This window comes from Ahaetulla prasina, chromosome 3 (assembly GCF_028640845.1).
Source record: "Ahaetulla prasina isolate Xishuangbanna chromosome 3, ASM2864084v1, whole genome shotgun sequence".
Lineage (NCBI taxonomy): Eukaryota > Metazoa > Chordata > Lepidosauria > Squamata > Colubridae > Ahaetulla > Ahaetulla prasina.
The window spans coordinates 181,808,228-181,930,123 of NC_080541.1; the positions used below are offsets into that span (position 1 = coordinate 181,808,228).

General features: G+C 38.0%; 2 protein-coding genes and 1 long non-coding RNA gene across 11 annotated transcripts; 1 reads left to right on the forward strand and 2 right to left on the reverse strand.

The window, feature by feature from the left end:
• Nucleotides 1-46,073: 46,073 nt before the first annotated feature.
• FGD2 (FYVE, RhoGEF and PH domain containing 2) lies at nt 46,074-74,888 on the reverse strand. 7 transcript variants are annotated; one of them, XM_058178468.1, is made up of 16 exons: nt 73,273-74,888; nt 70,038-70,356; nt 68,857-68,937; nt 67,811-67,959; nt 64,196-64,352; nt 62,652-62,790; nt 62,325-62,383; nt 61,324-61,470; nt 59,435-59,527; nt 57,827-57,906; nt 57,707-57,737; nt 56,185-56,277; nt 55,739-55,870; nt 54,330-54,476; nt 49,985-50,128; nt 46,074-48,548 (listed from the first exon to the last, which is right to left on the reverse strand). In XM_058178468.1, the coding sequence occupies exons 1-16, from the start codon at nt 73,341-73,343 to the stop codon at nt 48,336-48,338; spliced, it is 2,055 nt and encodes a 684-aa protein (XP_058034451.1). In that variant the 5' UTR covers nt 73,344-74,888; the 3' UTR covers nt 46,074-48,335. The 7 variants fall into 7 exon arrangements, 5 of the variants coding, with proteins under 5 accessions (XP_058034451.1, XP_058034449.1, XP_058034447.1 ...); XM_058178466.1 differs by having other exon boundaries at nt 55,739-55,873; XM_058178464.1 differs by having other exon boundaries at nt 62,106-62,383.
• Nucleotides 74,889-76,052: 1,164 nt separating this feature from the next.
• On the forward strand, nt 76,053-98,438 carry MTCH1 (mitochondrial carrier 1). 2 transcript variants are annotated; one of them, XM_058175327.1, is made up of 12 exons: nt 76,053-76,218; nt 77,481-77,565; nt 78,901-79,007; nt 80,659-80,736; nt 82,606-82,663; nt 84,057-84,108; nt 84,347-84,406; nt 85,682-85,775; nt 86,621-86,668; nt 88,670-88,737; nt 89,905-89,980; nt 98,235-98,438. In XM_058175327.1, the coding sequence occupies exons 1-12, from the start codon at nt 76,066-76,068 to the stop codon at nt 98,262-98,264; spliced, it is 909 nt and encodes a 302-aa protein (XP_058031310.1). In that variant the 5' UTR covers nt 76,053-76,065; the 3' UTR covers nt 98,265-98,438. The 2 variants fall into 2 exon arrangements, with proteins under 2 accessions (XP_058031310.1, XP_058031309.1); XM_058175326.1 differs by lacking the exon at nt 98,235-98,438 and having other exon boundaries at nt 89,905-92,366.
• LOC131194396 (uncharacterized) lies at nt 90,821-115,817 on the reverse strand. Of its 2 annotated transcripts, none has more exons than XR_009154159.1 (4): nt 106,459-115,817; nt 105,667-105,732; nt 99,255-99,353; nt 90,821-90,921 (listed from the first exon to the last, which is right to left on the reverse strand). It is a non-coding gene; the product is annotated as an uncharacterized LOC131194396 (long non-coding RNA). The 2 variants fall into 2 exon arrangements; XR_009154158.1 differs by lacking the exon at nt 90,821-90,921 and adding an exon at nt 91,875-92,008 and having other exon boundaries at nt 106,459-115,815.
• Nucleotides 115,818-121,896: the final 6,079 nt, after the last annotated feature.

The following is a 121,896-nucleotide window of genomic DNA, read 5'->3' on the forward strand; positions in this document are numbered from 1 at the left end:
CCCACTGTGTCCCCCCCCCCTCCCACTAGAGAATGAGGAGGCGGACTAGATTTCTCTTCAGTCTTGACAGCCGAATCGTGTGCCACCTGAAAAGCGGCAGGAATGAATCACAATTGAGCCTCCGTAGTGACTCACACATTTCAGTCTTTCAGAGTACAGGGAGAACCAAGGTTCCCAAATGAAAGCACAAATGAACACACTCCCATACTCTCACACACGTTCAATGCAATGCTTCTGGAAATCCTGAGGGCGTTCTCTTTGGGAAATTATAAGTCGTCTGGATCTTCTTCTTTTTTTCCTTCTCCACATGGCTTATTGCCTCTAACATGGAAACTAGGAGGTCAAATTCTCTGTGTACACTGAAGATCCTTTATCCTACTTCAGCAAAAATGTGTAAAGGCAGTTGGAGGCCTCTCTGGGAGTGGCAGCAGGCACAACAATGTTTCCAGTATCAGTTGCACTGCCAAGACTGTACTGGTACACAATCATGGACATAGTGCCTGACTAGGTGGCTCAGTGGCTAAGACACTGAGCTTGTCAATCAGAAAGGTCGCAGTTCGGCGGTTCAGATCCCTAGTATAGGATTCCTGCGTGAGCAGGGGGTTGGACAAGATAACCTCCAAGGTCCCTTCCAACTCTGTTACTGTTTACATATGTATACATACAACAAACTGGCACTCACTGGAATGAGAAGTGAAGAAGGGAAAAGGAAGAAAGGAGGGGAGGAAGAATTTCTGTGCATCATGGTTTGATATTGTTGGGAAACTACATGGAGTGACATGCAGGCTCAAAGAGTATCTCTCGGCCCAGGAGGTATTTAAAAGAAATAGAAATGGACAGAGTCTTCATCTTCTTTTGCCTGCAAGTATGTCTGGCTATCCAGAAAGAAAACGAAGGTAATCTGGAAAGATAGCATCAGGTAGAGGGATAATAACATTTATGTTTTCATCCATTACTTTTCTATCTTGCATTCTATCCTTGTGTTCAAAGTTGCTAAAAAAAATTAAAAGAGAACAAGAGAACATAGAACATTTTTTTAAAAGCATAAAATATTTTTTTTAAAAACAGATAAATAAAAGAAGCCCTAAAATCTGGAATGTCTCTTGTGAGAATCCTCACTGGTTTGCTTTCTAGTAAGTGGTTGATGATGCGACACATCAGTCATTTCGTGAGAATCCTTATAAGATGCTCATCATCTCGAAACATCTTTAGAAAGGTAGCTAGGCTAATTTCTGTGGCAGACAAAACACCAACAATTCCCATGGTACCTTAGAGACAGATTGGAAGGACAATTCTGATATTAGTGCCAGGAATTATGACCCTGGTTGTTGCTACCTGCAAACAATTTTGGTGATAAGCTTATCAGTGCATATGGAAGTAGAGTTAAAACTCTTTCCCTCTTTTTAAATTTAGTAGTGGGTACTATAGCTAAATAATGTTGCAAATGCTAATATCTGCTGGAGCAATGAATAAGAAATAGGGAAATCCCAGGAAACATAATGCAATTAATTTCTGTTTAAATGACCACAGGCTTGAATAGATAAATCTACCATCCCTCTCACCAATACTAAAATACCTGTTTGAGGTTCTTATGACTACAAAGAGCCTGACATATAAATCAGAAAATCTTTGGTTTGAATTTCATTTCTGCCATGAATTTATTACATGGCATTTATGCAATCAGAGCTTTGGACTAGGACTTGTATTTAAACTGAGTTCTAAAATGTTACTAATCCTGTTTGCCCAATATACTGTATTCCTATGTGAACAGTGAAGAGTCGAGCAGCCTTTCCAAGTCATTTTGCAATGCTAAGTTCTACATGGGAGCCTATTGCTTAAATAGGCTACTGCTTTTCTGAAAAGGGAAATGAACAACGCATCCTTAAGTTTAGCTGCTGTCTCACAGGAGTGGAATATGGGGCTCATAACCAGGATCAACCAACGAACCTGAATAGCAAGAGTTTTAAGATTCATAAAATAAAGTATTTATTCCTGGGGAATTTGCGACTACTCTACTGTATATAATTGGTTTCCAATTTCTATGGCTTTAAAAAGGAATTGGATGCATCAATGTGGAATGTATGTTACTATGTGTATGTAACATAACCGATATGTTACGATGGCTACATATTAATTCCAGTATCAGAGGCAGTAAGGCACTTCCACATTATCACTTGATGGCCCCCTTTCTTAGCTTCTTTTTTTCACTTACAGTGATAATACAGCAAGATTCCCGTGAAAATGGAATACAGCCATTATAGCACCTGTTTATTTTTTAAAAAGGCAAAAGGAGTATTCCTTCTAACTATTAGCCTATTAGGATTTCCTTCAGATCTGTCTAACTTTTGAGAGTTTGGACAATTTATTTCCAGCTCTGCTCTTTTTATTTGAAGATAAAGCGAAGCTGGTGTTTTTCTTTAAATCGCTGTGGGCCATTTTCCCCCCATTAATGGGGATTCTTGTCTCAACCCATCCCCCAGTTCCTGAGTTGTTTTACTCGATCCTAACCCTTCCAAGAAGTCTAATATCATATTTCTGGAGCCAACAGAATGCATTGTTTAGAATTTGTCTCCCCTTCTGCCCCATGCCGGTTGCCATAGTATCATAAAATCATATCTATATGCTTAGAGCCATTAGGAAAAGGTCTGTTTTGTTGGCATGCCATCATTTTCTCTTTAGAATTCAGAGTATTCTAAAGCATTTAGAATTCACTTACTAAAAACATAGTAAGGCACCTATGAAGACTTTAGAGGATTTCGGTGCTTTTAATTACATTTTTTTTTTACAGTTCATCTTCCCGGGCATAGTACCCTCCCCTTAAACACTATGCAGCATTTTTTTTTTATCAAAAAAAGACAATCAATACATTCTGGTGAGAGAGACGTCCCCTAATGATGGGATCCAACACGAATCTGAAAGCTCAGAAGACTAAATCTCTGCTACCAGGGACCAACCCAGATTGGATCCTGCAGCAATCATACCAATGGACACAACTCAGCACACAATGTACTGAAAAACACAAGGGGTGGCACTGGCTATTTATTTTTGTTCCTTTTTATATGAAATGGAAATGAAGGATTTTAGTTATTCTAGAATTGGTGGTAGCTTATTAGTAGCCCAGTGACTGGGTCTTTTTCCTACAGTCCTAGTGGTCATTTGGTGGTTGATCTAGTGGGAGATGCCAGATCAGGGGTGAAATGCTCCCAGTTCAGGCCGGATCGACTGATCTGGTAGTGATGGCAGCGGGTGGTTCGAAGAATCAGTAGCAAAAATCTCTCCCCCCTGCCCAGGCCCAGCTGAGCCACGCAATCGTCAGAGCCTTTTTTTTTACTTTTAAAAGCATTTTTTACAGCCTCTTCAGCCAAATAGGTTGTAAAAGAAATGCTTTTAAAAGTAAAAAAAAAAGATCGTGCGCCACAGCTGATCACCCCCCCCATGCGCACTGTTCTACTTACCGCATGCCTCCTTTTGCCATGCACTGTGCACGCGCACCTCGCATTTGGTGCGTGGTGTGCACTGCACATGTGCACACAGCGCATATGCGCAACCAGCGAACCAGTAGTAAACCGGTTCAGATTTCACCACTGTGCCAGGTGATGTTAGTTGTAAGTTTGAGGTTAGCAGAAGTGATGATCATAGATTAGTTTTAATGTGAAGCTGCTTTGTGAGAAAATGGAAAGGCACTAATGTTAATGATGCTTCTTGGTACTAGTTCCTGGGGAACTTGGGCTTAAGAATGCTAGTGTATTCAGGTTCTGCTTATGGGTTTTCTGCCAGCATGAAGTTGGCCACAATAGAAATATGCTGCTAGTCTAAATGAATCTTTGGTCTGATCCAGGGAGCTGTCTCTGTGTTTTTAACCTACTGTTTTCTAACCCCAGTGCTAGTATCTTCAATATGAAAGAAAACAGTAAAGGCTTACGTTTCAGATATACGGATTACAACAGGACAGGGGAACCTGTGGCCCTCTATACACTGTATTGTGGTCCGCCAGCAGCCTGCGGAGCTGGCAATGGAGTCAGACAGCGATGACACTGAGGTGGGGCCAGGGCCATTGGGGAGTGATGTGCAGACTCCAGAGCCTCCAGAGACTGATAGTAGTGAGGCAGAGGAACAGTAGGAGCCTGTTCCTAATGCACGCACGAGAAGAGCTGCCAGAAGGCAAGAGCAGCTCAAGCAAAGAGGACGACTCAGAACCTCTTTGATAATTGGCCCCACCCATAAGGCTTAAAACAGACCAGCAACGGCGTTTGGGCTTTGATGGAAAACAACATTGGTAGCTTCGTCTTCTTGCATTTATTTTTATATCAGTAACTTCTGAACGTTTGCCAAACCTTTGGCAGTTTGCCTAATTGGACCAAGGTTTGCTATAAGACTGAGGAATTTGTGTTGGGAGGAATTGGCTTTAATTTAGTTGAACTATGCTGGGAATGAAGTAATTCTCAGCTGTTCGAATAAAGTTTGTTTTTTGACTGAGGTTCCTACTACCTACTTGGACCTGGGTCACAACACACTGTTAGATTTCAGAGGCTCCCAAAAGATAGTCAACTCAGGGATGTTGAGGAGAGACAAGTATTTGTGGTCCTGAGCTACAAATATAATAAGTGCCATACAAACAGATGTTTTTGTTCTGTTATTTGCAACACTTACCACCTGCTTGGAGTACAACAAAGTTTCCCTTCCTTTCTTATTATTTTTTATATCTTTAAATTGCAGTTAGGAACATTGCTAGTTCTTGTGGAGCTGAACTATCAATTCTTCTTTGTTATAAAATTTCCATGGAACTACAGCATAACGTAGGAACCAAAAAAAACACACAGTTCTCTATGGTTACTGGCAGTGGTGGGATTCAAATTTTTTTACTACTGGTTCTGTGGGTGTGGCTTGGTGGGTGTGGCTTGGTGGGCGTAGCAGGGGAAGGATAATGTAAAATCTTCATTCCCTCCACACTCCAGAGGAAGGATACTGCAAAATCCCCATTTCCTCCCGATCAGCCGGGACTCGGGAGGCAGAGAATAGATGGGTGTGGGGCCAGTCAGAGGTGGTATTTACTGATTCTCCAAACTGCTCAAAATTTCCGCTACCAGTTTTCCAGAACTGGTCAGAACCTGCTGAATACCACCTCTGGTTACTGCAGCATTGGACATTTGCCTTCCATGCTTAGATGTAAAGGGTAAGAAACAGAGGAATGGCCGGTCAGAAGTTAAGGTGAGCACCAGCCTGGCTTCTTTCTAATCCATTACAGGTTGGCTTGAGAAGCAGACAGGAGCATCATGGGAGGCAAACAGCTTAGCCCGCAGTGAAGAACTGCCCTAAGTGGAAGTTCAATAATTAGAAGACACATTCTGAGAAGAAGACCATGAGCCAAGACTTCCCTAGGGCTGCAGAATAGACAGGGCTAACTCTAGGCATTTGGTATCCTAGGTAAAATCAAATTCTGGCACACACATAGTTTGGCTCAGCTTCCGATTTTGTTAGGAAGGCGCCCTCCTAACTCTTTTTTCCCCTTAGGGTTTTGAGTTTGCATTTACAATGTTCAGCCCCAGCATTGTGTAGTTTGAAAGTCATTTGTAGTTTAAAATTTGAATACAGAGTATAACTTACTACCTTGGCAGTTTAGGTTTACCATTATTTACATATTAACAGAATACTTCCGTTTGCACACATACTGTACACATGAATGCATAATGTCATTATGTCACAAGAAGAGGGGGACAACCAATTCTCCAAAGCACCTGAGGGCAAGACAAGACGTTGGAAGCTCATGAAAGAAGGATCCAACCCAGACCTAAGAAGAAATTTCCTGAGAGTCAGAACTATTAATCAATGGAATTAATAGAGCCTTCAGGCTTCAGAAGTTATGGGTGCATCATTACTGGAGGTTTTTAAGAAGAGATTTAACAGCAGTTGTCCAGAATGGTATAGACCAGGAGTGTCAAACTTGACTTCATTGAGGGCTGCATCAGGGTTGTGTTTGACCTTGGGGGCAGGGGGGCATGGCCAATTCAACATCACTCATGTTGGGGGCACCTGTGATGGCCCAGACAGGGCTGGGGGGATCCACTTTTGCTAGTAGCTTGTTTTGCTAGCACTCTGCCAGTACCAACTAAACTCAGGGGGACATGTGTGGCCCTCCAGGGCTCCATTTTCAGCTGTGACAGCCTCCTGCAGCCCTCTGCCAATGAAAATGGAGCTCGGGGGGGCACATGCAGCCCTTTTGAGCTCTGTTTTTGCTGGTAGAGGCACCACGGGCTGGTCCTTTGCTGTTTCCAGGGAGCCCTCTTCCCCATGGGCCAGATCTAAGCACCCCGCGGGCCTTGAGTTTGACACCCCTGGTATAGGGTCTCCAGGAGTTTGCACTAGAAGACCTGCAAGGTCCCTTCCAGCTGTGTTATTCTGTTAAGTCCTTCTCCTATCCCACAGGATTCTGTTAAGTCCTTCTCCTATCCCCAATTGATGGAGAAAAGAAATCAGTAGGAGCAATCTCTGGTGCAAGATTGTCAAGTAGCAGCACGGACAATCTGATATTGTGGATACCTGTAAGGTTCCTTTCCACTTTTTCCTACTAAAACATCTGCTGATAGAGATAAAAGCAATCCAGTCTCATCTCAAAGGTATCCTTGTAAGGCAAAAGACTAAGGAAAGTTGTGGGTGTTTTTTTGGGTTTTTTTTGCTTTTTAGATTTTTTTCTAAATCTACCTTCCCCTCTCAGAGAACCTGCCAGAATTAGAAAGCACGCCCAATAAAGATAATAGACATTACACATCCTCCATAGACAGACAGACAGACAGACAGACAGACAGACAGAAAGACTGTGTGTGTGAGAGAGATAGAGAGAGAGACAGAGAGAGACACACACACAGAGAGAGAGAGAGAGAGAGAGAGAGAAACCCTTAGACAGAGACATGTGCACACATACTGTAATCACATATAGTTCAAGAGTCCCCACTTCTGATATGCTAAATTCACATGTCTATATACAGTAGGTGCAGAATATAAATGGCATAAAATGATATAATTATATATTTCAAGACAGGCAACCTGTAGTTCCAAGGACACTTGGAGTTTCCAAGACCTCTTTTGCAGTCCCCAGAGTTCATTTTTCATTACTTTAACTGAAAACACGTGCTACAGGTTCTCACCATGTTGAGATCAGAAACCAATAAAAATGGTAGTGAAAGCCCTTTAAAAAAAATAACATGGTTTTAAAATGAAGAGGGTATTTAAGGTTTTATATAAAAGCCAAAGAGGAAAAAACAAATCCTGGTCCTGCTTATGTATATGATGTGGCTTGTTTTCTATAGATATAAGTCTTGGACTCTTGAGAAAATGTAATATCAGAGGGAGGGAGTAATCTTTTACATATGCATAATGTGCACATTCTAACCAAAAAGTAGTCAAGATTTGGTCTGAGAGTCAAAAAACAAAACAAAAAACAAATGCATTCTGAAGCGGTTCAATATTTGACTATTGTTTGCACTTTGGAAAGCATCAAAAAGTTGCTGCATTAACAATGGGTTGAAAGCAGATACTCATAAAGATGATAATACCCTTCAAAGTTTCAGGCAGGTCACTTTATGGGTTTCGCTGAATTAACTTTTTAAAATATTTCCTCTGCACTTGTTAAGGTCAAAGCAGCAAAAATGAGGAAACGATTACATAGTCTTTAAATTCTCCAGGAAGGTGCCTGTAGAGTTCTGCTAAATCAGTGTGGGAAATACCCTACATGACATGCTTGGTGTTACTCGTGGAATATTTTTAAAAACACACACTCAGTGAACACACTTTTTTTAATCATCTCCCCTCAAATAGAGATGTCTAAGCCAATTAAAGACCCAATTTGGTGTAGTAGTTAAGGCAGCAGGCTAGAAACAGGAAGACTCTTTGTTGTTACCCCACCTTAGGCACAAAGCCAGCTGGGTGATCTTGGGCCAGTCACTTTCTCTCAGTCCTAGGAAGGCAAACACTTCAGGAAGGAAGGAAGTTAGAAAAGAAAGGAAGGAAGGAAGAAAAGGAAGGAAGAAATAAGAAAGGAAGGAAGAAAAGGAAAGAAAGAAAGAAAGAAAGAAAGAAAGAAAGAAAGAAAGAAAGAAAGAAAGAAAGAAAGAAAGTAAGTAAGTAAGTAAGTAAGTAAGTAAGTAAGTAAGTACAGGCAATCTTTTTCCAGGCAATCTCTAAGAATTAGTCATGATTGAACAGAAGAAAAAAATATATAATAGTAAGAACCACTAATAGCAAAACAGCACTCCTCCAAGCATGATCTCAAACAAAGTTTGGGGAAGTGGTTAAATTCATTCATATCAATACCAGACAGCCGGTCACAATGCTCAAATTCTCCTCTTCTCCCACAGTCCTGTTTTGTCCATATATGTAAGAAAGGTGCAGAATGTCCACCCAGTTTTAAAATTGCCTTTGAATCTCTTTGTAACAATTTGAAGTGATCTTCAAACTCAAAGGTGGATGAATCAATCATATACTCGTATCTGAATCAAATCATTCGTTTGAAGTTTTAATCCTTCTAGAGCAGAGGTACAACTGGAATCTTTTTACTTGGAAGCCTAAATAGACTTGAGCTATAGAAATGTGCCCTGGAAGAAAAAAATGAAACTTGTTGAAGCATAAAATTAAAACATTTTTTCAACAGTAATTGGATTTTCCCCCTCCCTTTGTATTTTTTGTTGCAATCCCTTCTTGTTTGGGTTTCAATCTGCATGTACACACAGTTAATCTCCAAACATAAATTGTCAGCAGAAAACTGGAATCACATTTTCCACTGCAAACCAAGGTATGAAAAGTTGCAAAAACATTAAGCAGATCATCACATTTTTAATCATGGTAGCATAAAAATGGTGAATATGCATGGATTCATCATAATATATATTCATAGCATGATCATTTTTGGATTCTTGTTGCGCAAAATGTACTTCCAAAACTTTATTGTTGTCTTACTGCCTTTATTAGATCCAGGTGTGCACCTGATGTACATTAGGCCCAGACAGACTTCACTGTCCTAACTATTCCAGATCTGTCTTTATTGCAAACAATTAACAGTGGCCACATCAGAAGTCCAGCTCCTCTATAAATACCCACAGTACCTGTTTTCATAATTTGTATGTTTGTATTAAAATACTGTCAAATTTCTGCTTTGAAAAGTATACCACTACTTAGAATTGCTGAATTGTCTAATTCTCATAATCTGAATAACTGGCAAATAAAATGCTATTTGATTATAAAAGCAATAGGATATACTATATCAGGGGTCTTCAACCTTGGCAACTTTAAGCCTGGAGGACTTCAACTCCCAGAATATCCCAGCCAGCAAAGCTGGCTGGGGAATTCTGGGAGTTGAAGTCCACCAGGCTTAAAGTTGCCAAGGTTGGGGACCTCTGTACTATATGATGTCATAGGAAAACTATTTCCTGTTTGGCAAATGTGATTTTGAAGTTAATAATTCAGAGCTTTTTCATTGCGTGGCACACAGAGACGTACAGTTTTATAAAGTGGAAATAAAAGTTTTAATTTGCACATCTTTCTTGATTAATACCATGATATTCTTTCCCAAAGTGGTAGGATGTTTCAAGAACAATTTTTTCAAGGTCAACTTTATAGTATTAGAAATAAAGAGGATATGCTTTTGGCATATGTAATAAAATAATTAAAAATATATGTACAACATTTGCATCAAAATAGCAATAGCACTTAGACTTATATACTACTTCCCAGTACTTTCCAGTCCTCTCCAAGTGGTTTACAAAGTCAGCATATTGCCCCCAATAATCTAGGTCAGTGGTAGTCAACCTGGTCCCTACCGCCCACTATTGGGCATTCCAGTTTTCACGGTGGGCGGTATGGGTTTTGTCTGATACTGAAGCACTTTCCTTTTTTTTTAATTTAATTTAATTTTAATTTTTTAATTTAATTTAATTTCATAACATTATTTAAAAACATTTTCATTAGGTTTCATAAAATTCCCTGAAACAATTTAAATTTCTGAAAATATACTATTTGTATCGCCCGCGCATAAGTTTAGTTCACGTTACGTAAGTAAAACTAAATGGCGCTATAGTGCAACCACACAAAAAAAGAGCCTTGTTCCAGAATAGCTCGCGCATCTCCCCCCGCAGCACCCAGCTATAACAGACAAGCAGAGCTGGTAGCTGGCGCCCCCCCAATCCACGATGTGTGAGAGGCATGTGCAGACGACGATACACAACGCATTACTGTGGAACCGGTGGGCGGTTAGAAAATTTTACTATTAACAGAGATACAAAAGTGGGCAGTAGGTATAAAAAGGTTGACTACCCCTGATCTAGGTCCTCATTTACCCACCTCGGAAAGATGGAAGGCTGAGTCAACCTTGAGCTGCTCAGGATCGAACTCCTGGAGTGAGCAGTGAGTTTATTTATTTATTTATTATTTAAACTTTTATACCGCCCTTCTCCCGAAGGACTCAGGGCGGTGTACAGCCTACATTAAAACAGTTAAATATACAAACTTAAAATAACAATTAAAAAACTTATTCAATAAAGGCCGAAATTAAAACCGTCAAATTGACCATATTAAAATACCCAATAAAATTATTAAAATTGAAAAAAAAAATTAAAATTTTTTAAAAAATTTAAAAATTTAAAATTCAGGCCAGTCCCGCTTGGATAAATAGATAGGTTTTCAATTCCCGGCGAAAGGTCCGAAGGTCGGGTAATTGGCATAAACCAAGGGGAAGTTCGTTCCAGAGAGTAGGTGCTCCCACAGAGAAGGCCCTTCCCCTGGGGGCCGCCAGCCGACATTGCTTGGCGGACGGCACCCTGAGAAGACCCTCTCTGTGAGAGCGCACGGGTCGGTGGGAGGCATGAGGTAACAGCAGGCGGTCCCGTAAGTACCCGGGCTCTAAGCCATGGAGCACTTTAAAGGTGGTAACCAGCACCTTGAAGCGCACCCAAAAGACCACAGGCAGCCAGTGCAGACTGCGCAGGAGTGGTGTTACCTGGGAGCAATGTGATGCTCCCTCAATCACCCGTGCAGCTGCATTCTGGACTAACTGGAGTCTCCGAGTGCACTTCAGGGGTAGCCCCATGTAGAGAGCATTGCAATAATCCAGACGAGAAGTGACGAGAGCATGGGTGACCGTGCATAAGGCATCCCGGTCAAGAAAGGGGCGCAACTGGCGGACCAGGCGAACCTGGTAAAAAGCTCTCCTGGAGACGGCTGCCAAATGATCTTCAAACGACAGCTGTCCATCCAGGAGAATGCCCAAGTTGCGTACCCTTTCTGTTGGGGCCAATGACTCGCCCCCAACAGTCAGCCGCGGTTGCAGCTGACTGTACCGGGGTGCCGGCATCCACAGCCATTCCATCTTGGATGGATTGAGTCTGAGTCTGTTTCTCCCCATCCAGACCCGCCCTGCAGTACTGCATTCTAACCATTGCGCCACCCCAGCTCTTTAATAAATATTTATTTATTAAATACATACATATTGTTCAAAGGCCTTGAACATAAAAATTCTATATCAATCTGAAAACAATTCAGAACTTTCAACAAGGCTAACTCACATTAGAAAACTGAATCAGTTTTGTCACAGTTACATTATGTTGAGAAGTGCAATTGTCTTCCATCTTTGAAGCCCTCTGCTGTGAAAGTCCTGGGAGCATTTGTAGGAATTCTTGTTTCAGCCCACCTCCATGGGTCCTAGGAGGTCTTTCAAAGGGAAATATGATATTTCTAGCAATATTAATCCCTTGTTTATGTAACATAAGCCAAATATATTCCTCCTCTCCCTGGGCATCTGCAGAGGGATATGTCTGAAACATGCACTGTGACATGCCTATGCCAATCCCACTCTTTTTGTACTTGTACAAGACACCACATACAAGAACATAAAGAGATGGTGTTTCCCTAGTGATAGTACCATATGTTGCCATTTTGACAACCTCTAATTGTCCAGGCAGCCATGATATTCTTTTCTCAGATGCTAAGAAGCCCAAAGTGGAAAGGTTTTTTTTTGTTCATGCAACATCCTTCCTTCTATGTAGTCCTTGCATTTTAATGAAAGGAGATTTCCAACACCATTTTAAGATAACGCTGTTAGCCCAAAGGCAGTTTTGCACAACAGCTCTAAGTAACTTGTTTCTAGTGCTGACACTGGCTGAAAATGTAGCCAGTAAACTTAGGCATTCGGTCTGAATCCCCTGATTATGGATTGTCGTGTTTTTTTTACTCTGCCTACCTGTGCCAGGAAAACACGTGCCAATTTGTTTTCCTGTCTGTGGATGGATCTCTAAGGAGATATGGTTTCCATTTGACTGAGCACACAATATACAGCAGTCAAAGAGTCATGCAGTTGGAAGGCTGCCCAGTGTAGGAGTTGCTTGTTCACCATAAGCATTTCACCAGACCAGCCAGGGTGGGGCGAAAACCTGTGACACCATTGGTTGACCTTTCTTGCCTTCCTCTTGGTCCATTGTTTTACTGGTCCTCCGCTGAAACAATATTTCACCAATTCACTGGTGGAGGGGAAAGGCACTTTTATTGTAGGAAGGTATCTTCTGAAGGAGGGCAGGTAGGTAGGAATTCTAAGATGAAATAGCTGTGAAGAGCAGCTATCAGTAACTGAGGGAGGGAAGGTATTCTTGCCATAATGAATCAGCCCACAAGGTAATGAAGTAAAACAGGCAGAACATTCAGCAGCAGCATGGCTCGTAATGGCTGAAGTCAGAAAGCCTTTACACAGGACTAGGCACAAGTTGAGAATGACACTGCGTACTCTTGCCCTCAAAAAATGGTCAGTGGGCTGTTCTCACACTGGACAAGCAGACTGTGAAGATGAGCTTTTAGTGTCCGTGATCTCATAGCTATGGCAACCGTCACAACCAGGTGGAAAAATATTGGAACTGAACTCCACTTTGTTCCATTTTAACTAAAAATTACATGGGCATTACTAATGCTTGAACTAAGTGACCCTTCTAATAAAGATATTGCAAATCATAAAGTTATTTTTGTTGATGAATGGAATGAGGGAGTTTCATTCGTATAAACCTCAGGACAGAGTTCAGCGTATATCTAAATATACTGTCACTGCCAATTCAGAGGCTTAACAAATAATGTTTGCTTCTTCCTCCTCTTTGCTGAGAACACTGCTAGTATTTCTGCCTTCCTTTGGAACAGCAAGATCCTTGGCAGTGAGCTTATCTATTCCTGAGTACAGAACTACAGAATAGAATTGTCTTCTCCCTAGCAGTATGTCTAGGGAGATTCTCAGTCATCCAAGTCATGGTTGTCCCAAAAGTGCTTTTTCAAGAGGCAACTGGACTTTCTCATTTTTCATTGAAGACGTTTTGCTTCTCATCCAAAGCTTCTTGGATGAGAAGCAAAATGTGTTCAAAGAAAAAGCAGAAAGCCCAGTTGCCTCTTGGAAAAAGCACTTTTGGGACTCCCTAACTTGAACTTTACTCTCAAGTTAGGGAACCACTGATATGTCTAAGGCAGGCAAGAGTATGATAGAGATTCCACAAACGCACCAGCAATGATTATGATGATTTAACTCATATAGATTTCACAGAACATAACGTTGGAAAAGCTCTTCATAACTTAAAACCATCGCTATCTATTGGACCCAATGGACTGTGTGCATACTTCTTAAAAAAACTTTCCATTAATATAGCAGAACCCCTAAGTATTATCTTTGATAAAGCTTTCACTACCAGTTCTCTTCCCAAACTTTGGTCACTAGCCACAGTCATCCCTATCTTCAAAAAAGGAGACCCCAGCTTAGTCAAAAACTACAGACCGATCTCCCTTTTCTGCGTCACCTGCAAAGTCATGGAATCTATCATCAACCAATCCATTACCTCACACTTAGAAACAAACAACCTACTCTCCAACAAACAATTTGGTTTCAGGAAAAAATTATCATGTAACTTACAACTTCTCCACTGCAAAAACATATGGACTTCAAATCTTGATCAAGGCAAATCAATAGATGCAATCTACATAGACTTCTGCAAAGCTTTTGACTCAGTAGTACACGATAAACTTCTCCTAAAACTAATATCCTATGGCATCTCAGGACCCCTCCACAAATGGATATCTGCTTTTCTGTCTAACAGACAACAAGTGGTCAAAATTGGCAATGCTTTATCAAATCCTGTTCCTGTCAAGAGTGGCGTTCCTCAAGGCAGCGTTCTTGGACCAACACTCTTTATACTATACATTAATGATCTTTGTGACCATATCTCAAGTAATTGTGTTCTCTTTGCTGATGATGTCAAACTATTTAACATCACAGACAATACTTCTATCATTCAAAACGACCTTGATCATCTAACCGCTTGGTCTAAAAATTGGCAGCTCCAAATTTCAACCAGCAAATGCTCAGTCTTACATATAGGAAAAAAGAACCCAAAAACTAAGTACATACTAGATGGACATTACCTTACAGACGACCCCCATCCCGTTAAAGACCTTGGAGTTTTCATGTCAAATGATCTAAGTGCCAAAGCCCACTGCAACTACATAGCAAAAAAAGCTCTAAGAGTTGTAAACCTAATTTTGCGTAGCTTCTTTTCCAAAAACACCACACTACTAACCAGAGCATATAAAACATTTGCTAGACCAATTCTAGAATACAGCTCGCCTGTTTGGAACCCTCACCACATCTCTGACATCAATACAATTGAACGTGTCCAGAAATATTTTACAAGAAGAGTTCTCCACTCCTCTGAAAACAATAGAATACCCTATCCCACCAGACTCGAAATCCCAGGCTTAGAAAACTTGGAACTCCATCGCCTTCGACAAGACCTAAGCTTAACTCACAGAATCATCTATTGTAATGTCCTTCCTGTTAAAGACTACTTCAGCTTTAATTGCAATAATACTAGAGCAACTAATAGATTTAAACTTAATGTCAACCGCTTTAATCTAGATTGCAGAAAATATGACTTCTGTAACAGAATCATCAGTGCTTGGAATACTTTACCTGACTCTGTTGTCTCTTCCCATAATCCTAAAAGTTTTATCCAAAAACTTTCTACTATTGACCTCACCCCATTCCTAAGAGGACCATAAGGGGCGTGCATAAGCGCACAAATGTGCCTACCATTCCTGTTCTATTGTTTTTCTTTTCCTCTTTCTATATATATGCTTATACCTCCTTATATTTACTCATATATGTTTATATACTATATAATCTTTTTGTATGATACCTACATATATTGTGACAAAATAAATAAATAAAATAAATAAATAGAGATCCAAAGACTGCCTGGATATCTATGGGAAAACCATTTCCCAGTGACTTCTGTCCATCTAGGAAGATCTAGCAGGATGATGGGTTCTCCCTGCTATCCCTTTTCAGTAGTCATAGAATGTGCCTTCTCAAAAATAACTCCTGTCTTTGGAATAGCAAATCCCCTGAAATAAGATTACTTCCCACCCTGGTAAGTTTTCAAAATATCAAGTAGGCTGTGATTATGACGCGTGAACATATCCTGTTTAGGCTCCCCCCCCCCCCCACGATTTTGTTGGGAGTATTCCTCAAGCACTAGGACTATCATATTTGTAATTTAATTATAGTTTAAGTTTTCTTGGAGGGGGGTTGCAAGGCTTCTGAGATTAAAGCAGTATATAACCCCTGTTCAGTAAATAAATTGCAAATTGGTGAGTGGTCAATCCATCCATACTGTATATTGGGGTAGATAAATCTTTGGTCATCCAAGCTGGGACTCACATGCACACAGCTTATTAAGGTTGCATTTTTATTTTTTTTATTTTTTGCTCATGGATGTTATTACTTTTCACTTCCTTTCACTGGGTGGAGATGGCAATCCAACAGGTTTCTTTTATATTAGAGGTCAAATAACAACATAAACAACATTGACCCATTTCCCATAGCTATCGTATGCAGTCTATTCTCAGTTAGTCTAGGGTTTTTTTTGTCCTGTTTTTTTTTTTTCCCTGAACAAAAGGGAGCAAAGTTAGATTACAAATAGAAATAAAACTATAACTTTGCAATACGAATTCCACTGATCCATAAAACACCATCACATCAGCACATTACAAACCTGTTCTGCAATGCTTTATAAACTACCATTCTTGGGGAGCTTCCAAGTGCTTGAAGTAGGCATGCCTTACATTAAGGAAGTTCCACAAATCTCATCCTTTCACTGTGTACCTGTGACTTTGTTTCCTGTAAAATACACTTGTGTGTGGTATGCTGTTGGCTTTCTGTACTATCATTAACAAGCTGAGCAACTATTGACAACAAGTGGCTTATATGGATCAAGGGTTAAGAGAAGGCAATAAAAGAAGAACAAGCCTCTACAAAGCATTATGTCGTCAAATTAAAGATGAATGCACCAATTATTTCTGCAAACAGGAGGAAAAGCTGTTAAACTCAAACTCTATGTGAGCCTTTTACAACTTTGTTAACTTGAAACTTAAAAGACTCACAAGTGATTCCACCCTTAAAAGGGCAAAATGGGATTGATTTTAATGTCAATGTTGGTCAGGCCAATCTCTTCAATTCATTTTTTAGTTCAGTTTTTGTGGATAGCAATGGTTGCAGTCCCTCATTCGCAAGTCGAACCCCGAATAGTTGTAGCAAATTGCTGAACATTAAAATTTACAGTAGATAATGTTGAACTAGCAATATATAATCTAAAGCCATCGCTATCTACAGGAGCAGATGGTTTATGTGCTTTCTTCTTGAAAAAGCTTGCTACTGTTCTAGCTGAATCTTTGTGTACAATTTTCAAAGTATCGTTTTGAACTAGTTCTCTGCCTGATCTATGGTCATCAGCTATAGTTATACCAATTTTTAAAAAGGGTGACCCTAGTCCAGTTGAAAATTCTAGACCAATCTCTTTATGTTGTGTCACATGCAAAGTTATGGAATCAATTATAAACCAATCCATTGTTCACCACTTAGACAAACTACTTGCTATCCGACAAACAGTTTGGCTTTAGGAAAAACTCAGCCTATAATGTACAACGTTTGCATTGTAAAAACATCTGGACTACATGTCTTGATCAAGGCAAAGCTGTAGATGCAATTTATATAGATTTTTGTAAGGCTTTTGATACAGTAGTACATGATAAATTTCTGTTGAAATTAGACCCTTACGACATTTCTGGTCCTTTGCACAAGTGGATTGCTGCTTTCCTGTCTAATAGACTGCAGAAAATCAAAATAGGGATCTTGCTGTCTAATCCTGTATCAGTTAACATTGGTGTTCCACAAGGCAGTATTTTAGGTTTTCTTGCTCTATGATTTATGTGAGCAACTTAAAAGCAATTGTGTCCTTTTTGCCGATGATGTAAAATTATTCAATATAATTCTGTTGTTTTGCAAAGTGATCTCAACTATGTGTCTGAATGGTCATCTATTTGGCACCTTCAAATTTCAATCAAAAAATGCTCTGTCTTACATATTGGTAAACGTAATCAGAATGTCAAGTATAAACTAGGTGGCATTGAACTAGCTGATGACCCTCACTTTGTCAAGGTGTACTTAGGTGTACTTAGGTATACTTATGCTAGACCAATCTTAGAGTATTGTTCAACTGTTTGGAATCCCCACCATATATCTGACATCAGTACAATTGAGCAGGTTCAGAAGTATTTCAAGAGAAAAGTCTTGCACTCTTCTGTACACAATAGAATTTCTTATGCTACTAGGCTCAAAATTCTCAGTTTGAATAACTTGTGGTCAAACCTAGGTATTGCATACAAAATTATACATAGTAATGTTTTACCTGTAAATGACTTTTTTTGTTTTAATCACAAAAATATGCGTGCTAACAACTGCTTTAAACTCAATGTAAATCGTTCTAAACTTGACTGTAAAAAATATGATTTCTGTAATAGAGTTGTCAAAGTCTGGAATGCTCTACCTGATTCAGTTGTTTCAGCTACAAATTTTCACAGTTTCAGTCACAAATTGACTTCCGTGGACCTTACATCATACTTAAGTGGTCAGTAGAGGGGGGGTGCATAAGTGCACTAACTTGCCTATCATCCCTGTCATTGTATTTTTATTCTTTTATTCTTGTTCTCATTTTTGCTTGACAAATTCTAATAAAGAAATAAAGAGATGATAGATAGATAGATAGATAGATAGATAGATAGATAGATAGATAGATAGATAGATAGATAGATAGATAGATAGATAGATAGATAGCAATAAGGAAACTAAATGCAGGTCTAAAATGGTGGGTGATTTTCCCATGAAATGTTCCAGTGATGGTTATGCATGATATATATTATAATCTGTCATCTCCTGGTGGAAGGCTGAGGCTTACACCATTGTCAGATTATGAAGATCACACCCAGTTATGACTGTTTATGTCTTGGGTAAGACAGAAAGTGGAGGAAGTGAGAAGATCAGTTTCTGCCCTCTCTAGCATGCACTTACATCTCACAACTGGGGGAAGAAAGGATATCTTATGAATACGCTAAAAGTTATAGAATGAGATTAGCAAAATGGTGAGCCAAGGGACCCTCGCCTTGTACCTAAAGCTTAGTGAAATATTGCTGGGGCATCTGAATTGCTCCAAGGGCAGAAATGATGTGACATATAGACACCTACAGACACTGATGCGCATCTCCAGAAGTGGGGAGAAAGCAATCACAAAAAGCCTACTCACAAAGAAAGAGTAGCACTTCAGAATGTCCTGACATTGAAATGATTGCCAGAAAGAAGTCAGTTCTAGAAGAAAAAAATGGACTTTATCTAGTAAAAGAGAAAACAGCCCTAAGACACAAATATTTTGGAGTGATTACCCCACCCACCCACCCCGGTTACAGCACCATATGACTAACCAAAGTCAATGCCAATGTTGAGTAAAAAGCAATAATATGAAATGGGATTTTTAAAAACTGTACCAAGATACATTGGAAATCTTACTGAAGCTGTAATTCTGCCACCAGGTATTTGACAATTAAGTCCCACAGCAACCAGTAAACTAAGTGGACATGAATACGTGTCTTTGTCTCTCAAGTGGAGAGATAAAACAGACCTGTCTATATTGTTTTCTTGGTAAAAGCTGTTGCTTCCTTTGGGGATTATCCCCCCCCCCCAATTCCAATTTAGTCTGTAGTCTTGGGATTTCCTAGTGCTTCCAGGCAGAAACAGTCTTGCTCTATGTGCCCATTCCTAACTTCTGGGATGTCTTTGGATTCTGACCCTATATAAAAGCTGACCATAAGAATTTTGAGTCTGAATTGTTGCTGGCAGAAAGAGGTCCCAAGAATGCTGAATTCTGCATTCAGTGCTACTTTTTCTCTTCAGTGCAATGTTACTGTAATGGAATTGTCAGGAATACTACTGCGTAGCCTCAATCCCTGATGAGGCACACAAGAGCTTGAACTTCGCAGCATAAATCTAAAGCTGCCGCGTTCCTGGTGCCAGATCTGACCCATTTCCTTGCTACCCTCTTTAAATGCTTTGTACGTGGCTTGTTCTCTTGTCACTTTCATTTAAAAAAAAAGAAAGAAAGAAATCATCTTCGTAGCTTTTAATAGATCACCATACTCTCTCTCCTTCTTGTTTTATTTTAAAAAAAAAGAACCTGATCCAGTTTAGCATTTGATCTTCATTTTTCCTGCCTCCATTTAAAAAGCTGCCTTTCCTTTGGCTCTCATCACAGGTCCCTGCTCATGCAGCTGGCAGCCATATAAGAATGCTGGAGGGAGCTGTAGCCAGCCAGCCACGCCTGATAATGCAGCAACGAAGGGGAGTGGGTTATAGAGAGAGAAAGAGGAGGAGGAGGAGGAGGAGGAGGAGGAGGAGGAGGAGGAGGAGGAGGAGGAGGAGGCAGGGAATGTTCTCCTGTCCTTGGATGAACTCCTCACTGGCTCACTCATTAGAGATGCTGCCACGCGGCGGCTGCTTCTTGGGAAGCTTCTTCCACACAGGGATATTTTTAGTGCCTGCTTTATCCTCTGAGCAGCAGGAACTTCTGCATTACTCTTGCTGCGTAAAACAGGCTGTCAAAGGAGCTGCCAAGGCAACGAGCTGCAGTTCAGCCAGTTTTCTCCAGCTGGGACTCGAAAAGCTTGTTCTGCAGGCAGTGCGGGAAAAAAGTCGCCCATTTTGATTGCATTCCTTTGCCCTCCAAGAGGAATTTCAGTCTGGAGTCTTGAGTCTCATCCAACCATAACTAGGCTGGAGAAGCTGCCCTGGCCTTAAAGAGAGTCAGGAAAGGCTAGCAAGTGCAAATTCTCCATAGAGAGGACCAGGAGGCATCTCCTTGCCTGACAGGTCAGGAGGACACAGGTACATCGCACATGCCACAACGAAGCCACAAATTTTATTTATTTATCAAATTTATATGGCTGCCCAGCTCATGAAAAATTGACTCTGGGCAATGTACAAGTTTAAAAACAATAAACATATAAAAGCAATTATTACTAAACAATTTAAAAATTCCAAGAGAGCAACAATTTTAACAATAATATTGAAGCCACCTCAATATCTCACCAGTCCCCTGGGGTCCCCAGGCTTGCTGAAATAATCAGATCCTGGGGAACTTCCAGAAGTTCAACAGGGATGGAGCTAGCCTCATTTCAGAAGAAGGGAGGGAGGATATTCCAGGGGTGCTATTCAGCAGGTTCTGACAAGTTCTGGAGAACCAATAGTGGAAATTTTGAGTGGTTCGGAGAACTGGAAAATACCACCTCTGGAAGGCCCCACAGTGGGGTGAGATTTTGCAATATCCTTCCCCCAGGAGTGGGAAGGGAATGGAGATTTTTCAGCATCCTTCCCCTGCCATGCCCACCAAGTCCCAAACTACACCATGCCCACCAAGCCATGCCCAAAGAACTGGTGGTAAAAAAAATTGAATTCCACCACTGGGATATTCCATAAAGGGGATGCCATGGTCTGATAGTTGTGATGTGCTGCATACTGAGTAAATCAGAACACAGATAGTTCTCGACTTACAACAGTTTGTTTAGTGACTGTTCAAAGTTACAACAGCGCTGGAAAAAGTGACATATGACCATTTTTCACACTTATGACGGTTGCAGCATCCTTATGGTTTCTTAATCAAAATTCTGATGCTTGGCAACGGACTCATATTTATGACAGTCTCAGAGTCCCAGGTCATGTGATCATTGTTTGTGACCTTTTGACAAGCAAAGACAATAGGAAACTCAGATTCATTTAACAACCATGTTACTAACTTAACAGTGATCCACTTAACAACTATGGCAAGAAAGGTTGTAAAATGGGGCAAACTCACTTAACAACTGCAATTGTAAGTCAAGGACTATCAGTACAGGTAGTCCTTGAGGTAAGGCCCTAATGGAGCCAACCCATTAGGGTCATAAGTCAAAAAGATCATAAAATGAATGAGACTCAATTTTACAACATTTTAAATCAAATTCATTAATTGAATCAAACGGGTCGCTAAGTGAATGAAAATCGGGCTTTCTATTTCCTCCCATTTGTTAAATGATTGCTGCCATCATTAAGTGAACAGAAAGGCTTTGGGGTGGAACTTCTGACTGCTGCCCATCAGCTGTTTCTGGCAAGGTGATACAAGCCTTCCACCCAGGAATGAAAGCCCCTCCAGGCAGGCACCCAAAATGAGGTTGGACGCTTGCAGCCTGGAAAAAAATCATTGCTGTTGCTGATCAGTTCTTTAAGATTAAAATAGGATAGTGAATGAAAACAGAAGAGCTGAACTGGAAGAAAAAAAGCTTAGGAATATGTCTAGGATAGCACATTACTGGATGAAAGCAAAAATGATCTGAAGCATCTATTATTATGATCTCAAAATAGACCTGCACTTGTTGGAAGAAATGTCCTTCTGGGTTCAGTTCCAAGTGAGGAAAAAGATACTGGAAACACGGAGACTGCTCGGAAAGTTGGTTTAATGGTGGACAGGAATCACATGGCTTGAGTTCCTGAGTAGAAAAGGTGATTACATGCTTCAAAGTATTGGGTGAAGAACCAGAGAGGAAAGGAGAAGAGACCAAGATGCTGAGTGCCTGAGTTTATAACTTCTGTTGGGCCCCACCTTAGTGTTTCCTGTTCCTATATAAAAAATGTATTCTGATTGGTTGTCAAACTCCCAGGTGGTCTAGGGGTCTTAGCTAACTTTGTAGGTTGTCTCTCAGGCTTGCTTAAGTCTTGCCATGTGGTGAGTTTCTGTTGCTAGATGGGTCTCATTGTGTTGCAGATGATGGCCCATTGACAAAGGGGGCGGGATGAGTGAGCTTGGCTGAGGCCTTAATGGCCCATTGACAAAGGTGGATGAGTTTCTGCCTCTGCTGACAAAGGTGGGGAGGCAGGAAGTTGCTTTGTCTTCAAAACATGTTTCTCCATTTCTCATCCAGGGAAATATAATATTCTGCCTTTTTAATATTTCCTAAAATATTTCATTCTTCTAAGGGAGGGGTGAGTGCTAACTTCCTACACGCTATAATGTGAACAAGCCAAAGATTGATAACTTTACCTTGACAGTGAATAAATAGAAATAGTTAACAATTTCAGTTAGCTTGGATCTTTAATCAATAACAAAGCTACAAATAGCCAAAAATTGCTCTTGGAAAAAAGTCCATAAAGGCCATAGACAAGATTCTTCAATGCAGTGTTATTTCTTCTATAAAGATCCAACTTGTTCAGATGATGATGTTTTCAATAATAACCTGTGGATAAGAAAGATGTGACAAAAGCAGAAGAAAATAGATTCTTTTGAATTGCGGTCCTGGTAAAAGATACTATGAGCGCTAAGGACTGCACAAAGAACACATCCGTTAATACTGGAGGAAATCAAGCATAGGCAAGCCTATTCCTTTCACAGTGTGGACACCTGATGGGAAGAGAATGATCAGTATAGAAAGATATCCTATTTAGCAAGGTTGAAGGAAAACAAAACTAGGAAGACTGGTAATGCAATGGATTTAAACAATAACAAGAGTGGTGGATGTCACTGCAGCAACAATTAGCTTCTTGACTGAAGACTGAGGGCAATTATCTACTGGGCTGCCATGAGTCAACTTTGACCTGACAGCAACAACAATATGTCAGAACTCCTATGATCTTTTTGCTGTCTCTGCATTTCGGATCCAAGGCAACTAAATCCTCAATCGGAAGACAGATAATAATTAAAAAATGGAGCCTGATAAAAACAGATCTTGATGCAAGAGGACCACTGTGATTATAAGAAGATGGCATAGACATGAAGGAGGTGCTGGGACTCTTTGGGGCAAAACATTCTGGTAATTAGGTTTGGGTTTATTGCTATTGTATATGAAAGTCCTTACCTGATGTCTGGACTTACCAGGTTTTGATGTGATGTTGCCTAAATCTTCTTTAAAATTATTGAGTAATTCATCCTCTTCCCCAGGTAGTTTATTTCTTTGCAGGAATAGGGCTTACAACCACATGAAGAAACATTAGTTGCTCCTCTAGCTTACTTGTTAAGCTGTTTGATCAATACACTACTAGATAGTTTAGATTTCAATTCTCATTAGTTACAGCAAGAATGGGCAATAATTAGGAATTATAGGAATCAGGATTCCTGCCTGAACAGAGGGTTGGACTAGGAAAGGGGTCTCCAATCTTAGCAACTTTAAGGTTTGTGGACTTCAACTCCCAGAGTTCAGCTTTGCTGGCTGAGGAACTCTGGGAGTTGAAGTCCACAAACCTTAAAGTTGCTAAGGTTGGAGACCCCTGGACTAGGAGACCTCCAAGGTCCCTTCCAATTGTGTTATTTTGCTCTGTTCTGTTAACATATGAATTGAAGTTCAAAATATCTGGATACTAGATTACCTGTCCTCATCTAGTTCTAGTGCCTACCACAAGTAGTTTATGTTCATTGATAACTTTGAATGTTCCCATAATACACTTTGTATGCACTATAGATATATATTAATTGTACCATTATCTCATATTAAGACACCAGTTTAGCTTAATAATGGTAGGTCTTAATTGCATAACATAGCATAAATTGGTTTCCAGGTCTCATTGTTTGATGGGTGAGAAAGACTCTTGTTTCCTTGACCAAATAATTCAAATCTCCAGCGATGCCTTTGTGCACTAATATGTTTCTGCCTTAGAAAAGAATTAGAAACCAACTTCTGTATAATAAATGAGTTAATTTCTATCAAAAAGCCTCATACCCTATCCTGGTACATGGAAAATTAATGAAAGGTCAAGGGAACAAGCTGAGGAGTTCAAATATTTAAGTATACATTTTCACATTTTATCTGTTAGATTCACCAATTTACCAAACTCATGACATGAGTGCAGAAAAATCTTCCAGTATGGCAATTAGATTTGTAAACCATAAGCCAACAATTATGTGCCTGCTGCAGTCAAACTATTCAAAGTCAAACTATTCAAAGCTGTATGATGCCCAGATCTGGACACATAAAGCATATTTACCTTGGAAGCCATTTAGTTTAATTTTCTGAGAATCTCTCAGTCAAAAGAATGGACTTCTTCAGCAGCTGCTGAGTTGTGACTGTTTTTATTCTCACTTTTTATGAAGTCTGATTGGTTTTCATTAAAGTACATTTTTATTTTATTTTATCACAATCTTGTCCTCAAGTAACAGTTCTCACCAGATGTTGGATTCAACCTTTTTAAAGTTATGACTGTTATGTAAATTGTCATGCTATCTGGATGTTTTTCCAAACTGATAATTTAGCAATAAACAAACAACTACTGAAAGTTGACATCTTTATTACTTGCGGTTCTTCCTGAGCTTCAAACTCCTAATTTACTGTTGAGTAATTTTTCAGCAGAGATATGTTCTCCATACAATCTGCTTTATTCAACTTTAATCTGAATAAGAACTTCTGGACTTGCTTTGACTGCTTTATCCAGAGATTAAGATCAGGAGATGGAGTACAATTTCAAATCATGTATGTTATTTATGTGCAACTGCTATCCTTAAAATATGTTTTTAACACTGATGATCTGTGTATCCTATTCTTAGCGTGAAGTCTTTGTGCAGATTATAGTATAACTTTCTTCTGAGGTTTGTCAATAGTGTCAGCCCCTTGGAACATCTTCCAAGAAACTTCAATTTATGGAATACAGGCTGAGATCATGAGGGAATTCCACCCACCCACTTACATGCATTCTGCTCTTACTCTCTCTTTACTTTCCCATTTCTCCTCTGAAGTTGTTGAAGTTCTACTACTCCAATAAAATAAAAATTGTAGGTTCCTAGTTGTCTCTGCCAGCAAAGTCTTTTTGTTTTAGTATAGTAGAGATTATCTCCTTGTTCGATTTAAGCCAGATTTCTTAGGTAGGTCTAGAAAAAGAGACACTTGAAAGTATTGAATATTGAAACTTTTTTTGTGCCATAAATAAACAGCATGCTAATTTATGTAGTTGTTGGGTAAACATCTGCAGGAGCAAGATAGGAGTTCAAGAAAGCATTAAAAAACTTTCTTTCTCTGGTATATTTGTTCCACATTGCACAAAGATTAAAATCCTGCAAGTGTTCCCATTCTAGGCCATCTGGATAACTAGGAATAAAGTTAAGGAACTTGAATGCATCAATAGAATGATTCCAAATAGGAATAAAAAAACAATGAAATGATGCTCTTAATTATAATATAGTATACCCTAACATCCATCAACCCCTTTCAAAAAATCTATTTCCTTTGTTACATAAAGATAGTATGTGACTCAGCCAAGATTTTGAATTTGAGATTTGAGTTTCAAAGCCAATAAGATACAAATTGAAACAATTAAATTCACTGAAAGATTCAAACATAGGCAATAATTTTAGCAGAATGGGATCAAAATAGAATGATATATATTTAGAAGACATTAACTTCCAGAATTTCACTTAATGAGCCTTATGAGTTTCATTACAATAAAATCTTGAAATATTCCTTCTGCAGATATAGACAGCTTCTAAAGATACAGACAACTCCCTGTATCTTTTGCGCAGAAATTTATTTACTGTATTGATTTATATACTACCCACCTCACAATTATGACTCTGAGTGGCGAACATAGGTTTAAAAAAAACAATGGAATAAATTTAAAATCACTGCTGCATTCTGGACTAGTTGAAGTTTCCAAGTGTGAGGGCAACTCTGTATATAGAGTATATTGCAGTAATTCATTGAGGAGATGATCAAGGCGTGAGTGATTGTGAACAGTGCCTCGAAGTCCAGGGAAAAGTACAATTAATTCATAACACAAAGTTGCATAAAGGTTGCATCCTCAGCACTGCTGCCTTCTGTTCAGTCCAGGAAAGCTCCCAAATTACACATGGGTTCTTTCTGGGTTTATATAATCCTCTCAAGAACTAAAGGTAGAAAATTCCCAGATCCAGGATGTCTAAAGTCACTTAGTCTTGCTAGATTTGAGCTGAAACATGTCCTTCCTCATTCCTAACTGACCCCTAGAACCCAACTTTACAAATAGAGTCTCACATCTGCACGGCAGTGCCTCTAAAAGCCATTAGAGAATCACAGATGACCATAACTGTTCCACCGCCACTACCCTGGAGACTTAGCTAATGCCACACCAGAAATCCAGACATGCACATATCTGAATTCCCACTTGTGGCCATCCAAATTTCAGTAATACTATACAGGCCAGGTTAGCTCTCTCATTCATAATTAAGTCATGGATGAGGGAGGATTTATTACAAGCTGACCTGACATCAAAAAGCTCCATCCCCATCATCAACCTAAAATCACCATCAAAAAATAAATGATTTGATTCATTGGTCACTTCTGGACAGCATTTAATGGTTTCACGTTAACAACTCACACAAATTCAATTTCTCCCATCCACTTTCACTGAGCAACGAGGTGGGGGTACAACTTCCTCACTCTTCCTAGCTGGAAAACCTAAGGCTGGCCACTTCTCTACAAATCAATTCTCATCCAGGGAGGAGATTGTTAGAGCCAGTCACAGCCTCTTCCTCCAAACCAAACGCAACCTTATCATTCCAGTGATAAAAGTCTGTCCATTATTATGCTTCCAATAGAAGAGAATATCTGTAGCTCAGGGGTGCAGTGTGAAGTTCCTGATGCTCTCTGAGCTGTCAACATAGTTAACATCATCATTACTGATGACGTTACCCTGTTTTATTTATTTATTTATTTATTTATTTATTTATTTAATCATATTTATATACCGCCCTATCTCCCGAAGGACTCAGGGCGGTTTACAGGCACTTAAAAACACATAAATACAGTATAAAAACAATTAAAAAACTTATTCAAAAAGCCCGTTAATTAAAACATACAAATAAAACCCAATTAAAACCCATAAATTTAAAATCTAGCTCAGTCCTGCACAATTAAATAAGTATGTTTTAAGCCCGCGGCGGAAGGTCCGAAGGTCCGGAAGCTGACGGAGTCCGGGGGGTAGTTCGTTCCAAAGGGTGGGAGCCCCCACAGAGAAGGCCCTTCCCCTGGGCGTCGCCAGACGACATTGCCTCGCTGACGGCACCCTGAGGAGACCCTCTCTATGAGAGCGCACGGGTCGGTGAGAGGTATTCGGTAGCAGTAGGCGGTCCCGTAAATAACCCGGCCCAATGTTGGGTAATGAAACGTCTGCAAGTAAGCAAACAAGTTCAGAGAAGACCAAGCACTCCACATTACACTGTCCTTTAAGTTAAAGATAATACATTAGGCATTGATTTGAATGGTTGAATTGGATGCTTTTCTGGACGATGGGTTTATTGGCAGAACTCATTGGCAAATTTAGTCATCTGGAAATGATAAATTATGTGCTACTTGTGCAATAATTTGTGGGGAAATAGTTATTTATTTATTTTATTTATTTAGAAATTTTATTTGCCACTCATCTTGTATCCAACAACTCAAGGCTGCTTTTATTATTGGGAAGTATGTGTTATCTCTCCTGAGCATTTAATACACCATGATACCAAGAAATAATCCATATATACACACAGTTGTTTAATAGCAAACACTCTATTAGTTTTTCCTCACAACTGAAACAGATTAGATCAGGAGCCCCCAACCCCCAGGCTGAAGTGGCGGATGAGGGCAAGAAGCTTCATTTGTGCATGTGCAGGGTGTAGGTTGCACACATGAAACCATTCCCCTACTGAAACCGCCAAAGCTGCTGGTGTCGATCTGCAGAACCAAAAGGGCCGGGATAGCTCAGGCTGTTAAGAAGCCTGTTATTAGAACACAGTAGCCTGCAATTACTGCAGGTTCAAGCCCGGCCCAAGGTTGACTCAGCCTTCCATCCTTTATAAGGTAGGTAAAATGAGGACCCAGATTGTTGGGGGGGCAATAAGTTGACTTTGTAAAAAAAAAATATACAAATAGAATGAGACTATTGCCTTATACACTGTAAGCCGCCCTGAGTCTTCGGAGAAGGGCGGGATATAAATGTAAACAAAAAAAAAAAAAGGACTGGGGATTCCTGATTAATAAGGACTCTATTACAGCATAGGTAAATGGTTTGAGAAGTAAGGAAGAATAAAAATAAAATATTTGAATTTGAGGGAAGTTAGAAGAACAGAGAAGAAAGGAAAAAATAAAATTTAAAAGTGCAGCTGAATAAATCTGAAAATCTTTTTTTTACTTTCAAGCAAACCTACTTAAACATATTTTATCAGAGGAGTTAGACAGAACAGCAGAATAGGCCTCCCCAACCACTCTGATAGGCAGAGTTTGTGCTTTTATAAAATTCATTGGCTGGTTATGTTAATATCTGAGAGCCCATCGCACCACTCAATTTGCCCCTTTTAAGGTTTCATCATATATGGAAGAAGCATTGTTTCAGACCTTGTAAAGCCAGAAGCACCAAAAACAGCATTAAAAACCACTCCAGGCACATGATTCAATCCAACACTTCAGACTGCCCCATGAATTCACTTTGAGGCATCAAAGTGAATCACCCTTTCAAGGCTTCACATAGTCTTTGAAAGGACATCTGGAAGCTTTGTTGCTAATAAAATTTACTGATGAGCAATAAAGTTGGCTCAAAATATATGAAAATATGTATACTCAGCTAAGAAGAATCAGAAGCAAGGGATTAAGAGAACCTGCACACTCTGGAGTTCTCAATATTTATACTATTGTGCACAACTGGCCCAGAAGTTAATAAAGATGGGCCAGAAGTAAGTGGAATCACCGGTGTAGTGGAATTGTTAGCTATTGAAATTGTAAGCTTATCCAGGAAAGTAACCTTGTAGACAGAAAATAAATAGTTATAATAGAGAAAAGAGAATACATGTAGTTCAGGGCTGAACTGTGTAGTCCTTGGTGGTCTCTGAGCTTGGTTGCTGGCTTGCAGACATTTCATTAAAATAAATGTTTCTATCTCACCGTTTTCTCTATATCTACCTGTAGGAATCTATTGTACTATAGTATCTGTTTTCTTTTGATACATAATTTAGCTAAATATTTTCTACATGAGATATTCTGTCTTTTAAGATTCAGGGATATTTAATTACTCTTCAATATCCATTCTCCTTAATCTTGTTTTTTTTTTAACATTTTTCCTTGGACTCATTTTATATGAAAACATAATATTCTTCTGAAACGAGTTATTTACGGGGCACAAAAATGGCAGCCTCCCCCCATCACCAAAAGACCATCATATCCCCAACAAAAGAAGTGCTTCTACTTTGATCCCAGTGACAGTGGTGGAGGGGGGAAAAGTGAACACGGGCAGTTTTCCAACTAAATATTCTGAGCCAGAAAACATTTGGCTGGGTTTATTAAGTGTTAGACAGATGAAAGATAAATAACGTCTGATCTTACTGTGAAGAGAGAGGGGAGGTGTAATTACAAAGAAATGCAGACGGCTTAAAGTGGAAGTCAAACTGTTCTGAGGAAACCCTATTTTGACTGTTACAAAACAAACAGGATTGCACTCAGAAGCTGCTTTTAGCTCAGCGACTGTGGGATGATCCTAACACCCTCCTTAACCTATGGTTGGAGATTCCCAAAAAACCCTATGGAGAAGACATGTCCTTAGGATGAAGCTTTTCACCTCATCTCTAGCTCACAACTGAGGAGTTAGTATTCAGCTTTAGGTGCTCCGGTTTTAAAGTTCTTTTTTCCCCCTCATGTTTTCTCCAAACAAGCTTTAATGGCAACTGCCAGCACTTTGAATTGTACCCAGAAACACTGGCAACCAGTGCTGCTCACACAGTAGGGGTATTACATATATCGAATAGTCGCACTATTTACTATCCCTGAGACTGCATTGTGCACCAGTTGAAGCTTCTGAATTCTCTTCAAGGGCAGCCCTATGTAGACTGCATGGCGGTAATCCAAGTGAGAGGTCATAAGGTCACAATATATTTTGTGTTTCTGGGAAATATATCTGGGCATTGCAAGTCATGGTTCCTTATCGCTAGCATGGCCACTCTCTTGTAGCACTTATAAATTTGGGGTACTTGTGAGCCAGTGAGAAAATTGAGAAAAGTTCTAATAAATTTTCCCCTTCCAGCATGATTGATGAGAGATAGGTGCAGAGGATGAGCATTGTAATGGGCAGAAGAGAATGCTCCAATGCAGTGGTGAAATCCACCCCTTTGTGGTGTCTTTGACCTGAAATTTCAATTACTTCCAAGTTTTGGAAGATTAGTAAATCTGACTCTGAAAGTAGCCTGGCTAAGAAGGTTGCGGTGTCGATCTGAGAATGGCCTTGGGTAAAGCAGAAATGAGCTCTCTCAATATGCCATCTGACTTCGCTCCCATTTCTCCCTCACCCATTCTTTGCAGATGGGATTATTTTTTGGACATAGATTTACCTGTTTTCCAGAAGACTGGAGTTCTGTTTTCAGAAATATTCTGAGGCAGGGGTCTCCAACCTTGGTCCCTTTAAGACTTGTGGACTTCAACTCCCAGAGTTCCTCTGGCTGAGAGGACCCAAGATTGGAGACCCCTGTTCTGAGGGATAGTTTATTGATGCAGAACACTGACATGCCAGCAACATGGTCACTTGAGCAACTTGAAAAATGGCTAAAATATCTATCGCAGGTACCCAATCTATATTGCTTAAACCCACCCACACATTAAAAAGCATCACTAGTAGAAAAGGTGTTTTTCTCACCAAGTGGTGATGCTGGGTGGGAGGATGCACAAAGCCAGGGGACTCAACCGATCACTGTTCTTTGTTTGATCTGCAGTAAAACTGTTAAGAACAGTACCACTCACAAGACTTGGTAGTAAAGAAGATGATGCATATTATGCCAGCTTACTCTTCTGCCTGGTCAAGGACTGGAAAAATGCACATTATTGTTGTGGTCCGCCAGCAGCCTACAGAGCTGGCAACGGAGTCAGACAGCGATGAGGCTGAGGTGAGGCCAAGGCCATCGGGAAGTGAGGTGCGGACTCCAGAGTCTCCAAAGACTGAGAGTAATAAGGCAGAGGAACAGGAGGAGCCTGTTCCTAATGCACGCATGAGAAGAGCTGCCAGAAGGCAAGAGCAGCTCAAGTAGAGAGGACAACTCGGAAGTAGGGCCAAGAGATGATTGGCCCCTCCCATAAGGCTTAAAACAGACCAGCACCGGTGTTTCAGCTTTGCCAGAAACAACGTTGTAGATGTGTCTTCTGCTGCGTCTTCTGCTTCATGTACGTCTTTGTTTTTGTGGCTTCTGGATGTTTGCCAGGAAGAGCCTTCGGCAGTTTGCCTAATTGGACTAAGCTTTTTTAGATAACTGAGGAATTTGTGTTGAGAGGCATTTGTTTTACTTTGAGTTGAACGACACTGGGAATGAAGTAATTCCCAGCTGTTCGAATAAACTTTGTTTTTCCACAGACTAAGTATATTACTACCTACTTGGGTCTAGGTCACAACAATTATTATGGCTGTTAAGAAGAATTGTTCAGCCATCTAGCAGAATATCTCAACTTTGTTTTGTTTATGGAGTCCATAATGAGTTGCACCAGGAAAATATTGACCTAATGATCCCTAGAAGTCCTCAATTTTGTTTGTGTATATAAAGAGAAGGGGTTTCCTCCTGGAAGCTCACTTTTTCAACAAAGCTTTTAGAGGTAAAAATCTCAGTTGTTATTGAGGGTGAGGCCCAGTGTTTTGGTTGCTGCTGCAAAACGCCAGGTTGATCAATAAAGCTCCTCTTATTTGAGATCTTATTAGTGATGAATAGGCTGACTTGGCATATATTACCAATAGCTGGCTGGGCCCCAAAGCAGGAAGCAGTCTCTTTCCTGAAATGTGCCCATCTGGGTGTAGGGTATGTCACTAGCCAATAACCTAGGGTAAAGGAGACGGGATAGCAGTTGTTCTCCAGGAGTCTCTGTTGGCCTTCAAGGATGCTGTATTAGAACATTAGACCAGAAATATTTGATAAATTCAAAATTGGGAATACATTGCATCTGCTACAGAAAAGAAGAATGGACTAGTTGTTTATATAAAGAGTAATTTATCTGCAACATTAATTGAGGCGGATAATCAAGGAAGATATATTGCTATTGAACTTTTATTGGAGGGGAGAAAAATACTTTTAATAGGAGTTTATGCACCAAATCAACAACAAGAAAAATTTTATAAGTTTTTACATAAAAGAATAACATCTTGGGATTATAAAACTCATATATTAATGGGTGATTGGAATGGAGTGATGGATATCCAGAAAGATAAAAGAAGTCTTAGAAATATTTCCTTCCTTCTTTGATTTGATGGAAGATTTAGAATTGAGAGATGTATGGTGAGAACGCAATGAAAAAGAGAGAGATTTTACATTTTTTTCTGATAGACATCAATCTTTTTCTAGGATCGATTTTATTTTAATTACTAATGATTTGTTTTTCAGAGTGAAGAAGACAAAAATTTGTTCTAAAACTTTGTCTGATCATAGCCCGGTTTGGATTGAGCTAGATCGGGAAAAGGAGGCCAGGAGGTCATGGAGGATGAATGAGAACTTGTTTAGATACGAACAAAATGTAAATGAATGTAAAATTCTAATGAAGGAATTTTTTTCTTTGAATATGGATAAGGGGACACCTATAGGGATAGTTTGGGACACCAGCAAGGCATATATGAGGGGAATTTTATTAGATATGACTAATAAATATAGAAATAGATTGCAGAAAAGGCGAAAAGAATTAGAAGAGGAAATTAAAAGGAAGGAGCAGTTATTGGTATGTAATCCAGGAGATAGTAAAATAAAAGAGTCAATAAATATATTAAGAGGTCAATTTAATATGTTAATGGCAGATCAGGTGGTAACTAATTTACAATATGCAAAACATAATTTGTTTAATAATTCTAATAAACCTGGAAGGTGGTTAGCATATTTATTAAGAAAGAAACAGAAACAACGTATAATTGATAAAATAGAATATAGAGGTAAGGAAGTATATCAGCAAAATTTGATTAAAAAAGCTTTTTTAGAATATTATACTAAGTTATATTCTAGAGATGTGATTAATGATAAAGATATAGATAGATATTTATAGGACCACGGTATCTTAGAAATTACAGTAGATCAAAGGGAAGAGTTGAATCAATTAATTTCTTCAGAGGAAATAGTGTTTGCAATTAAGCAGCTTAAAGCGAATAAAGCACCAGGTACAGATGGTTTGACAACTACTTATTATAAAAATTTACAAAATGAGATGATTGTACCACTTAAGGAGTTATTTAAAAGAATACAAAGGGGAGGAGAAGCTCCTCCCTCATGGTGGACAGCTTTTATTTCATTAATACCTAAAGAAGATCGAGATGGTGTTAAACCAGAGAATTATAGGCCAATATCGCTTTTAAATACTGATTATAAGATATTTGCTAAGATATTAGCGAATAGATTGATGCCACTGATGAATCAATTAATTCATAATGATCAATCAGGATTTATTAAGGGGAGACAGATGAGATATAATATGAGACAAATTGTAAATTTACTTGAATATTTGGAAAGAAACAGCCAGGTCTCAGCAGCATTCTTCTTTTTGGTTGCAGAAAAGCTTTTGATAGATTGGATTGGCAGTTTTGTTTAAAGTAATAGAAAAATGCAATTTGGGGATTATTTTATTCAAGCAATTAAGGCTATATATCAAAAGCAAACAGCTCAAATAATAGTAAATGGTGGATTAACAGAATCTTTCAAGATTGAGAAAGGGACTAGACAAGGATGTCCCTTGTCACCATTATTATTCATTCTAACTTTGGAAATATTATTGAGTAAGATACGTGGTTTAGATCGAATAAAAGGAATTAGAATTAAAAATCAAGATTATAAATTAAGAGCGTTTGCAGATGATCTGGTTGTTTCTTTATCTCAACCAATACATTCAGCTGTATATTTGATGGAGACAATTGATCAGTATAGTAAGGTATCTGGGTTTAAAGTGAATCAACAGAAGACAAAAATGATAATTAAAAATATGAATACACATCAGAGGGAAGAATTAGAAAGAATAACTGGATATGAAGTAGTTAAAAAGGTTAAATACTTAGGAGTATACATTACAGCATCGAATGTAAAATTATATAAAAATAATTATGAGGTATTGGGGGGAAAAGTAATTAAAGAAATGGCAAAATGGAAGAAGTTACAATTATCATTGTTGGGAAGAGTGGCAGCTATAAAAATGAATGTTTTGCCTAGATTTTTATTTTTGTTTCAAATGATTCCAATATTGAAGAAAGATGCAAATTTACAAGAATGGCAGAAAGGGATTAATAATTTTGTATGGAAGGGTAAAAAACTGAGGATAAAGTTAAAAATAATGCAAGACGTTAGGAAAGAGGGGTTTAAAATGCCTAACTTGAAATTGTACTATGATGCAGTTGTTTTAACTTTAATTTCTGATTGGATTAATTTAACAGAGGAAAGGATTTTGAATATAGAAGGTTATGGTTTGTTATATGGATGGCACGCATATGTAATATATGACAAGAAAATTGATAAGACATTTAAGAATAATATGGTCAGAAGTGCGCTGTTGAGGATTTGGAAAAATATCAATATAAGTTAGATGGAAAGATACCAATATGGACCATCCCCAGACATATGATAGAGAATATAAATATATTACAAAAAATGGAAGTTATCACTTACAAAGAGCTTTTGACTATGGAAAAAGGGGAATTACAGTTAAAATCTAGGGAGAAATTGAGGGATGAAGGAAGAAATTATACATGGTTCCAGTATGGACAATTGCAATCTAGATGGAAAATAGATCAGAAAATTGGTATAAGGCAAAGTGATGATAATTTGGTAAAACAAATAAAAGATCAAGGTCAACAGCATATAAAGAGATTATATAATGTATTGGTTGAAATTGATTCAGAAATGGAGTTGGTTAAAGATTGTATGGTAAAATGGGCACAAAATTTTCAACAACCTATAATGTTAGAAACATGGGAAAAATTTGGGTGAGAAATGTTAAATTCATAAGCACAAAATTTAAGAGAAAATTTTTATAAAATGTTTTATAGATGGCATTTAGATCCTAAAAAACTGTCATGTATGTATCCAAATGTGAAAGCAAAATGTTGGAGATGTGATTGTGAGGATGCTACCTATTATCATATATGGTGGACTTGCAAAAAAGTTAAAGCCTTTTGGATTAAAATATGGTGGATTATGCAGAACATTTTGAAAAAGAAGATCAAGTTTGTTCCACAGTTCTTTTTATTAGGAATAATTCCAGATTGCACTGTTATAGAGACAAAACTGATTTTGAATTTAATAACTGCTGCAAGACTATTGATTGCACAATATTGGAAGAAAGAAGACTTACCTACAATTGGAGAATGGATTAGTAAAGTATCAAATTTAGCAGAAATGGCAAAAATTTCTGCCTACTTGAAGGACTATACACAAGAAAAATATATTTTGGAATGGAGAAAGTGGATCGATTATATTCAAAATAAGTATCAGATTAAAATATCAATTAGTTTTTGAGTGAAGTTAGGAATTGCTATGTATTAGAGTTTAAGAAAGAAGGGAATTGATAGTGTGATGATGTGAAATGGAATATGTTTTATGTTATATTTTAGATTATGTTTGTTAGTTACAATACCCTGTATTCTGTTCTGGGAAGTCTTGGGGGTGGGTAATGGGGGGGGGGGAAGATTATAAATTGATTGATTGCCATTGTACAGGAATAATGGTAGAATTAAACAAGTTGGAATGGTGTAAAGTCGGGACTGCTCGGTAACCACTCCCGAAGGGAAAGGGTAAGGAAAGAGGAGTAAAGAAGGAAGAAAGTAGGTAGGCAGGTAGGTAGGAAGGAAAGAAGAGAGGGAGAAGAAAGGATAGGAGGAGAAGAAGGAGGAGAAGATAGAGGGTTAGAAAGGATGGTAGTGAGAAGTGGGAAAGAGGAGGGGAAGTAGAAAAGCGAGGAAAAGGATGGTGGGGAAAGTAGAAGAAGGATGAGAAGGGTAGAAAGGATTAAGGGAGGGAGTGGCGGTCGAGCAGGCCTGATTGAGCATAATTTGAGTATAGGATTGATTGTTGGATAAGTGATTGTATTGTACACTGGTCAAATTGTGGGAATTATTATGGAAAATAAAAAATTTTGCCCGGAAAAAAAAAAAAGGATGCTGTTCCACAAGTTGCCAACTGTGAGACCCTGCCTTTGAAGATATTATTGGAAGTATTGCTACTGTACCAGCCTCTGCTGTATGCGTAGCAACCTCCTTGTCTGAGCTCTTGGGGGCTCTGTTTCAAGGTAGGCTGTGGAGTTCACCACGCTTATGGTCTTGGGGAACTTCAATTTGTCCCTGGGTCCAAACTGAGAACTTCAATTTGGAAGTTCAGTGGAAATAGTTGTGGAATTCATTGCCACCATCATTACCATGGGCCTATCTCAGATCATCCTTGATCCAAAGTGGCCACAGATCAAACATGGTTTTCTCGCCATTTCTCGCAAGAAGTGGGCAAGAAAGACACAGACTTCAGAGGATAATTAGAACTGCAGAAAAAATAATTGCTACCAACCTGCCTTCCATTGAGGACCTGTATACTGCATGAATCAAGAAGAGGGCCATGAAAATATTTACAGATCCCTTACATCCAGGACATAAACTGTTTCAACTCCTACCCTCAAAACGGCGCTATAGAGCACTGCATACCAGAACAACTAGACACAAGAACAGTTTTTTCCCGAAGGCCATCACTCTGCTAAACAAATAATTCCCTCGACACTGTCAAACTATTTACTAAATCTGCACTACTATTAATCTTCTCATCGTTCCCATCACCAATCTCTTTCCACTTATGACTGTATGACTGTAACTTTGTTGCTGGCAATCCTTATGATTTATATTGATATACTGACCATCAATTGTGTTGTAAATGTTGTATCTTGATGAACGTATCTTTTCTTTTATGTACACTGAGAGCATATGCACCAAGACAAATTCCTTGTGTGTCCAATCACACTTGGCCAATAAAAATTCTATTCTATTCTATTCTATTCTCTTCTCTTCTATTCTATTCTATTCTATTCTATTCTATTCTATTCTATTCTATTAGGAGACCCTTCTTTCAGTAGCTATGCAGTTGAGATGGTCTATTGCAATGTGCTGTACATAGGACTACCCCTGAAAAGTATCCAGAAGCTGCATCTGGAACAGAATATGGCAGTTTGGACCACTGGTGGGTTTCAAATTTTTTTACTACCGGTTCTGTGGGTGTGGCTTGTTGGGCATGGCATGGCTTGCTGGGAGTGGCTTGTTGGGCATGGCAGGGGAAGGATACTATAAAATCTCAATTCCCTCCCCAATCCAGGGGAAGGATACTGCAAAATCCCCATTTCCTCCCAATCAGCTGGGACTTGGGAGGCAGAAAATAGATGGGGCAGGGTCAGTCAGAATTTTTACTACCAGTTTTCCGAACTACCCAAAATTTCTGCTACCGGTTCTTCAGAACTGGTTAGAACCTGCTGAAACCCACCTCTGGTTTGAACAGTTGTAGGTGGCCCTGAGGTTGCCTATGTAACACCTCTGCTGTATGAGCTGCATTGGGTGCTGGTTTGTTTCTGGGTCCAATTCAAACTTTTAAAATCCTCCCTGGCATGAGCCCAAATTATCTGAGGAACTGTTTTGTCCTAATTACATTGGCCTGTCTCATCCTGTCAGGCTGGAGGTACATGTTGCAGACCCTGTCAATGAAAGAATTTGAACTGGCATGGTCTAGGACAGCAGTTCTCAACCTGTGGGTTGTGACCCCGTTGGGGGTCGAATGACAATTTGCCAGGGGTCGCCTAAGACCATCGGAAATATGGGAAGTATACTTGCAAGTATACGCGAATTCGAAGAATCGCAAATTCGGCTTCAGGCACGATGAATTAAAAAAGAGAGAAATCTTTGCTCTGATGTCTCCCTCTCAAGCCAGCTGCAATCACTCCCAATCGCTAGCCTAATCTGGCTTCAGGCGCAATAAACTTAATAGGGGAGGAGTCTCCGCTTTAATGCCTCCGTCCTCAAGGCAATCGCAAGCAGTTCAGATCGCTAGCCAATATGGCTTCAGGCACGATAAATTCAAAAAAACAGTTTGCCGCTTTTTTCCCCCTTCTGCGGCTGCTGAGGCGCGCTGAGATCGCTGCCTAAAAAAAAATAATTTTACGGTTGGGGTCGCCACATCGTGGGGAATTGTATTAAAGGGGTCGCAGCACTATTAAGGTTGAGAACCACTGGTCTAGGAAGAGAACCTTGTCTGTCATTGCTCTCGCCCTATAGAACTCTTGCCCCCTGGATTAAGGTTGTCCCTATTATTCTGACTTTCCGGAAGAGTATTAAGACCTGGCTCTGCCAACTAACATGAGGATCCAAGAATGGAATGCAACCTTGGTAGTAGCTGGTAGCTTGAGGGCATTTCAGTCTTTTTAACTTAAAATCCATTTTTGTATGGATTTTATAGGATTTTTACTCTGTATTTTTTTTATCCAGAGTCACTTAGAAAGTGAGATGGACAGTGTATAAATGAGATTAATAAATAAATAATGTTCTTTCCCCTTAAGTATGCCAAGAATGGAATAAACTTCAGTTTTTAACATATGGATTAAGGAATTGCAATAATCTTTCTTTCAATAATCCAAAGAAAGAAATAATCTTTCTTTGGTCTGCAACAGTGATTGTTTTCCAAATTGCTATGCTGAAAGGAAATGTTTTCACTAATCTGGAGCATTATCTAGCCCAAGTTTGCCCCATATACTGAATGTACTGAAAGAAGTAACACAGTGCCACCACTTGGTCTGAAGACAGAGATAGGAGAGAACAAGACAAATCAATAAATACACTCTAAGAACAGATCAAATTATATTCATATATAACGCATATATAGTACAGGTAGTCCTTAATTTATGACCACAATTGGGATTGAAGCATTTATCGCCTAAGTAATGCATTTGTTAAGTGAATCATGTCCAATTTTGCAACCATTTTTTGCCATGGTTTTTACGTAAATCACCTGAGATTGGACAACCATTTGTCTGAAATGGTGTAGTGTGTCCTACCTGAGTAGGGTGTTGGACTGGAAGACAACCAAGGTCCCTTCCAACCCTGTTATTCGGTTATTCTGTTTAAGCAACTTTGGTTTCTTCCATTGACTTTGCTTGTTAGGATACTGCAATGATCATAAATCATAAATCACTTTTTCAGTCTTTCATAATTTCAAATGGTTGTGGAATTATTGCTCATAATACAAGGAGTACCTGTAAAAAAAGGATACAAATAGGAAATCCAGATAAGACAGAGCTACATGATCCAAAAAAACACCAAAGATAATTTTAATATACCTATCACATTTTCAGATTTTGACTGATCTAAGTGGATGCATATTCTTTCAAATTGAACTTTGAATCAATGAATTAACCAACTGGGCTATTTAGGAGAATTCCCAGATATTAATAGAATTTCCAGAGTCTCACAATCATTTGAGGAGTTAATTCAACCCATGCAAGTTTTCTGCATTTGTGGACAGAACAGAAACAGAATCAAATGAAAAATTGATTCTTTGCTCTAATTCTGATGTATGTTTTACACTGGTTTACGTAGATATGATTATAGGTGGCTCTGTGGCTAAGATGCTGAGCTTGTCGATCAAAAGGTCAGCAGTTCAGTGGTTCGAATCCCTAGTGCCACATAATGGGGTGCGCTCCCGTTACTTGTCCCAGCTTCTGCCAACCTAGCAGTTCGAAAGCACGTAAAAAATGCAAGTAGAAAAATAGGGACCACCTTTGGTGGGAAGGTAACAGTGCTCCGTGCACCTTTGGCATTTAGTCATGCCAGCCACATGACCACGGAGACGTCTTTGGACAGTGTTGGCTTTTGAGCTTTGAAACAGAGATCAGCACCACCCCCTAGAGTCAGGAACAACTAGCACATATGTGTGAGGGGAACCTTTACCTTTACCTTTATGATACCTAGATATGATAAGTTTTTTGCTTTTTATATAGCAAGCTAAATTAGGCTTAGGTTGAGTAGTTTATGAACTAACTTGTTGAAGAAACCAGTTATTAATCTTGGATGTGAGGATGAAATCATTATATTAAGTCATAATAAGTTGCATTTCTTTAGTACAGAATGATCTGTCAATGCAGTAATTTTATTATGCAGATATTGTTCTTTCTGCCACTTTCTACTTCTGATCATGATAGATAAGTATGTGGATTAAATGATGAACACTCTCAAACTAGTGCAGGAGTCAGTTCCATGTGCTTTGGGACAGACTGACCAAGCATTGGCCTGAAATGGAAAAGAAAGATCAAGATCATATGCTTGTAGAAGCAACATAGCAGATATACTTACCCAGCCTGGATTTATGAATGGGTAGGCAGATGCCACTTCCCCGTTGTGACTCTTTCTCAGTGTATATTTGGATCAATTTACAAGAAAAGGGTGGTAAACATGAAGACAACAGGAAGGAGGGAAATTCCAATAAGTAGCCTCTGGCCCTTCTCCATTTTTAAGAATGGGAAGTCACTGAACTTCTCATTGGGGATTTCAGTTTCTGCCTCATGAGGAAAAAGATCCTTTTCTCTAACTTTTGCTTAATGTTAGATCTTCGCAGCAACTGACAAACACACCTTGTTCCTGTTCTGTACTACTCTTTCTATCAGAGACATGCATTTTTGTCAGCTTCCTGGCAAGAAGAAAGGAATTTGGAATAAGTCATTAAGAGACTACCATTGATCTGGACTTGGAGGATGAAAAGGCCTTGGCCACCAGTGCTGTTCCTCAGGAGGAACTCTTTCTTCAGCTCATACTATACTTTCATCAGTAGGATTTGTTGACATTCAAGAGTTCATATGAAATTAGCTAAGCCTTAGAATTATAGCTCAGCCTTCAGTTGCTTTTTGAAAAAGGCCTGAGGGGAGTTTACAACTCCCATCTTATTGTGGCCAGTTGCCAAGTCTACTGTTAGTCTCCATCTGTGATGGAGAAGATTTTTGGACTTCGGAGTTCAATCAGCGATCAGAATGACTCAAGCCTTGCATTGGATGCATCATACATTCCTGCCCTTTCACCTACTGTTCACATTTGCTCGGTTCTAACAATCACATGAATCATCATGCCTAAGAATTGTCTTCCCATAACTTCCAAGTATATTTTTAAATAATAAATATCATCTAACTGTGAATTCGTTCTGTACTCTGTACCTTCAAACGGAGGCTTTTTCCTGTGGAGTTGATAGGAATCTAAGTCTTTTCTGCTGTTTTCATTCTTTGCAGTCAAGCATTTCTTTTCTGCAGACCAGTGCAGATACCTTTTCTATGAAGCTAACAAATGAGGGATTATTTTGGCAATATCAGCTAAACACTAAATAGACAAATAAACAATTACTGTACAGCTTTAGGGGCACCTACTTGCTAAGGGCTCATATCATACTAAAAAAAGCAATATTCCCATGAAATATTAAATGAACATTTAAAGGCATGTTTTCCTTAAGCAAAGCAAGAGAAAAACAAGCCACCAGACTCAGCAAAGCTTTTAAAAGGGCAATATTTATTCAGCTTTCATCTGGATTCAGAGCCCATTTCTTTGAATCTCTTCCCTGTCCAGTGCTATAACTCAGGGCAATTTCAATAACAGCTCTCACAGTGCTCTAAATAATCATATAAAGTGGGCCTAAGCTTAGTTTTAAGCTTTATTTTGGTACAGTCTACTGCTAACCTTTTCCTAATCACTTTTCAGACAAGAAGACTTCTGTGTAAGTCAGCATGTGACAAGAATCAAACTCTCATGTAAAGACCCAGAATGGCAATAAAAATAGAGACATGGTGACCTTTGGCTAGGAAACAATTTCTCAAGTTTATTAGCCTGGTGAAAGCAGGAAGTCTATTACAAGGATGAGAAAACCTTTGGTAACTGGACTAATGACAGCATGGCCATGTGGCCTTGTTTTGCCCTGTTTTGTAACAAATTGCAGATTCATCAGAGAAAGGTTCTGTTCCAACATACCCAACCTGGTGCCCTCTACATGGACTTCCATATTTGCTAAAAAGCATAACCCGGACTGCTGCTCTGGGATTATAAAAGTTGCAGTCTAACTCATCTGGAAAACATCAAGTTGGAAAAATCTATTCTAAGCTTTTTTGATGTGGGAGGCATGTTTCCCTGAGACTTCTCTTGCTTTTAAAAATGTTAAGCTAACATATATTTGACTAATTTTGTAGGATAAGCCTGGATTCATTGGGAAAGAAAAGTCATATGGGTTTGAGGAAAGCAGACAATAATATAGATCAGAAAGAAAGAAGGTGGAGTTACCATATGGGTTTAGAGTTATTACTCCTCTTACTGGGCATTGGAGTGGGAAGGGTATTAATCAGTTCTTGTCTTTCTTATTTATTGCAACAGATGAAACCTATGGGCAAAGAAAATCTGTTTAATGGCCCTGTTGAACAAAGTGTATCCTTTGGTTTCCAGTTAATTTAAATGTCTTATTCTCATTGAGCTTCAGAATATCATCCTGAGGGATAATTGTGCCATGAGATGAAAGGTAAATATATAGTCAGTCAGTCAATAAAGACTAACAGTAGCTACATTGTCCCAAGGGGTACCTGAGAGGAGGCAAAAATTCCTAGAGGTGAATGAGATTCTAGCAAGTCAAATTGCCCCAGGTCTTCATATATCACCAGATCTCACAGCAATGAAAGGTAGGAGTAGAACTCTGGGCCAAAGTGAAGTCTATCCCAATTTCAGTTGGATTTCAAAATAATTTAATGAAACCCTCAAGAATCAGTATGCTTTTATATATAGGGTAGTACATACAAGTGAAGCCTTCACTAATCCTCCAGAAGTAGAATTGAAAAAAGCCAAAGGAAACTATCATTAATATATAATTTTTGGATGAATCACAAATGAGTTTCTGTATTGTAAAGTAAAAAGGTAAAGGAATTCCTGCAGATTTTATTCTGCTAGTCATTGCTGATTATAGGGGGTGGTGCTCATCTCTGTTTCAAGGCCATTGAGCCACCACTGTCCAAAGACATTTCCACAGTCATGTGGCCAGCATGACTTCACAGAGTTCTGTTATTTTCCCACCAAAGTGGTACCTATTTATCTACTTGGATTTGCATGCTTTCAAACTACTAATTTTGGCAGGAATTCACCCTGTTGTGTGGCTCTCAGGTCTTGAACCTGGGCTGCCAGATTTCCAACCAACAAGACCAGCATCTTAACTATTGAGCCACTGCGCTTCCCCTTCCGTATGGTATAAGTTGAATATTTATGTTAACAACCAAAGATCTAACATTCAGAAATCTAAGTGAGCAAGAAAATGATTGAAATGGCACAGACCTCTGTTTTCATTGTACCCCGAACCAATGACAGTGAAGAAAATGCTGGCCAATTCATTTAGTAGCTTTTCCTAAACTGGCATGCTCCATGTTAGGGTTCCCATCTTCCAGCCAAGGTGGTCAGACTGAAAGTGGTTGATTGTATGTATGTATGTATGTATGTATGTATGTATGTATGTATAGATAATAGATAGATAGATAATTATATATATATAATCTCAATCTCTCTCTCTGTGTATGTATGTGTGTGTATATGTGTGTGTGTGTGTGTGTGTGTGTGTGTGTATGAGAGAGAGAGATGATAGATAGATAGATAGATAGATAGATAGATAGATAGATAGATAGATAGATAGATAGATAGATAGATACAGACGGACAGACACATAGACAGATATAATAATTTTTAATCTCCTGAATTTCAGCCAGCTGTTTCTCTCACTAATCTTCATGAAATTTGGACAAACATTAAAAAAAAAAAACAGAAATTTGGTTGGACACACTCTGCCCCTTTCAATTAGCACTACTCAAAAAATTTTCATGTCCCTCTCCTCATCCCCCTGTAACATTACAATGTAAAACCACCTATCCACAAATATCCTACCACATATTTTTCTCTGGGACTTCAAATTTGTCTTCCCCAAATTGACAGTTGCTTCTTTTGACTGTTCTGTATTTTATAACTGAGAGTGCACCCTGGTGAACAAAAACTAGATTGCACAACACATTCCACAAATATACCGGTATTCATATTTCTGGTGCCGCTGAGGACCCCTTTTTTCATAATTGTACAAATATCCCTCTAAAACAGGGTCTCTGTTTCAAATAAGTGAACCCAACTTTTTTGCAAGGCATATAATAGATTCATTTTATTTTGTTTAAATTCTTCTTGGTTCTGAAAGCCATATTTTTGCTACTATAAATAATGAATCACAGATTAGGTTGCAAATGCTTTTTAGGGGGAAAAAAAGGATAAAATGACTTATATTTCCAAAGGGAGCATGAGAATCTCTTGCATTATTAAGGTCGGAAAGTCACAAAACAGAGTATATGCAAATGATAAAAGCATGCCCATTTAATGCATATTTACACCTAGGGCACACAATTAGCATGAGCATCAGTTTTCCTTCCCAGAAGCTTAAACATTTAGATGATTTGGCAATCATTTTAGCAAAGAAATGTGATTTGTAAAATGTGCAGTAATGGTCATTCATATTTTTTTTCTTTTATCTTGAGCCTGGCCTCGCTTGGATCAGACTATGGTGACACGACGACTGTTAAAAACACCAAAATCTTCCAAATAGACATCATCAGGTCCTGCCCTTCTTCTTTAAGCCACAAAGGCTGTTCAATTTAAGTAAATACAGAGTCTCCTTCAATTCAAAATTGATTCCAGCAATTTAACAGATGAGTCCAGACCATTTTCTTGATTGTAACAGCCTGCTGTTGCCTTCTTCCATTATGTTTTTTTTTTAATTAATTATTTCTTAGTCTACCCTGCAGTTCCGGAGTCCTCTATCCAAGCAGTAATGAAGTTCACTGCTGTTTAGCTTACAAACCCAGAGAAGGTCATCCAGATGCTACCCCGACATTTTTCATGTAGTGTAATTCTAATGGGGGGAGGGAGAACCTTCAAATAGAAAACCAATTAAAGTGGGGGAGAGACATAAAATGATGTTAATTTAAAAAGCAATAGTTGCAACAGTGGTGAAATCTAAATTTATTTCCTACAGGGTCTGTGGGCGTGGCTTGGTGGGATCATGTGACTGGGTGGGCGTGGCTATGTGACTGGGGGATCAAAAGACAGAAACTCACTAACAATGTCCTGCTGGAACAGGATTGGACTAGATGACCTCCAGGTCCCTTCCAGCTCTGGATTATCCTCTGAAGCTGCGTCTAATGCCAGGTCTGTAGTCCTTCCTTCCTCTCCTTTTTCCTCCCTCCCTCCCTCCCTCCCTCTCTCTCTCTCTCTCTCACGAACCCCCCTCCCATTTTTTGCCTAGCAGGCTTCAGCTTTTTTACCTTTTAAAAATGCTTTTAAAAGTAAAAAAAAAAGCCTCTGACAATCAGGCACCTCAGCTGGGATCATCAGAGCCTTGTTTTAACCCTTTAAAAGCATTTTTTTCAGCCTCTTCAGCAGAAGAGGTTATTAAAAAAATTCTTTTAAAAGTAAAAAAAAAAAAAGCCTCTGACAATCACCTGGCTCAGCTGGGCATGGGGAGAAGGCAGGGATTTTTGCTACCGGTTCTCCGAACCACCCACCACCATTGCTACCAAATTGGCCGATCCGGTCTGAACCGGGTGCATTTCACCCCCAGTTCTCCTGGAAAAAAGTAATGCTAAAAGACACCAGTGAAGTTTTGCAAGAGTTCCATTTGTTTCAAAAAGTCAGATTTCTTTATTTATTGATGGCATCAAGAAAGAGAGAAAAAAGCATTTATAGCAACATCCTTTTCTATTTACAGTACTTCTGGAACAAGGCAGGTAGCTGTACATGATACCTGACATAAATCCTGCATTATATGGAATGATGTGGACCATCATTCTAAAAGTTCACAAAGGAATTTCAGCATTTATTATTAAATTATTTGGACATGCACAGTATCCATCTTGCAAGCTTTACTCTTGGTTTATGCTGTAACATCCACTGAAAGTGTTGGAATATCCATCCCAGAATTCCCAATCACTATGTCTTACCTTGGAATTTCAAGAGTAGTGTTCCAATCTTTCTGATGGAGATGGTAGAAATTTTGGAATTCTGAAAACATGTCATGCATAGATAAGGGAAGGTAAAAAGATACAAACCCTGATAGAACTGAATGTTCCCTTCTATTTCCTTTAACTTCGTCCCTGCCAGTGCCAACTTGCTTATCTTTTTCTCTGGGTAATAAATAAAGCATAGAACAGCACCCATGCCATCATGTTATCTTCTGCAAAAGCTTATAGGTCACAAAATTATTCTTGTATTTTAAAAAAAATGTTGGAAGTTTGTGCTTTCAGTTGGAGTTTCCAGTATTTCTTTTAAAAAAAAACAAAAAGAATCAAGATTTTCTAAAAACACAACAGCTTCTTGTAAAAGGGCAAGGAAGACATCCTCAAGTAGCCATGGACCAGCGGTGAAATGCACTTACCTTCGCTACCGGTTCGGAAATGTGAGCGTGCACACACATGCGCTTGCTATGCCCGCACGCACCTCTTCTGTGCATGCGCAGAGGGTCAAAAAAGGGACGTAATGATGTCCTGGTGGGTGGGTGGAGCCGCATGCCTTACCGGTTCGCATGAGCCGGATAGATCCGGCCAGATTTCACCGCTGCCATGGACATCATGTTAGAATGTTAAAAGGAGAAGGGAATTGAAGGGACCAGGAAATAGAACTTGGGCAAAGAGAAATCTTGTCACTCTGATCCCTGGGGAAAGGTGGAGGGTAGATGGAATTAACAAAGGGAAACAGTTTCAATAATTGTTACTTTTAACTATATTTATCTCTAAAATTCAACTTGCGGTAATTTAATAGTTCATCGAATAATTGACAATAAAATACACAGTACAGATAAATGGTTTGAAGACCATTGTAGATGGGTACTTCCATCAACGTAATGATAAGTCCAGTAAGACTGAGACATGAAAAAATAAGCAGAGGTTTACTGTCCTAAAAGTAAAAGGGATTGCAACTAAGCAAATAATCAGCTAAAGAATAAAATAAGTATATACTTAGAAGTGTCAGAAAATGAACTACACAATCTGCAGCCATTACCACGTAGTTGTTGAAATAAATTCAGATACTCCAATCTTATTTCTGGTTTGAAACATTCAACATGTTCGGTTTCACCAACATAACCTTTTAAAATATCTTTGGGTCATTTCCTGGTGTACCTGGCCAATCTGATCCAGCATTCAATCTCCAGCTGTGATCATTCTAGTATCTTTAGAAATTCACTAAAAAACCTGACAGAAAAAAAGAATTATCTGCCATTTTCCCTACATTATTTTTCTAAATATGAAGATTTAATTTAGCTATTATAGCAAAAGTAATTTAACCAACCTCCATGAATATATCTAAATGTTTTAAAAGTAGTGCATGTTAGCATGCCATTTACACAATTCTCCTGGGCCCAAAAGAGAGGTTGAGCCTGCCATAGGTTATATTTGTAGTTGGGATTGGGATAAAGATCCCATTCACCTTTTATACATACATACATACATACATATATTATAGATGGGTAGAACTTTTGGGTTCTTCAGTGTCAGAATCTCTGATCAGAGAATAATTTCCCTGACATAGCTGTAGATCAAAAAAGGTCTATATACAAACAGGAAGTATTATTTTTACCAGCATGTAATATGTATACGAACAGGACAGTCTATCAATAAAAGTTTGCAAATTTAAATGATGAATCAATTATTTATTAGGACTTGAATAGTTCGCTAGATTTCACTAGCAGGCTCACAAGTAAGCCAAGGAATTGAAGGGACCAGGAAATAGGGACCAGGAATTGAAGGGACCAGGAAAATCTCAACTAGACAAAAATGCTATGATTTGAAACCAGTGAAAAGTTATAACTGAAAGATACAACTGAATTTAGAACACAGATTCGGTGCTTATTACAGTGGCAATTCAGAGTATGAAACAGCCTCAGAAGGAGCTTGAATTATTCCAGATCATCACACGAATCTTCTTCTTCTCCTCCCCTGGCTGACTGTTCAATGGCTTTCATCCAGCGCTGCTTCAGTTCTTCAGTTTCAGCAACCAAGGTATAGGTCTGTTTGGACTGTACCAACTGGAAGATGTGACGGGGATTATTCTGATATGGCTCCTTGATACGGTAACCCAACAGAGGGATCGAGGCATAGGCTTTGACATCCTGGGTCGGGTGAAGGAAAGGTTCAAAACACCATTATTTTCAAATGTCCCATAACTAATTTCATATCTCTGTTGAGATATGATCACTTTGTTATCATCACACTGATGATTCTATACTACTGAAAGCCCAAACTAGTTTTGTCCATAGTTGTCTGGAAGTTTTCCCCCCCCCTTTTCATTTTGGTTTATTTCGTTTTACCAAAAACAGCCTCAAGAGGCTGCTATTGCTTAATTATGGAAACGTTAACTAACATGGTTGCATACAGTCTAGATGCACAGCCATATAAATGTAATAATTAAAATAATTGCTTACTTCATTCCTTTCAATTCAATATTTTTATTCACAATCAGAAACTCTTATCTGCTATGGCCTAGAGGTGGAGCTCTTGCCTTACAATCAGAAGGCTGTGAGTTTGATCCTAGGTAGAGGCAGATGAAGGGTCTCCTACTTGGGCAGGGGGGTTGGACTAGATGACCTGCAAGGTCCTTTCCAACTCTGTTAATCTGTTAAACTCCCAAAGCTAGAACTTGACATTTTCAGATCACTCTGAAGTATATTTGACTAAGCAGAATTATATATTAAATGCCTTGGCAGAGTAGAATTATAGAAAGTCTTCTTGTTTGTGCTGGGAGTTGTGCATCCTTCCTCTCATATATTCTGATTTCTACCTTGGTCTCCCATCAGTTATTTCTGGTCTCATGTCAAACCGCACCACATGGCTCAGCTTGGACTCTCTACGTCTTACTGCTTTTCTCCTCAGTGGAATACATTCAACTTTCCTGGTGACTCCCAAACATGTAAAAGTATCAGACTGGGGTGGAATGATTTCCCTCCAGAAATGGAAAATCACTGAGAAGGATGAATTTGGAACAAAAATGCTTCTGTAATCAAATAATATTTAAGGTTGTGGAGACCCAAGCTCAAGTCTACGTTTAGCCATTGAAGCCCATAGAGCAGGGGTCTCCAACCTTGGCAACTTTAAGACTTGTGGACTTCAACTCCCAGAGTGAAGTGAATTCTGAGAGTTGAAGTCCACAGGTCTTAAAGTTGCCAAGATTGGAGACCCCTGCCATAGAGTACTTTTAAATTAATCACTATCTTTCAGGTCCAACCTACTCCATGGGATTCCTGTTATGAGGGGAACAGTGAAATAAATGATACATGCATCACCCTGAGCATATTAGTCCATCTAATATATTTTCTGAGATGATGCTGATGGGAAATAGTGGAAGAAGGGAAGAACCTGAAAAATATTCACAACTACATCCTACAACTAGTTTGGAATAGAGAACTTTTCCTGTCACTGATTTCTATGTTCTTATAAACCCAGGCTTGATGTTATGAAAGAATGAATCATCAAAGGGCAGGGTTCTAGAAGAAGATCATTTGTAAGCCTTATTAATTTCCATCATAATAAATTCTATGTAAAAACATACCTGAGGTGCAGCATAAATATACAACACCAGTGGATCATCTCGTGGGATCACAAACCAGCCACGCATGCTCCCCTTTCCATTCTTATCCATAAGCTGCAGAAAACTGCACATCAGGCTCTGCCCTGATATTTCTGCAGATTCTTTCTGCCAATTAAAAAATGGTTCACAGCATCATTAATAACTCTTACCCAAAAGAGAACATGGAGATTTCATTCAGCTGCCGTAGCTAAAATCCTCTGTAGAGGATGAATGTATCTGAAATACTTTATAAAGCATCAGCACTGATAACTAAGTATCTTTCCTTAGTCCAGTAAGTAGCTGGACCATATCCCGAAAACAGGCTTCTATAGACAAAATTGCTCCTCAAAATCTAATCACATGATGTAGGCAAAAGTTTGCTGTTAAACTTCTTCCACCTCCTATTACTTTGCCAGGATTCATAAAATTATGACATTAGAAGGACTCTCATGACCTTCTAGAATGATGTATATTTGGCAGATCTGACTAAGGAACATAACAAATTCAAAACAGGTAACGTCATTCATCCCAAATTTCTAGTTCATCCACTCTTTCCATGCATTGATAATGAAACTTTATAGTGGCCTTGCAATCCAGAATTCAGCTGAAGCTGAAGGAAGCAGAATTCCTTACATTTCTTAATCCTGATCTAACTAAAATTAAACAGATGTGTTTCTATAAGGATTTTTTTTTTTAGGTAAAAGCTTTTCCAGTTGCATTCCTAGTTCAGAGGCAAGTTAATCTAAGACTCAGTATTTGTCTAAAATCAATCAGCGAGTTTATTTTGAAAGAAAGGACCTAAACTAGGCTTCCCATGTCCAAATTAAGCACATTAACCAGAGGTTCTTAATATGTATGCTAATATATACTAATTAGTCCCTTATGTACTGCATTTAGAAGCAGTTGTTTAGTTCTTGAACCATACTGGATTTCAAATTAGTCTCTAGATTAGAGATTCTTGTCTATCTAGAATAGTGAGAGCATACTCAGAATAAAACTAGGTTTGGACTGCACTTGTAGAATATTTACCAAAATGTGCCAAAACTAATTTCTTCTTTAATTCAGCAAAAAAAACAAAAAACAGTTGCACATGGTTATAACTAAGTCTGGTAATTTAGCTGACATATTTTCTATATTGTACAAAATTTCAATCCATGATCAAAGTCATAATGGGCAACAGGTCACATTGTCACAATTTATAGTGATAATTATGCCATATAAAAGATTGAGACTTAGAATGTAAGTGAAATAAATGGTAAAGAGCATGAATTAATGAATGAAATCCAGGAAAAAATATAGATAGGTGGTCCGCATTTAATGAAGACTTCTTCGGTGACCATTCAAACTTTTAATGATGCTGAATGAGTGGTACTTGGAACTGGTCCTTCAAGTTCTGGCCATCATAGATTCCTCACGGACACATGATTATAATCTGGGCACTTAATACCTGGCTTGCAATTACATCATTGCAGTGTCCATTAGTCATGTGAACATCAATTGCAACCTTCATTGCTGGTTTTAGACAAGCAAAGTCAATGGAGAAGACAGCAAGTCTCACATGGCAACTTCATAGTCATAGGATGCTGCAACATTGTAATTTAAGCAGGTTTCGGGTGCCTGAATCACACTCACATGACTAGAGGGACACTCAAAGCAGCAAGAAAAGTGTGGAATTCACTTAATGACAACAACCAGGAGTGCTGGAACTAGTATGATCATATGACATCATGCTTTATGACTGTATCACTTCGCAACAGAAATTCTGGTCCCAATTTCCATTATTAACTGAGGACCACCTCTACGTGAAAGAGCTAAAACGTATATCAGATAGTATGAATTGATGTTTAGGTGGTTGTGGGTGCATAAGGAAGTTTGAATTTGTAGGGTGGTAATAGCTGCATATTATGCTCTAGTGATAATGGGTGAGATGAATCTGCTAAAAACATATTTGAGAATAGATTAATCTTCCAATAGAAACAATGGAAAGAGGATATTGAAGCTATTTGGTACAGAATGAAAAGAAATATGTTACTGGGTCCAGGGAAATCTCTAGAAGTTAGTAATGAAAATTATTAAAAAGGATGCTTGATGGTAGTGGAAAGTGAAAAAGGCCATGAATGAAGAAAAATGCATGTAATAGAATTAGCGCTGCAAGAAATGAACATAAAAGGGATATGAATAATGTGTATATAGAGAAACAATAGTTGCAAATAATATAATTATACAGTAGAGCACACAACAATAGTTGTAAAGAATATAGCTATAGAACATACAACTATTAAAAGAAAATGCAGAGCAATTTTTGATGGAAGTTAAAAAATGTTCTGAAAATGGTAAAAAGAGCTAAACAAGAAGTTGGTAGCAATTAACAACGATAAAGTGATTTTTGGATGAAAATGTAATAAGACAGTGCTGGAAAGAATATTTTAAACATGAATATGGGAAAGATGGAGGTATGTTGAAGAGTGAAATTGAAAAGGATCTTATAAATGTTATTGTCCAAGAAAAAAACTGGTGAAAAAGTTATAAATGCTGCAATCACATTGAAAAATTGTAAGGCTGTAGATAAAGATGGTGGAAATAGAAAATGTATTTATTTAAAAATATAAAAATACAGAGAGGGGTTTTTTTATGGCATGGCTTTTTGACTTCTTTAACATGTGAAAGGTTTGCATCTATTTTTGATCATGGACCATATAATGGAAGAATGCCATTATTGCTCCCATATGAAAAGGGAAAAGCAGCAAGTATAATGAACAATATTTGGGAACTGGATTGGGCTTTATAGTATAACCTGGCAAGAAATGTACTGAATGGAGTGTTGCTCTTCAGCAGGTTTTTGAGAAATGTATGAATGTGAGAAACAAAGTTTATTCTATATTTGTAAATGTAAAGATAGCATATGACAAAATGAATATGCTTCAATGATTTGTGAAAATATCAAATTGAAGTTTGGTTGACTGTAATTACAGTGACATATGATAGAAATAAAGAATGAGAATAAGTGGAATGCATAAAAATGTTCAACGTTGACCAGAGGGAAAGGGAAGAATATGTATTGCTCCTTTTTTTGCTTAATGTATTCATGGATCAATGCACAATGAATGTTTGTAGTGACATTAGAGGTATTTTGGTGAAGTCATGATGCATATGCCAACCTTCAGATTTTTGTAAGCACACAATACCATAACTGTTAGCTGAGGACTCAAATATTTGTAGCAAATATTAGAAAAATGGATGATACAACAAGGAATATGGATTTGAAAAACAATCTATTGAAGTCTAAAGTGATGCCAAGGAAAACGGAGTGAACAATTGCAATTGATCTATAACTTGTGAAAAATAGAGCAATATATTTTACTACCTTGGAAGGATGTTCACTGCAATGAAGAAATCTGAAGACATACAAATGTTGATAAAAAGGTGGTAGGAGTAGGAATAGGAGTAGAAATAATAAGCTGAATACAGCAATGAGTATGAAAAAAAAAGTATGAAAAGACACCATATGTACTTGTGGATAAGTCATGAATTTTAGGTTCCAAAATACATGCCAAAATTGAGTTTAGTTTATCTGCAGATAAGCTCATCTGCAAATATACATAGCAATTTTTTTTTAAATATACATACATACTCACAAGTAAGCCCAACCACCACAAATAAATCTGACTCTCTTTTTTCCCCCTACCAAACTGCATGAAAAATGTATCATCTAGAGATAAGCCAGTTGTGAAAATGTAAAATGGATCTTTTCTGGAAACAAAAACATTTATTGATACAAATATAAAAACAAAGAAGCCTTCCAGAATATATTGGGGAAAAACCCCACAAAAACCCCTGAAGGTTGGCTTATACACAGATAAGCTCATCTGCAAATATATACAGTATACTGAGGTGTTTTGGTCATAAAGAAAGAAAGAATAATGAAACAACCCTATGAAAGAAGAATGAAGGGCTCAAGAAGAGATGAGAGTCTGAGAAAGTCATAGTTGGCTCTGATAACAAAGAAGTGAGATGTTAGTAGCTTTAGCCATGTTTCGTTTCTTTTTCCCACTTGTATCTCAGGCTTTAAATTTCCTTGGCTCTTCTATGTTTTTCTCTTTCCTATGCTGCATAATGTTGCTTGCCTGAAAGTAAAGAACATGATGGCTATGTGTGCATGCTTCTGTATAGGTAATGTTGATAGGGAAGTGTTTGCTAGATAAGTACTTTCAAAATGACAAAAGTGAAATCGCTGCAATAACAACATTCCTACCCAGAATGGCAAGTTATCACAGACTAAGAAACAAGCCTGAGAAAAGAGAAGCAGATCTTCCAACTTTTCCCTCACCTCCAGAATGCCTTTGTGCTTCCCATGCTGCTCGATGGGCAGCAAATTCCCTGTTAGGAAGACATAGCATTCCGCACAGACACGTTTGAGTCCATTCTTGTCATATTGCAATTCAGCCTTGTATTCAGAACACCGGGCACACACCACCTGCCTCCAGGAGAAAAACCACAGGTTTGGAGAAGGTTAAATGTGGTGAATTATTTTTTTTTAAATGTTCATTGTATCAAGTTCTTGGAGACTGATTGGACAAGTCCAGGAGTGAAATTCAGCAGGTTCTGAACAGATTTTGGAGAACCGGTAGCGGAAATTTTGAGTAGTTCAGAGCAGTGGTGGGTTTCAAAAAATTTTACTACCGGTTTTGTGGGTGTGGCTTGGTGGGCGTGGCATGATTTGGTGGGCGTGGCTTGGAGGGCATGGCAGGGGAAAGATATTGTAAAATCTCCATTCCCACCCCTCTCCAGGGGAAGGATACTGCAAAGTCCCCATTTCCTCCCGATCAGCTGGGACTTGGGAGGCAGAGAATAGATGGGGGCAGAGCCAGTCAGAATTTTTACTACCGGTTCTCCGAACTACTCAAACTTTCCGCTACCGGTTCTGCAGAACTGGTCAGAACCTGCTCAAATCCATCTCTGGTTCAGAGAACTGGCAAATGCCATCTCTGGCTGGCCCCAGAGTTTTTTTTTTATTTATTTACATTTATATCCCGCCCTTCTCCGAAGACTCAGGGCGGCTTACAGTGTATAAGGCAATAGTCTCATTCTATTTGTATATTTACAAAGTCAACTTATTGCCCCCCCAACAATCTGGGTCCTCATTTTACCTACCTTATAAAGGATGGAAGGCTGAGTCAACCTCGGGCCGGGCTTGAACCTGCAGTAATTGCAGGCTGCTGTGTTCTAATAACAGGCTTCTAACAGCCTGAGCTATTACAGCCCTATAATAGTGGGGTGGGAATGGAGATTTTGCAGTATCCTTCCCCTGCCATGCCCACCGAGCCACGCCCACAAAACCGGTAGGGAAAATGTTGAATTTCACCCCTGGACAAGTCCCTGCAGTTTTCTTGGCAAGGTTTTTCAAGTCTGCCATTGCACTAGCCATAATCACTCTTGTTCTCAGTAGAATAGAATAGAATAGAATAGAATAGAATAGAATAGAATAGAATAGAATAGAATTTTTATTGGCCAAGTGTGATTGGACACACAAGGAATTTGTCTTGGTGCATATGCTCTCAGTGTACATAAAAGAAAAGATACCTTCATCAAGGTACAACACTTAAGGATGGTCATAGGGTACACATTTAACACTTAATGATACAACACTTAATGATAATCATTATAGTACTAGCATTACCTTGATTGTTCTATCCCAAAACAATGTGGGGTGGGTAGAGAACAAATAAGCTCACTCACATAGCCACAAGCTCGGCAGTGATGCCTTCTTCGTGTGATAGCATTGAATGGTTCTCTGCAGCGCATGCACATGGTGACCAGCTTGTCTCTTATCCACTGGGGAGCCCACTTGCCGAGCTCCTGTGACTGGCCCTGCTGCAAGAAAGGAGACTCTGAATCAAGCAACCCTTTCAGTCAACCTCTGGACACACAGGGGGTGTGGCAGTCTCAATTCAAAAATAGCATGGCTAGAGTAACTGGGTCATAATGACAAAACTTTGTTAGATGCGTTTTCTGTACATCTCCCCCCTCCCCTTTGTTTATCAGAGACTGTTAAGGTCTTTGTAAATGTACACAGTTACAATCTTTGGAAAATGAGCTCATGGTTTTAAAAGAGGAAATGAATATCAGTAGCTCTAAACTGCAAATGGGATAGAGTCACAATAGGTATGTAACTGGAGATTTACACTAGAGTCTTGCGTCTCTGCTTCTTGCCCTTGGCTTGCAGCCTTGAAGGTTTCACTCCTCTTTTCTTTCTTGTTGATGGCAGACTGGAAGGTCTGGGAGGGAGGAAGAAAACATTTTGAATAGAAGGATTTCTGAAAAGAAGTTTAATTTCAATATATTTTTCATGTAAAATAGCAGCTCCTATCTGTTTAATCTAAGACTGACCTAATCAAAGATGAAGCATGGGTGGATTTATATATGGGTGCATATGGGTAGGGGACAGAGGTGGGTTTCAGCAGGTTCTGACCAGTTCTGGAGAACCGGTAGTGGAAATTTTGAGTAGTTCGGAGAACCGGTAGTAAATATTCTGACTGGACCCACCCCCATCTATTCTCTGCTTCCCAGGTCCCAGCTGATTGGGAGGAAATGGAGATTTTGCAGTATCCTTCCCCTGCCACGCCCACCAAGCCACACCCACCAAGCCATGCCACACCCACCAAGTCACATCCACAGAACCGGTAATAAAAAAAATTGAAACCCACCACTGGTGGGAGATTTTAAGAATAAAAAGGGAAGTTCTAAAACATTCCCCAGCCTTGGCTTAAATTCTTTATAGGGCTTTCTGCTCTTACCTCTATTATCTATTGTATATGTAAATGAAATTAACTTCCTTTTAAATGCATGGGGCTGCCCTATCACATAATGTGATTGAGCCACTAAAGATTCCCATGTGGGTTCTCAAAGGTCTTAATCTAGCTGCCAAAATTAGAAATTACCAGCACCAGAACCTTCTATATTGAAGGATTCTGCATCAATTGTTGGTCAATTGTGGGTCATAAGGTATAGCTATGTGGTAGCATCAGAGGTGGTATTCAGCAGGTTCTGACCAGTTCTGGAGAACTGGTAGTGGAAATTTTGAGTAGTTCGGAGAACCGGTAAATACCACCTCTGACTGGCCCCGCCCCCATCTATTCTCAGCTGATTGGGAGGATATGCAGTATCCTTCCCCTGCCATGCCCACCAAACCACACCCACAGAACCGGTAGTAAAAAAATTTGAATCCCACCACTGGGTAGCATCCAACTGACCTTATCTGATCTTGAAAAGCTAAATAGGGAAGGACATGGTTAGGACTTGAGAGAACCCTTAAGGAAATACCAAAGTTGGGAAATTAAAAAAGGGAGGGAGGGCAATAATGTCACTTCTACATTGCTGCTAAGAAAACTACAATGTTATGTCTATGAAGTCTGACTTAAAGGAGATTTTATATCTCAAGAGAAATCTAACTTCCAAATCCTCCCCCGTTTCTGTCATTTCAAAGAACTAGGGAGGAAAAATTCTGAGAAACTTTCCTCATCCCATTCACGCTTTGGATTCAGATTTCTCTTATGAGACTATTGATTAGGCTGTAGCTCTTCTTCCTTCTCTCAAGGTTATTTTCATAACCCATTATACTTATTGAGAGTATTTTGGTTTCTTCATTGGCCTGGATGCTCCCTAAGCTTTAAAAAAACAAATTGAGGTAGCTTAAGCAGTGGCTACCTTAAGCCAGGCATCCATCTCTTCCTTGGACCTGCAGAGAAACAGATGTCATTTATCGGAGAGGTAGAGTTTACGTTCTTTTGCTAGAATAAAAAAAGGTTACGTTTGTTGCTTAATTACCTTGCTTGCAGTTCTAGAGTGCGCTGCTTCCCTGACACAAGGAAAGCATGAGGAAACTGTACATCATTTAGTTCTCGAACCTAAAAGAAAAAAAAAATAGAGCACTGAAATGAGAGTAAATACTAATTTACTTCATACGGCTCATTCAGTTGTATATGACTTCAACTATGAAAGTATGCTTATTTCAAACCGATATATAATCTCCCTTGGTGGGGGGGAGTTCAGTTTGGAAAATTATTATTTTCTGGTGTGAAGCTAAGTGGAATGGGCACAGAACTATCTCAACTTTCAGATAAAGAGAACATTTTTAATCTGTTTCCTTGACTTCTCCTTTGAAGCATGGTTGTGTTCAGGTTTTTGTAGTTTTCTATTACGGATATTATATGTTGTGGTTTTAACATTAATTGTAATGTATTTGAATTTCAGGAGGGAAATTTGGGCGGGAAATTGCACGTTGCTGATTGGCTGATGCCTCAACCAAAATACTATTTAAAGAGGGGTTTTGCCTGTTGGTTTTTGCTGGGATCACAATAAACCAAAGAGCTATTGTCACTTGTATCGTCTCCTGCCTCTTCATTGCCCGAATTTAACATTAATGTTTGGAACAAATGGAATAAGAAAAAAAAATATTTTTCTAACTTCACTTTCCTCCTTGCTAGAGCATGTAATTCAGCAAATTTAATGGCATTTGGGTATGATCTTAGAAGACAGAAAGAAGAGCCATAAAGTCAGATAAGAGGCAGCTGAATCTGCATAAGGAATGGGGAATGTCAAACGTCCCAGAAGGGATTGTCCCTGGTTTCTTAGACTGTAAAGGCAAGGGGGAACGGATGTAATTTGAGATTTGCAAGATTAGTATCAGCCTTACAAGGTAGTCCAGACAAGGACACCAGAAGTACTAGCTCTAGCTTTATTGTAAGGTTACAGTTGCAAGTCTGAAAGTACATCTCTGTTCCCTTCTTTACAGCCCAAGAAAGCAGGGATGGATGGTCCCTTCTGAGACATTTGCCATACCTTCTGCAGATTGAGCTGCCTCTTATCTGACTAGTCTATGACTCTTCCCCCGTCTCTCAAGATCATTCTCACATACCATTCCAGCAAGAGAGCATATGGCAAGACATGTATCGAATAGCTGAGTGATCCTAAGGAAAAGACTCCATTGCTCTAAGGAGTTGCAGAGAGGTGTTGACTAGCAATCCCTGCATTTTCTAAAGTAAGACTTTTCAAACGATGTTCTCCATGGCAACTTAATGAAGTTCCACGAGAAACTAAGTTCACTCAAACACCACAAATTTTCTGCCACTAGTTTTTGCCTCTTGATCAGGTACTCTGGGAAATACTTTTAAACTAACAAGATTCTGTAGTATAAAAACTTTGAAAACCCCTGTTCTAAAGCAGATTTATCTTCAAAAATCCACAAAGCCCTACTTAGCACTTTACTCTGTTTGGGGGTCTTTCCCTCTCTCTTCCTCCTTTTGAATTCTTCAGTTCTCTGCCCTAGTTGCAACTCTATCCAACCTTACTCAAAGGAACTTCCATAAAAGTAATCACAGCTGTTTTCCAAATTGACTTGAATAAATAAATGAACAGACAATAAAATATTCTGACCTTCATGCCATTGACATCAATCCGGTGGCGCACTTGAAATTCGGCACCCACTTGAATGACTTTTGGCACACAGTACAACAGCAGGTTATTAAACTGAAAGTTGCAAAAACAAAACAAATCCACAAATACACCGTGGTTGACAAAAGTTGGACAAAACTAAAAAGAACGGCTATTAATAAAAGATGGAATAAAAACATAATCCCTTTCTCTCTATAGACCTTGTGTCATCACTTCAATGTAAGAGGTCAGGAAACAGACGTCACAAGGTGTATAGAAACTCTATTGCTTGCAAGGTATAATAGCAGCAACTTGAAAGCCTGATAAGTTTCTCTCTGCACGCTCTTATAAGCAAGAACATCAAAGTGAGACAATCTTTAATTTCTTCCTTACCCTTTCCAGTAAATTAAGCTAAGCTGATATTTATATAACAATTGTAACAATAATCATAACAATATTTGCAATCGCTTTTCAGATTATGTCTGTAAACCTCAATAAAATATTTTATCACCAATGATCCTCGCCAGTGCATTCCTTTCCAGATAGTCCTTGACTTAATGACCACAATCAAGCCTGGAATTGTAAATCATTGCAATCATTAAGCAAGGCACCCTCTGACCACCTCACTCTGTATCTCCCCACTGTGGCTATTAAGCACCATGTGTGCTCTTAAGTCAAACCCAGAATGCCTAAGGAGGTCCAAAAGCTTTCCAGAGATCCAGTGCAGGCTTAAGCCTTGTACTGTATTTCAGGCCCAGGCACACCCTGCAGCAGCTCCCCAGCTTACATGTGGCCTGAGCCAGGCCTCCCAGGGTCTCCCTCAAAGCCCAAGTCACCCATGCACAGCTTCCTTCCTTGATGGGTTCCACAGCCTTGTGCCTCTTTTCTGACCCAACAAGTCCCACAGATTTGGCTCTCCTCCCTGCCACGTCATACTTTGCTCCACTTACTTTTATCAAAGAGCATCTTTCCAAAATCCCTCCCAATCGATTCTGGAAGCCATTCTGGAAGGAGGCGCCAATTTTGTGATCTCTCAGAAGGGCATGATTAGGAAAATTGCACCTTTTGGAGATATAATGAAAATGGCGTGGGGGAGCCTTCCTACAGAGGCCACACATCACATCATCTGAATGCTCTTCTGGAAAGGCAATCTTTGGAAGATATAAGTGGAGCAAGGCATGATGGGGCAGGGAGGAGGCCCAGAAGAAGGAAAGATAGTCAGGTTGTGGGCAGCCAGTTGTAAGGAAGGGCAAATTGTCAAGCATCCAAATTTTTATCAGGAGACTGAAGGAGACTATAATAACTTTGAATATAGGTCATATCAGAGGTGAAATCCAGTAGGTTCTGGAGAACTGGTAGCGGAAATTATGACCAGTTCGGAGAACCAGTAAATGTCTGGCCCTAGAGTGGGGAGGGAATGGAGATTTTTCAATATCCTTCTCCCAGGAGTGGGGAGGGAATAGGATTTTGCAGTATCCTTCCCCTGGAATGGGAAGGGAATGGAGATTTTGTAGTATCCTTCCCCTGCCACACCCATAAAGCCACACCATGCCCACCGAGCCATGCCCACAGAACTGGTAGTAAAAAAAATTGGATTTCACCACTGGGTCATATGTCCATTCATTCAGCACCATCATAATTTTGAAGTCACTGAATGAATGTTTATAAGTCTAGGGATACCTGTATACCTTCGCTTTTTCCATATTCTTTTTTTAATATTGCCCCCTTCCAAACAATTTGGGAGTCAGAGAGATGTCCCCATCAGAAACGTGATACAATCTTCCTGTTCCATCACTTTACAACTAATAAACTAGCCGCCTAGAGTAGCCCCATGGCGAGATAGGTGGACAAATAAATTTAAGAAATAAATAAATAAAATAAAAATATCTCACCAGGAACAGGTATCTCTCTGAGGTATTGCTGAATCGGAAAGAGATTTTCTGAATGGGTCCTTCTTTAATAAATTCATTAGAAGGATCAACAATATCATCATCAAGGCCTAGCCTGTGATATACATCCCATAGGTTTTGGAGTCGTTCCTGCAGAAACAATGGAATAAAGATTCACAAAATGGAAAACAGTAACTCAGTTATTGAGAGACCTGCCTATAGTGAAGGAGAATGAGATGACTAATCAACCGCACTGTGGGTGTCAAACTCACCGCATCACGTTGCCATCACATGACGATTTTCCCCTTCATGGAGCTGGGGCGGAGTGAAATGCTCCCGGTTTGGATTGAATCAGCCGATCTGGTAGCAATGGCGGCAGGTGGTTCGGAGAACCGGTAGCAAAAGTTCCTGGCCCCCTGCCCATGCCCACCCAATCGCCCTGTCACCCGTTTGCCCACTTGCCGCTTCTTTTAAAAAATGCTTTAAAAAGAAAGGCTCTGATGATTATAGCTGAGCTGCCTGATCGTCAGAGCCTTTTTTTTTTTACTTTTAAAAGCATTTTTTACAACCTATTTGGCTGAATAGGTTGTAAAAAAATGCTTTTAAAAGGTTAAAAAAAAAACTCTGACAATTCCAGCTGAGCCGCATGATCATCAGATCCTTTTTTTTTACTTTTAAAAGCATTTTTTATAAACTATTCGGCCAAATAGGTTGTAAAAAAGTGCTTTCAAAAGTAAAAAAAAAGATCGCACACCACAGCTGATCACCCACGCCGTTCTACTTACCCCATGCTTCCTTTTGGTGTGCACTGCGCGCGTCCATGCACACCTCGCATTTGGTGTGTGGTGTGCACTGTGGATGTGTGCGCGCAGCACGCATGCGCAGCCAGCGAACTGGAAGTAAACCGGTTCAGATTTCACCACTGAGCTGGGGTGAGCATGGCCGGCACATGACAAATCTGGCCCGCAGGCCGCCAGTTTGACACCCCTGAGCCGGACACTCACCATTTCAGCAATGGCAGCATTAGAATGTTTAGCTGCTGTGAAAATCATCTCCAAAGCTTCTGCAAGAAATAATAGTATTCTTACAACTCTTTTATACAGTTAGTTTTCATGCCCAATACTATACTAGCAATTGTGACCCTGAGCAACAAAGGAATAGTTTGGACAAAGTATGCCATGTTGGAAAGAGCACCAGTACCATGAACATCTAACATCATTCAGTAAGGAGACCAGAAGGCATCATTTCAAAGACAAGATTGGTTACTTTTCTCACTTTTGGTGTTGTTGTTGCTCCCATTCTAAAAGAAGGGACCAAAGCAAAACTCTTACTCTGTGCATCTTCCTTGTCTGGTGATTCCAAAGGTAGTTTTTGAATATAATCCTTCAGGAGGAGTTCATATCTGGGAATTCTCTGTATTGGTTCCAACATGTGATGCTGCAAGGTTAAATTAGCAGACACTTCCCGTTTCTGGGCAGAACAATAACAATTAGAGAAAAAGAAAGTAAAAGCAGGACAATGAAGGATTCATGAGTACGTATACACATATACAACCTTCCTATCTTGACTACAGATCCACCCTAAAGCCTTGCTCCCTTTGATGAATGGGAAAATAGCTCCTGAAATAAGCTTCATTTCATCCTCAAATTTCCCAATCAGAAAATCAACAGCCAAAGAGTACCTCAAGGTACTCTTCATGCCTATGAAGAGGCTTATTCTCAAAGCTGATCCTATATATAGTTCCTATAGTATAGCCCATCTATTTTCAAAGGCGATTGTAGTTAGGAAAGAAAAATTAACATCTCTTATTCTAGACCATCACCACTAAGGCATGTTTTCAGTCAGGAGACTGGGGTTGTTCTTTTTTAAGAACACAACCAAAAAGGGAAGACACACAATTGTGGAAGGAAAGCTTAGTCATTCCTCTCTGCAAACAATAATTCTTCCACACATGCAACAATTATGTTTTTTTTTTAAAAAGGCAATGAATTAGTGCCAACAAAAAAATATTTTGAATTATTGTAAACTGTTTTGAAATTGAATTGATAAAAAGGGACTTTCTGGGAGAATCCTATTGAGTAGAAAAGGATTAACACTTTCTTTATGCCCTGACCCTGTACATCATACATGCACACAGAGAATAAATGTAGAAAACTACTCTTAATGCCAACAGAAGTTTCTTTTCTAAGCCTAATTCCATGGAGAAAAAAATAGGAGAGAAATTTAATATTTCAGAAAGATAATAAATGGAGAGGAGACTCCTTTCCAATTATCTTACTAGATCTTGGACATGGAATTTTTTTTAAAAAAAAATTCTTCATTTTTGTACTTTTTTAATGTATTCCTATCCTATATTGGAAAGCATGGAAATGGACTATATGGGCTATGGGGCCTCTGTGGCTCAGACTGGTAAGACAGTCTGTTATTAACACAACTGCCTGCAATTACTGCAGGTTCAAGCCCCACCAGGCCCAAGGTTGACTCAGCCTTCCATCCTTTATAAGGTAGGTAAAATGAGGACCCAGATTGTTGGGGGCAATAAGTTGACTTTGTATATAAATATACAAATAGGATGAAGACTATTGCTAACATAGTGTAAGCTGCCCTGAGTCTTCGAGAAGGGCGGGATATAAATGCAAATAAAATAAAAAAACCTATATGGGAATCTAAGCCTACCTATTTAACCCTTCTACTATGAAATGGTTGAGAACAATCATAAATTCTTAATATTCAAAGCAGTAAATCCAGAAATTTCAGATAAGATTTATGCACACTAGATTATATATATAAACAAATATATAGCTAATCAAATTAAAACCAATCTGAATTTTTTTAAAAAAATGAATTGTATAATGAGCTCTTGGAGCCATTTCACCTGAATGTTTGAGATGAGTTCCTGGAATGGCAAGGCTTTGTCCAACCACACAGTGATCAGATGCATCGCCTTGTCAAAGTTCTTCACATATTCACTATACATCTTCAGGAAAGGAGCCACTTTCTGGATGATATCCCCAATTCTGGGTTTGGAATCCCTGTAGCAAGAATTGTAAGAGAACATTGTTGGTATCTCAACAAAAAAAGAGAGGCTAAAATAGACTAGGAATCCTGAAGAAACTTCCAGCTATATCTATCACTGGTCTTATGACTCATTGTTGTTAGTTGCAAAGTCGTGTCCGATCCATCACGACCCCATGGACAACGTTCCTCCAGGCCTTCCTATCCTCTACCATCCTCTGGAGTCCATTTAAGCTCACGCCTACTGCTTCAGTGACTCCATCCAGCCACCTCGTTCTCTGTCGTCCCCTTCTTCTTTTGCCCTTAATCTTTCCCAGCATTAGACTCTTCTCCAGTGAGTCCTTCCTTCTCATTAGGTGGCCAAAGTATTTCAGTTTCATCTTCAGGATCTGGCCTTCTACAGAGCAGTCAGGGTTGATCTCCTCTAGAACTGACTTGTTTGTTCGCCTTGCAGTCCAAGGGACTCGCAGGAGTCTTCTCCAGCACCAGAGTTCAAAGGCCTCAATTCGTTGGCTCTCAGCCTTTCTTATGGTCCAACTTTCACAGCCATACATTGCAACTGGGAAAACCATAGCCTTGACTATACACTTATGACTCATATCTAGACATTACTCATCTTTTAATAAGCAATTATTTGATTCTGAAAAATACACCCCAGCAAAGTAGTACTAATTTTCTTTTAACTTCTTTTCAAAAATGATTACAATAGGTTGCAGATGGTTGTATGTTTGAATATGTTTGAAATATATTCCAAATATGTAAACAGGCAGTAAACGATCTGTGCCAGCTTTTCTCTTTTGTTGAAACCTTTTATATTACTCACTATGGTATTTCACTTTTCAGAGTCTGTATCAAGTGTTGAAGCTAGCAGGTACTTCCGTAAAAACAGATATAAACTTGCTCAGTTAAGAACAGATGCTTACAAAGATCTATGCCTTACAGGCTATTAAGGGGAGAGCCATATCAAAATAAATAGGGACAGATAGGAATATAATGTAAATCAATTTAAATCTACAAAGTACTAAAAAATACTTGCCTATTACATTCTACCCTAGAGAAAAACTGAATGGTCACGATGGATTAATGCCAAGTTGATCGCTCATAATCAATCAATGAATTGTATTACATTATAGGAGTGTTCATAAGAAGTGAATTGTTGCTGTGGATGTTATTTTTATAGAACTTAAGAATGCAAACCGATGGAATAAATCATTAAATAAAGAAAAATAGTATCACTAATATAGCAACATTAGTATCAATGTTCTAAAAATGCTGTTTGTCAAAATATCCTTTTCTCTACCTTCTGGAAAAATATCACAAAGTCAGCTAGTCAGCCATTCAATGGTGTACTGAAGACTGTTCTATAAAAGTGAAGCTGATGATCACAGCAAAGATCAAAGAACCAGTGAGTAGACTGGTTCCTTGGAACCTCTCCAGATAAAAAGAGGACAAGAGATGGTCCACATGTGCTCCATATCAGGGGTCTCCAACTTCAAGCCTGGAAGACTTCAACTCCCAGAATTCTCCAGCCAGCTTTGGGAGTTGATTTGGGAGTTGAAGTCCGCCAGGCTTAAAGTTGCCAAGGTTGGAGACCTCTGTTCCTTGTGAAGAGAATTCAGAATAGTAGTTTTCTGTAGGTTTAAGCACCAAGAAACAATGGGATTAGCCATTTTGCTCACAATGGCAGCTGAGAATCATTTAAAGGACACTAAGTTCGCAAACCTTGTGCTCTAATTATTTTCAGAAATTCCTCATTAACTATTTCTAAGCTATTAGAGACTTTTGGAACAGCAAATATGAAAACAACAATGAATCATTGTTTTGAACCGCCTTTAATCCTGAATTAAAGAGAATATTAACCATAAACTTAAGAATTTGGTGAATCTGAAATAAATAGGAAAAAGCTAAATAAGAGTTTGATTTTACGAAGTTATAAGTAGACTAAACATCCAGGTAAAATTAGAATAGTGAAACCTTTATAATAAGATTTTGTTATTAATTATAAACAACAAATATTTTATAATGGGAAACAGATTATTTTGTTTTTAAAAGACATAACAAAAATAAGCAATTTCCTGATTTGAAAAACTGACTCTAGAGGGGATTAAGGTTTTAGACAAAGGAAACATTTATAAAGTTGTAAAGGGATTCAGAAATTTATAAGAATAAAAATACTAAGGAAGATTTTTGAAGAATAGAATTAGAAAATAAGCCACAATATCAACATTGTGTAATAATGGATGTACAATGTCCAAAAGATTTCAAAAGTTGATTTACAGTTGATCGGCCAAGAGAAGGACTTAGAAAAGAATGTTTCACTGAATCTACAAAAGAAACTTGCTGAGGTTTTAAAATTTAAAAGAGAAATATAAAGGACAAGCCAAGAAAATGACTTGGATTTTTTTTCCTATTAGATTTACAAAAGAGGCTTGTTAAAGACTTTAAAAATTCTGTGCAATGGGATAAAGAAAAATTAAGATAAAATCAAATGCTACAATAATATTTGAATGAAATGAAGATTAATACTGATAAAAGTAAAAGGAAGGAATATGAAGTTGGTTTATTTGACTAAGGTTAAAACAAGATATGTTGTTATTTCTGACATGCCTTTATGAACTTTCTACTGATACCAGCACTAAAAAGATTTAGGGATTTGTTTTACATAAAAAGTAGAATATGAAATGGAGACATAACTGAGGGGATAAAGAGTCACTAAATTTGTTTGTGCTTGTGATGAAAATTGAAAGTGTGAGTGGCATGATGGCCTAGTGGTGAAGATGCTCACCTCCCAGTTGGAAGGTTCAGAGTTAAATCCTGGGTAGCAACAGATGTTTCTTTCCTAGGGCGCAAAGAAAAAAATATCTGCTGCAAACTTTATGTGGCATCAGGAAATGTATCCAGCCAATAAATTCTCATCTCCATCCAATTGCCCCAACTCAACTTCAAATTAAGAGATTGCAGATTCATAAGGGAGAGTGATGATCAGAGAGTGATGATGGTTAGAAGCCACTTTTTAATATTTAATATTATTTTCTATTTCTACTCTTTCTTTTTTCTTGCACTTTTTACTCCTTCTTCCTTTTTTCTTTTAAGTTTAGTTTGTATTAGGTTTTACTATTATAACTGAAATTATTTATAAAATTATATATACATATAAAAATAAATTCAGTTAGAAGGTTGCATTATTTATTTATTTATTTATTTATTTATTTGATTTTTATACCGCCCTTCTCCCGAAGGACTCAGGGCGGTGTACAGGCAAAATAAAACAATACAATATACAGATTAAGTACCATAACACAACTTTCTCCATACATTACATTTTTTCAAGATTGGACAAAGTGTTCAGATAGGACTCTCAGTGACTCAAGGTTAAACTACTTGAATCTAGCTTTCAACAAGCTATTAAATTTGTTATATTCTTCCAGGAAAGTAGTGGGCAAAAAAAGACAAGCAGGCTGATTTCATAACTTACCAGTCCTCCATACGTTTTTTCAGCTCTGGCAAGAAAAACTGGGAATGGAACTGGTAAATGGAGGAGATATTAGAGAATATCATTTTTACTACATCTTCCGGAAATGCCTTTGTAGTTCTGGCTTCTTTCACTAGCTCTGAGAAAAACACCTGTAAAGAACATTCTAGTCAATGAAGAAACATGGTTTTAAGTACAATGCTTCACCCTACTTTTCAACCCAAAAGTCTCCAGCAGAAACTTCTGTAAGATCAATAACATCTCCCTGCAGACCTGGATGTTTAAAGCACAATATAAAAGTGGGGGGGAGATAACCTGGAGAAAAATCAGGAAATTTGGATTAGCATTTTCTAAACCAGGGTCTCCAATCTTGGTCCCATTAAGACTTGTGGACTTCAACTCCCAGAGTTCCTCAGCCAACTTTGCTGGCTGAGGGACTCTGGGAGTTGAAGTCCATAAGTCTTAAAGGGACCAAAGTTGGAGACCCCTGTTCTAAACTTATGGCAATTAAAGTACCAATTATATAATTATAATATAGAATTATAGTGGTTATAATTACTATAATAGTAATTAAAGGTCATCTGGAATAGAAACAAAATAAAAGATATCATATAAATAAAAATCCTTAGCAGAGCAGAAGAAATGATCCTGCTTCCATCACTCATTCATCTACAACCAGATAAGTATTATAAGATACGGGGACAGAACTGACTAATAGGATTTTTATTTTTCATATAATTTTCCAAATCAGTGTAGTTCCATTAGGAGAATATTTAGGAGTTACTTTGACAGTGGAATATCAGAAAGGGCTCTGTTTTTACTATGTGAAAATGTTGGGATTTTCAAAGTACAAAATTACTTGCTTGCTACAGAAATCTGAGATTTATTGAATTTAAAAAAATAAGTTGTACAGGATGAAAATAGCCAGAAGGCAATTTTTATTGTATCTTCGTGCATTGTTATTAAGTAAAATAATAATCATGGAAGTAGTTTATTTTCAGCTTTTTGACAGTGGACATCAGAAAACTGAAATGCAGCTGCCAACCAACCTGGTCTAGAAGATGAAGGCGAACCACATAGGCCTGTTCTGTTTCCAGCAGCTCCAAAGCTATTTTTTTCTGCTCTGGTTCCTGTGAATACAGAGTACGGAGAAATAGGTTTAGAAACCTATGGTTCATAATCATTTAAAATATTTTGATAAAGTGAGATCTCATTAGGGATGATATGCAGCTTTTGCAACTTTTGAGACTGCATCACCAACATAGTAATCGTAATTGTTTTCCTTTACAAAATATCTTGAAATTTCTCATGAATTTCAATGAGCCTTTTATAAATGGTTGTAAAATCAGGTTACCTACATAGTGGGATATCATTTTCTCTTAATTATTACCAATGCAAATATGAAACAGCTCAATGATTTGATTTTGGTCAAAACTATCAAATTGTCTAATGTCAAAATATTTTTGATTGTCCCGCAGCCTTTCTACATATCATCCAAAGAATATTTATGGAGTATCCCTGGTTTGCAAATCACAATAGGAGAATCTGTATACAATTTCAATAGCACCTTGGTATAACCTATTACCTGATTTTTTTTTGGAATATTTTTATTTTATTTTATACACAAACAAACATTTAATACATCAGTCATTTTTTCCATGTGACATCTCGGTGTTTTCTCCTTGATTTCATCTTTTTGTTGTTTCTTCTATCCTTATTTCCATTTAATCTGTTACAATTTTTTCCACAAGTACAATATTCTAATTACACCATTTTCTTAAATAACTATTAGATGCTTATCTATATCTTTTTTCTAACCAATGGTAAAATTGATCCCATATCTTAAAATATTCTGAATCCTCTCTTTCTTTAATCATCGAAGTTAATCTATTCATTTCTGTTCAGTCTAAAATTTCTAATAATTTCCCCTTTCAGAAGTATTTTCTCTGCTTTCCAATTTTGTGCAAAATCAATCCTTGCCACTGTTATTACATGTATAATCATGTAAGTATTTTCTTTACTAATTTTCTCTGGGTGGATACCCAATAGGAACAGCTCCGGTTTTAACTCAATATGTTGTTGGGTCATTTCTTCTAACCATGTCTTAATTTTGATCCAATAGTTTTTAGCTTCTGGGCATGTCTACCACATACGATAATAAGATCCTGGTAACTGGTGACATTTCCAACATTTAGCTGATTTATCTTTAAACATTTTTGACAGTTATTACCTGATTCTTGCTGCTTCCAGATTGCATGGTGAAGTATGGCTGAGAATCTGAGGCTTGTTTCGCCCTCCAGTTGCTGACAGTGATCTTGCCTCGGAAAGAGCTGAGACATTTGACAGGGAGCATTTTAGGAGCTTGCTGTTGCTGCTCTAGAGACTCTGCCCTGCACTGCACCTGGCCAGGCTTTATAACTGCAGCTTTCTTAATGTCTCCCATGGCTTTTTCATGTGTCTGCAGCATGGAAGATGCCACAGGACTTGGAGTCGTTAGTTGAAACCTCAACCGGGGAAGGACCTCTTCTTTCTCAGAACTGCAGCAGGGCCTGTCCACAGACAAACAAAGGTTTTAAAAAATTCTGCTCCATTTAGTTCTTCAAAATAAAAAGGGAAGCCCAAACCAAAACCAAAAACAAAACATGTATGCCTTTATATGAGTTAATATGCATATTCAATGTAATGGTACTCATTTAAAGGCATTTAAATTCAGTAGAATTTAAATTTCATCATTGAAAACAAATAAGAGGCCAACAGCATATATAGGGTTACTAATTTTGAATATGCAACTAGAGTTATGATTTGTCAACAGCATGATATGCAGGAATGAGATAGGAAAATTTCACCTGCTGGCTGTTGGATAGCAAAAGAGAACAAAGCAGAGAAAGCTATTGTTTCTTCTTTGTTGATAATCCTGGATAATGCAACTTTGCAAAGAGTTTCTAGTCCATTTGTGGATTAGATCTTTGGCTGCAGAAGTAATACAATCCTTTTCACAGTGATCCAAGGAGTTTTTCAATCCAGCTTGTTTTTGGTTCTAATATTCAGAAAAACATCTCCAATTGGCATAGAAAAGCCATAAATGCTTGTTGTTTCTTTGATCATACAAAATGAAGTTTGGAGAAACTGTAGAACAGGAGTGTCAAACTCAAGGCCCACGGGCCGGATCCAGCCCATGAGGTGCTTAGATCTGGCCTATTGGCCAAGCCTGGGAACAGTGAAGGATCAGCCTGCGGTGCCTCTGCCAGTGAAAATGGAGCTTTGGAACTCCATTTTCCGCTGCGACGGTCTCCTGAAACCCTGTGCCAATAAAAACAGAGCTCGGAAGGGCCACTCCTTTTCACTGGCAGAACGCTCGGGCCACCACAGGCGCCCCAACATGAGTGACATCAAGTTGGCCACGCCCACCCTGGCCCCCTGAAGTCAAACACAACCCTGATGCGGCCCTCAAAAATGAATTGAGTTTGATACTCCTGCTGTAGAACATTATAAGTAAAATGATCTTTCTCGATCTCTTCAATAATTTTGCCTAACATATTATAACATGGGAGCCATATCATGAAAGCCATAATGAGAAGGGAAATATGTAAACATGTTTTCAGTAAATCTAGTTATCTCTAGATTTTCGTTCAGGAATTCAAAATTTAATATATAGCACCACTTCCTTCCTTTCTCTGCCACAATTTTGTGAAGGATGGGCTGGGGGAGGGTAACTTACCCAAAGTCACCCAGCAAACCTCATTAATTAATTAGTTGCTTGTATTTTGCCCACCCCCCTCACATCATGCAGTAATACCGAACACCTGAAAAAATTGCTAAGCCCTGAGATAAACTACAGATGGATCTCTAAGGCAAAATATGCAGGGCATAATATGGAAATTTGTCATTATTACTGCTATATTCTGATAGGAGTCTATGCTGAAAAGTAAAATATAAACAGTTGTAATATCATCCACATGCATTGCAGCAGGTATCATTTAAATAATGATAACATGTAGAACAGCATTTGTAATTTCATAAATATCTGTATTTGAAATTATGTCATTTTTGCAGTTAATAATATTGATTTTTAATTCCAAAAATGTTTACCTTAGTATAAAGTACTATACTCGCTACACAAAACTAAGTCTCATCAAGTTTAGTGAGGCATTATCCAGTTCAGAACTAAGTTCTACTTGATGCCATGTATTTATTCTTATTTTATTTATTTTGTCACAACAATATATATAAGCATCACACAAAAAGAATAATTTTAATTTAATTTAATAAATTAATAATTTTATTAAAAAATTAATAATTTTAACTTCTGAATAAATGAAGGAATGTGGCTAAATATCATAAAAATGAATCTAACCAATTCCCAATGCTACCTTACAATATGAAAGAATAGATATGGGGTGGAGGATCCTCAGAAATGCACTCTGCTCTCTTTCTTCCTTTCTGTGTAGTCATCAGATTTTCTGCTTATGTCTCTTATAGATAAGATCAGCCTATGCAAAAATAAAGCTGCATTTCTTTCTCCAAACTGAGTGGTACTCCCAAGGACTACATCCTCTTTTCTCTTTCACAATCTTCATAATGTACTTAAGCTTCTTCAACTTTTCCCAAAGTTCCCAGTAATTATTTCCTTTTACCAAAGTTTCATTTTAAAGAGCAAACCACAGTTCACAATCAAAAAGAGAACTGTACGCAGAGGGTTCCAGATCAGACACTGTATGCAGAGGGTTCCAGATTCATAAAAATGGGGACTTCTAAGTCATATAATAAAATTTCAAAAATCTATTTGACCTGGATACCAGATCTAATCTACAAAACTCCAGGCAACCAGTAAATGGTAGCAAAGGAATTAAGTTTGCTATCCCATTCTTCATGCACAGCATTACAGTTGTTGTTCCTGAATCTCTTTTCTCTCTCTCTTTCTTCTGAATATTCAAAGAATCTGGGCAAAGTATCTGAATAAAAAGACTAAATCCAGCTAATTCCATGGCAAATTCTAGTTAGTTGAGAAATAAAAGTATCTCAGCATCAAGTATGAGAAGCAGAGTTTCCAAATATCATGTTCTATTATAAGGCAGCAGAAAATTTAGGACAGATTTGGAAACCACACCATAAAAGATAAAATACATTGAATATACCATTTCATAGCAGGGAAGCAAACGTTGACTCTAACCTAATTTAAACAACATTCACATCAAACCTTCATTATAATCAAATACTATATTATTAAATAACTTGTATGCAGGTCTATACTCCATGGTTTAATGCACCAAGGAAAAAAATAGTCCTTATCACTTTTCCAAAGAGGAAAGTTACCTTTTTGTAACCACAGTTCTCTGACTTCAAAGCATTTTCTCCTAAGCGGTAATATAATAAATCCTACATTTCAATCTTTCACTATTTGAGCTCTTTCTTATTCATCTGGCCTTCAACCATGACATTACAACAGGTCCCAAAATCCCTTGTACCTGAAATTCTCAAATATATGCCGCAAGTTGGTCACTGAGGTTTCTGGAAGGTTCTGTTTCTCCTCCATCATCCTTATTCTTCTTTATGGTCTCTTATTTGGAACTTTTCTGAGAAATAGCTGCATTAAAAAACCTGATAGGACTATATAACCAAGTGAACAATCTACAAATTGTTTCTTTCTTTGGGAGACAAGAAGCTTCTTGTAAATTACATCCTATAACAGGAAGCTTTTGAGGAAGTACTGAGGGCAAGATTGTAAGTGAAAGGATCAAAAATTCAGAGCTTCACAAAATATATTTTGTATTAATTATAATGTATTTAAGGAACTTTTCTGTTCATTTACCATTGGCTCTATCTTGATTTATGCATATGGTCCTGTTATATTTTTACGTTTTCATTTATTTGTCAAAATTATATAAAATCCAATGCCATCAGAAAGACAGGGAAAAAGAGGTAACCATGTTACAGAATTAATTATACATGCCTATATATTAAATACATTTTTACAGGGTTTTGCAGTTTATCTTTTAAATCCAGACATTGATTTGAAACACAGTAACAATGTATCCCTGTCCTACCAATATTTCAAACAAGAATCTTAAATCAGGAAGCAATGGGAATAGGTCAAAAAAGTCATGGTCTCTATATTGTTAAATATAATCACTTTTCACAGATGTCCTTTCAGAGATCAGTCTGAGGTGTCTAGATCAGGAGTCTCTAACCTTGGTCCCTTTCAGACTTGTGGACTTCAACTCCCAGAGTCCCTCAGCCAGCAAAGCTTAACATGTCGACATACTGTCTTAATATTTTAAAAAATTAATTCTTACAATTTTTTTTTGCTCTGCAGATCCCTTCCCATTTTTAAAAATTATGGAAGATCCTATAAGAGCTTTTGTCTGTATATTAAAAATTTATTAAAAAGTAAAACTGATGCATTCGTAGAATATTTATTGAATTATGTAAAAGTAACACTATTAAATCCAGTAGCTATTTATAGCTCAGGGTTGAAATGAGGGCTCCTTGGTAGGCTCTCTGAACTCGCTTGCTAGCACTAGTTAGGGTATCTAGTTAAGGTAATGAAGTAATGAACTTGGTATCTACTTAGGAGGTAATGAAACTTTTGCAAGAAAACAAGCAAACTCAGAGAACACCAAGGACCCCTCAGAAAAATGTAAAAGGAAGAGCGGGTTCAAATTTAGCTGAGTTATTCGAAAGACCACCAGGCGGCTAAAGTTTCAGAGATTTTTCAGGCGGCGCCAACAGGAGCTCTTCCGAGCGTCGCAGCGAAGAACTTCAGTTCAATTGTTCAGAGCCAACGAACACAACAAGGTAAAACGCATTCAAACGTCCGGCTGATCGCTTCGAACCATTTTCCAGGCAAGATGTAGTTCCACACACACATCCCCCGGCTTCTTCTTTATAATGGATGTGCGAGTTTTCTGTGTCCCCTCCAGTGGAAGAGGGCTCTAGCCAGTCCTTGACTGCGATCAGCTTCAGAGATCAGCCAGTACCCCCGGCTTGTGCGAAACAAGGGACCGAGGTCAAGTTGCGAGGCTGGATTTTGTCACAACCGAAGGGCAAAGTCTATGGAGATTCTTAGTCATCCAGATCAGGGGTCTCCAATCTTGGCAACTTTAAGCCTGGCGGACTTCAACTCCCAGAATTCCCCAGCCAGCTTTGCTGGCTGAGGAATTCTGGGAGTTGAAGTCCGCCAGGCTTAAAGTTGCCAAGGTTGGAGACCCCTGATCCAGATCATGGTTGTTCCAAAGGTGCTTTATGAGGATTGGACTGTTTCTTTCTTTGTTTGTTTTTTGAAGACCTTTCTCTTCCCATCCAAGAAGTAGCCTCAACGATCTTCTAAAAAGAACGCAAATGATCCGCTTGTCTGCAAGGAATATAAATCCTTCCATTCTCCACCATCCAATCAGAGCTGAGGAAGCTCCTTGGATGAGAAGCGAAACGACTTCAAAGAAAAACCAAGTAAAGTCGAGTTGCCTCCTGAATCGAAGGGGAATTTTAAGCACGGCGGTTTGGAGCGCCACGCCAATCCTTCGACGTTGCTATGTGGCTTCGGTCTGCATGGGGGTGGGGGAAATCGCTTTCATGCAAAAAATAAATAAATGCTTGCCGACGCACTAAGGCCAAACGCAAGTCAAATACATAAGAAGCTACGAATTCCTTTCTCTGATGCTGCCCCCTGAGGACAGAGGCGCGAAAATGCAGATACTGCAGGGATTTATTTATTTATTTTCCCCCTTTTTCTTTTTGCTATGGAACAGGGGTCTCCAACCTTGGTCCCTTTAAGACTTGTGGACTTCAACTCCCAGAGTCCCTCAGCCAGCAAAGCTGGCTGAGGAGCTCTGGGAGTTGAAGTCCACAAGTCTTAAAAGGGATCAAGGTTGGAGACCCCTGCTGTGGAGAGTTCGCCATCCGCCCAGGGGCGGGGGTCTGTGGGAAAGGATAAGAGGAGAAACGAGATTCCTTTTCCTTTTCAACCGAATAAATATAATAGAAAGGTCCCGGAGTCGGCCTCGCTCCTGCGAGACCAGAGACACAATCTTTCCCTTCTCTCTCGGCAATCGGAGGGAAATGCGACAGTCGTACCCTCGTTTCGTGTTCCGATTTGCCAGGCGCCTTTCTACAAGTGTTTTGTCTCTATGTGGCCAAAGCCAGCTGCGCCTTGCGATAGGGCGGTTTTGCTTCCAAAGGCTGCGGTGACGCCGAAGCGTCTGGTCATGTGACCGCGGAAGAGCCCTTCCTCGTTGGATGCAGGCGGGGTGGGAGGGGGGGGAATGGCTGACATCCCTGTGAGTCCTGGGATTACTCCCGCCGGACCCAGAATGGGACCCGGTCCGGCAGAAGGCGCCGACGCTCTGTTCGTGACCCTGAGCGCTGGTTTCACGGTCCTCAGCCACCCGCTGCTCTACGTGAAGCTTCTGGTGCAGGTACGGCTTTTGGGGGACCAAACCTCCAGTGCAGGTTTCGGAAGGGAAGGAGATGTCTTGCTAGGGGTGTGTGGACCAGCAGGTGAGGGGCGACCGTCGAGAGGCGAGACGCCCCACGAAGGCAGTTCTCGATGGGGGCTTCGCTTTTTCTTCTAGGGTCTGTGGGTGAGTCATGAATCAGGGGTCTCCAACCTTGGCAACTTTAAGCCTGGAGGACTTCAACTCCCAGAATTCCCCAGCCAGCTTTGCTGGCTGGGGAATTCTGGGAGTTGAAGTCCTCCAGGCTTAAAGTTATCAAGGTTGGAGACCCCTTGATTCATGATGAATGTGGCTGGCTTTGCCATTTCCGTACAGCTCCTCTTTGCTGCTTGTACAGATATCATAAATAATTATGCAATTAGACTAATTGCTTCTAAAAAGTCTTTTTTTTAAAAACTTGGCAGCTTTAAAATGGGTGGACTTCTTGGGGGGTGGGGGGGATTAATAGATCCTAACAGATCTGTTACTGTAATTTGGTAGTGGGTGGGCTAAGGGTGTGAAGTAGTTTGCCATGGCTTTTTTCTTCTGATGTTTTATTGCCACCTCTAAGAGCCCTAAGGTTTACTGGCTTTCCTTCCAAGCAGTGGTGTCGTCCTTTTGCTTTGGATTAAGTGCTTCAAATAATAGTGAGATAATAGCAATAGGCACCCCTGCCTATGGAACGGTAGAGAAAATTCTTTTCTACTGGTTGGTGAGTCTTCTCAAGCATATTTAATAATGTGTTTTGGTTCAGAAAAAGGTTAATTCAATGCAAAGGAGAGAACTTGAATGTGTCTGGTATTTTTTGCAAGTGTCTAGACTTCATTTAGCAAATAAAAAAAAAAAACTACTAAAGAAGTACCAGTGCTTTGTGCCTATAAATAAAGTGTGTGTGTGCGCGCGCGAGGGCGTGCATATATGCATACACACCAGGCTAGAAATTTGTAGAACATGAGTCCTATCCCTAGAATTGGATGACTTTGTGTCAGCCACTCTCTCAGCCCTGGGAAGATGGCCATGGTAAACCACTTCTGAAAATCTTGCAAGAAAACTACAGGGATTAGTCCACGCAGTCACTAGGAGTCAACAGTGATTGAAATAAAAAAGAAACAAGTGAACAGAGTAGGGGTTGAGAGCAACAAGGAGTGGCCCCTATCTGAGCTATAAAGCTATGGGTAAAGTTCACTGGGGTGGAGATATTTGTAAGAAACTGGTGTTACTTTTTCCATTATTATTTTTTTTAGGTTGGGCATGAGCCTCTACCTCCAACTGTTGGGAGAAATTTACTGGGGAGGAAAGTATTTTATCTTCCTGGATTTTTTACATATGGTGAGCATGTCCTGATTAAATTTGCCTATAGGTCTAATGAAAATAATGTAACCAACTCAAATAATGAATAAAAAAATATTAATACATTGCTAACTCAGATGTCTTCCTTTTAATATGATTGCTGAGTATACTATTCTGTAGTTCTACGTATTTACTGAATGAAATCGGACTTGCTTCTAAGTAAGAATCAGATTTTGTTATTATTGTATAACATATTTAGGGAAATGTTTTGTTTATAATGCTAAGACTTATTTGATATGCAAAAGCAATATAATATAAAACATTTGGTTCTTCTTGATTTAGAAGACTTTGTGCTTAAAGCAAAACTTACAATTTGATCCTTAATATGTAAAAAAAAATCTAGTGATGAATAAGCCATTAAAAACTTTGCATTTCTATTTATGGTAGCTTTTTTTCTTTTTGAGTAGGCAAACAAATTTAAATATATGGACATCTTTTAATCATAAAAGATAAAAAAATTCCCTTCATTGAAAGTCTTTTCTATAAAAAGATTTTGTTTCAATAATAATTACAGCAATTGAGGATTCGGCTAACTTCTTTTTATCATATTAACTTATCTAAGAGAAAAGTTCTTAGCATTTACCAATTGATATTGATTAGCAATCTATTTTGGAAGAGATGGGATCTCAGTTAAAAATGGAGGGGTACCTTTATGTCAAGTATAATAACAGAAAATACACAATTTTTTAGAAAAACCCCAATGATTTGCATTTATTAGTATTTGCTGTTGATATACAGTATAAAACTTTATTCAGTTATGTAGCTCATAATTAGGACTCTTAGATAATACAGGGGGTTTTTTTTGCTTGCTGACTACATGAGTGAACTCTTGATACTATTTTATAATCATTTTGTAAACTTGTTTTAATGAAACAGTTTCTCCTATAAACATAAAAGGTATATTTTAGGGAATAAAATTTACTTTCAAGTTAGCTAAATTTATAGTCAGTTTTGCAAGCATAGTAGCAAGCAGTTGCAGTATTATAACATATTAGGGCATTTTTCTTTTCTCTCTAGCTACCTGAAGTTTATAGTACCTTAAATTATAAAATTCCTTTCAAAAATTTTGCAGATAATAATCTAAAGCCTTATGGGTGGAAGGAGGCAACATAGCTAAGCACGAGTTAAAAGAACCTTCATACTCTGCCCTAACATTATAAAATCCAATGTAATTCTTAAGATCACAGTTTCTCACAATTTTTACCATCTTAGTGGATAGTTTTAATCTATTATTATATATAGATATCCAGTCATTTGAACGTTAGGGATTTTGCAGAATCATGATGAAGTAACTTCAATGTAATTTATTTCTAGCCAGGCACATTGTTGAAGTGGATGGGAAAATGGGTCTTTTCCGTGGTCTTTCTCCTCGTATCATCTCTAGCATTTTATCTACCATAAACCGAGAACAAGTGAAGAAGGTACAGTATGTCACATATTTGTTCTCTAATCTCTTTGTGCTGAAAAGGCTACTTGTGAGGCCAAATTGTGTAATAAATGTCTAGGCCAACACTTTCTCACAGCTGAAGTCTCAGCTTCTGCATTGGCCTAGTTGGATTTTGGAAGGGATTCAAATTGAAAAACAGCAGCAGCGGTGGCAACAATAGCAGCAATCCTTCTTGCTGTACAATAAAGCTGTTTCTTCCAACCAGTAATATGAAATATTTTTTAGAATCTGAGGTGTTGAACTTGAAAAGCAGTGGTAGTAACTGACTTCATAGAGGAATCCCTCAAAACATATTGGATTTTTTTTAAAAAAATAGTATGAACTATTTCTTGAGTTGTACAGAATTTTATGCCACAGTTGCATAGTGATGGCCTTCCTGGACCATATTTCTTATTAAGGCACCATCAAGTTGCTTTAGGACTAGCTGAAAGTCTTCAACCTTGCAAGAATAATAAAGTGCTCATCCTTTCTTAGTAACCTTTTATTTCCTGTGAAGGCCTGTTAGTTTGCATATCCTTGGCCTGTCTTTGACAGTAGGATTGCTAATTTCACTTTCCTAATCTTTAATGACACATCCTCATTAAGAATGGGAGATGGGTTGGTCTGTCTCTTGCCAAGACAAGTTGGCCACCATTCACGCCTGCTTGCAAAGCTCCAAAACCTCAGCACTGTCTCATTCAACTATGCAGATCATCATTTCCCTCCATTGTGTCCATTGCTTGGAAGAGAATTTCTTTCATTTTTCTTCAACCAAAGCGTAGGCTTGCCCATGCTGTGGTTCATGAACAAGAGGCACCAGCATGCTTTAGAGCCGAACCTTTTCAGAACAGGCAGAAATCTGTGTTTCCATTACTATGTTAATGCAGCTATGCTATGACTCCAAAGAAGAAAAGTTGAGGGTTATGTGTGGAAGGGAAAGCAAGCTTGAATGATTCTCTGGGTTAGTCTTCACTCCATACTCCAGGTAGTCTTTGACTTACAACTGGTCATTTAACAAAGATTTGAAATTACAGTGGTCTCAGAAAGAGTGCATGGAGGGGAGAAGAAATCCTATGTTGGGCTGAAGAAATGAACTTTAGACTTTTGGGATATAAGGTGTTTTTTTTTTCTGCAACCCACACTAGTTCCCTTCCTTACATGGAGGGGAGGGAAAATACTCCAATGGGCTGCAGAAACAAAGCTTGAATCCTGAAGATTCTCCTTTGGCAGTGAACTCTTTCAGTCTGTTTGCTTAACAACCAGTGTGATTGCTTAAGAAACGCATCAGGGAGAGCCAGGGTTGTGATCATTGAATAAAGTGGTCATGTAGCCACCTTGCTTAATAACTGCCTCACTCAATGTCTGAGATTCCAGTCCCAATTGAGGTCATAAGTCGAGGACTTTCTGTATATTGGATTATCACATTAGTTCAGGTACTGGTTACAACAAAATACAATGAAGATATAGTAAAATAATCACCCCATGCACACTCCAATACCCCAGAGAACAAGTAAAGTACAGATGTGATAACTTCTACTCTATCCAAATCTTGGGAGTATCACAGAAAAATCTCATATGTCAAATACTACTTGTTTATCATAATCAGGTCTCTTGAGTATTAATTTACTTTCTCTCTTACACCGCAGGCCTTCCCTCTAGAAGATATGGAGCATGTTTCCAATAAGGATGATATGAAGACATCTCTCAGGAAAGTGACGAAAGAGGTGGAGCTTTAAAGCAAATTTTCATTTCTTAAATATTTTGTATTTGGAAAGATTATATATTTCAAAGAATAATTAAGATCGATATGAATGTTGAATCCCCAAATCTTCTCTTTTCCAGTGTGATTAACCCCAATTTGAAAAAATGCCTCAGAGCCTTGTGAGGTGGGAAAGACTAGATAAATAGTGTAAACTTAAGGATGCTAAGATTTCCCCTACTAATCTAGTCTAATACTAAACACTAAAAATGTTAACATGTTTTCCTCTAATTATTTTTAATAGATAGAATCTTGAGACTACTAAAAATGAGGCCAATCCTTTAGCATTCAGGAAGTTTAAAAATGAACTAACACTTTAAAAAAATCCTGTAATACACAGAGTAAAAAGAAATAGCTTGATTTCTTTTTTCTCTTTCAACCTACCCCATCATGTGCTTGCTGCATGGGTACTTTGGGGTTCTCTTTGTCATCTTTTCAGCCTCTTTTTACAGGTAGTCCTGAAGTTATGATCATTCATTTAATGACGGTTCAAAATTACGGGGCTAATAAATAGTACTTATGCTCAATCCTCAAGGTTACCGCCATTGATTGCAGTGTTACTCCTAGTGTGTGATCAAAATGTAGGCACTTGGCAGCACATTCACACTTACCACTACAGGGATGCTACCATTCCCCGCACCCACTTGTTCCCCCCACCCCCACCCCAGTGTGCCCCTTTGGCCCCTATACTCAGCAGCCTCAACCATCCTGTGCTCCACTGCCCAGATGGCCTCTGTCCTGCTATTCCTGCTGCTAACCCAAGCACTCGCAGCCTGGCCGTTTGCGAGGCAGCTGCTGGCTGCATAAGGCAGAGGTCTCCAACCTTGGCAACTTTAAGACTTGTGGACTTCAATTCCCAGAATTCCTCAGCCAGCTTTGCTGGCTGAGGGATTCTGGGAGTTAAAGTCCACAAGTCTTAAAGTTGCCAAGGTTGGAGACCCCTGGCATAAGGCTTTCTTCCCAAGGTCATGTGCAGCCATTTCCTTGTATGAAACCTGGAAAAGAAGGGCTCACACGGCCATTAACTGCCTCACAAAGAGCTGAGCCAGGCATACTGCATTGGCAATGGCAGACACCTGGTGGGGGAGTGCAGAGCAGCAGAGACCTCAGTGCAAGGCCAGCTGGGATTGGGCTGGGATTTTTTGGGAGCCGCTGGGGCTTTGCATTGCACTGCTGAGCCAGGCTGGGGCAGCTGCAGCTTTGGACCGCATTGCAGTTCAGAGGCTTCTTGCAGCCCTAGAGCCATGGTGTGCTAAGAAGCTCCCAAGCTGTGCAGTTCTGGGACTATTTGCCATCCCAAGAGGCAGGGTGCAGGGTGGCCAAAGAGGCATAATGGACAGTTGAAGGGAGTTGAAAGGTATGCAGCCCCTTATCTTGGAAGGACAGAGGCTCGGGGCTGGCAGGGACCAAGCCAAGAATGGCTTGCATTGGGATGCGTCCTCCACTAACAATTGGTGGAATTTGGTTAATGACAGCAAAACGAAGTGCTGGGATTGCCGTTACAAAGCAACAGCACTAAGCATCACGTGATATTAAGCTTTATGACCACGTTGCTTTGCAATGAAAATTCTGGTCCTGGCATTGTAGCTCAAGGACTACCTGTATCCGAATAATATACAGTATATGACAGTCTTTTAGAGCAATAGTGTAAAACATAGAGATTGATTTAGAGTAGCATAGAAATTATATTACTATATTCCGTGTAATCCAGCAAATAAGTTTTTTCAAATAAGGAAACTAAGATACTTAAAACAACTCATTTCCCATTATGGTGTACTTTTTGTGAGATGATTTGCTTAACATAAAAAAGTGCTCTGTTTTGATATTTTATCAGACTTGCCATGAGATGACGATGCAATGTGTATCCCGAATTATTTCTCATCCACTTCATGGTGAGTTATGGAATCTGCTTTTGTCAAGTCCCATCTCCATTTTAGCATTCATTTTGTGGTATTTTTCCCTATAAAATTTATAATTCAATTTTATTTTATTGACAAAAGTATTTGCACATTATCTCACTTTACTATAACCAATTTTTAGTTGATTCTGAGCTAGAATCAGTGGTTATCTGTCATGGATAGTGTTGTGCAAAACGTTTCAACCTGCCAACCTGAAACATTGTATTCAACTTCAGCATACAGTAAATGATTTGGACATGACATGTATTTAGCCTACCTCCACTTTTCATTCAGAATGATCTATTTTGAGGTGGGGTCAGTTCTTATGAAGTCAAAACGAGATGTTTCAGCAACAAAATCTTTTGGTCTGAGAAGCTTTACACACCTTTGGTTATATTGTCCATATATATTACCATATTTACCTTATAAGACACCCACCCCACCACATTAATCGCATTAACTGAGTAGAACTGAGTTGAAAACAAATGAATTGGCAGGATGAAATAGCTAAATGTTTCTTTCGAAAAGTGTATATGCCTTGAAATTTAGTCAGAAGATTAGTCCGAGCTTGCAGAAAGGTCTTTTTTGCCTGATATATTTGTTTTTAAAACTTCTCTTCCTCCCTTCTCTGTCCACTTAACTTCCACCTTCCTGGTGCTATTCCCCTTCCCTTCTTCTTCATATCCCTCCTGTTTCCTATTTTTACTGGAAGTAAGGAGGTGTATGAGTTTGCAAGTGTGTGTTTGTGAATGGAGTTTGAGTATATAATAGTTTTATATGCAGGTGGGAAATTTACTGATTTTATAATTGGGTATCCTGCTTTACAGACAATACTATAATAAGTTATTAAAATTTGTTTCTTTGGGCCTTGGTCTATATTGGAGTGTGGTTCCTATCAGGCTTATATACAAGTATACAATATGTGCACAAAAGTATTTTATTGGCACACATTTACTGAAGAGGCATTTTCAGACTGGCTTTAGCTGGAATTGACAATTCTAGACTGGCAAGATGAAAAAGTTAGGCATTTCACAGGATTTTTTCTCTTGGTATATATTTTCTTCCTATTTACATTTCCTGTGGCAAAATGTCATCTTAAATTCAGAGTCATCTTCATATCTGTAAATATTATATTTTTAATATCAAAAGAAGTAAAGCTGGGAATACAAGCCATTGAACTTTTGCAGATAATTGTTTTAGACTTCCAATAGCCATCTGATTGATCACTGTGGGAAGAGAATTCTGAATTCCAGAGGCCTGTAGAATATTTCAGTTGAAACTCCTTTTGCTATTATGAAAATATCTAAATTTTGAGATTTTTTTCTCAGTATAAAAATATGTAAGTGAACTACTTCTATATTCATATCTCTTGTTTTTCCTTCCAAAGTAATATCTATGCGCTGTATGGTCCAGTTCGTAGGACGAGAAGTTAAGTACAGGTGAGATATTCTTAACATTCTATAGCTCAATCTGAGAATAATAACAAGGGGTTTTATAGTATTACACTGGCCAGTAGTAACAACAATATTTGATCAATATCAATAATTATTTCTAAGAAATATATATTTCTTTTCCTGTTGTTGGAGAATACTGGCAGCAATGCGGTAATTTACTTTAGGATGAAGAGGTATGAGAGAGCACTTCAACCCAGATCTAATGGTTTTCCTTTGTCAACAGCAATATATTTAGTTCAGTCAAGACAATTTGGAAAGAAGAAGGACTCTTGGGATTCTTTGTGTAAGTAAGTCTATTCCAATTGCCAGGATATTTAATTAAGCCTGAACTTGCTGTGTTGTTGTTGAGGATTAATTCTCATACCACTGAGAAGAATTCTCACACTAACTTCCAGAAGTTGGCAAACTGGCCATTTCCGGCCTCCGGGGGCAGCGGGGGAAGGCTGTTTTCACCCTCTCCAGACTCCTAGAAAGGCTCTGGATGCTGGGGAGAGAGAAAAACAGGCCTTCCCCACCATCACCACAAGGCCCTCCCGAGGCGGGAAACAGCCTGTTTCCCTACTTCTGGTGGGCCCAGAAGGCCTGAAAACGGAGCTGAGCTCAAATACCCACCAATATGGCTTGGCACATGTGCCATAGGTTCGCCATCATGGATCTAAAATATATGTACTAGTACTAGTATTAGCAGTTAGTTAGAAAATAGAGTAGGCTGTAGCAAGAATATGGCTTCCAATCAGTGGTGAAATCCATTTTTTTTCACTACCGGTTCTATGGGCATGGCTTGGTGGGTGTGGTGTGATTGGTGGGCATGGCTTGGTGGCATGGCAGGGGAAGGATACTGCAAAATCTCCATTCCCACCTCACTCCAGGTGAACGATACTGCAAAATCCCCATTCCCACCCCACTCGGGGGCCAGCCAGAGGTGGTATTTGTCAGTTCTCTGAACTACTCAAAATTTCTGCTACTGTTTCTCTGAACTGCTCAAAATTTCTGCTACCTACCAGTTCTCCAGAACTTGCTAGATTACACCCCTGCTTCCAATCAGTATGGACTCTTGGATGATTGATTTCATAAATGTTTCTGTTGCAGTTAAACATAGGCACATGCATAATTAGTGACTATTATCCTATAGATACAGATATGATACTAAATGGCTTTCACTCATCCTCATTGCTTTCTGCATGCTCAAAGTTATTTACTATTGCTGAATTAATACATTCATATTTTTAATTAGTTTCCCAAGGCATGTTGCTGGGTATCAGATTTCTTTGTTCTCTGTGCATTAACATTTGGCCTGGGATTCATTCTTCCTTTTCTTTCCTCCATGTGCATTAGAGCATTGATAAAGTTCTAAGATCTTGTATCTTTCATTTTCTTACTACATGCCTTAGGACTTGATTTAGTCTCTTAAGTTCCAAACAATCTCTCTAGGGTTTTTGTATTCCAAATACAAATTTCATATGTATGAAACAGACTGTACTGTTATGATTCTCTACATTGTATGAGGTTAATTTAAGAGTATTTTTATTTAATATTTTCTCTTATTCTTTTCCCTCAGAGGTTTAGTTCCTCATGTCCTAGGTGATCTTATTTTTCTGTGGTGTTGCAATCTTCTGGCTCATTTTATCAACACTTACGCTGTGGATGACAATGTGAGTGATGACCTTCCTAATCTTATTGGGCTCTAAAATTTCTTCCACAAAGATCCAGTGCAGTGTAGTGGGTAAGACCTCAGGCTGCTCCCAGCTAAGGAGCACATTCATACTCAGCCATGAAAATTCATTTGGAACCAGTTGTATATCCTCCGTCCAATCCACCTCATATGTGTGGTGATTGGGATAATAAATAGACATCCCCAGGTAGACTTCCATACAAGCCTGGGAGAAAGGGATATAAATCTAATAAATAATTCATGATAATGTCGAGCAAGAAAATGGATTGGAAGAAACCAGAATTTCACAAGCTTAAGTATTATTGTACAACAATCATTTCCTTCTGGCCAGGTTTTTTGTTTGTTTGTTTTTTGTTTTGTTTTATGCCAACAGTTTTCCCGTATTCACTTAATGTCTTTTTTTACAGAAAGTAAACTATGTCTGAGGAAAAACAAAATCTATTGAACATTGAAAGCTATTTCCTAACTAATAATAAAATTTGGTATTTCTGATTATTAATAAGATTCAAATATTACAGTTGGTCTGGTGTGACTAATGTTTATTATAGTCGAGTAGGGTCTTCTAATTAATCTCTTGAATTTTTTCCTAATAAAATTATAGTTCCATTGTTTTGTTTTCTCACCTCTTATGAGCCTAAAATGATGTCATTTCTTCTGAGGATCAGTTACTGATGAGGTTTCTATTGTGTTAAGGCTTCTGCCATGATCTTTGTACGTGCCTTAGTAAGAGTTTATTGTCAAGTGTTTTCCTATATTTATTTAACACATATGTTTCCTTGGTCTCCAAGAAACTGGATTTGGATTATTGTTGTTTTTTTCTTACAGTTCCACCAAGCTTCTGTCATTCGGAGCTACACTAAATTTGTGATGGGGGTATGTAAGATTTGTGCCTTTTGTAATGTGTATAGCTGTATGTTCCTAATTCACGACTCTGCTCACTCTTCCCAGGCTTGATTTTTTTCCTAATATCTTGGGAGTGCAGTTTCCAGCCAGCATGGCCAAAGGCAATTCCACTTCCTGAATTGGGGGGAAAAAAACAGAAGTCTTGGCAACTAACAGATTTTATTAAAAGGCGTAAGCTTTTGTGAGCTGTAGTTCACTTCATCAGATGTTCAAGTGACTTGATATACATATAATATAACATGAGATGTTGGGAAAGAGAGAGAGAGGAAAACAGGTTGATTACACAGATGAAGGTTTAGATATGAGATCGATTATAAATACCTCGCCAATTGGTAATTGTAATGTGTAACGAAACCAACAACCCACTGTTCTGACCTAGGCTTCCTTAGAAAGTAAACAGCACAAACTTAATCCCGGTAAACCTTTTTAATTCATACGGCTGTAAATTACTTTCATTTATAGTCTGCAAGGCTTGATAAAACAGTCTTTCAGAGGAAGCTTATCAGCACCCACCTATCTCATGTGGAACGCTGCCAAAGAACTAATTTCCAGACACAGGGCAAGGCCAACTTGGCACAGAGTCACAAACAGAAGTTTCAAATCTTGAATCAGCCAGATGAACTAAATTGCTTCCTGCAAAAGCTCATGTCCCGTTCACTTCTCTTTTATGTTTTATGGGAGGGGCCAATCATCTCCAAGCCTTACTCTCAAGTCAACCCTGTTTCCTTAATGGTTCCTATCTCCTGGCAGCTCTGTGCATGCACACACTGGGAACAGGCTCATGCTGTTCTTCTGCCTCGCTGATGTCAGACTCCGGAGACTCCAGAGGCAGCAACGAACTACCAGCTGGCCTTGGCCCCCTCTTTGCCTCCGACTCAGAGCCATTGTCTGAGTCTTTCCTAGATTCCAGGACTGGCCCACATTTCTCCCCAATCTCCTCACTGTCCAAATCTAGCCTCTGGCGGGCCACAACAACCATTGTGTTAAGCTCTTTTGAGGCACCTTGAAAACTCTGTGAGTTCAGCAATCTCAGAAAGTCTCATCAAACACAAAGGGTTACAGGAGCCAAGCCTTTTCCTTACAGGTCTCTAGTTGGATGGTTCAGTTCCATGTGATTGGAGATCTGACAGTGGAGAAATTGACTTCTGTCTCACTCCCCTGCTACCTTATCCAGCCCTGTTAGTCTTGGTATCAGGTGCCAGTGCTGAGCAAGCAGATGGGGAGCAGCTCCATGTAGTTGGAGTTCTGGTAGAAAAAGAATCAGCTCCCCATACATGCTTCTCTCCTTGCCCTTATAAGTCCTAGTTGTCTGGAGATGGCAGATCCCAGCCCTCATAAATCACATCATAAATGAGATATCAATGATCATTTGTATCACAGGCTTTATAAAAGAAATGGAATGTACTACTATAACCCTGGAATAAGTAAAGGCAATATCGGTTTACATCTCAGTTGGCTGGGAATAAGATAAAAGCAACATCATGATATCTTTTCAGAACAGTTAGTGAGAAATCTTTTGCTGCAATTAATAGGAACTGAAGATCTATTCCGTTTTCCAGATATACATATCAACAGAAAAGTGTAGTTGCATTATACTACTGTGTTTCCCCGAAAATAAGACCCTTATATTTTTTTGAACTCTGAAATAAGTGCTTGGCCTTATTGCCATGTGCTCAAAAGCCCAATTGGGCTTATTATCAGGGGATGTCTTATTTTGGGGAAAACAGGATAAGTACTGAGAACTCTTAAGTGCAGGCTTTTTTATTATTTACAATTGTTTCTGTGGCCCGATAAGTTGGTTATATGTATATTACTGTACTAATATGTAACTCAATTCTGGTAAAAAAAAATAGTAAAGTGGTTGTTTCCAATTTCTTTTTCACAAAGCCTTCTTTACCTACAGTATTTACTCTTTTTTTCCCCTTAACTGTGAAGAATAGAAGGAATGCCTCAAATATTTCTTTGTTACAGATTGCCGTGAGCATGTTGACATACCCTTTTCTTCTTGTGGGTGATCTCATGGCAGTGAACAACTGTGGGTATGTGATATTAATCCCCACCCCCACTCCAGCAAATACAGCTTAATCTCTTCAGTAAAAATTTAGTGGGCTTCCTGTTTGGCAGAATTACTCAATAGTCTCAGTTTCCTAGATAAAAGACTTTAAGTCTTGTATGCATAAAGAAAACCAACACTACTTTCCTGTCTTCTTTGTCAAGAAAGAAAAAAGAACGAGAGAGGGAGAATAGGCTTTATTTTATATGGATAAATTTGGATTCAAGGAAGAAAGAAAATAACTGATTGGTTGTATAGGTGTCTGGTTTGTGTTTGGGGCAAACATTTTTATCAACTACATGCATTTTTAGTTTAATAAACATAAAGCATATAGACTCGTTGCAAGTATGTTTCAAGTTTATAAACATTGGCAATTATCAAATGACAGAAAACTTGATGAAGAATTTATCCTATAAATCTGCAATATCTAGCTATAGAATGCACGAGTAATATATTCTGCAGATAACTTCCTTTCTTTTTTATTATAATTTATTTTAGAAGTGCCATCAGAAAAAAGATAAGGGAAGAAGAAAAGAGAAAAAGGAAAAATTAATAGAAAGGGAATTTACAGGCCTTATAAAACCAGATGTAACATTTCAAAATTACAGGATATACATCTGCCTGCTTCAGATCAATGTAAATTACTTAGTATTTTAGGTCAGTCTTAAACTTTGGTCAGTATATAATACTTGGCAACCATATCCAGTGTCTATAGAGATTCTCAGTCATCCAGGTCATGCTTGTTCCAAAGGTGCCCCACCATCCTGTCAGAGCTAAAGAAGCTTCTTGGATGAAAAGTGAAACATCTTCAAAGAAAAACCAGAAAGTCCAGTTGCCTCTTTAAAAAGCATCTTTGGGACAACCCTATCCAGTATGAGTCAAACTGTAAAGTACATAGTAAGATTTTAAAAATTGAAATTTCTGCCTAATCCAGAAAAGGGCATATCCAGCACATCATAGAAGCATTTATTATAATCTTATGTTAGGAAAAATACAAGCCAGTTACTTTCTAAGGCAAAAACATGCTGTTCTGTCATGCTTTTTTTCTCCAGCAAACATACTTGTTGCCACATATGCCTTGCTTGTTACTTTCTCTGTCTCAGTAGGGATCATGTGTATGTTCTCCTCTGTGACAGCTTTCTCTGCAATGTAGGTTACTTGCAGGGCTCCCTCCATATGCCCCTGTGTTTTCTTCTTGGATTCATTGTTGGAGACACCTTAGTGCTCAGGTGAGTATCATTCTTTCTCTGAAATGGATACTGGCCCATGTAAATAATTCCATCTTTTTTCTTTCTTTCTTTTTTCTTTTTTTCTTCTTTACTATTTCTTGCCTTATTCTGAATTACAAGCACATAAAAACAAGCAGCAGATAAAATGGCCCTCTCGTTGACTATGAAAAAGATTGTCTCCCCTCACCTTTTATCTTTACATTTTCTTCCTTTAATCTTTGAAAGCTCCTTCAGTCTTTTCCCATTGGAGGGAATTTACAATACATGGGTTCTTTATATATGTTATATTAAGTAGAGATTTCCTAAAGATGTATTGCTAAAAGGCACAACTACAAATCTGGCAAGGAATGGTAGGGATCCAGTTTTAAATTTTGCTTTGTTTCTTATAAAAAACACTACTTTTTATTGAAAAGCAAGACTTTTTTAACTTACCTGTGCATCAAAATATTTTCATAACTTTTTATATATTATTTGGTTCCTGTTTTCTTTCTCCCCTTATACTTTTAACGCTTGAGATTATTAGTTGCATTTTTCTAATTGTATAGATCTCTTGCTTTATTTTAATCCAAACCATGCCATCATTATTTGTCTTTATATGCATATGTTTTATTTTCTATAGTGTTAGTATTGTCAGTTCAATTGTGTTTTTCAGCATATATTGAGATGTGCAAACAGGAACATTCTATGCCTTTATTAACTTCTTTTTAAAAAAATAAATTTACAACATCATCAGAACATATTATCAGATGACAACTTGATTCTTGTAGGCTTTGAATTCTGTGCGTTCTTTTCTCCCTCTCCCACAATCATTTGCTTATACATAGCCTAATTATATATTGTGTCTAAATAGGGGCGTCAGTTTATGATTTTTCTGTGTGTTGTGGTAGTGTTCTCCACGCAATAAGATCTCATTCTTCTTTCCTCTCAAAAGTTTATGCAAACTTCATTCATGTGCAGAGGAAAAAAAACCAGAAATATTTGAGAATTAAGGCTGTTCATTGGAAGGAACAGTGTTTCATTTTCATGTCTAGTAATCTTGGATAAATTTTTGCAAGTAAAAAAAATATTTTGTGTTGCCTATAATATTTGCATAATAAAATCTTTAGAACAATATCACTTTATTGCTTAATTTGTAACTAAGTTAATCATATCCATTTGTAGCCATTTATTGATACAGTATATTTGTTCGAAAAACAAAAAATGATACTTTTTAAAATAAACTTTAACAATGTATCTCAATCAGTTTCCAAGGTTTTCTATTTATCAGACATAGCAAGAACTTGAAACTGATTTTACATTCAATATAAATCTAAACCCTCCCCCCCCCAAAAAAAGCACTGTGGTACATTTGAAAAGTCTCTCATTCTACTGCAGTGGTAGTCAACCTGGTCCCTACCGCCCACTAGTGGGCATTCCAGCTTTCACGGTGGGCGGTAGGGGTTTCGTCTGATACTGAAGCACTTTTTTTTTATTTAATTGACTTTTTAAAAAATTTCATAGCATTATTTAAAAACATTTTCATTAGGTTTTCATAAAATTCCCTGTGACAATTTAAATTTCTGAAAATATACTATTTGTATCGCCTGCGCATAAGTTTAGTTCACATTATGTAAGTAAAGCTAAATGGCGCTATAGTCCGACCGCAAAAAAAAGTCTCATCCCAGAATAGCTCGTGCATCTCCCCCTGCATCACCCAGCTGTAACAGACAAGCAGAACTGGTAGCCGATGCCCCCCCCATCCACGATGCGTGAGAGGCATGCGCAGACGATGATACACGACGCATTACTGTGGAACCGGTGGGCGGTTAGAAAATTTTACTATTAACAGAGATACAAAAGTGGGTGGTAGGTATAAAAAGGTTGACTACCCCTGTTCTAGTGGCTCTCTGGCTCTCATAAAACAAAAAAGCGGTATATTTTTAAAATTGAGTTTCTATAAAACCTTTTAAATACCACTGTTCAAAACCGAAGAGTTTTTGATTCCTTGTCACTGAACCTTGTCCGCTTAATGTCTTTCTGTCGTGCTGCCTAAAAGGAAAATAAAGAGCGTCTTAAAAGCTTCTAAATAGCTAGTGTGGAGAATTACTTTTCCCTCATGAAGGCTTTGGGAAGCTTTCATTTGAAATCCTACTAGCAATAGAGAAGAAACAGATCACTAAAATGGGTGTGTGTGTGTGTGTGTGTGTGTGTGTGTGTGTAACCAGGGGTTGCTACTGAATATAAAATTGTGTTGCATGTGAATTATGTCTCTAGGCAATTTCTTTTTTCTGGCTGACATCATCCTGTAATAGCATTATATTTGCTGTCTTCCATCAATATTCAAAAAGTTATAATTTTTGTCCAGCCCTCCACATCAGGGGTCTCCAACCTTAGCAACTTTAAGACTTGTGGACTTCAACTCCCAGAATCCCTCAGCCAGCTTTGCTGGCTGAGGGATTCTGGGAGTTGAAGTCCACAAGTCTTAAAGTTGCTAAGGTTGGAGACCCCTGCTCCACATTCTCATTAAACATATATATTCCCATGCTCACTGAGCCTGAAGTTTCACTGCCAGATATTGTGGTCTCTCTGTCCCTGTGATTATTGCAGTTCTTGGTTGATCGGCAAGAAGTTGCAACAGGTCTTAATAAACTACTTCTGTAACATGTTCCTCTCCTTTCTCCAGGGGCAGCTCTTCAGAGGTTCCAGCCTACTTTTTCGTAGAGCATCCATGCCAGCAACATTTTTTGTTGACTAATTTCATTTGAGAGACAGAAGCAAGCTTAGATCCTTGTAGAAGAGACTCTTAAAACAGTTTGTTTTTACCATTCTTTTTCATTTGTAAAATGAAAGGCTTTCAGCAGTAAGAACTGCTCATTTCAGTAAGCTTGACAACAAACAGTTCAGATGTTTCTGGCCAGATCTTGCCTGCCGGACGAAGGGGACCGTGCTTGTCAGGCTTTAGATCAAAGAGGCAGCCCAAATAATAACTTTTCAGGTTTTCAGGCATAGTCATGGCTTTGCAGGATATAAGAAGCTGATTTACATTTCCCCCTAAGTAAGATTTAAGATGGAATGAAGATTCCCCCCCCCCTTAGCGCTATTAGAAAAAACAGCTTAAACTTTATCTCTTTATCAGTTTTGGTTTTTACCATGTTATTAGTCTACATATTAAATCCAACTGATATTAGAATACCTTTCATTCCTAACATTTAGCAAAACCACAAAAACACTCTCAATGGTGAATTTTTTAATCATGTCATATATAAACCTGATTGTTTAGTTTTTCTAATATCTCTAGGCAGCTTATTTTGCGTTATCTATTTTTTAAGTTAAATATTTGACAAAGGCACTTCTTAAGCGGGACCTTAAACCCTAGGGTAAAATGGACTATTTACATGGATCTATCCAGAATTTTTTTTATTTAGTATTGATTACAAATTTAAACTTGATACATGTAATTCTCGACTTGTGACCACAATTGAGACCAGAATTTCCATTGCTAAGCAAGGAAGTTATTAATTGAGTTGTGCCCATGATCTTTTTGACATGGTTGTTAAGTGAATCAATGCAATTATTAAGTGAATCATGCAGTTGTTAAACAAATCCAGCTTTCCTCATCGACTTTTCTTGTTGGAAGCCAGCTGGGATGGTTCCACATGGCAATCATATGACACCAAAAGTGGTTGCCAAGTCTCTGAATTTTGATCACCTGACCATGGATGCTGTAACAGTTATAAGTGTGAGGACCAGTCATAACCCACCTTTTTCAGTGCTGCTGTAACTTTGAACTGGCACTAAACAAATGTTTGTTAATCAAAAAATACTGTATGTTGTGATTTAAGAAGAATTCTGTGATAATGAAAATGGGCTACAGAGCCCATAGTACAAGAAAATGTTGTGTATGTATGATAGTTGAGTTGTGGTAGTTCTCATGTCCTCCAGAGACATTCCAAATGTCAGACAGAAGGATTTTTGATATTAAGATTCAATACAGCTGCAAAGATAATACATCTGACAATAACAATTATCATACCTATAAGTCAGGATTTTGAGGTAATTTCTGACTAAAGTAAAGTAGTAAGAGCCAAGAAAAGGACTTTGTTGAATACCATGAGTAGTATTTCTCCTGGTCAGTAATGTTATATAAATATGAAATAATGTTGCACTACATTACTGATTTTATTTTTAATAAAAGCTTGGCTGGATAGGGGATGTCTACTGCAGGTAACTTATTCCAGCTAAGCAACATTTATAATGTGAACACTTAACTCATTAGATCACAGTTAGCTTTTCTGGTATTTATATCAGACTGTAAGTTTACTGATTCAAAATTTTACTAAGTTCAGTTGGAATGGCTTTTGGACAAACCGCTACAGGGATTGCACTGTTCAGATAGTTTTATTGCTGAGCTTTTCCTAACATTTAAACATTTAAATGTTTAACATTTAAACAACTTGGCTTACTTACAATTCCTACAATCAAATTACTCATTCTATTACTTTTCACTACAAGGAGATCTGTCAATTAATGTGAGTCCCACTTTTAGCAGCTTTGCAAATAGCATAGTAAATTTATATTTCTGGTGAAGGAGTATCTTTTTTACCAATTAAATATTCTTGCCTGCTGACAAATTGTCATATTCAAATTACTTACTCATGTGAATAGACTTAAATAGAGCCAAAGGAAGACTGAGTACTGTAAATGAAAGTGAGAATTCATGTGGCTTCAGTTCTAAATTTTATACAGTTAAATCATGCATATCACAAAGGTAAGAAAAAGCTATTTTCAAATTGCAATCATGCAGAAGATAACACAAAGGGAATATGGGAAATATGCGGCTTTGTCTTTTTGGTGCTATTAAAAACCTGAATTGATGTTGGCCATCGGGAAGCTTGACTAAAGAATGAAAATGTAACATTGGGATTCTGAAGTACACTAACTCATTGTGCAATATTAATACTGAAAATGTTGCTTAGCAAGCTGTGTTCCAGCTTTATCTATACACAGAAGAAAGTCTTGTTTCCATTTAGTGTTGCTGTAAATAGAGCCAGTGACTCCCTCCCACTTAACTTTGGTGATAGGTTTTATGTTTTCTGCATGTGTGTATGTATTACTCAGTAATTCCCAAATGGATCTGAGCTGGCTTCAGGAAAAGTGCTTTCTGGGTCAGGAGCCAAGTGCATTAATTTTGTAACTTTCATACAGTGAAGTATGGTATGTCTATTTTGTCATTGGTTTTCTTGGTATTTTCTTTTAACCCAGAAAGGAAAATGTTCACAATCTCTCGCTTCAGAAAAGTTGTAGGAATTCTTTAAAAGGGATGAAATTTGTCTTCCAAATACAGTGGCTCAGAAATTTTATTTTATCATCATGATCTTTTGAACCGATATATTTGTCCTGATGATTTGGAGATTACATCTGAAAAACATATTGTGTAAGCATTTAGCATATTGGGGAACGGTTTTATGGAATCTAGAAATGCAGGTGCTTCCATGGCTTCTGATCTTTGCCAAAATTTTAAAGTTGCTTATGTCAAAATAAACTTACAGTTACAGCAAATTAATTCAAAGCTTACTTGACATATGTTTGAAAATAAAATGTGAAAATGACCTCAACTGTGTTAATATTGCTTGTTAATATAAATAAGTAAATTAATTCAAATCTTATTTGACATTTGAAAAATAAAATGTGAAAATGACCTCAATTGTGTTAATATTGCTTGTTAATCTAAGTAGGTTTTCTAGTTTTTAATCTTTAAATGCAGCTTGAGATAGTCAAAGAAAAATTTGCACAATTGAATCTAGTTCCTTCTGCCTCTGGTATCAAGTGCAGAATATAAGTCCAGGTCTAATCAGATGAATAGTATTGTCCAAAAGCAAGCAAAATGCTTTCCACTCTATCCAAGCCATCTTAAAATGGTTCTTGTCTCTTGTCCTGAATTAGATATCATAGCTGATGGCATTGTTTTAAGATAAAGATAAGTGAATACAGAATTCAGGCATTTTTTTCTAAATAATAGTAACCCTTTTTTCTGAAGTAACTTCTAGAATGTAGATTATTGTAAAGAGAATGATGATATTTGGTATCTTGATTCTGTTGCAATAGTCTTTTAAAATAAGGATTGAAGTAGTAGGTCCTAGTTCTTATTTTATTCATTTATTCATGCTATTTTTGGACAAAATTTTAAGTCAAGGTTATCCCTTTTATCTAATCTTAAAAAATCTCTTAGTGTGCTTTTAGTTTTGTCAAAGTTGTTAATCATAAAATGTGCAAATTGAGCTTACCCATCAGTTATATGAGTCAAGGCTAACTACATGAAGTACTTATCTTTTAAAGATACCAATTTATGACATACTTACATAGATTAAATGCTTTTAAAATTAGGAACACTGTTCTATTTATATTTACTCTGAATTAAATTCTATTGACTACAATATGAGTTGCTCCTATGAAAGCACATACTGTTACAAGCCAAGTATGATCTGATAAAACCCCAGTGAAGGTCGTACCTGTGTCATGTAATGACTCATTAACATTAGACAAATTATTGTCTCTTAGCCTCAATCAGTACCCACTTTTTCACTCAGAGGAGAAAAGTGACATACTTAATGAACAAGGTCACTGTGGGAATGATTAAATAGGGATTACTAATGCTTTATATATGGAAAGCTTTGAATAGTACTATTCCATGAACAGTAATTTTTTAATAAATCTGATGGTGATATTACCCTTCTTTAACTGGAAGATGATTATCTAAGCAATACCTATAAAAGCCATATTGATTTTTAAATTAGACTATACAGGTGGTATTTTTTCTTTCCTGTGCTGTTTGAGATTTCTTATCAGACTGCCAACTTCTGTCCTTAATTTATCCCTTTAAACTAAAGACCAGTACTAGGTTTTGTTCAGTCATCGCCTTTTGAAAATAGTCTTATTGTCATTACATAACACAGATACTCCCCATCTATTGGGATAACGTCAGACTCATGACAGGCTATGACTAGATACAAGGCAGTTTCATATGGCTAGTCTGAATGTTCTCATAATTCTCTCAGTCTGTTCTCAGAAGCATTCGATATATTTTACAATCTGCTTCAGAGATGAAGCATTTGTTTTTTTTGCCAGATCCCATTCTTGTTTAGTTGAGAAAGGAGGGATATATCAATTTCTGCATTTTTGTGCTCAGTCAGCTGGCAAATTGCTGACTGATTTGGTTGTACAACTGAGTAATGTATTACTAAGACAACAGGGAGCAAATGGTATGGATGGTTTTTTTAAATTCAGCAAAGGTACATACAGAGTTACTCAAATTCAGAATGTGATTTGACAGCAGAACCTTTTCAGATTCATTCATTCTAAAGCCATCAAAAGCTTATACAGTATTGTTTATTAAGTATAGTAAAGGGTTTAAAATGCAATTTAAAATAATACAGAATACTGTAACTATTTTAATTTTTAAAATATGCAATTTTAAATTGAGAATCAAAAGTTAAAATATATAAATTATTTAATAAATAGATATGAATTATCCCTCTGGCTCTGCAAGGGATAAATATTGAATTTAAACAGTTACTAAGCTACTGTAGTATGGGTTCATAGTTAGCTAGGATTTCATAATAAGCTGAGCCAAAAACCAATCACATGTTGGCTTAGCATTATATGTGAATCCAACAAAGATGGCATCAAAAGAGCTGCTCTGGGAAGTTTATATCATAACTGGAATGCCACTACTTAGAGATTATTTCCTCTTTTTGGTCACCCATCTGTCATTTGCTGAGGGCACTCTATGAAGAATTTTTGAATATCTCAAAACTGTGTGGCAAGAGGAAGCCTTTCTTGAATCTTAAAACTCCACTGCATTCCACCAAGAACTTGGCAAACAACTTGGATGGAGCAGTTCTTTCTAAAAACCCAGCTGTGCTTGTGGTAAGTCCAGCCCAGACTTTGCTGGGCTGAGGAGACACCAGAAGTAGAACAGTACCTCAGATCTACTAAAACAGGACACATGCAGCTGAGAGCTCACTTCCTTCTGATCGTTTCCTATTTTTAGCATAATACAGCTGTTTTGAATTTTGAGAACTAATTCGTTGAGCAAAGTCACTAAGTACCTCCCGCTTTGTAATTCTTCAGCCTTTCTCAGTAACAAACTGTGGCAAGTGGTTCACTTATTTAATATTCATGATGTATAATTGTGTCTTTTTCTGTATCTTGCATCTATCTTGAAGGAGAACATGTGCCTGTCTCCCTCTTTGTTTCCTGTGTGTTTTATATCTAGTTCCATTTGGAGATAATGGTATCATCTTGAACTGCAAATGATTTTCCATTTCATCTCCCACCACCACCATTATGAAGAGACCTGCTGTTTTCCAGAAAATTGTAACTGAAAAGTGTTAATCTTTCAGTTTTTCAATGTATGTTTTGATATTTTTCAAGCAGTGTTCTTAACAAAAAACAGAGTCCAAATAAAAGTTTAAAGTAACCATGGCTTTAATTCTCAAAGATGAAATTGGAAAATTATGTATGATGGAAGAAAAGAGTTTAGTTGCTCATCTCCCCCCACCCCCCAAAATTGACCAGCACAACTATTAAATTATTTGAAACACTTGAATATCTACGTCAGAGCAGACCTAGAAAGGTTTATATTTTTGAAGCTTTATACTCAAGCAAATGCTGAGATAAAAGTTTGAAATTTGTTCATATTACAAAATTTTATTTAGTTTTGAATCTGAGAATTTCAAAGTGAGGTTTTCAATCCAGGTGTTTTTGTCTCAAAATTCAGTGGCTCCTGGCTTACTTTCATTATATAGTGGCTTGTTTGCTTGTTCTTTTAATTCTAAAAGCTGTTTAGCTGCTACCATTTCCCCTCATTGTTAGAAAAAGATACAAAATTTTGTTGCAAACTAATGGAATGCATTGCAGAAAAGTAAAATCTGTCTTCACAGACTTGCAAAATAAGCCCATCTTTACAGATTTGCAATTTAAAATCAACTCTGATTTTGTGAGTCAGGATTTAGCTATATGTACTCACCTGTAAAATCATGTTGAGTAGTTTAAGATTAAATCTCTCACAATTTTGAGTATTTGTCATTCCTTTGAAGCTTCAGCAGTTTAATGATATCCTTGGCTGATTTTAAACTTTAGACTTTCATTATCATAAGGTTACTATACAAATGCACCATTAATACACACAGCTAATCTGTAGCAAAAAATAATGTCATAGAAGCCAGCTGGAGTCAGGCAATTCAAAATATACATAACTTCAATAACAACAACCAATGTCACAAAAAGAACATACCTGCACAAAAGGAAGGAAATCGGGCCAGTGAGTTTTAGAGTAAAGCTGAATGGCCACAGGACAGTGTCAATTGGACCAGGAATGGAGAAATCAAGAAACCTTGAGGATGAAAAATGGAATGGAGTATTTGGGAAAGAGCATGACTGGTTGAACACCTAAAGAGAAACTTTAGTCCAGGCCCTAAATGTCAGTGGCGCGTCAATATCAAAATTGTGAAATCAAACATCGATACCGATCTGGGGTAGTTGGAAAGCATTTGAGTAATCACAATATTTGGCCCATGAGTTTAGGAGCAAATATGTTTTAGATCTACCTTGATTGTCTAAATTTCATTCTAAAGGAGGTGACAACTTCCCAGGTATTGGGCTCAGATAGCTTCTCTGTACTGTGTTAGAGTAGCCTACTGTGCAGAGAAGATGCTTTCCAGTCAGGACAAGAGAGTGTAGGATATGACTGGAGATGATGCAGTGTTGCTTGCTAAACAGAGGATCCATTATTGATGCCATGGAGCACGCCCTTGGCCTAGAGTGATAGGAATGTTTGCTTTCCTCTGCTCCTGTTGTACAGTGCCAGAGCAGGCAGCACGTAGACAAGAAGACAACAGATCCCAACAGGAGGGGGAGAGGGAAGTAAGCTTGACTGGATTTTGCTATCCATTAATCCCTAGTCTCCTTTCTTGGTGTTTCATTTGGAGGTGACATTAGGAAGCCCATAATCCAGATCAATTTTTGAATGCTGAATTCAGAGTGAAAGTGGCAGGCATTGAAATCATGTCTCAGTCAGGAGCAGGACAAATTATGTTTGTCCTGCTCCTGACAGAGACTTGCAGAGAGATTTTTTTTAAAGAAACTAAGATCTCGTAAAAATTATAAAATAAGGATAAGAGCAAAACAGAATACTTCTGTTATTATTTATTTATTTAGCTCAAGAATTCCATTTTTTTCTAGAATTAGTTGATCCATTCTGGAATGGTTCATGCATTTCCAGATGTATATTATTCAAGACTGGGAAAAAATCATTGTAAAATTAATTATTTCTTCTTATGATAAAGTGCACTTCTGGAAATATGTGAACCGCATGCAGAATCTGCCAGACATCCCATTCCAGAGGGAAAAAATGGCATGTTCTGGAGCCAACCATTCTATATCACACAATTTTTTTTAACAAAACAAAACAAAAAGCTATCAACTAGAAATGACTTGGTCTAAATAAAATTGTAGTCATTAAAATGTTAGATAATCACTATAGAGATCCAAGTAGAAGTTTCTATGTGATCATGGATCTCACCGGTGATTTTGGACTATTAATATAGTCCATGTTACAGGGTTTTATGAGGAAAAATGAGGAGGGATCCCAATATAAATGAAAAATTGTAAATTGTAATAGTACTGAGGCAATACAGGTGAGATGGGCTGTTCTAAGCACAGCAAGAATTAGAAACACAGTTTGAAGTATGAACTTATTTTATTAGATTTTTTCCCACCTTTATTATTTTATATGTAACTCAAGATGACAAATACACAGTAATAATATTCCTTCCTCCTATTTTCCCCACAACAATTCTGTGGGGCTGAGAGAGAGTGACTGGCTCAAAGCCACCCAGTTGTTTTTCATGCCTAAAGTGGGACTAAAAGTCATAGTCTCTTGTTTTCTCAATCGGGAACCTTAAACATTACACCAAACTCTCTTAACATCGTAATAGATAGGCACAGTCACAGTGGCAGAATGGAACATTATGTTAATCTACTCCCAAGTTTTAAAATTGCTCCTTATATTGGGCCCAATCACAAACCTACCTACTGTTTTTTATATTAATAGGCAGATGCAGGGATCCTTTTAAGCAAGAAACAATATCTAAAACCTATAGATAGCAGCATAAATGAGAACATTTTTCTGCCTTTATTATTATGTAGATCAGAAAAGAACCCTCTAGTCAATGATGTCAACCTTGTGGCGTCACATTGCCATCACATGATGTTTCGCAATGTTTTTCCCATTCATGGAGCTGGGGTGGGCGTGGCTTATGTGGGCCACCAGTTTGACCCCCCTGCTCTAGTCTATTAGAAGCTGAGCTCTCATTTATTGCCTAGCTGCATGAAAGTGATGGAAACTGAAGCTTCACATTCTTAGGGAAGTGTATTTGAGTGTTTGAAATTATATGTATTGTTCATTCAAAATAGTAAAACTATTCGATTTAATTTAATGCCAAGAATTATTTCAGTTTTCTTACACATACCAGATTATTCTGCTAGACAAAAAAGGAGCAATGTGAAGAAGGTGAAGTGGAGAATGATGCCCAAATTTTATTTCTCTCAGCCAGCTATGCAAATCTTTAAAAATTATTGGTGCATTTCTTACTGTTATTTCTTATTCCTTTAAAAAATCTTACATAGAAAACGTTTATCTTGGCTTTTCTGACAATAGTTATTATAAACAATACTGAGCATTACCTCAGTATTTTTAAATGACCAAACTATATATGATAGGCTCAACTTGAGGTACAAGACATGGACAAGACTACAAGATACTGTCCAAATCTGAAAATCACAAATTCTGATAATTTGTCATGATCAGGTGTGAGAATTTGTTTTCTTACAAGGCCAAAGTAAAACAACTTCATGTCATATTCTGACCCAAATAACTAACAGATGGAAACTAGGCTTCTTGCCCAAAATGGAGAATTTAGGACCAGTCTATCCATAGGTGACCCAGGATAAAGAGGTAGAAACATTGAGTCTACTATATGGGATTTGCTTTTGATAACCCCACAATCATTGTTTTTCATAATGACTTATTAGGTCTACTGAAATAAAAGATATTTAACAAACATTCTGGATCCTTGAGTGCCTGGCAATTGTTTCTAGTCTATCCCGCTAGGAGAACTTTGAGATTGGGTAAGCTTGGTGGATAGTGTGGGGCTTTTGCAGGATTGTAGCCATTTGCTAAGCACGGAAACTTGGGAAAGTGTCTTATAGGAACAGCTGAAAGATGTGGTAGGGCATGCTCTTCCAGCTGGAATGTCAGGGAAATATCACCATATGGCTGACTGGTTTTTGCCAAGCATACATCTAGACCCTTCCTTGGAGTAGCAGCAGTGGGAAGTAAATTACTCAAATATGCTACTGAGTCCCTTAATGCAGGGGTCCTCAACCCCTGGTCCATGCCACAGTATCGGGCCATGGCCTGTTTGGAACCAGGTAGTTCAAGTGGGCAAGCTCATGAGCATGCAGAGCTCCATTTGTGCAATCAGTGGGCACATGAACAAAACCATCCCCTCTCCCACCACCACCACTGCCAGTCCTCGGAGCTGGAAAGGGTGGGACCGCTGCCTTAATGGGTCTCTTTCAGCATGCAAAGAAAAGAGGGAGCACTTGTTCAGCTTTGCAATGAAAAGTGGTTTTTTCATTTGACCCTGATCCCCACTTTTTTCATTCTTCTCGTTGGGCATTCTCTTAGTCACATTCCTTCTTGTAAAAGACTCACTATGACCACCCACTGTGCTTCGTTTGAACAGGGCAAGGAACTCTTTATCAGACCAACATCACAAAGTTCTAGAGCAGTTCTAGAATGAGGAAAAGCAACTTTCCAGATCTCAGGTAATAACTGATTCACACAAACTATCTAGGTAAAATCATTAATACAGTAATAGTATATTAAAATAAGATAGAGTATAGCAGTGAGATTTAGCAAGATTAAAAAAAACTTTTCTGGTGAAGATCAAAAGGGATGACTTTTAACTACGACATTTGTGTTCTAACCATTACCAGCTAGTGGCTTCGATCTGCCTTTATTTTAATTTTATTATTATTACTATCCTTCCAAGTAAGGAATTGGTTTTATTGTGTTAAAATGAGTCCCAGTTTTACATGTATTACATTCTATGATTTGTTTTCAATCCCAGATTACATGTTTTGGGAGTTGTATGCCATCCAGAGTTAAATGATTGGAGCAGCCTATAACATACTAACTAACAAAATAAATCGTACCTCTTTTGTTATTCAATCATTTCAAATGCATTGGCTTTTATGGCTCTGATGGTTGGATTGCTTTTATAATTTTTTTCTCTGATCTGATTTTTCTAATCACCATTTGATTATTTTTTTCCTGAATCCTTTAGAATTTTTCATGCTGTGAAATTGATGGACTTTTTTTTAACCACAGGATGCCTTCGGATGATGTAAAATATCTTAGGCATTGTAAAAAAAATAAAATGGTGACTGCCAAAGACAGCTGCTTTCACTAGAGAAGCATAAGCCCCATTCTGCCCCAGAATCAGTGATGAATAGGTATGAATGAGACAACAAAAAACCCCAAATAATAGCATTTGTTTCTTAACAAATGAAGACTGAAGCAAATGATTTTCATTCGGTTCAGGTTTGCATTCACTACAAAAAAAATTTGCATCCCTATCAGCAATTGCTTCTTGTTTTATTATGCAAAAATAATGGAGAACAAAATAAAAAATAAAATGCCATTCTGCAGCAAAACAAATAACCCCAAAACAGTTTTTTGCTCAGGTTTTCTAATTGCCAGTATCTTCCCTAATCTTAGAAATTTCAGAGTTTTAAATTGATTTAAAACAATTTGTAAAAAGATTCTGGTCTATTTAGTTTTACTTCTAAAGGAAATTTTATATTGCTTTTCTTTATAATACTCTACAGAAAAGGAACCCATCATTTGAAGTAATAAAACATATTAATACAATATTCACATTAGAGGAAGAAATATTTAAAATATTTCCAGATTATCTTCAAATACTTCAGGTTAGCTCCAAAACTGTTTGTCATGGCAGAGCCCAAGTTGCTTTGAACCATTTCCATTACTTACTTCAAAGGCCAAGTCATTCTTTTAAAAAAATATCCCAGAACAGATCATAAAGAAGTGGATATGTTTAGTGTGCATTTTTCTGCCTCCCCAAAATTGATGTGGACAGTACGCAGTATTTATCTGTAATTGTTGGGATCTCTTTCTCTTAACAATAGCAACCTTACAGTACTCTTCCTGCCAGCTGATGTTTATTAAGTCATGATCCATCTCTATATCTAGCCAAAAAAACCATCCTAGATTAAAAAAGGGGAACGTTGCAAGCCAAGAAAAGACTGATGGCTTTGTTGCTGGCATCACAGTTTATTCCCAGTGCCACAACACCAACATGTAGTATGATTGGTTATATTTTCATGACAATGAAATCTACCTTACAGAATCATAACAGGAGAACTCAAATAAAAAAGAAGCTGTTTGCCCTCATGGAGAGAAGGAAGACATAGAAGTAAGGAAGCTGACCATTTCTTTTTCAAATAGAGACATGAATATTGTATTCATTTACATGTTGTTTTTTGTCCAGTATACTTAATATGGCTTAGAGTTTAAAATGATCCTATTGCACAAATATTTCTGGTGTTATCCTGTTTTTGAACATGGATTCTTTTAGCCCAGAATTGGTAGGTTTGCCTCTAGAGGGCTCTGCTTGGTTCCAAAGGCTGCTGAGCTGTAACAGCGGCCATTAGTCACCAAGGGACATCACTCAGTCCAGTTAATTTGGTCAGGGAAACGTGCTCGTAAAGCTTCGCTACATTTCTTTCAAGCTGGAGAAATCAATTCTAAGCAGTTTGGATAGGATACAAGAGGCCCAGATATAAAGGTCGCAGGTTGGGAGGGAGAGAAAGTGAGAAATTGCCAGGTTTTGTTACAGGATTAAAAGCATCTTATTAAGGATCCTATTTTCCTTGTTGATAGGAGAATATGGAACTATCTGGTAGGAAGAAATATATAGCTATAATGTTAAGTAAAATGGCTTCTGTTCTTACTCCAATGGGTGAGAACCGTATGTGTTACTGGAAAGACTTTGTCTGCAACCATGATGCCCAAGAATATTTCAAAATAATTTTTTTTCCATATAGAAGGTCTTGGAAGTTCACAACTATAGAGAGCGAAACAGTGGGGTGGTTAATGCTACTTTCCTGGCTCCTTTTGGTTCTTTCATTTCCTTTACTCCTTTAATTCTAAATTGCTGGAGCAACATGTAGAGAGCCACTTATGTTGCACCAGATGTAAGGAAAAGCTCCCCCTCATCCCCTTGCTTTCCCTTGATTAAAACATTAGAATTCTTTAATCTCTCTGAATTGAGTTTCTTCCTTAAAAGCTGCCTGTTCTCTTTGATACACCAAAGCAGTTCTTGTCACGCTGCCAAAGGAGGCCGGGAGGAGTGTCACACAGCTCAAACTTTTACAAGCTGAGTGAGCCGGAAAACAAGCAAAGGCACACAGACATAGCGGGAGAGAAAAAGAGAGAAAGGGAGACAGAGAACGAGAAAGTGAGAGAGAAATCTTATTTTTAATTTTTGTTTTTGTGACATTTGGCTATGAATGTATTTTTTTCTCTTTTTAATTTTTTTGGGTCTAAGTTGACAAACCTTTGTGAAACTTGGAAGAGAGGAGAAAATGACGTCACTGCAATCTGGGGGTGCCTTTTGCGCTGCCTGTCAGATCCAAAAGAAAAGAACAGAGCAATAAAACAACGGCTGTCTCTGTCTCCTTCGTTAAACATGGCACTAATTGGATGTTAATTTCTCTTTGCTCTTCTCGCTGTTTGATTGTGAGAACTCGGTTCTCCCCCACCCACCCCCAGCAAGACTCTTGCCAATAGCAGGGAGTCCATACTGTATGTTCCCTCCCAACCGTGGGCTCAAAACAATTCAGAAGCCGGGCAGTATTAAAAATGCAGAAAGGGGAGGGGAGGGAGGGATTGGATTTGGGAGTTTCACGAAGCTCAACATTTTCCATTCATTGTGCTGTACAGAGTTCGGAGTATTCTCCCCCCCCCCTTGTGTTCTGTCCAGTCTCCTTGGCAGCATGGAAAAAAAAGAATTAACCCAACCACTACCCAACCCATGTGTGAAACAGCATGTAGGAGAACTAGTGCAGACAAGAAGCTGTTGCTGTCTTTTTCACCCGGGTCACCCTTAAGGGGTGTTTGTGCTTCTTAGCTTGAATTCTAGAGGGTCCTGAGTGCATCTATGATTGATTCCTAATGTACATGCATGCACACCCATGCATACAGCAGGGGGAAAAGGTAAGTTAAGTACAGGGTTGAGGAAGAGCAGGGTGAAATTTACCAAGGGAGATGGTGGGTGGGTGGAGAAGAAGAAGGGGAGGGGAAGAAACAGGAGGGGGTGGAGGGTAGAAATGTGGGAGTAAAGTCCTACCTGGGATCGGTGCCAACTTCCTGCACAGGGCTGCAGACCCGCAGCTTTGAGCAACCCACCAGAGGCGACTTTTCTCTCTTGTCACGATTCCAAGAGGCAAGAAAGGCAACAGGAACAGGTACAACAGATGCAAAGCAGCCTTGTTTGCCAGGGTGTTGGTGGGTAAGCCCTCTTCTCTCCCCCGCTTTCTTTCCCTCTCCAATCCTTATTGCAGACAGCTGTATTTTTAAATGATCCTTCCAAACAGGGTCGACGAAGGAGGCTTTTTCCTTTAATTTTTTTTTTAAATGATTTTATTGTACGGCTTTGGAGGGGTGAAGGGGCTTTTTATTCTCTTGCAAACATCTCCTGTCCATTAGGATTAACATGCAGGAGATGTGACTGTCACTTTGCTTATTGACAGTTGCCTGTACAGGGATGGGAAATGGCTTTGTTCCGTGCTGCCTGGGAAGCAGTGCCAACTCTGACTTGGCAGCTAAGCCAGAGTGGGCAGGGAGAATGCGGGGAGAGGGAAAGCAAGAGAGAGAGAGCGAAAGAGAGAGAAAGAGAGAGAGAACGACTGCTGAGGCTTCCAAAGTGGAAATGGCTGTAGGCCCATTTCTGAACGAGCAGCTATTCACTGCCCCTTTCGCTCGCTCGTTCGCTTACTCGCTTTCTTTCTTTTTTTAATTTCTTTTCTCTCTCTCGCTCTCTCTAAGACTGGCACAGGAAAAAATGGAAAATGGGAGCTAGAGGGAGGGTGTCCTCTTCTGGCATATCCCGGTAGTTTGTTTGCTTGCTTTGATTTGTTTTTAAACCATCCTCATCTCCATTTATGCCTCTTAACTCCATTTTTGCCGCCGACAAAAGAAACATTTCGCAAAACGAAACTGCTTCTTGTATAACATAAGAGGGTTGTTTTGTGTTTGTTTCCTTTTTGTTTCATTTTGTCTTTCATCTTCTTTGGCAGTGTTTTAAAGGAGGTTGCCGCCTCCAACATCTCAAGTTAGGAAAGTAGAAGTCAACATTTATTTTATGTATATACCTTGGGCTGCTAAAACAGAGAGAAGAGAGAATGAGCTGCTTGTTTTAACTGGCATGGGTTGAAAGAATAGGTATTGGTTGAAATTGCCCTTTGGAAATGGTTCTCAATAGAGACTGAAAAACTTTAGAGATATTTGCTTGTGGGGGTGGGGTTCCATGGATTTTTTTACCCCTAGTTTGCTAATAAAGGGAGACTATTTGAAGGGTATATTGAAGTGGAGTTCCAAGTGGAGGAATTTGTGCCAGCTTCTCTTTATGCCAGCCTCTTGTCGGCCTTGGCGTCTCATTCGGATGAAGCCTGGCATGCAGGCACCGCCCATTTCTTGGCGCTGAACTGCTCTGAGAAGGAAAAGGGAGCGCATGGGGGGGGGAGCTGTTTCACTGAAACTGGCCTTTCTTGAAAAAAGAAACCATTCCTGATGATTGTCCAGATCATCGAAGTTAAAGCAATCGGCTACTGAGCAGCAAAATCTTTCTCCTTCCCGGCACATCTCTTTCTGGTACGAAATCAAATGTAGCTCTTTTGAAAATATTTTAAAATGCCATTTTATTTGTCCAAGTGCTTTGGCACTTGCTACTCCTACATCCTTTCTTCCCTCCTCCATTCTTCTCGCTTTTTGTGTTAAAACATTCCATTTTTTAAAAACCAACCCAACTTGTTGGTGGGCTTTATTATTTATTATTTCTCCTGACTGTTAATCAGGATTTCCTTTTGATTTTTCAAAATATTTTGATTCTGGGTAATTGGAAGCTAATTTTTTTTATTTTATTTTGGATTTTTGCCACCCTACGCAGGAGAAAGAAAATTGTTGAATCATATCAGACTTGCAATTCAACATGGCAGCCCCTGCTAAGATTGTCTAGTTTTGCAAGGCTGAAAGACATTGCAAGAAATGCCCCTTTCTGGGTACATAAATTTTGATACAGCTAACAAAGGGATAAAGAAATAATTAGACCTTTGGAGGAATGATTGGAGGAATTTTATATGCTGTCTTCAAGAAGAGGGAGAATTCGGCCATGTTATCCTCATCTCAGTATTTTGTAAGTGTTAACTATTTGCAATCTGTTCTGTACTATCATTTAAATGATGATTTGTTACTTGTTCAAATTTTCTTTTTGTTTCGCTGACACAATTTTGGGTTTCACCAAGACAATTTGGGGTAAAAGATTGTTTTGTGATATTCTTCAAGATTTGTTATGTGATATCACAATTTGTTTTTTATTGGGATAAATCTATATAAGATGTTTTTTGGAAACAAGAAAGGTGGGTGAATTTTTCAAAATACCCACTTTGCTTAATTTTCCCTTTCACATTCAAGAGCCTTTCTCCGGTTGCCGCTGATACAAACTTTGATGAACTACTCTACAGCAAACTATATGCCATTTGCCATGCAAGGTTGGAATGGAATTTAGTGGCTTTGATTTGTGTTGATAAATCTGGCCTCTTTATGTCAAGCTTAATTTAGGCCTCTGTTGTCCAAAACAACAAAATTTGTTTCTCCGAAAATAAAAAAATCCCATCAATAAGCAATTGAATTTTTGTAAACATTGTGCTGTTAACAGAACATTTTTTTCTGCTAATAGCAATTTTTCAGGACAATAAACAGAAAGATATCTTAGCTCTGCACACTAAAAGCACGTGTTGAATGTAGAGCTTCAACAACTGCTTTTGCAAACTGTGAAACAAGGAATATTTCATTAATTCTTTCTATATTCCCTGTTTCCCATTGTAATAGTAATATTGAGGACAGACTTTGATTCTAGCTTCTCTCATTCTTAGGAGGGCTTACTTTAGTTGGGGAAAAAAATCCCTTCTTTGCAAATGCAAAATTGTCCGCAATTTTGCCAATAATCTATTCGCTAGAAAACCCATTGTCTCCTAGATGAAATCTTTATAACCCTAAAAGTAAAGAGTATCTCTCAGTTCTTGATGTTGTGCGAGGTTGTCTTTCACTTGAGTAATTACTCTTTTCATTTCATATTACTGTGCATTTGCTATAATCCACCATTTTGTATCATGCTTTCCTTGTCCTCACTACTTCAGTGAGTCTGAAGTCTGCCTATCCTAATATAAATTTCAACATTTTGTTACCAAGTAGGCGTGAGGTAAAATGTGATATTTCAGATAATGTCTTGATGAATTATTGACTTCCCTCATTACAGACATACCTACCCCTGTGCTGAATTACTCAGACTTTCTGTAAGGCCCAAATCAGATTTAAATGAAAGTGTTAAAATTCTGCTGAGATCACGATTAGGAAATTTGTGTGGGTGCACAGAAAATTGCATGATGGATTTTACAGAAAAATTAATACATCCAGCAAGAAGCAAAGGCGACAGTTCAAATGCTCAGAATCTTTTTTACAATTTTCAATTTAAACTTCTGTACTCCATGAATCCATTCTTTTTCTATCACTGTCCACTGAATGTTTTCAGTAGTACTATATACATCCCTGAAATAATCCTTTCATGTTTGGGGTAACATGTATTAATTACTCAAGAACGTTCAGAGATGGTACTTTATTATTTAATATTTAAGAAAAAAGCCAAAAACGTATTTATCAAGTTGCCTGAGAAATGTGAGGAAGACTGTCAGAAAGAACAAGGTGGTGGCAGGGATGAGCTACCACCACCATTTTGAATTAGGCCAAAATCAGCAGATATTCAGCCAGGTTGAGAATAAAGGGAGATACTTTTAAAAAGAAGCATTGTCATTTTGAGTGCTTTTCTTCACATTTTTGCACCATCCCTAATAGTCAGCTATAGACATGTGGTTTATTTGCTAGCTTTAACAGCATAATTGCTGTTAATTTGACATAACCTGCAATTTAAAATTTAAAAATGTGGTCTTCATTGAGAAAACAGAAATCTGGTTTCCCACTGTTTCCAAATATATCAGTGTAATTTAGAATATGGTGGTTTTCCTCCTATATCCCTTTCTGATGTAAAGTTCTTCCTTGACATTTTTTTCATTTGTGAATACATGCAATTATTTAAACATTTTCATCTGTATATTTTTTGGTTTATTTCCGTTTTTTGTACTTTTCGCTAAATATGTTATTTAGCCTTTGATCCCGTCACTTTTAAATTTTCTTTTTTTTTCTTTTGAAATACTTATTATTCCTTTTCTAAATAGGGTTTTATGGAAGCAGGAATTTTATGGAAGCAGGAAATAATATTTGAATTTATATTTCCAGAAGCACATCACTGGAACAATTTCAATAGTGCAATTGCGCTATTGAAGATCTGCCATTGTAAAAAATATTCTGGAGCAACGTATATTAGAGCAGAATATTAGAGCAACGTAATTTCTAGATTGGGAAATTATTTCTAAATTAAATACTATATGGCTGAAGAGGGAATGATGGAAATCATATTATTATACACAATACTCCCATTTCATGGTGTATACAAGAAATTGTTTGTTTAAGCAACCCTCAGCATAATTTGTCTAGCTACCAAGTCTGGTCTCAAGACTAGCTTATTTGATATTAATGGCTTAATATTAAACAAGCAAATTTGGTTGAAGAATACAGCAGTAGTATAGTCTTTCATAAAATGATGCGTAGCAATTTAATAATGATGAACTTTGGAGTCTTTTTATCCCATTGAGTTAGTATTAAACATTTTTCAAGAGATAGGATTCTTCATACAGACTTATTCAGAATTTATTCAGACTTTTGGTGTGAATTTCTAGAACGTTTCCCCAACTTTAGCTCCTCGGTATAAATTGGAACAAAAAAATTTTTTCTCCCTATCAAAGGTTGGATACAATATTTACTACCATTGTGTAAAGTACAGGTTTGTGAGTATATTTCTATTGGCTAGATTATGTATCCATCTTCGTCTATGAGAAATTAAATCCAACATTCCTGATTTTCCCCCCTCCATTTCTTTCCAAACCTCACTTGAATTTAAAGCATGTCTATCAACTTTAGTGAATTTCTGTTGCTTTTTTTAAAAAAAACTAAATTTTATAGTATTTTTTAAAGTACCCAATAGTTTAGGTACCCTCCCATTACAGCACTGAAATGTCATGATTTCTGTTGGGATCTTATCAAATATTAACAAAATGTAATGAGATTCAACATTCTTATTAAATTTGATTACTTTTGAGAAGTATCCTGAAGAAATGCTGAAATATTACTTTGTAACTTTCAATTTATAGGGACAGGGAACACTTCTAGAAACTCTGAGTTCAATGAAGTATGTATGTATTGATAACCTCAGGGTAAAATAACTGATGTAATTACTTTATCTCTTTAAAATGGCAGACTAAGCGAACAGTGGTTCTGTTGCTTGACAACCAGATTTTGGTTACCAGTTTTAAGTAGACATCTCTTTTTTCTTTTTCTCTTTTAATCATTCATTCACTCTACAGAAAGCATCAAAATGTGTAACTTGATCATAAGTATAGCCCTACCCCAAAAGTAGTGGTTTTACCTAACTGAAACATTCACTTTAATGGTCATTTTTTATTTGTTTAATCATTGATGTTATAAAAATAGGTACACTGTGCTTTCTTTGGATCAACAAATTACAAGTATGAGAATCGCAAAGTGAGTCATGAATATTTAATATGTTAACATTTGCTTTTAAAAATTATTCTGACATGCATATTTCCCTATACCACAGAATGGACAATTCAAACATTTATATTAAAATGTTTAACATCACAAATAGAAAATGGTTTTCTCGCGAACCCTTGATTCATGATATACATTTAAAAAATGGGAAGGGGGCAATAATGCCTTGATTGCACATTCATGGCCACATTTGACTTTTTGATCTTCCATCAACAGACTTCCCTTCACACTTACTTGTTTTACCTCAGTTTTTCAGACATTTTGTAATATCCCTCTGCTGCCCAGTGAAAGTACAGTGAAATCTTGATTTACCTTTCTTTACCTTTAAAGCACCAAATATGCATGGTGATTTAGATCAGTTATGTAATAACATCATTGCACAATTGATGAAAACTGTTGCAAGTGACAGATTTGTATCATTTCTGCAATGATGTCATCATGGAAATGATATTTATTCAGTTTATATATACTTTCATATTTAATAGACGTATATTTGTTAAGTAAATAAACAATTCCAAGATTTATGCACTTCTCTGCTAATTCATTAAAATGAAGTTAAACTATATGTATTTTTCCTACTTTATAGCACTGTAAAGAAAATTTTTGTAGTAGGTCAAGGAATCATTGGTATATGATTCGTAGGTATCCTTGCCAATACCTAGCTACTCTTCTCCTGTTAATGAACTTCACTTATGAACCATCCTGTAAATTCTCAGGAGATGTAGTAGAACTCTCCAGATGTTTTAAATTATCATTTTCAGCATCCTTTGCCATTGGCCAAGGTGCTTATGCAGCTAGTGTGTGTAGTCCAACATGTTCTGGCTGGTCACAAGTTCTTTGCCACTATTAAAGTTCTTCCATCAGTCATTTGAACCAGAGAAAAAGGAGATTATCCATTAAACTCTTCTATGCAACAGAGGGATAAAAGAAATATAGCTGTGTTGGGAGCAAACAAGTCTTGACAGCATTTAAGGCATTATTTGTACACAATTAATATGTTCAAGTCTAGAAATCTCAATATAAAATGATTGAGGGTATAACCAGACCTTTGCTTTTTATCTGTATTGATGCTTGCCAATGCCTGTTTCGTAGAAGGACATATAATTATGAATTCAAGGGATCCATATTAAAAGCAATGCTATCAGTAGACTAGCATCAACAATTGTTCTAAACTTTAATTTCTCATAACTAAAATCCTATGGCATTTCGGGACCCCTTCACAAATGGATATCTGCTTTTCTGTCTAACAGACAACAAGTGGTCAAAATTGGCAATGCTCTATCAAATCCTGTTCCTGTCAAGAGTGGCGTTCCTCAAGGCAGCGTCCTTGGACCAACACTCTTCATACTATACATTAATGATTTTTGTGACCATATCACAAGTAATTGTGTTCTCTTTGCTGATGATGTCAAACTATTTAACACCACAGACAATACATCTATCATTCAAAAAGACCTTGATCATCTAACCACTTGGTCTAAAACTTGGCAACTCCAAATCTCAACCAACACATGCTCAGTCTTACATATAGGAAAAAAGAACCCAAACACTAAGTACATGCTTGATGGACATTACCTTACAGATGACCCCCAATGGACATTACCTTACAGATCTTGGAGTTTTCATGTCAAATGATCTAAGTGCCAAAGCCCACTGCAACTACATAGCAAAAAAAGCTCTAAGAGTTGTAAACCTAATCTTATGTAGCTTCTTTTCCAAAAACACTACACTACTAACCAGAGCATATAAAACATTTGCTAGACCAATTCTAGAAATCAGCTCGCCTGTTTGAAACCCTCACCACATCTCTGACATCAATACAATTGAACGTGTCCAGAAATATTTTACAAGAAGAGTTCTCCACTCCTCTGAAAACAACAAAATACCTTATCCCACCAGACTTGAAATCCTAGGCTTAAAAAACTTGGAACTCCGTTGCCTTCGACAAGACCTAAGTTTAACTCATAGAATCATCTATTGTAATGTCCTTCCTGTTAAAGACTACTTCAGCTTTAATTGCAATAATACAAGAGCAACCAACAGATTTAAACTTAATGTCAACCGCTTTAATCTAGATTGTAAAAAATATGACTTCTGTAACAGAATCATCAGTGCTTGGAATACTTTACCTGACTCTGTGGTCTCTTCCTATAATCCTAAAAGCTTTAACCAAAAACTTTCTACTACTGACCTCGCCCCATTCCTAAGAGGACCATAAGGGGCGTGCATAAACGCACAAACGTGCCTACCGTTCCTGTCCTATTGTTTTTTTTCCTTTTCTTCTTCCTATATATATATATATATGATTATACCTCCTAATATTTACTCATATATATGTTTATATACTATATAATCTTTTTGTATGATGTTGTGACAAAATAAATAAATAAAATAAAATAACTTGGGGACCCACTGGAGGTTACTACTATATTAAATACCACTCCCCCCCATCCCCTGCTTGCTCTCCATCCATTTTTAAATCTCATATTGCTGTATTTTCCTTGCTTATTTTATTATTTCATTATTTTGGTACTGTTATGTTTACACTTTTCATTTCTGTTTTTTTCTGTTGCAAGTAGCCCCACAGCAAGAGAGGTGGCAAATAAATTTAACAAATAATAAATTTTAATGCTTAGAATTTGAAGTGCTTTCTTAACAAGCTGTTTATATTAAAATACATTTTAATTCTTGTATTCTAAACAGATTTCAGTTAGTTGATCACCTCCACATTTAACTTATCATTGTGATGAGGCATAAGATAATAATACATTTCAGTGATTTGATTTCTATTACCAGATGTCAGTATTTATATTAGATTCCAGTTTTCTTAGGCTAAGAATACTTCATATATAATTTTGTTTAATTGATTTTTTTTTTTAAATCGTTAATGCAACAGAAGTTTCTTTTTCTCTCCTTTATTCTGTATTTGCTGTTTGTGCTCAAAATCTGTTCTGACAGACTGGAAGACTTGGAAATAGCTTACAGCTATTAAATTGTGCAATCAAACTATATCTGCTTCATTTGTTTATTTATTTGTCAAATTTAATATTTTCATTTTACTTGTTTGCCAAGCCATGCCATTGTTTCCCCTTTTTCCCTCTGTGGCATGATCTGGTAATGCACTATAAATGTTGAATTGCTAAATGCTATAAGAGACTATACCCTGTCTGTAAAGTTATAGTAATTAGGATTGGGCAGTCTTCAAAAACTGTTCAGAAGAGGAGCTTCAGGCCTCACACAAGAGTATACTTCTTGTGCCATACTTCTGCTATTCATTAAAGGAGCCAGGACTTTTCAGGCTTCTGAAAAAATATGCCATTGTTTTAAGGAGTTGTTTAATTTAAATAAATGTATTCTTAAAGCAAAGATATACTTTGCTTTCAGGCTCACATAGAAACCCCCCAAAAGCCTCAGCTCCATTAGTGTCCCAGACACTTCTTCTAAATCATTCTTGGAAGTACACAAACCCTTAATAAATAATTATCAAATCCTGCATTATAAACTCCATTCATTATGGGAGAGAGTAGTTTATGATTTCTCCTTTTTATACATGAGCTTCCTCTTTAAGTTGGAGATAGATAGATGGTAAACAGACAGTTTTTATGTACTCTAATGTCTGGACTTAAAAATTAATCCAAGGAAGTAATTTCTTTTAACCAGTTCCTCTGTTTTCACAAAGTATAGGCTCCTCTATAGGATTAAGTTAGACTTTCAGATACATTTCCTTCTATATCTATTCATTATAGAGTCTTGGTAACTTTTAAAGCAACATTTCCCAAATCGATGTCCTCCACAGGACTTAAAGTTAAAAATCCTGACATTCCAAGCCAGCCAATAATCAAGTTGGCTTAGAATTCAGGCGGTCCCAACAGATCTTTCTCAATTCATTGAATTGAGAAAGGAGCTCTGAAAGACATTATGGAGTCTACAGTATAACCTAATTGGACTCATGATTAATGTTTCTAATGTACAGTATCTGGTGTTGCCACTGGAATAAGATATGAATAAGATATTCATTTCAGATTTTTTTAGGGTATACTGTATAGCAGGAGTGAAATTCCTGAAGAACCCATAGCGGAAATTTTGAGTAGTTCAAAGAACCCGCATATACCACCTCTGGCTGGCCCCAGAGTGAGATGGGAATGGAGATTTGGCAATATCATTTCCCCAGGAGTAGGGAGGGAATGGGGATTTTGCAGTATCCTTCCCCTGGAATGGGGTGGGAATGGAGATTTTGAAGTATCCTTCCCCTGCCACACCCACCAAGCCACACCATGCCCACCAAGCCATGCCCACAGAACCGGTAGTAAAAAAAATTGAATTCCACCACTGCTGTATAGCACTTCTAAAACTTGCAAAGATAGCATAGACATATATTCTCTATTTGTGAAAACTCACGTTCTAATACAACAGTCTAAGACAAGTTCTATATGTGCCTTGAGTAGCAAAGCAGTCTAAATCTCAAAACATAAAATGTATTGTTTAGGTAACTTGATTCCAAGTTTGGGACTAGAAGCTTGCCACTTTCTTATTGTCAAGAATTCATGGCAATCCATATCCTCCAGCCCTACATTCTCTCCTACCCCTTATACTGACATACGGGAGTTTCTGAGCCAGGCTGCATGTTTTTGGTCTTTGTTCTTTCTTACTCTCAAATGCAAGGATAAGAAATGACATTGCCAAAGATGCAATATCTCCCATCCGTCATTGGTCAGGTGATGGAAATACGAGTCATCAATGCAATAGTTACAGCTGGAGTGCTAGCCAGAGAACTCATGGCGCCTGGCAATGCTGCTCTCAGTCAGCTTTTCCTAAATTTTATTACCTACTTAACACTACAAATATATGTGGCCTATATACTATCAATGGGTCCAATCAGAAAGAGTGCTCTTAATAGGATGCTTCAAATAGACTTTTACATTGAAAAGAACTGGAAGGAGCTAATTTTATAGTGATCTAAGGAATCTTCTTTACCTTCCTTTCGAAGAGAATAGTATTAGGAATATTGTGAACTCAGAACCAGAGCAGCTATTCTGTTTATAATTCACAAGCTTCATAAATAGCTTTCTATAGATAATCCCATTTGAACATTTAATTCACTGCCTACAGTTCATAGATTTGACTCATGCAACATAAAAAGGGCTCATCAGCATGTTCTGCTAATCCAGGGGTGTCAAACTCATGGTCTGTGGATCGGATGCGTTACACACTGGCCACGCCCACACCAGGTTTAGAGAAGGTGGGGAAAGTCACCATACATCATGTGACAACGCTGTGACGACATGAGTTTGACACACCTGTGCTAATCTGTGGTGCAAAGATCCTTCATTGTTTTTCAGGCCATGTCCTCATCATTTACTCTCCATCTCAGTAGCTGTCTGAAAGTCAGTGTAAGATATTCTAGTATGAAAGTAGTATTTTACTTCTAATCACGGCAGAAAGCCTCTCATTCATCCTACATTCTAGGATGAATGTAAAATGATCCTTGTATTGATGATAGCTGATTCCAGTTGGCATAGATGATCTGAATGAAACTTGTCTGGCTTCTGGGCTCTGTGCCTCTGTGGCTATTTGTTCTGTGGTTGAAAGAGATTGTTAGATTACTATCCAGTTGGCATGTTCTGAAATGAGACATTTTAGTTGAGTTCACAATATTGCAAAGTGCTACTACAGTAAGTCCCATATAAAAGGGCAGTTGAATTGAACTTGGGAAGTGTGCTGCAAATTTCTTTATTATTTCTTTTTGGTGCTGTGAAGAAAATCTAGCAGCCTTCAATTATTAAGATGCTAAGTTTTTATAATGTGATCTGCTGATTATGCCTATTGCTCAGGTTTTGGCTTCAGAAGCAGATTTTAGTAAACCCTGTGATAATTGAATAGAAGCTATTTGAATAGCAGCAATGCTTGCAACATTAGGTCATTGACCTATATCTCACTAAGAAAGATATGGGCCACTTCTAGACAAAGATACAGTCCCAGTTTTGGAGTGAAATTATCTTCGTAACAATCCAATTATATTTTGACTGGAGGCTAGACATTACAAGAAATGTCAATATATCTTTGCTGTTTTCTTGAATAGAAAATGGCTATAAAGGCAGCAAAAATGGGGACACCTGGAATATTCATAAAATAGCCTGCAGAATAGAGGAGAGGATGTCTGAAGGTACTGGTCACAAATGTAGAGGAGGCATTTAGTGAAGATCCAACTACTGGTATTTGTCTTGCTTTCCCCCTTTTGATTCATCTTGGCTTTTATTCTCTTCTCAATGGCAAAGGGAAAGCAAGATAAAAGGGTAGCCCATCCTTCCACTTACAGAAGTATGTTCATCTTCCATTCTAGATCAGAAAGCCAAAACACCACTGATCCACTCCAAATATAAAATGGATGCTGAAGGGCTGAGGATGGGGTCAGCTAGAAATAAGCTCCCACAGCAGTCATTTTCTTTGTCTCTGGCATGCTCTCAAAATGTCAAATGTTCCTACTGGTTCAAAAAGGTAGCACTTAAGATCTGGCACACACATTAGAATTACCGAGTAATTACACTCAGCTATTAATCACTGCTCCAGTATGGAAAGCAGGCAAGTAGGAAAGACTCTTCTGATCTTACCTTTAACACAAAAAAACAGCTGGCTTTCTCTTTGTAAGCATGTTGTAGAAGAAGCCTTCTAGAACCTATAGTTTCCATAATTGCTTTAAAATATTGAAAAATTACTATAGCTTCCTACTAAGGCAAGGTCAATAGTGTTTGACATGACCAGGTGGTTTCCATTACTCCTGCCTTTTCCCATTGGGAAATTTTCCACAGTTTATGTGTTTATGAGTTGAGTCATGCTTCTACTTTGTGCCAGCAAGCAGTTCTAGGAAAGATGCATTTATCCTTTACATTGGCCAAATAAAAGCATGAAGCCTCAAAATCTGATCTTTGTCAAGCTTAACTCTTTGGTCCTGGTTGCATGGAGGCAAGATGTTTTCTGGAACGTTGGTTATCCTTTTCTAACCAACATTCTCCAACATTCCCCCACCTCTCTTGCTTATTTCCTGCTTCCCTTTTTCAAGGCAAGCAAGATGGCTGCTGCCTGGTTAGGAGAGGGAAACAAAGAAGCTGGGATGTAACTATCCAGTCATATTTGAGCCTAGCCTTTTTGACTCTGTATGCAGCATCCTCAACAAAAACAGAAAGTTGGGCCAGAATAAAACCCGAGTTGGAGCCAAATCCCTTGGGGTCATTTTGACATCACTGGGCATTACAAATAGACTGGGATACCAAAATGAGTAATTACTGTAAGTTATCATTGGAGCATTTCTTGATGCAATACAGTGAAGATTGTGGGACTGTGCCTCAAATCAGTTGGGAAGATTGTTCATAGCATCAAAGGAAATGGTCTTATTATCCATTTCCTGGATGTCTGAAATCAGTTATTATTTGATTAAATGCCAGAACTGTAAATAATTGTATATCATTGACCAATGTGATTATGATAAGACATGCTGTAGGGCAGTGCTTAAACCAGTGGTTTTTTTTTTTAACTTGGTGACTTTAAGATGTGTAGACTTCAATTAACTAGGGAATTATGGGAGTTATCTCATTTCTTTTTTTTAAACATCTATCTTTGCATGCTTTTTTTCCTTCAAAGGTGTTCACCTCATGATAAATTACATGTTTAAGAGAAGCAGTGTTTTGACTGATTGGATAACACTGTTTCAGAGTTGCTTGTAGTGAAGATAGAGTTAACCCTGCAAGATAATTGCCATTGCCACTTAATAACTGTAGGAGACACTACATGGATAAACCATATCATTCAGCAGAAAAGATTTGGATATGCAATGGCATTAGTTACTCCAAGAAATATATCTCTATTCAATGGCATAAGAAAGGGAAGAAAACAATCCTGACTCTTTCTGAGCACATGTTGGAAAGACAGTGAACTTAAAGGCATTTAATAACTTAGCACCAGTAGCAGTGGTAAAGGTGTCTGGGTCTATATACCTATAAAAGCACTTTTTTTTTCTCTGGATCACTAAAAATATGACATTTTTATGCCATATTTTATACAATAGGAATATAAAATATACCTATTTTTCCCAACCAAAATTTTATACCTAGAGAAATAATTGTACACAATAGATAGGAACTGGAATTTGGGAAAATGTAATAGAAACAAGAAGTGATTTTCCAGAATAAAAGAATTATATGCTGCAGATAAGAATGTATTTAACAGGAAATACTGTTGCTTCAAGCTATTCATTTTCAGTTGAATAAATTCAGTACAAAGTATAGTTCTTACTGTTTGAGCCATTTCTGTACTGATCTCTGTTGGATTCTTTAAACAGCAAAACGTTTCATCGTGTATATAGCATAAGACTTTAGTGTACTGAACCTTTATAGGTATCATGTCTGGCTTTCTGCAAGATATTTTAGTAGGGAAAATAAATACTTCTCTGGCATAGAACTAATTTGCAATTACAATTTGTGTTATGATTACATTTAGAAATAGTTTATACATGATCATTGGATAATTAGTAAATCAAAAAGATGGTACAGGAACATGAAAGTTATGTGTGTGTATCTGTAATTATAATGGAAGTTTTAAAGATTTCAATTTGGTCAAGCTATACTTCTCTATATATTTCATTTCTATTAATCAGAGAATAAGTCTCAATGAATTAACCTGTATACGCTACTATACCATCAGTCAGTACATTTAAACAACTCAACTCACACTTACTAGAACTGTTGCTCAGAATTCCTGATTTTGATTATAGCTGAAGCAAAAAAGAGGATGTGGGAACGAGGGAGAGAGGGAGAATGTCATTCAGTTTTAAAATGTAGTATAAGAGATATCAGACAGGGGTGGGTTCTACTTACCTTTACTACCAGTTTGCAATGGGATCGCTCGCTCGCGCGAGCAAAGCAAACACACATGCCAAGCTTCTGCGCATGCACAGATCATCTATGATGACATCTGGGTGGGTGGGCTGAGCCTCCTCCCGGTTTTACTACCAGTTCGCAAGAACCGGACCGAACCAGGGGCAACCCACCACTGGTATCAGATCTCTGAATATTCACTTGGGCTGGTTAAAAAGGTAAGTCTTTTTCCCCAGTGTAAGATCTGTGGTTGGCCACCTAAGGGCCTTTCTAAGTCCACTACACATTCAATATAGTAGTCACTTGTTGCAGACTTCCAGATAACCTTATCTCTAAGAAAGAGTTACTTTGCAGAGACGCTACATTTTCCCAGTCTGCCAAATTTTGTTACTGAGAAAGTACAATTAATTCCCACAAGGATCCATTCATTTCTCATACAATTGCCATGTGGAATGTGATCACTGAAAGTGCCATAAACTGCATAAAATTATTCGTAATTTTAAAAACTAGTTCCACTTAGGTTCTACTTCATTAACCAAGGAAAGATTCCAGCACGATGGATGCAGAGTCATATTCGGTCAGGGAGGTTAAATATACCTATTTAAAAATACAGAGTAATGATCTGTTTTCTTTCCAAGCATTTAAGAACAGTAAAAAAAAATCATAACTAGAATGTGCTCTGATACTAAACTAAATTTCACCAGAGATGCCGCCAGAAGAGATTTTAAAAAGCCAAGCTGGCAGTCATGATCATGTGCCTAAAGCTCCACCCCTTTTTACATCCAAATATGTAAAAATAGGGCCAGTCTTTTACTATGTAGTTGTTGCCACCATCTTCCCCTTATTGATCTTCTCTTTTTTAGATGCCTCCATCCTTCTCTCAGGACCACATGCTAAATCAAGGGGAGAAAAATGAAAATTACCTTTCCCCTTTGAAATGCCACCTGCATTGGCATTGCCTT

Coding starts and splice junctions, on each gene's coding strand:
- MTCH1 (XM_058175326.1), top strand. CDS start 76,066: ATGGCTGACATCCCTGTGAGTCCTGGGATTACTCCCGCCGGACCCAGA. Junction 79,008..80,658: donor ACCGAGAACAAGTGAAGAAG/GTACAGTATGTC, acceptor CTTACACCGCAG/GCCTTCCCTCTAGAAGATAT. Junction 82,664..84,056: donor TATTTCTCATCCACTTCATG/GTGAGTTATGGA, acceptor TTCCTTCCAAAG/TAATATCTATGCGCTGTATG.
- FGD2 (XM_058178463.1), bottom strand. CDS start 73,343: ATGATGGAGGAGAAACAGAACCTTCCAGAAACCTCAGTGACCAACTTG. Junction 70,357..73,272: donor CATATATTTGAGAATTTCAG/GTACAAGGGATT, acceptor GTCTGTGGACAG/GCCCTGCTGCAGTTCTGAGA. Junction 55,874..56,184: donor CAGAGACGCAAGACTCTAGT/GTAAATCTCCAG, acceptor CCTTTCTTGCAG/CAGGGCCAGTCACAGGAGCT.